The sequence below is a fragment of the Leptinotarsa decemlineata genome, unplaced genomic scaffold, assembly GCF_025532065.1.
Source record: "Leptinotarsa decemlineata unplaced genomic scaffold, Ldec_3_MD MMD2_tig00003798_RagTag_RagTag, whole genome shotgun sequence".
Classification (NCBI taxonomy): domain Eukaryota; kingdom Metazoa; phylum Arthropoda; class Insecta; order Coleoptera; family Chrysomelidae; genus Leptinotarsa; species Leptinotarsa decemlineata.
In genome coordinates this window covers 2282483-2426661 of record NW_027412596.1, presented here as the reverse complement: position 1 = coordinate 2426661, position 144179 = coordinate 2282483, and the positions used below count along the sequence as shown (strand labels likewise).

The 144179-nt window shown below is 35.5% G+C and overlaps 4 protein-coding genes across 6 annotated transcripts; 1 reads left to right on the top strand and 3 right to left on the bottom strand.

Annotated features, from left to right (window-relative positions):
* Positions 1 to 52046: 52046 nt before the first annotated feature.
* Positions 52047 to 64456, bottom strand: LOC111511969 (farnesyl pyrophosphate synthase). 2 transcript variants are annotated; one of them, XM_074178457.1, is made up of 4 exons: positions 64297 to 64456; positions 62768 to 63062; positions 53240 to 53665; positions 52047 to 52472 (listed from the first exon to the last, which is right to left on the bottom strand). In XM_074178457.1, the coding sequence occupies exons 1-4, from the start codon at positions 64398 to 64400 to the stop codon at positions 52143 to 52145; spliced, it is 1155 nt and encodes a 384-aa protein (XP_074034558.1). In that variant the 5' UTR covers positions 64401 to 64456; the 3' UTR covers positions 52047 to 52142. The 2 variants fall into 2 exon arrangements, with proteins under 2 accessions (XP_074034558.1, XP_074034559.1); XM_074178458.1 differs by having other exon boundaries at positions 64303 to 64448.
* Positions 64457 to 67132: 2676 nt separating this feature from the next.
* On the bottom strand, positions 67133 to 125172 carry LOC111508608 (farnesyl pyrophosphate synthase). Of its 2 annotated transcripts, none has more exons than XM_074178456.1 (4): positions 124865 to 125169; positions 118609 to 118918; positions 68745 to 69188; positions 67133 to 67730 (listed from the first exon to the last, which is right to left on the bottom strand). In XM_074178456.1, exons 1-4 carry the CDS (start codon positions 125074 to 125076, stop codon positions 67395 to 67397), a joined length of 1302 nt encoding a protein of 433 aa, XP_074034557.1. In that variant the 5' UTR covers positions 125077 to 125169; the 3' UTR covers positions 67133 to 67394. The 2 variants fall into 2 exon arrangements, with proteins under 2 accessions (XP_074034557.1, XP_023019940.2); XM_023164172.2 differs by lacking the exons at positions 67133 to 67730; positions 68745 to 69188 and adding exons at positions 74011 to 74590; positions 78368 to 78811 and having other exon boundaries at positions 124865 to 125172.
* Arr2 (Arrestin 2) lies at positions 82291 to 95018 on the top strand. The gene is made up of 4 exons (XM_023164174.2): positions 82291 to 82831; positions 85421 to 85643; positions 88435 to 88766; positions 94286 to 95018. Exons 1-4 carry the CDS (start codon positions 82667 to 82669, stop codon positions 94769 to 94771), a joined length of 1206 nt encoding a protein of 401 aa, XP_023019942.1. The 5' UTR covers positions 82291 to 82666; the 3' UTR covers positions 94772 to 95018.
* Positions 125173 to 140301: 15129 nt separating the features above from the next.
* On the bottom strand, positions 140302 to 142312 carry LOC141483672 (uncharacterized). The gene is made up of 3 exons (XM_074178455.1): positions 141968 to 142312; positions 141785 to 141865; positions 140302 to 141672 (listed from the first exon to the last, which is right to left on the bottom strand). Exons 1-3 carry the CDS (start codon positions 142194 to 142196, stop codon positions 140915 to 140917), a joined length of 1068 nt encoding a protein of 355 aa, XP_074034556.1. The 5' UTR covers positions 142197 to 142312; the 3' UTR covers positions 140302 to 140914.
* Between the last annotated feature and the right edge of the window lie 1867 nt (positions 142313 to 144179).

Genomic DNA, 144179 nt, shown 5'->3' with positions numbered 1-144179 from the left:
GATAAACTGTATGCCTAAATTAATCAATGCTGTCTTGCTGACCATATTTGTATAGCTTATCAGATTACATTAGATATACATGGTATATTTTTCAGATGAATAAAGAGACAGAATGTAAAGAGAACAAAAAGTATAGTAGGTTTGACACTTCAGAGAAATTTAGAATCAGGGGCGTCGCGCCTCCAAAGACATAAACATACAAAGGACTACAACAAAAAAGAGGAGGCGGTAACGCTTAACCGGATTTGGAATCCCGGACTCAAAAATGCTAAAGTGGCAACAGCGCAATGCAATGTTACGGCTCTTAGAGACGACATGTCACTCATCAATAAGTCGTAATCAATAACAACACGCCAGCAGGTACGGCAGGAATACATACGTCATTAACAGGTTATAACACTTCGATGAAAAGCAACACATCATCAAGAGAGGCGGACTACCCGAGTCAACATAAATACAACCTACGGACTACTATAAATCACCAGTCATCAGTGAATCATCAAGATGAATAAACCTCTGGAGAAGCCAGCCACTTGGGCTGTCGAAACGTTAGGATACAGTTACAAACTATAACGGTCGTCAAACCCAAATCAAGATAGTAACGCTAAAAACGAGATATGTTGAAACTTCATCATAAATTTGGGAATGATACGAAAACAGCACAAATTTATTTTGAATTATATCCGGAAAGACAACAGCCGGATAGAACATTATTCGGTATTTTGGACAAACACTTGGCTTAGTAAGTTGCGCTAGAAAAAAAAATGAAAAAAATCCGATTTTCACTTTGACTACATTAACCTTTTTGGATTTCATATCATTTCTAGAAACATGTGGATTTGTTTTCCGATGATATTCCAGGATAGCTTCCAAAATTTCTGCTATCGCAGTTGTCGATTGACATAAAAACTTGGCAAGTTGACTTTGGTGTCACACCAATAGGTGGTTCCACTTATGTCTCGCTTGCGTTTACGCAATTATTTTTATCAAATACTTTTCTTGGTTATTCGTATTCAGTCTCCCCTCCCGATATAGAAGGCCCCGACACTCTGTCGCATGAGGCCCCTATGTCCTCTGTTAACGGATGAATAATATCTTCATCCATCTCACCCCAGCCAGGTAGGGGTATACAGCGAAGGGCGGTATGGATGTCTCAGGACTTTCATGCCACCAATTAACACCAGTCATAACCCGTTTGTCTCTCTGACAAACACCAGTTGAAAGGGGAAGGGAGCCAGGCTTCAACCTGTAGGAACTCAAGATGGATTACGTCGTCGTATTCAATCTAAGACCCAAAAGTCAAAAACAAAAGGAGAGCAACCAGCTAAAAAGCCAGTCCCTTCAGGAAGACCTGCGGGGTCTGGACGTGTCCAGGAAGGGGTCAGTTTTGCTAGAGCTGCATCCAAGGGTGCCAGCAGCTCTGCAAGGCCCGCTCCTTCTCGACCAGAGCCCTCACCTCAGTCTCAGGGGGCTTCAGACATCTGCGCTGCTTTGGAGCAGATGAAGCAACTATTCACCAAATTCCCCGTGCTCGAAAAAATGTTCACGGTGAATACAAACGTGTTGACTGGTACTGCTAATGTCTAGACAACCGACATTGCCTAGATCTTTGAAGATAGTCTTTTGGAATGCCAATGGCTTTCTTCCCAAAAAACTTGACTTCGAGAATTTTCTCGTAGAACATAACATCGATGCGGCTCTAATCCAAGAGACGCATCTGAGGAACGAATCCGTTGTCATTCCAAATTACAAGTTCTTCCATAGAGAACGTATTGGACGTGCTGGTGGGGGAGTTGGCATTCTTGTCAAACGATCCCTCCAGTGTGTCCAATACGGCATTGACAGTGCTCGGTTACACGGAACTGAGGCCGTAGGGGTCGAAATTCGACTGAGGCGGGGTTGTCACAGATTAATCTCTGTCTATAACCCTCCGACTAAACTTTTACTCCCAGAATCACTGGATGAATTGCTGATGGGTAGTGATATTCCGACAATTGCTGCTGGCGACTTCAATGCCAAGCACGGACTATGGAGCAGAGCCACCAATCGAAACGGCCGAGCGCTCCATGCGCATGCTGACAGACATGAATATCTCGTGTTGGGACCAGGTGAACCTACGTTCTATCGCGGGCAGTATAGGCCTGACGTACTGGACATCGCGCTTCTCAGAAACGTCACTCTGACCAGCGAAATTTACGTTCAGTCGGAACTGGACTCCGATCATAATCCAGTAATCCTGGTATTGGGTAATGAACTTCCTTCCCCTGATTATTGCATGAGATATAAGACGGATTGGGATGTCTTCACAGCTCAGCTCGGAGAGATGCGCGCCCCTCCTGAGGGTCTCCGCTCTCCCAACGAACTCGACGCGGCAGTTCACCGCTTCGAGACCTCTGTGAATGATGCCTTTCGGACGGCCACCTCCAATGAGGAGTGTCCGCAGAAGAGCTACAATGAGTTTCCCCCCGTATCAAAGCCTTGATACGAGAGAGAAACCGCCTGAGAAGGCTCTATCAGCGAACACTCTTCCCAGGAGACAAAACAGCGGCAAACAGGATGGCCAATCAAGTAAAACAGGCCATCATTGACTACCGAAATGACAGGTGGGAGGAGCTGTTGGAATCCATTGAGCCTGGGAGTGACGAGCTTTGGCGAATCACTAAAAGACTCAAGGGAAAGAAGACAGCTCCCTCACCCATTCACGGAGAGCGCGGAGTATGCTACTTCCCCGCCGACAAAGCGTTGGCTTTTGCTGACACGATGGAACGTCAGTTTCAACTTAACGTTGACGACAATGACGACATCGACCGCGATATTCTGCTCGAAGATCGGGTTCACCGCATCCTTAGGGAAGATGACGATGATGTCATTCGTCCGGCTTCTGTGGAAGAATTGAAGGGCTACATCAAGGCTGCAAAAGCCAAGAAAGCCCCGGGGGTTGACTCAATAACTAACAAGTTATTGAAGAAGCTCCCGGAAAACTGCGTCGAGAGCCTATTGAACATCATTAACAGCTCTCTGGCTCTGAGATACTTCCCCAGAAGGTGGAAACATGCGGCCGTCGTCATGCTCCCAAAACAGGGGCAGAACCGGCTTTTCCCGCAGAATTATCGTCCGATTAGTCTGCTCTCGTCGGCGGCTAAGCTGGCTGAAAGAGTCGTACTTCAATGGCTCAACGAAGAAGTTGAGGACCGGAATGTTCTGCCTGATGAGCAATTCGGCTTCAGGAGAGGACATTCCACTGAGTTGCAGGCTCTGAGACTGGTCAAAAACACCATCGCGGAGTTAAATAGAAATAAAAAAGTCCATCTAGTCCTACTAGACATTTCAAAGGCCTTCGACCGCGTTTGGCATGAAGGCCTTCTTCACAAATTAATTGCGTTCGACCTGCCTCGGGGCCTGATCCGGTGGATTGGGTCTTTCCTGAAAGACAGAACATTTCAGGTTAGAGTAGAGGGCTCTCTGTCTGACAACAGAGAGATCCTCGCTGGAGTGCCACAGGGGGCCGTGCTCTCTCCCACGCTCTATTCTCTTTATACCAGCGACCTTCCGAGGTCCGAGCATGTGAAGGTATCTCTCTACGCCGATGACACGGCTCTCCTCTCATCTTCCATGGGTCGGGAGCTCGGGATCGTCTATATGCAACGTGCATTGGGCGACCTCGAGCGCTGGTACCTCGAGTGGAAGATCCGAGTGAATCCGGAAAAAACTCAGGCAATAACCATGGGAAGAACGATAGCTTCTCCGGCCATGAAAGTGAGAATCTCTGGAAGGGAGATTGATTGGCAAGCGCGGGTCAAGTACCTAGGTCTTCTTATAGATCGTAGGCTCACGTAAAGGCAAAAATCCAGGGTAGGGTGGCAAGCCTGTACCCTTTGATAAATAGAAATTCCAAGTTAAGCCTAAAGAATAAAATTACGATCTATAACATGATGTTCAAGTCTGTCATCATGTATGCTTCAGGCGTTTGGGGACAAGCGGCTCCGACTAATATCTCCATCTTGGAGACTCTACAAAACAAAATTCTACGGATGATTGTGAATGCCCCGTGGTTCGTGCGGAATGAAGCCATCCGCAGAGATTTGAAGCTGCCTTCCATTCAGCAATCCATTCAGTCGAGGAATCGGCGAGTTTTAGATTATGCTGAAACTCATGAAAATCCTTTAGTCAGGGAAGCTATAGATTACGCTGTAGACGACCCCTCCCGATATAGAAGGCCCCGACACTCTGTCGCATAAGGCCCCTATGTCCTCCGTTAACGGATGAATAATATCTTCATCCATCTCACCCCAGCCAGGTAGGGGTGAGATGGATGTCTCTTTCTGACAAACACCAGTTGAAAGGGGAAGGGAGCCAGGCTTCAACCTGCAGGAAATCAAGATGGATTACGTCGTATTCAATCATCAGTTCAAAGGGTAAGGGAGCCAGGCTCCAACCTGATTGAAACCAAGACGACGTGCAGGTCGTATTCAATCAGTCAGAGAAGCTATGGATGCGATCCCTCCCGATAAGGAAGGCCTCGACACTCTGTCAAATGAGGCCCCTATATCTTCCGTTGAAAGATGAACAACTTTTTCATCCAACTCACCCCAGCCAGGCAGGGGTACACCGTGAAGGGCGGTACTGATGTCTGAGAACACGCATGCCGCCATACCATCAACACCCACATCAGTTATGACATGTTTGTCCTTCTGGCAAACATCAGTCGCAAGGGTAAGTGAGCCATGCTCCAACCTGTCTAAATTCAATATGACCTTCCACCATCGTATTCAATCGAATCGACGAGTTTTTGATAGTGCGGATGTTACGTTTCAATTTAGCACTAGATCAAAACTGCTCTTATGTGACCTTTCAAAACACTACCTTACCTTTTAAGATTTTTATTCAAAGGATATTAACAATGTAATTCAGTTACAAGTAGATTCTATTCATTTAACATCATAGTAATGGGAATCTTCCGTTCCATAGAAAACCATACCTGAAATGTACAAGAATATATGTATGCTCCCTGACTAACTGCTTTGACCAGTACTTACGCATTCTCCTATTGCCAATCGACGTTGGAGATCCGAAAATTCCTCGCTAGGTTGAAATAGTTGTTATTGTTTGTTTCTCAGTTTACTTCGCCTATCATTTTTCAGCCGTTGCCTGCCTTATTCTCTATACCTTTCCGAGAATATTTCTTGCATAGATTGTTATTAATCACTTCCAGAAGGATTACTACATATTAGAGTCATATCGCCTGAAAAACAATACTAGTTAGCTCTGGTTTCTGAATACTGTTTGATATTTTCGGTAAATATTCTGCATAATATGAATGTTCAAATATTCGTACTGAATGGGAAAGATGTGACGACTTACCTTATATGTTTCTATTCCATTGCATAAATAAGGATTGGTAAATAGTTGAAAATAGGTTGGAGTGAATACTTTTGTAAACATTCTAATATACAAGGTTTAGAGACAGCTGTTGGTTGACATCCGCCGAACTTTCGTAGTGTCGTTCCGACGAACTACACCGAACTAGTTCTACAGTTGTTCACGGGTGGAGGATTTATCGGCTACTCAAGTTGTCAAGGGTTGTTTTAGGGTTGCATTGCTTTGAGAAGGAGTTTTGATGTGTCATGGACTTGATGATGTCTCAAGTGGCTGTGGAGGAATTGATAGATTTATGATGTTGTGCACAGCGCCCCTTGGTGCTTGTAGTGTAGATTGGACGCACTGTGGCAACAACTGGTTAGCTGTCAGATGTGGCAGTCTCTTAGTATTCGGGAGTTGGCCTTCGATTGAGCTTGGTTCGGAGTTCAAAGGTACCATCAGACTGATTGTAGGATATATATGGTTGTATCTGTGCCATCCTTCACGGGGATTATTTCTACAAGTCAGGATTGTATAGTGGAAGACTGATTGGTCATTTTGGTGTGGATATTTGCAGTCTGAAACTTAAGCTCTTTTGAGGATTTGTGGTGGTTACCGAACTCGTGCCAGGTGGAAGGATTTCCGAAATTAGGTATGTCTGAATTACTGTCGCATCTCTCATGTGGTCTTAGCTATGATATCACCCCTTCAATTCTACAACCTTCGTTTCTCGTCTCTAGATTCATAAGAAACAGAAGGCCCTTAGTCACTCTTCAAGTCCCAGTAGGACTTCCGTGCAGAGCACCGCACACGAAGAAACGTATAGAAAACCCCTTGGCCAGGGTAAGAATTTTACCATTAAATGTGTTTTTGATGATTTTAGTAATTTCTGATTCCATCGTTATATCTCAACTGAATATTAGTATTGAAGAGAGGTTTCAACACTCATTCAATTTTCTTGATTTTTGCGGGTCATATGGTTATACAGGGCACCCAAAAATATACTCTTGTTATCTTGCTACTTTGCTTAATGAAAATATACCAGGGGTATTGATTAGTCAAATAGTCCCTATCGAATGGGGGTTGAATCTCACCTTGTTTTCATCTGATTCTGATTGAGAATTTTCTTCCGTAGGGTTTTTTCTTCTTCTTTAAGTTTTTTATCTTTCTGGATCTTATTTGGTGATCCATTACTGGTCCAGCTTGTCGTGCCCTACAGGGTGATCCATCTCCGCCGTACTACAGGGTGATCCACCGGTGCTACAGGGTGATCCATCTCCGTCGAACTACGGGGTAGCCTAACACCATATACCGGGTGGCCCAAAAGGAGCACGCAAGTTATAATTGATTTATTTGAATATTTGTGCTATACTGAGTTATTTAAATGATTGTTTGCCCTTATGTTTATTGATACCTGTTGATATAGTGTTTGTTTATCGTTTATTGATCAAGAGTTTGTTTATTGATACCTGATTGATATAGATATCTGTGAAACGGAAATTGAGGTATATTCCTCCTTTCACGATTGCTGATTGACACCGATGCGCCTACGCCTGAGCTCACGCGACGCAAACGAATTTGTCTTAACCTTCCAATACTAGTATTTACGATTTCACATACTCAATTTTCGTAGTAGTTTTACTTGACGTATTGTAGTTTCTTTTGAGCGTCGTTACTACCGTAATTTGTGGCTGATTGAATTCGTGGTATATACACCGCGCTCTTGTATTGACATTTGAACATCGCGTAGTAGTGTGAATATTGCATTGTTGTCTTAGAAGCGTTGTTGGTTAATCCATGTAAGTTAGGATTACTGAATAAATCATATTGGGAATCTTTATCTTTTATTTCCAATATTAATTGGTAAGTTACTGATATTGTGAGTTACTTAGGGTATCTGGAGGATTAAATTTACCTGGCGCCCATTAAGATCTATTTGAAATTTGCTAAGTTGTTTAACCCACTCCCGTCTCCACTGTTTAGCTTAGCCGCGGATACCCATCTGTCTTATGTGTTACCGACAGATGATTTAGTCTCCTCTTGTGGTTTGTGAGGTGACACGGAAACAAACGAAAATCCGTTAGTTAGGGAAGCTATAGACTATGCTGTAGACGACCCCTTTCGATATAGCAGACCCCGATGAATGAGGCCCTCATGTTCCCCGTTAACAGATGAACAATTTCGTCATCCATTCCACCCCAGCCAGGTAGGGGTACCGGGAAGGGCGGTACTGATGTCTGAGGACTTTCATACCGCCATCACCTCTCAGTCATGATGACAAAATCTGACAAAAATCAGCCGCTGTGTCTACTGCTGGCTCTCAAATTGAAATCAATATGGGAATGATCAGAATAGTACTTATCTATTTATCTTTTGATTTTAATGGAATTATTTTCCAGTAGCTTGACTGCATTAACCTTTCACTAGTTCGGACTTCCATTGTCTACTATATAAAATGATTTGAAATCCCTGAAACAAGTAAAAAAGAATAATTAAAGAAGAATAGTTGAAAATAACAATTGTTGCTTAATATAATTGTTATTTTCAACTATTCTTCTTTAATTATTCTTTTTTACTTGTTTCAGGGATTTCAAATCATTTTATATAGTAGACAATGGAAGTCCGAACTAGTGAAATTCAGTATGGGAATGTTTAGAATAGTATTTATGTATTTATGTCTAGCTTGCGTTTACGCAGTTATTTTCATAAAGTACTTTTCTTGGTTATTCACATTGTGTCTTCAATCGAGTGTGCAACAGGCTGAAACAGCTGTCTGCCGGTGGCTCTCAAATTGAAATCAATATGGGAATGATCAGAATAGTACTTATATATTTATTACTGGAGTACTGGGATACGCAGCATGCCAAAGAACACAAAAACTTGGCAAGTTGACTTGGTGTCACACCAAACGGTGGTTCTACTTATGTCTAGCTTGCGTTTACGCAGTTATTTTCATAAAGTACTTTTCTTCGTTATTCACATTGTGTCTTCAATCGAGTGTGCAACAGGCTGAAACAGCTGTCTGCCGGTGGCTCTCAAATTGAAATCAATATGGGAATGATCAGAATAGTACTTATATATTTATTACTGGAGTACTGGGATACGCAGCATGCCAAAGAACACTCTTAGGACATTAGGTCCAATTACAGAAGTAAAAATATTTGTACTTACATATTGCTTAAATTTTGATAAAACTACTTACATTATCCGTGAGCTTGTATGCAAATAGTGGAAAATCATCACATATATGTTCAAAAACATTTAGGTAAAGTTGACAATACTATCTTGGTAACAGATTAATTTTTATTAGGTATTGCAAGTACCTACTGTTGGAAGAGATATACCAGTCCAACCGATGAAGCTGTCGTGTAGTAGGACAATCTATATTGTGGAAATTGTATAACTGTTATCATGGATACTGTTAATAAGTTTCATCAAGTAACGGGTCAGTGTATTTATAAGTAGGTTTTATGTTCGAGAACACATTTTGAACTAAGTAAATCCACAAGGTTTACTTGCGATCAAAAAAACTTGAATCTGTAAACTTATGAATCTGGTCATCTGTGATTGACATCGAAGTTAGTTATGAATCTGGTCAATCGTGATTGGGTCGAAAGGGTGAGTTATGGATCATCTTGCCTGCTCACCTGATAAGAATCGGTCACAAACTGATGCTTTTTCCGATAGTAAAAAAAATGATTCCCTCAATAATTTTGTCATTTTTCATATACGTGTATATCCTCAACATGTGAGCATGTTTTTTTCAGTATTGTGTTATTAGAATTTCAATGTAGTTCAATTGATTATCTAGTGATTCTAATGGTGCCTGTGAAGATGCCATCGGAGGTGAACCCATCAATGTAAGTTCGTTTATACTATCATCATTGGGGAAAACTGAATATTCGACATTGTGTTGGTGTTATTAAATATTCGCAATAGTATTAGCCAAAGAATGTTGTTTTCTAAAATGCATTTGCCACGTACTTGAAACGTTTGTAGAGATTGCATTGTGTTTTCTCTTCATATCTATTTATAATAATGATCAAAATTGGAAGATTACATAATATTGTTGTTTTCAAAAATGGAAGTAAATAATTGATATCTTATCTCAATGTTATTAGCAGTCGGAATGCAAACAGTGTCGAGAAGTGAATATAGAATGAATACAATTACTTCATTATTTATTGACATTTGCGATAGGTACTGCTCCAAATTTAGGCAAAAATTGCGTGTATAAATATCATTCCTAGATAATGGATAGGTGCATGCTCATCAATACTGTGAATTTATTGTTAATGCAATATTGATGAAAATATTGCTCATGATACTAATTGAAAAAAAAACATAGTGCGTTGATATTTTCGGTCTAAATCTCTTATACCAAAATACTTTCTGGATGGTATATTCATATATCAAATAATTAGTAACTTCAGCAAACGATAAACATTTTAACTTTTCGTATTTAAATCAGTTATTCCACTTACACATATGTGTTATATAATTATTGAGACTGGATTAATTTGAATAACGATAAACGACTGCTTGAAATGATGATTATTCGAATGTCTGATTCAAATGCTCCAATGAAAATTAATATACGTACCAATTCCTGAAAATATTTAATTTTCCAAATTAATAGCCTCAGGGTACCGCATTGTAATGGTCAATCTAGTAAAAGTTCATTTACCTAAATATAGTTATGATATTCGGCAATTAGCGATAAAGCAATAATGCTGATTGGCAATATTAGACTTCGATCTAAAATCGGGGACATATAATCGATCAACAGATATAGGAAATGCTAGAAAATAATATTATCCGACATTGTGACTCACCATGGGCGAGCCCAATAGTATTAGTGAAAAAGAAAAACGGGACATAAATTTTGCCTTTGATGCCCTAGCATGTAGGCCTTCCCATTATCTATCGCCACCATTGTCAAGGGAACCCCTATTCCTCCGAACTCACCCCCTACCCGTACCACCGTTGCAAGGCGACGACCATACGGAGAGATGAATCAACGGGGTAGAAGACCCCCTTTTTTCTTTCATTTCCCAAAAAAAACAAATACATATAACATCAATTATGGACTCAAAACATTTTGAATCCTTGAACACTAAACACTTATAACGGAAAATTATACATAAATTTGTTTTTCTTTGCCCAACCCATATATATATAAGTTGTACATATTATGTTGCACATCCCTGGATACATTTAAGTCTAACGGTATCGCTTACAGCCATGATTGTCGAAACTATATCCCCTCCTTTTAGTGTTTGCCACGCTTGTTTGAGTGCAGCTCCACATATATCCGTCCTTTCTTACCTCACCACATTTTCCGCCCAGTCGTTAACAAAACGTATCCATTCATCCTTTTTCCCATTTGTATTTCTCAGCATGATTTCGCCATTCATCCAATCCGTCCTCTCCTTCCATTCTCGCCAACCAATCCTCTTCCCGTTCATGCATCTATCGATCACGTGCTCTGCCATTTCAGGCTCCCCGTACTCACAGGGGCAGGGAACCTCCGAGCTCAGGTTGAATCTTGCCAGGTATCCTGGGAAGTTTCCATGCCCAGTAAGCAGTTGGACAGCCTTCCGCGACAAATTCAAGGATTCATATCCGACTGCTCTGCAGAACCTGTAGAGCAGCCGCCCAGTCGTGCCTCTCTCCCATTCCCTCTGCCATTTTCTCCTAATGTTCTCCTTTATTCTTTTCCTCTCATCCGTTTTTCTATATGCCTTTCTTACTTCCCAAGTGATATCTGCTCTATTCATGCCCTTTGTGGCTTCTTCGTGAGGCTTCGCATTTCCTATGTTGTTCCGATCGTGCCCCTCTTCCACGTAATCAGGGTACATACTCCCCTACCCTTCCTTTCCTCAAACATCCGCTGAATCATCGCTGCCCTTTTACTCCCCACTCTACCTGCTTTCACTATTTCTACCGCCATAGCAGAGTCACTGACTGATTGACTGACTACTTTCACGCTCTCATCCATGCCCCATATGCTGATCACTCGCTCGATCGCAATCAGCTCTGCAGACGGGACAGTGAGATTTTGTGTGAACTACCGGAAGTTGAATAATGCCACGAGGAAGTCAACATACCCCATACCAGACATAGAAAAACATAGACATTTTGACATATCTAAAAGGAGCAAAATACTTCAGTTGTTTGGACATGTTTAGCGGATATCATCAGGAAGATGTGGAGGAGACATTTAAACAATATACTGCATTCGTAGCACAAGGACATGGATCCTACGAATTCAACGTTTTAAGTTTTGGACTTTGTAATGCACCTGCTACTTTTCAATTCCTTGCTGACAAGGTATTCGAGGGAATGAAATGAAAGGATGTATTATCTATTTGGATGACATAGTGGTTTTCTCAAAAACAAAAGAGGAACATTTCCAAAAACTGGAGAAGGTTTTCAAACGCCTAGAGGTAGCTTCATTCGACTATGCAATTACTACCGAAAATTTATAAAAAAATTTTCAATAATTGCCAGACCACTCCATCAAGCTACCAAAAAGAACGAAAAATTCTATTGGGGACAGGAACAAGAAACTGCAAGAAAAATCAACAACAGCTCCAGTCCTCCAACATTTCAACCCCGATAAAGATTGCGAACTGAGAGTGGATGCTAGTACGGCCGGTATTGGAGCAATCAGAAGCTAATTATACTATAACCTAGTTAAAAGGTTTGGCAGATGTCTGGTCTCTAGAGTATCTGAGACAACTTATCTATGGCAGAAAAATAAAGATATTTTCGGATCACCATGCGTTGTGTTGGATCAATTCATTCAAAAATCCAAGAAGAAGAATAGCGCGTTGGGCTTTAAAGCTGGCGGAGTTTGATTATGTCATCGTTCACAAACAAGAATCTGCGCACAGGGACGCCTATAGTCTTTCGAGGAACCCGATAATAAAAACAAACATGAAGTCAGAACATAGAACTAGATGACATACCAACTTTTCTCCTCTCATCAGATGATTAAGAAAATGAACAACAGAAGGACAAAGAGCTACAGGAGCTCATGAAGGCAGCGAAGGATCCCGATAACCCTAGTATTCCGATGGGGCTACGTCTCAGGTCAAAGAATTTCAGGATTATTGATGGTACTTCATTCAAAGCAAATCCTAACCCTCACGATTTAGATAACTTATTAGTAATCCCCAAATCCTTAATATAAGAAATCCTTTATTCACACCACTCCAAACCATCCGCGGGTCATTCAGGGATAACGAAAACGTTGAATAAGATAGCACGTAGGTATTATTGGGCTGAACTACAGAAGAACGTGGAAAAGTACGTCAAGGGCTATCCGGACTGTCAAGCGCGAGAACGCCAAGAAAATAGAAAACTGGCAGGTCTACTTCAACCGATTTCAATAGGAATACCCTTCGAACGTGTGGGAATCGACTTGTTGGGCCCTTTCAAGCGCTGTAGAAATGGTAAAACAATGATAATTGTAGTCACCGACTATGCCACGAGATGGGTGGAAACAGCTGCTCTCACCGATGGCACAGCAACCCATGTTGCAAAATTCATTTTCAACAATATAATTAAAAGGCATGGTGCTCCAAGATATTTGTTGAGTGATCGAGGACAGACATTTCGTTCGGAAGTAGTCCAAGAGTTGCTTCTTATTATGGGCACAGTAAGCCAGTTCACTACTGCTTATCACCCAATGACAAACGGCTTGACAGAACGATTCAACAAAACCCTCGCACATATGCTCTCGATATTCACAAATACCCAACAAACTGATTGGGACGAAAGCCTCAGTCTTTTAACGTTTGCATATAATACCTCCATTCAGGACACAACACGTTTCTCTCCGTTCAATCTAGTTTACGGCCGTGAACCCATCCTCTCAACTGAGGCAAATCTATTACAGTCTGTGAAATCGGATGATGCGCTAAAACTTCGTGGTAGATCACTAGCCATCAGGAGTTTAGCAATGGACAATGTGAACAAACGCCAATAGCAAAAGATAAGAGAAGATTCGACAAAAGCCATAGACATGTGGAATATAACGTAGGGGATCAGAAAAGTGGAAATAAGCGAAACGTTTCTGCTAAAATGGTTTGGCCCTTATACTACCACGAAAGAGATAAGTGAGGTAACATACGAAATCAAGAAGGGGAATTCAGCAAATGCAAAAAGGAAAATTGTTCATGTTGCTAGAATCCTACCTTATAATGATCCTGGACACCTCCAGTGGATCCAGGGGATTAGTGTATGTGAATGTATATGTATGTATATATATATATATATATATATATATATATATATATATATATATATATATATATATATTTAGTCATTTTTTTATTATCGACGAGTTTTAATTATCGACTTTGGAGCCACACACTAACAATACTCCCCAATATTTTTAATCCAGTAAGGGCAGGAAAACAAGATATATTTTTTGGTACCTTATATCAATTTTTATGATCTTAGTTTAGATGTGCCTATAGCGCATGTGTAGCCAACAGCCTAGGTCCAAGAATGAAAATAATAATTCAAATTGAGTGAATAACCCTTCTTTACAGTTGAGTACTATTGAACTTGATCAAAGCATGTCTCTCAAACCAGGGCAAAGTGTGAGGTGTATGTTCAAAAGATAAGAAGATGACAGTGAGTTAACTATAGATGAGCCACAGCCGAATTATGATTTGTAGTCAAATATTTGAATTGATTAATTGAGTAATTTTTCGAGCACAAGTTCTGGGCCCGAACTGTGCGTGAAAAATCACTTGAAAGTATATTTTTAGACTGGCCAGTCTAAACTAAAATAGATTTGATAAGAATTCGAGTGAATATAAAAAGTAGAAATGATTAAGAATTTATGAAAATAAAATATTGAGTGAAATAAGTGTTGAAGAATTTATAAATTAAAAAAAAATATAGTTTTGATAGGAATAAGGGTGAATATAAAAAGGAGAAATGATTAAGAATTTATGAAAATAAAATATTTAATGAAATAAGTGTCGAAGAAATAAAAAAATTATATGAGGAAAAGTTGATTCAAGAGATACCAGGGATAGGTATACAAATGAGGAATTGAAAAAATTGGTTTAAGATATAATTTTGAAATAATGAGACTAGAAAAAATATATCTCAACAAATATATATATATATATATATATATATATATATATATCAATGTATTATTTATTATCTGAGTTTATGACATTAAAAATAAAATAAATACAACAATAAAAATTAATTGGCGCTCCGGGGCGACTTCATTGATTCCAGTGGCGCATTTGCTTTTTCAGCTGCAGGAAAACCCTGAAAAACCTGCAGCACCACATCATCTGAAGATCTTGATCCAACAATGTCCTCTCTCTCATAAAACAAAATGTAGGGTGTCTCCAGAGGCTCCAATAAATTCAATGCATCGCCAGAACACTTCGTGACACGACTATCGTCAAACTTAAACCAGTCCGTTTCTTCTTTGACCAAGGCGTAATAATGACCACGTTCAACGCCAGAACCACAGTGAACAATGACTGCATGAATATTATAACAGTGGTCTGCTAGGTTGAAATGTTCATCTATTTCGAACCTTCCAAAGAGTTTCTTGCTTCCGTTAGAGGTTGAGTCTTGTTTGAATATCATCAGTGTTATTATTAGATTGACTGGTGCCTCAGCTATACTTGTTTCCTTAATATATATATATATATATATATATATATATATATATATATATATATATATATATATATAGAAACAGAAGTTAATATCGGACATAGCACTCATGAAAGTGGCAAACCATAGACACGTGTTTCGGGCTTTTGGCCCATCATGGTCTATGGTTTGCCACTTTCATGAGTGCTATGTCCGATATTAACTTCTGTTTCTATATCAAGACACTCAATAACTTTCATATTTATATATATATATATATATATATATATATATATATATATATATATATATATATATATATATATATATATATATATATATATATATATTGTTATGTTATTTTAGAGATGTTGTTGTTTTGATAATTTATAATTTGTTTAATCAAATTTGATATTATTCCTCAGGTAGATACCTTATCTTAAAGATACTTCTTACCTTGATTAGCTCAGTCGGATTCCTCTAAGCATGCAGCGCCCTCTCTCTCTACAGGTAGAGTTCTTGGAAAGGTCTTGTTTGTTTTAAAAAATATTGTGCCAAATAAATTTTCAAAAAGGATAATAAATATAATATTGAATTCCAAAACTATGGCACTAATACAATCAACCTTAACCTACCTACACCTGCGAAAAATATCTTAAATTTTAAATCATGAACAGAATTACACCACAAAGTACCACTCGATAATAATATCTATTCTGTGGTATAACCTTGTTGAAATTAAATTGCTACAACGTTCTCTGCCTTATGACAGATTACTAAAATGGCTGCTCAGTGAATGTTTATAAATTAATAATTAATATCAATCTTACAAATGGTTATCGTTCACAAAGTGTTTTAAAATGGTAAATGAATGTTCAGTGAGTTTTCAACCACTGAGAAATTGAAATGTCTCTCCTGGATTCCTTCTATCAGCAAACAGGTTCAGTGATGGCGGGTTGAGTTTTATAAATGGTTTTTAAATACCTTGAATTTTTCCTTTTGGTGCAGTGAATTGATCTGGATGTTTCTTCTTTCTACTCCAATTTTTTCAATTTATACTATGGTTAGTTCAATTGTCTGCTTTCCACTATATTTTTATTTATAATTGATTCTATATGTATTTTAATAATTTAGATTTATCAATTCACAATTTTAATTCAATTTTCAAACTTTCAAAAATTGTACGTGCTTCTCGTTCCAGCGTTGATCATCGACTCCCTTGGCTTCACCTTTCAACAAACTCCCCATCTCCTTGGTAACCAATTTTTGGAAAATTCTAGATGCTGTCAAAACCTTCTGATTTGAAAATTTTGGCACTTCACTCAAACTACACTTAGTTTATTTACCATTTGTACTCATAAACAAACTCTAATATCTAATATTCACAATATTTGTTGTTTTATAACAATTCATGTTCTGTATTTTACAAAATTAATTTTTGAAATTTGCATTTGGCAAAATTCATGAGCTCCTTTCCAATTCTTTCACCTAGTAGGCTAGACAATATTTTAGCTACATGGTTTTTTCATATACTGAGTGTTTTTCCTTTCACAAATTGAAACTCTTTCAAAATATTGATTTAGATAATTTGAAAGAATTGTAATGTTGTTTTGTTTTCTAATATTGATTTAAATGGTTTTATTAATTTGTTTTGTGTTTCAGGAAAATATATATCTGCTGACTGATCTTTTCAATACTGGATTGTGACATTTGAATTTCAATGGAAACCAACTAAGGAATGATTTAGTTGTTACATTGTGTGCGTAACCATTTTACTGAGAACAAAATATAAGAAATTTCTAATTGAGGTAACGTATCTACCTATATTTTAAATGAACAAACTTATTAACTATTCTCCCATGAGACTAGTTCTTGGACAAGATTCTTATAAACAATAAATATCATAACAATATATATATATATATATATATATATATATATATATATATATATATATATATATAACAATCAATCAACTAATTGAAAATATACTGCTCTGTCGAAGTTTTCATCTACTTTACCAAGCAGCAGTACATGGCTGTTTTCTTTATTTTTTCTTTCTATATATTTTTTTGCAACAAATCAATATAGGCCAATATTTCTACAACACATTGTAACAAGTACAAGTATTTGTGTCTATTGTCTTTTGTATTTATTTCACGAAGTTACATTATTGTTGAAATAATCTTGTATGACTAGCCGGTAGCTAGTATATATGTACCGATATTATGAATTTTTAATTCCCAATCAAAAATTGTTATTTTGATTATTTTGTCCATTGACTCACATTCCATTATATTTAAGTAATCTTAAGTTGAATGTAATCTAAAGAACTTACTGGCGTTTTGTTTTATATTGTTTCATGTGGAGCCGATAGGGCGAACCATACCTAACCCAAACATGACAGAAAAATGGTCCCCCATGAAAATCCAGTGAAAACCCCAAGTATAGGAGTCCCTTTCCAGCGAGTACCGAATCCACAATGAACCCATTCGTAGAAGATGAGATGAACCATCCAAACTCCATGGCAAATTGGAAAAATTCAGACCAGAAATTTCAATGCTATATGGAACTCGGTCACTGGGTCATTGCACGACCCTAACAAAAGTAACATCGCATAAAGACCACATAATGAAGAGGCGAAAGTTACAAGACCGTCATCAATGGACTATTCACCGTAAATAACTGGCGATCCATGATCCACTATCGATCTGATTTACATGAAAGATCAACAAAAAATAGATGAAACGTGGGTATTGGAACCTCAAAATGTCAAAAGTAATCTGAATCGAGTAGGGTGACGGATGACATATTAGACAGAATCAGGCCTCAGCATTGTAGCGGCCAGTAGTACAGTTGCTGCGGAAGCGATTCGGCGCAGACTAGAAGATACCGTCTTCAGAATTTTCCAAACCGAATGGGTCATATACTTTTTAATGAAAAGTAAAGTGTTAGTGACTTCGCATGTGGTTGGACCTTATGTATAGACTCTTATCTTTGCAAATTGACTCATATTATTGTAACGAATTTCAGAATTAACTGTCTTAAACAAATTTATTTTAACAATACTTACTATCACAACTAATTTATATATACCACTTAGCAACTAACGCCTAATTTACCTTTACAGTTCGAACGATTCACTTTCTCGGAATTACTCCCTCTAGGGACGGGAGGCCGGCTTTATATAGCGGCAACGATCACTGCAGATGTCTCTCGTCATTTCGGCACTCATCTAGAATTATCGTTGCGGTTCTTCGACCGCATTTTTTTCGCGATGAGTCATATGTTTGGTCTCTGAGATATCGGTCAGGGCCGGCTTCAGATTCATTACATTGCCATCTTATTAAAGACGTTTCGCCCCGAAATGTCATCTTTGGCATGTATTGATACCTGCAAGACCCCATATCTGCACTGTGAAGTTAGATGGAAGTAACACTCCACAGTCTTTATACTCGGTCGTGGAAGATGGTTACCGCACACCGAAATCTGGATGCCGCTGGATCTGAAGATCGTTTCCAACATGCTTCTCACAATTCTCCAGTCAAGCCTGTCGAGCCCAGAGGCTAATTTCGGAATTGCCAAGTCCACGAGATTCTGGTCGAGCATCGTCACCTTCAGTCTAGTAAGACTCCTCCAGACATTTTCATAGGACGGTTTGTCTCGAGAATACTTTTTGGTCACCAAGTAGAAGATGTTTCTCTGACCCTTCTTCAACTGTAGCACTCCTCCGACTTCTGGATCCTGTTTTCGTAATATTTGAAGCTGACCGAATTTCTTGTTGAATACCACAGCGATACCCTTGGGCATTTGGAGATCCTCTGCCACACAGTGAGCTAGTGCGTAATCAACTGAAACTTTGAAAAGGCCTCGTGGCTCATTAATCTTTTTCATGATTTTGTACGGACCTTCCCACGAGTTCCGCAACTTCGGTGATAAATCACGGCGTTATTTAGGGTTGTACAGCCAAACTAGGTCCCCGATTTCGAATTCTCCAGCATTCGTCTTGATGTCATAGGCCTTCTTCATCCTATCGCTGGCACTCCGGATGTTCAGACGGACTCGTTCATGGATGTCGTCCATTCTCTGCCGAAGCTTGCTGACATAGTCTTCTCCCGCAGTGTCTTGTTCTGGCGGCGTCCCAAATTTCAGGTCGCAAGGAAGCCGCAGCTCTCGGCCCATTATAATATTGGCAGGGGTTTGACCGGTTGACTCGTGCACTGCCGAACGATAAGCCAGCAAGAACAGGTGGAGGTATTAGTCTCAGTCTCTTTGATGGTCAGAGACTACCTTGGACAAGTGGCGGTTTATAGTCTCATTCATTCGTTCAACCATTTCATCGGACTGTGGATGTAAGGCTGTGGTTCTGGTCTTTCGAATGTCCAACAGTTTACATATTTCTTGGAACAGGTTGGACTCAAAATTTCTGCCCTGGTCCGAATGCAGCTCCAATGGGACACCGAATTGACATATCCATTCCTTTACCAGGACGTCAGCGATGGTGAAGGCTTCCTGGTTGGGCAGGGCATAGGCTTCTGCCCACTTGCTGAAGTAGTCCATGGCTACCAGGATGTATTTGTTCCCATGGTCGGACTCTGGGAACGGGCCGGCGATGTCGATGGCGATTCTCTCAAATGGACTACCCACATTACACTGGCGCATTGGAGCTTTCGGTCGTATCCGAGGTCCGTTACTGGTAGCACATACAGCACATTTTCTGGACCATTCCTTGACGTCGGCTTGACAAATAACCCAGTAAAACCGTTATTTCTTTGAGCACCTCCTGTCGTCTGTTCCTGGGTACCACTGCCTGGCGCCTTTCTTCTCCATCGTCTTCAGACTCCAACACACGCTTCAGGACCCCGTTTTCCAAGGTAAGGGAGTTCCATTGTGCCCAGTAGGACTTAATCGCTGGCGAATAACCAGCTACCTCCTGCCATGATGGTTTTCGGTTACTTTTCTTCCATCCGATGACTAAACCAAGATCTGGGTCTTCTTCTTGGTCTTCCTTGATCTCATCATCCTTCCAGTTATCGTCTACAGCTCTAGTTCTACAAATGGCTGCTTCCTTCTCTTCTGCTCGTCGGCAATGTGAGCAGTCATCGGGGCATGGTCTCTGTGACAGGGCATCTGTATTTTTTACGGGGGCTTGCTGGATACAGGCTGACGAATGCCCTTTATCATGGAACCTCTCTGGTTTTATTGATTTGATTTTGGTTCCAGCATCTTATTTGTTTTCTTTCAGACAAAACTCCTTTTATCACCTTTCTAATAGTGGCCTCAATATCAGCAGAACCCTGTCCATCTTCCTTCATAGTTTGAACTTGGCTCTGGCCCTTGCAGGATTGTTTTACAGCCTCAAACTCCAGAGCTCTTGCCAGTGCATTCACGAGATTTTTGAGACGAGCTAGCGTCAAGGCCTGCCTTGTTTCTTGGTCGCGAAGTCCATCCAAGAATGCCTGAACTGCTAACCGCTCCATTACATTTTCGGGTGTGACAGGATATGCCAGACGGACCAATAGAACTATGTCGGCTTCAAACTCCTGTAGGGATTCTCCTAATTTCTGGCAGCGGTTTTTCAGCTGTGAGTGGTAAACGTGCTCTAGGTGGGCCTGTCCATACCGCAGCTCAAGATGCTTTATGAGTTGGTCATAGTCTTCCTGTTCTTGGGCCGTGAGGGTTTGCAGAATATTCGTTGCTTCTCCACGCAACGCCAATGTTAATGCTACCGCCTTTTCTCCTGCATTCCATCCATTCGCTCTGGCCGCAGCTTCAAATTGTCGACGATAATTTGCCCAAGGAGTTTTTCCGTCGAACAGGGGCGTCTTCATGGATAGCTTTCCTGGTTCAGAACTGAGTTTGACATATTTCAGTTCTGGAATTGAGTTTTCAGTAACCGTTTCTGTGGGGTGGGCAGAATGAACGATTTGGTTTTGCAACTTGCTAATTGTTTCCTTTATCTCGCTGATTTCTGCCTGAACTCCGCTTTTGATTTCCTCTACTTCTGTGGTCATTCCCTTCCTGATTTTATCTATCTCTGTCTCAATGGTTCCTATCCTTCCTTCGAGTAGGCTCGCCACACTACAAAGCTCTTTTTTCAAACCTTCTGCATTCTCAAGAAATTCTTCCTTCAAGCTATTCGAATTCTCTAGAAATTTATCTTCCAAACTTTTTGAATTTTCCAGAAGCTTGTCTTTCAAACTCTTCGAGTTTTCCAGAAGTTTTTCCTCCAGGCACTTCGAATTTTGTTGAAGTTCATCTTTCAAACTCTTCGAATTTTGTTGAAGTTCATCTTTCAGCGATTTGGTGTTTTCCTCGAGTTTGCTCATTATTGAACTCAAATCACCCCCAGAAACTTCGAATAAATATGTTTCGGGATCTTCTCCTGATTCAATTAAGTTATCCCATAGTCTATTCTGCAGTACTGATTTTTTTCCGGAAGAATCTAGTTCTCTCTCCTCCAATTCTTGCTTCAATTCGGCGACTTTCAAGTACACTAGGCGCACTTTTCTTGAATACATTTTATTTCTTACTGTCTATTTTACTCAAAACTGAATATGTCCACTTATTTAATGAAGTCCGAAACACTTATTTATTTTCACAAGTCTATTTTTCGCGAGAAAGGTCTATCAGTTTATTTTTCCGTCGTCCGGTACTGTCCACTTCGCGGAACACAATGAATCACCAGTCTATCTGCGCGAAAGTTTTATATAGTCAATTTCACTGTAATAAAAAGATTGTCCACCAAGCGTTCACAAATTTATTTTAAAAATCCCACTTCTCACACCAATTGTAACGAATTTTAGAATTAACTGTCTTGAACAAATTCATTTTAGCAATACTTCACTATCACAACTAATTTATATACACCACTTAGCAACTAACGCCTAATTTATTTTTACAGTTCGAACGATTCACTTTTTCGGTACAGACTGACTCCCTCTAGGGACGGGAGGCCGGCTTTATATAGCGGCCACGATCACTGCAGATCTCTCTCGTTATTTCGGCACTCATCTAGAATTGTCGTTGCGGTTCGTCGACCGCATTCTTTTCGCGATGAGTCATATGTTTGGTCGCTGAGATATCGGTCAGGGCCTGCTTCAGATTCATTACATTATTGATGTGAAGTATTTTACTTTTTTGTTTATATCTACGAGTTTAGGTAAGAACTATAATTTTTTTCTTAATTTTTTTTCCATTGATTCTCTCACTACATTCAGTTCATTTTTCTTATATATAGGATATACAGGGTATATCATATAGCATTTTGCACTAATAACTTCAAACATGTTAACTTCATTATTTCACTAAGGTTGTTTTAGATAAGTATTTAGGTGAAGAGTTTTTCAAAAGCGGGGTCCGCTTTTTACGGGTGGTGGAGATGTGTCAAAAGCCAAAGACAAAAATACTAATTTCTGAAAATATTTAATTTTCCAAATTTATAGCCACAGTGCACCGCACTGTATTGATCTATCCAATAAAAGTTCATTCACCTAAATATAGTTATGATATTCGGCAATTAGCGATAATGCAGTAATTCTGATTGGCAATATTAGACTTCGACTTGAAATCGGGGACAAGAGTGTGTGGACATATAGCAGAATATAACAGATTCATCACCCCTGAAAATGTACCTTCGATAAGTGTATCTTTTGATTTGTATTATTGGCTTGTTGGACCATATTTTTGAAAAAAAAGCGTAACATTGTTGAGGGATATGTTGTACCTTCATTTCGAAAAACTTCAGTATTTTCTATGATTATTATTTTTATATAAATCCTACCATCTGAGTTAACCCCCAAGACGCGAGCCATTTGGGCCGCGACAATATTTTTTTCGATTTGTACTCTTTTCTCTCATTTTATCATTCATCAAACCTATTTTTTGCCTCCACTAGTCCCCTGTTTCTATTTAATTCTTGGTTGGGTGGGTTCATCTGTTGATTTATTCGATTTCGATTCATCTATTTCAGTTATTCAGTTTATTTCTATACATGTTATTTTATTTTCTCTATCAGCCATGATTTGCATGCATGTTAATGTTGGATCATGAACCTGGTTTTACTAGTTCGTTTGTTTCTTTTTTTTTTCAATATTTCAAGAACAGGATGCGTTGACTGCTTTCTAACTTCTATTTGGTATACTGAGATATATTTTCTATGTTTTCTAAGTATAGTAACCAAGTAATCATATATCTCTTCTATTTTCAGTTCTTTATAACTTTTTCTTCTATAGTTTGTTTTGAAAATCAGAACCCAAACACAACGCATTTTTGATTGAGCATAAGACAGTGCTGTTTCGACCCGTCATAATAGGTCTTCATCAGTGAACCACAAATGCATTGCTAGAGTCAACTGTCCTGAATATTCGAGGATTTAGTTCTTTGTCAATCCCACAAATGAGGTCTTCGTGAGAAAAGATGTCGTTGCCCTCAGTGCCTAGTACCACTGATGAGACCTATAGCGGGTCGAAACACAGCTATCCAATATTGAATCACAAATTAGTGACGAGACAAAATTTTATCAAACAGTCCAATGGGCTAAAATGAATATTTGAGGCTCTAAACATTTCATATGGTTCACGTCCATTTGGCACGAGAAAAATATTTGGTGATTTTTATTTTCATTCATGTAAAATGCAGCGGACAGGATTCTGAAGTCAAAACGTGGTGCTGTCTCTTCATTCCAAAATAATGGCTCTCCAAAGATCAGATTGAAGGCCATATTCCAGTTTTTTTTCTACTCAAATAACGATAAGAATGTTAATGATTTTATTAACCACGTCACCTTTACAAATTGCTCTACATTTTTTCATACTTTTTTCACAAATTAACCTTTTTTCAAGGAGCGGTTTTTTAGTAATTCATTGTGCTATTTGAGGCTGAAAACTTACCAAGTAGTTATCATGATTAATTTTCTGGAGAAGTGTAGAACAATAACTTGGAATTACTATTTGACATTACTGTTCACTCTACGAGAAAATATAAAGAGTAGACGCCTGTCGACAATGCCACTGCAAACAAATCGTATTCAAATAATCATTCACAAGATCTAGCATCATTCGACTATCATGGCTTTACGCAACTGAAAAATGCCTAAAAGGCCAATTTTTTTAAAGATCTAGAGACATCGCAGGTTGACTGTAATGAATGTATCCAATTAAGAGAGTGACGACGTAAAAAGTCCTTCCTCCCTTAACTTTTGAACGGAACAAGCTATCGAGGTCGGGTAAAATTCAGGTAAAATGGTACTACTTTTTGGCATAAAAATGATTGTTGTCACGTGGCCTAGTCTCAAGAGGACACCATCAATTTTTTTATGTAAAGGGGATTCATGTGGCTTCTTGGAGGTCACGTGGCTCCTTTAATTCTCTATCTAACACCGCTGTGTTTGTGTAAATCGGCCAAGCCGTTTAAAATTTGCTACAAATATTTAACAAATAAATTATTTTAACTATTAATTGCAGCAGAATTATAACTCTGTTTCTGATTCTGGTCGAAAAGTCAATTTTTTGTGGTAAAACAGGTGCGCATATTATTGTCATTTTAAATTGTGGTTTTTATTCCACTTTTATATACCTCACTTATTTTGCTGGAGACTCCAAATAGTATTTCATTTCGATGTCAGTCTTATATTGACGTTAATCATATCGATACTTTTGACAGTTTTTATAGGTTTCAGCATTTCATTATAAGTTTTAAAATCCCTCGTCCCCGTCATTTAGAAGAAAAAACCGAAGGAATTTCAATTAACACAAAAAGTTGCTGGTGCCCTCTTGACACTAGACCACGTGACCACAATCATTTTATGCCAAAACGTAGTGAAAGTAGTACCTTTTGACCTGAATTTTACCCGACCTTGATAGCTTGTTCCCTTCAAAAGTTAAGGGGGGGAAGGACTTTTTACGTATTTGTTGTAGGTATATATAATAATTCACTTGTTTGCTTCTACGAATGGCCGAGAATTCATGTCACTATTATTACCGGTGTGAACTTGGCAGCTAAAAGGTAGCAGCCAAAATCCCGAAAACACCCGAGCGCACATAGACGTACGTCGAAAAATTATTACGGAGAAATAAACATTAAAAAGATGAAAGATGATTAGAAGCTCTATTATTATCGCTGAACGAACACCTCGGGCAACTCTTTCGAATGTGCCTACTAAAAAAGCAGAATGAAAAAAAATTATAAATAGGGGATGAGTACATTTGTAAGAAATTATCTATCACTGAAAACATGTTTTGTTATCAGACGTAGTAGATGAGACCAGCAGTTAGAAGGGCTCAAATAGTGAAATAATTGAAGGGGGTCACATGGAGACATACCTATAAAAAGTAATCGAAACTCCTAGAAAAAAAAAGCCTGTCAAATGGGGATAAAATTCAAAACTGAATCGAAAGTCATAAAAGGAAAAATCCTCTCACCATAATTTTATGTTAGAAAAATCGATTTTGAAAATGATATTATACTGTGAGAAGCAAAAGATAAAACCGCCCAGGGATACAAATACAAAAATAATTTGAAACTCATGGAAGGAAATATCCTGTCAAAATAATTTCATATTGAAAGAATCGAATTCAATCATAATAACAATCTGTGGAAATCACAATATGAGACCGCCCGTCGAAGGGGGTCAAATGGGGTTATGAATACAAAAATAAATCGAAACTCATAGAAGGAAAAATCCTGTCACGACAATTTCATGCCGGAAAAAGCGAATTCGATCATAATAACAATCTGTTGAAATCACAACATGGGACCGCCCGTCGAAGGGGGTCAAATGATGTAATGAATACAAAAATAAATCGAAACTCATAGAAGGAAAAATCCTGTCACGACAATTTCATGCCTGAAAAATCGAATTCGATCATAATAACAATCTGTTGAAATCACAACATGAGACCGCCCGTCGAAGGGGGTCAAATGGGGTAATGAATACAAAAATAAATCGAAACTCATTGAAGGAAAAATCCTGTCACGACAATTTCATGCCGGAAAAATCGAATTCGATCAAAATAACAATCTGTGAAAATCACAACATGAGACCGCCCGTCGAAGGGGGTCAAATGGGGTTATAAATACAAAAATAAATCGAAACTCATAGAAGGAAAAATCCTGTCACAACAATTTCATCCTGGAAAAATCGATTCCTATCCATAATAACAATCTGTGAGAATCACAACATGAGACCGCCCGTCGAAGGGGGTCAAATGGGGTAATGAATACAAAAATAAATCGAAACTCATAGAAGGAAAAATCCTGTCACGACAATTTCATGCCGGAAAAATCGAATTCGATCATAATAACAATCTGTGGAAATCACAACATGAGACCGCCCGTCGAAGGGGGTCAAATGGGGTTATGAATACAAAAATAAATCGAAACTCATAGAAGGAAAAATCCTGTCACAACAATTTCATCCTGGAAAAATCGATTCCTATCATAATAACAATCTGTGAGAATCACAACATGAGACCGCCCGTCGAAGGGGGTCAAATGGGGTTATGAATACAAAAATAAATCGAAACTCATAGAAGGAAAAATCCTGTCACAACAATTTCATGCCGGAAAAATCGAATTCGATCATAATAACAATCTGTGGAAATCACAACATGAGACCGCCCGTCGAAGGGGGTCAAATGGGGTTATGAATACAAAAATAAATCGAAACTCATAGAAGGAAAAATCCTGTCACAACAATTTCATGCTAGAAAAATTAATTTCTATCATAATAACAATCTGTGTAAATCACAATATGAGACCGCCCGTGGAAGGGGGTCAAATGGTGTAATGAATACAAAAATAAATCGAAACTCATAGAAGGAAAAATCCTGTCACAACAATTTCATCCTGGAAAAATCGATTCCTATCATAATAACAATCTGTGAGAATCACAACATGAGACCGCCCGTCGAAGGGGGTCAAATGGGGTAATGAATACAAAAATAAATCGAAACTCATAGAAGGAAAAATCCTGTCACGACAATTTCATGCCGGAAAAATCGAATTCGATCAAAATAACAATCTGTGGAAATCACAACATGAGACCGCCCGTCGAAGGGGGTCAAATGGGGTTATGAATACAAAAATAAATCGAAACTCATAGAAGGAAAAATCCTGTCACAACAATTTCATGCCGGAAAAATCGAATTCGATCATAATAACAATCTGTGGAAATCACAACATGAGACCGCCCGTCGAAGGGGGTCAAATGGGGTTATGAATACAAAAATAAATCGAAACTCATAGAAGGAAAAATCCTGTCACAACAATTTCATCCTGGAAAAATCGATTCCTATCATAATAACAATCTGTGGAAATCACAACATGAGACCGCCCGTCGAAGGGGGTCAAATGGTGTAATGAATACAAAAATAAATCGAAACTCATAGAAGGAAAAATCCTGTCACAACAATTTCATCCTGGAAAAATCGATTCCTATCATAATAACAATCTGTGAGAATCACAAAATGAGACCGCCCGTCGAAGGGGGTCAAATGGGGTAATGAATACAAAAATAAATCGAAACTCATAGAAGGAAAAATCCTGTCACGACAATTTCATGCCGGAAAAATCGAATTCGATCATAATAACAATCTGTGGAAATCACAACATGAGACCGCCCGTCGAAGGGGGTCAAATGGGGTAATGAATACAAAAATAAATCGAAACTCATAGAAGGAAAAATCCTGTCACAACAATTTCATCCTGGAAAAATCGATTCCTATCATAATAACAATCTGTGAGAATCACAACATGAGACCGCCCGTCGAAGGGGGTCAAATGGGGTAATGAATACAAAAATAAATCGAAACTCATAGAAGGAAAAATCCTGTCACGACAATTTCATGCCGGAAAAATCGAATTCGATCATAATAACAATCTGTGGAAATCACAACATGAGACCGCCCGTCGAAGGGGGTCAAATGGGGTTATGAATACAAAAATAAATCGAAACTCATAGAAGGAAAAATCCTGTCACAACAATTTCATCCTGGAAAAATCGATTCCTATCATAATAACAATCTGTGAGAATCACAACATGAGACCGCCCGTCGAAGGGGGTCAAATGGGGTAATGAATACAAAAATAAATCGAAACTCATAGAAGGAAAAATCCTGTCACAACAATTTCATGCTAGAAAAATGAATTTCTATCATAATAACAATCTGTGGAAATCACAATATGAGACAGCCCGTCGAAGGGGGTCAAATGGGGTTATGAATACAAAAATAAATCGAAACTCATAGAAGGAAAAATCCTGTCACGACAATTTCATGCCGGAAAAATCGAATTCGATCATAATAACAATCTGTGGAAATCACAACATGAGACCGCCCGTCGAAGGGGGTCAAATGGGGTAATGAATACAAAAATAAATCGAAACTCATAGAAGGAAAAATCCTGTCACAACAATTTCATGCTAGAAAAATAAATTTCTATCATAATAACAATCTGTGGAAATCACAATATGAGACAGCCCGTCGAAGGGGGTCAAATGGGGTTATGAATACAAAAATAAATCGAAACTCATAGAAGGAAAAATCCTGTCACGACAATTTCATGCCGGAAAAATCGAATTCGATCATAATAACAATCTGTGGAAATCACAACATGAGACCGCCCGTCGAAGGGGGTCAAATGGGGTTATGAATACAAAAATAAATCGAAACTCATAGAAGGAAAAATCCTGTCACAACAATTTCATGCTGGAAAAATCGATTCCTATCATAATAACAATCTGTGGAAATCACAATATGAGAAAAATTCTATCAATAAAATTTAGAGTTAGAAAAACCAAATAAAGATATAAACATGTTATTGAATGCAACAGATGTAGGTTTGTCAAATACTGAAATGAAATGAATCATTGATCAGATATTATTCGAAATTTTTTTTGATAGAAGTCTTGTCTCTTTGATTCGTGAAATAGTAGACCTAATGAGTTCAAAAAAAAATTCAGTTTAAAAAATTTTGAATCAATATAATCTACACAGTTCACACATTCCATTTATTGTTTTCTCTGTAATTTTCAATCCATAATTTATATCAAAAATTGTTAAAAGGCATTTTTTATGTATATATCTCAGACAAGTTCTACACTTGAATGAAAACTGTATGTCGCTAACGATTTTTCCACAGAAAAGACAGATATTGTGCATTTGTTTACTGTTTTTCAGTAGAAGCAGTTTCAGATCATTGCGGAATACTGAAGCATCAAAATATTCTAATAAACTTTTTTGCTTCGCAATTTTCATGAAAAAATATATGACATATACACCCAATTGAAGCTGTCCTTTTGTATCACATGTACCAATGTATTATAAGTCCAATTTTGACTTTCTAGTTGTTTTAATCTAAGAAAATATTTAAATCGTTCTAACAATTCGTCTCCAAGTAATATTTCCTTTCCCAACGGATCTATGACAGTTATTAATTTTTCGGAAAAACATACTTTCAATAAAATAAAGTGTTGGTGATTCGCAACTGGAAATATAACTGTATTTTTATGAAAATTTACAGAGTCTAAAAATTTTTTGTCAGTACTTCTTCACCAAAAATTATTGACGATTTGGCTACTGAAATTATCTGGTATCTCTGTTCCGAATTAAAAATATGCAAACAATAATCCATTATGAAACTACTTAGCCATTTTCTTCCGTTAAGAGTTAAATAGTCTTCTACTAATATCTCTTTTATTGAAAAATCAATTTTCGAAATAGATGTTACTATGTAGCCACGATTGTCGCCAAGTTGTTTATAATAATTTATATCGGATACAAGTCCGTTTTCTAAGAAACTAACTGGTTTTGTGGTAGTCCATTTCTTCTCGGTGGGTGATAAATTCCTTTCCGGCAATACCAGTTGAGGTAACATATGAAAATAATAAAAATCCTTTCACTTTAAAAACATCATTTCCCAGAAGTGTGTTGATCTATAAACTCCCACGATTTTTATTTTAGTGAAAGTGAAGATTACCAAATCACACCATGATCCATCTGTTATTTCCAGAAGACCTTGAATTTGATAGTGGTAGTTATGCTCAGACTTTATAGATGAATTGTTTTCCAAAAAATCAAATTTATGGATATAAGGGTCAACATTTCGCGAATTACAGGGACACTTCTATAATACCATCTGTATCAATAAGCCCGTCTGGAGAACCAGCTATGAACGGATATTTTCTATGGATAATGAGTCCAGATGGTAGATATGTCGAGTTGGTCTCTTTTATACAGGGTGTCCCTGGACTTCCATATAGGTACTGTACTTTTTTTTACGACTTCATTTTAGCATACTTTGTATTATTCCTGTTATAAATGTTGTTGAATTAACGTTATCATTATTATTTCTGCTTTGATAATTATTCATTTCAAATAATGGTGGACGAGCGGGTTTGATGTCGTCGAGTGAAACTACATTTTTATCAAGACTCGTTGCTCCGATCGACTTTCCACACGAGTACTTTTATTCATAAAATTGTCCAAGTAACCTTAATTTGTTGAAAAATATTGAAAAATATCTGTCATTTCAAAGTTTTGGGGTGTGGACCATCGGGGGTAGTCCGTTCCTGACTTTATAGCAAAACAACTGACTCCCTCATGAAAGCTCATCGAAGGAATTCATTTGTTTAGTCAATTACCAAAATTTGAATGATTTTGAATATTCACTTGAAAAGTTATCAAAGAAAAACATTTTTCATTTTGTAACTTCGAGGGCCCGTTACTTGGTAACGAAGGATTTTAGGAAAAAAAAGTTATATGAAGTACTGGTGATATTTTGACCCCATCTATACATTCCCGAGAGGAAAAGAGGAAGTCCAGGGACACCCTGTATAAAGAGCAATTGCCTTTTGTTCATATTCAATGCCGTGTTTTGTTGCCGCTCTATTTATTTGTTTTCCAGATTTTATGTCTGATATTATATTTGGGTACGATAATATATTTCTTAGTTTGCAAATTCGACCGAAATTGGAAGCGGTTAACCGTATTTTTCGTTCTTCAAACCTTTGTGGACATAATCTCTGAGTTCGTGTCATTTTTTCCAGTTGTTTCATCTGAACTTCCGACAAAGATAGGTTTCTCAAAAATTTTTCACACTTTGTATACAAATTTTCAGGAATATTTTCTTCTTTATTTAATGAAATATTGAGCTCACATATTTTACATATAAAATTTATTGAAGAATATGACCGGTCTCCTTCTGAGTTATCACATAATTGATGAATCCAACGCTCACATTGATCGCATTTCACCCAACAAGTTTTTTCCTCAAGCATTCCGTGGCCGCAGTATGCACACTGAGCTAATTCTTGATCATCTTCCGGAAATAATACACTCTGTTCATTACTTTGACTACTAGTCTGATTTCTTAAAAATCTAGCATCAAAGTGAGTAGTACTCCTTTTTTTAGATTTGCGCATCCAACTCTCTCGAGATCCTTTCTCTTGAGCCCAATCCTTGTATTTCGTTAATCGAGACTTTTCAATTCCTAAATCGCATTCAATTTTCAATGATAAAATGTCCTCTCTCAACTTTCTAATGAATTGCGAGCACTTTAAATTTTTTCGAGATTCGAGTTTGTTATACTTCAGTGAACCAAAATAATTTTCCACAATTGAATTACTGACTGATTTCCTATCAAACAATAATAATCCACTCCATAAAGGACAAAATGGCAAATATTTGGTGATAATTATACTGAAAAATTCTTTATTATAATATATGTTTTTCTCTTTAAATACTGTTTCTTTGACAATAATTGTTTCGATTTTTTTCAAAAATCTAATATAAAAAGGACTGGAACTGTAAATACTTTCATTTTTATTTTCTTTTTCGGCATATTCAGTATGTACTCTAAAGCCGTCGTCTTTTAATGTCTCTTGAAATGTTTCTACTGCGTATTCAACTTTTTCTCTAGCCAGTTGTGTCAGTTTCCTAAAAGCACATTCCGTTTTTTCGTTGCGGTATTCATAATTCAAAAGTATGAAAATATTTTCGACGAATGTGTCAAATTTATCAATTTCTTTGATTAAAATGGCAGATGCGATAATATCTTTTAAAATATTTCTTTGGTCTATATTTATGCATAGGTCATTCACATCCTTGGAAACCATTTTCATGAAATGAGCACAGCATAGGTAGATTCCCACCAAGCAATGATTTTCCAGACTGGTGAAACCTTTTTCTATTAACACATAGCATTTATGTAGATACTCTTTCAAAGTACATCTGTTGAATGCTTTACAAATTGCATGTATATTAGCGAATGAAAAGTCTGTTACAACACCTGAAAATGCTGGCCAGTACCTGTTGTCTTCGCAAAAATATCTAAAGTCATTCAACAATTTGAAAATAGAATTTGAATCGTGTGTCGAAGAAATCATAGAAAATATGGGATATATTCTTTTAGGTTTCTCAATCTTGATTACCGCTGTATACAAATAAACCGTTTTAGAATTTGATGTTGGTTTCCTTACGACTCCCCCTGTTGCATCAAAATAAATGATTCCTAACGATTTTTTATTCTGTGCTTTCAAAACACTCAACTGTTCAACGCTATAAATTTTTACGCTGAACGGGAGACATATCTCTTTAATATACTCTGGGTGATCATTCTGCATTAATATTAAATCAAAGAGATCGTCTTTGTCACGATCCAAATGTGCCATTGCTTGGGACCTTATCTTCCTCAAGGTTGAATCAGATTTGATTTGTTGCAGATTTTTACCTTTATTTAAAATATTTTCGTTAGCTTTCAGAAAGGTTTTTTTGTTGTAAGAGAATGACTTTTCATTCAATAATCTCTTCTTTATCAATCGTCTTTCCACCCCTTTCACGTGATTAGTTAAATGAAATGGATGGTTGTAATTTGAAGATGTACTAAACACTTGAACAGTTCTATCAATAATATTCAATCTGAATTTTTTACATCCATAATTATTATGTTTACAAATACCATATACGTTAATGATATTATTTTTCTTGAGATATTTAATGTATTTGAACGCTATAATGCAAACATTGTTCACATATTTAGCAATTCGATTTCGAAATACATATGGATAATATTTTACATCTAATCTTCCATCGGTAAATATCTTTCTCCAGATTTTTTCCTCAACCACAAATACTCCTTCTAGAAAATTGCAGCTTTTATAAGCCGTTTTAACCGATTTCCCGATGATATTGATTGAACTTATGGGTAAAATTTCAGAGCAGTTCCTGGGACTGGATAAATTCAATAGTTCTTCTGGAATTTCAAAATTTTCCGGTGAAACGTTTTTATGATTTCCATCTATAGCTTTTGCTCCGGGCATTACCTCGGTACAATTCTCTGAACTTCCCGAGTTTTCCATTTCTGAACGCTGACTCTGTTCAACAATGTCACAGTTTGTAATCGGTACCTTGATTTCCCCTTCGACGGTACAATCTACTGAATATTTCAGTTCTTTCTTTGGAGTAGAACAGTATTCAATCGAAACATCATTAAATTGATTATCGTCCATTATACTACAATTACCGCAATTTTCATCCAAAATTCTTTTTTTTAATATTCTCCACATGTAATTAATTCTTTTTCTATTTTTAATCGAATTTTTCATACCAAATTTTTTACATAGTATAGCGTAAACAGAAACATCACTTCGATATGAATTACACAATTCAACTGGATCAATGTTCATTGAAAATAGCATTTTCTTCAAATTATCTTCATTCAAGGTACTACAAACTTTCGTGGTGGGAACATGAGAATTCATAAAATTCCTCATAAAATAATTTCTGAAATTGTTATTACCATTTACAATTCTCTGAATTCGACTACAAACGCCAAATGATGTTCCTTTCAGAGAATCAGCAATTTCTCGACAAATATCTTTTTCAACTATATTTAGGTTATATGAAGGAATTTTGTCTTTTAAGGCTATTGATATAGCTTCGAAAGCCTTTTCAACGGGAAGGTAACGTTTCTTCATAATAAAAGAGTAAAGAACCAAAAATTAAAATTTGAAACACAGAAAATAAAATCTAGTAAAACAGCGTGAACAAGAATAAATTCAAATACAATCCAACAAAGCTCTCTCAGGCAAACGCACGGCAAGTATCTTCTATAACTTGATCGCTGGTAGAAAGCCAATAAAATTTGCGTTCGGTTAACGCGATATAAGGTAGGACGCGTATCTCATGGGACTAGAAATAGTTCCCATATCTCACTTAATTCACATGATAGACAAATAATTCTGAGAATGAAACTTGTTTTAAATTTTCTTCTCTACAATTTTTATTTGAAACATTTTTTCCTAAATACCTCTTTTCTTGTAATAGTACAATACAATATCATTTATATCCCCATTTCATCCCCTTCGACGGCCTGTCTCATCTTGTGATTCTCACAGATGATTATTATGATCGAATTCAATTTTTTCTACGTGAAATTATTGTGACAGGATTTTTCCTTCTACGAGTTTCGATTTATTTTTGTATTCATAACCCCATTTGACCCCTTTCGACGGGCGGTCTCATGTTGTGATTTTCACAGATTGTTATTATGATCGAATTGGATTTTTCCAGCATGAAATTGTTGTGACAGGATTTTTCCTTCTATGAGTTTCGATTTATTTTTGTATTCATAACCCCATTTGACCCCCTTCGACGGGCGGTCTCATGTTGTGATTTCCACAGATTGTTATTATGATCGAATTCGATTTTTCCAGTATGAAATTGTTGTGACAGGATTTTTCCTTCTACGAGTTTCGATTTATTTTTGTATTCATAACCCCATTTGACCCCCTTCGACGGGCGGTCTCATGTTGTGATTTCCACAGATTGTTATTATGATCGAATTCGATTTTTCCAGTATGAAATTGTTGTGACAGGATTTTTCCTTCTATGAGTTTCGATTTATTTTTGTATTCATAACCCCATTTGACCCCCTTCGACGGGCGGTCTCATGTTGTGATTTCCACAGATTGTTATTATGATTGAATTCGATTTTTTCAATATGAAATTATTTTGACAGGATATTTCCTTCCATGAGTTTCAAATTATTTTTGTATTTGTATCCCTGGGCGGTTTTGCTTCTCACAGTATAATATCATTTTCAAAATCGATTTTTCTAACATAAAATTATGGTGAAAGGATTTTTCCTTTTATGACTTCCGATTCAGTTTTGAATTTTATCCCCATTTGACAGGCCTTTTTCTTCTAGGAGTTTCGATTACTTTTTATAGGTATGTCTCCATGTGACCCCCTTCAATTATTTCACTATTTGAGCCCTTCTAACTGCTGGTCTCATCTACTACGTCTGATAACAAAACATGTTTTCAGTGATAGATAATTTCTTACAAATGTACCCATCCCCTATTTATAATTTTTTTTCATTCAGCTTTTTTAGTAGGCACATTCGAAAGAGTTGCCCGAGGTGTTCGTTCAGCGATAATAATAGAGCTTCTAACCATTTTTCATCTTTTTAATGTTTATTTCTCAGTAATAATTTTTCGACGTACGTCTATGTGCGCTCGGGTGTTTTCGGGATTTTGGCTGCTACCTTTTAGCTGCCAAGTTCACACCGGTCGTATCAATGGCCTTATCTCCCTCGCGCTAATTGATATATGATGTACAGTTGTGACTCTGGGTCATGAAAAAACATGGAAACCTTGCAAGGTGCGAACAAATAGATATGCAGGTGGACTAGCCAATGCTGTGGGAAAGTCAAGGTGACCTTGCAGTTGATTCAGTTGAAGCCGAAATTGAAGTAATCATTGTACCGGGTGAAATTCAAGAGATACCAATAATAATCGGACATACGTTATTCAATATGGATGGTGTTGCTATGGTCACGGCGGAGTGCACCTTTTCAACTCAGATACACCTGAGCTGCCCCAACTCTATCGGCTTCCATTAAGTAAAATCGATACGATTGTTGCCGCTGATGTAGAAATCCTTCGGAACACATAGGGTTGCTCAAGGAGAATATAGTCAAAGACTGAAGCCAGTTCATGAGTGTATAATAAAATAATTAAAAAGGGGGGTTTTGTGACACATCATTTTGAAGCTCCTGACGAATACTTCATAACCCTAGAATATGAAGTCAATATCTTCACCTACTACAAAATGGCGAAACATTTAATAATTACCTGAAGACAAACACATTGAAATGGATATTTCAAGAAATATTCCTTTATATCTGCCATTTGTCAATTCTAACAACCACAACCCAATAAGGTTTGTTGAGTTATTTTTTGTTGCCGTTATTGGGGGGACACCAACCCTCACGTTTTCTGGGAAACACATTCTCAATATCCAGAAAAAATTAACGTTTGGGCAAGAATATTGGGACCTCTATTTATTGATCAAAATTTAACAGGGGAACTGTATATGAATATGCTGGAAACTATTGTTGACCATCTCATCACTGAAATCGTCGAAGCAAATCCTAATGAATTCGATATGTATATTGTATTCCAACAAGATGGAGCACCATCACATTACTCCAGAGAAATGAGAAACTATTTGGATACTACTTCTCCCGGTCGTTGGATTGGCCGTCGAGGTTCTACAGAATGGCCAGCCCACTCGCTAGATTTGACACCTTCGGACTTTTTTTATGAAGGTATTCGAAACAAAAGGTGTATGAAACCGAACCTGCTTCAATATTGGGTATACGACAGAGAATAATGAATATTTGTAGAGATATTGATTTTATTATGTTCGAAAATGTTCGGCGTGAAATATCAGATAGGCTGTTCATATATCAAGAAGTTCAAGGCAAATATTTCGAGCATCTTCTGAACTAACCTCAAGCTTATTACCTCATATTATATAGTTAAATGTCAATGTATTCAGGAAATTATTGAAAGTTCCGCCATTTTGTAGTAGTTGAAGATATTGCCATTATATTCTCGGGTTGTGAAGCATTTATCAGGAGCTTCAAAATGATGTGTCGCCATCTTGAAAGTTTCATCTGTCAATTTCACTTCAGAATAAAGTATTCATGCACTAATTTCATTATCTCAAATTATGTATTCATGCATTAATTTCATTATCACAAATACTTTTTTTCGAGTTAACCCGTTCAAAAAATAAAAGGGGGCACATTAAAAAAATGCACTGTATATTTTGTTACCTATAACTAGTCTATATTAACTTATTATTGGGGTTGGTTCGTTGTTTTCTTGAGACATTGGATCAACAATGGTAAATCAGAATCCCTTTTCAGATTCCGAATAAATGACAACCACGTCCTCAATTTCAACCCGTATTGCCAAGCGATAACGAAGCCCATTAGAGAAATTTCGCTTAAAAAAAGCACAAGGTCGGTTCAAAGGCCTTGAAGTTGCATGTCTCCAATAAATTAATTTAATAGTGCTGGTTGAACCTGGTTCAACAAAAAGTAATGGTAAGAGTCATGACTGGGGTATGAATACAGAGAATTGGAGAATATACATATGTTCTCTTGGAAAGATCAACTTCTTCTAAACATTATATTTTTTGTCACTATTTCTGTATGATTCCACTGGAAAAAGCAATCAGCAAAATATTTTGCAAAGGTTTTTTGAAATATGGAATGGAAAATTGGGTTCATATATAATAAGTGCATCAATAAAATATTTTCAATCAATTTATCTTCAAGAAACTCGCTCATGTCGTTTTTGTACATTATTTTGTTTTTATTCCTCAGTTATCAACTAGTCAGTAATATGCTTGATAGTTCGAATGGTCATAAAGCTAAAAAATCGTTTCTCATCAACTTATCAATAACCTTCATCAATTAAATTAGATAATTTGAAAATGGAGTACACGCTATTCGAATACCTCCTGATCATCATTCAGGAACTAGCAGTTTTGAAAGGATTCAATGTTATCGCTCAAATTTTATCAATTCACATTTTATTATCTGAGTTTCTTGAAAAATATATCAACTTGTTATTAACAGTCAGCAACCGACCTACTCTTTCATCCATTATGACACTTCAATATGGTCATTCTAGCTCTAGGGTCTATCAGAAAAATTGGCAAAAATGTTTCTAACTGACTTCACGCTACAGCGTCCTGTCGTTAGGTCAGAATTTTTTGTTCATTTTTATCAACCATGTGGCCATCAGCTTCATACAATGGCAGAATTGCAAGTATAGTATTTCCAATACCAATTGGAACAGCACAGAGAAGGAATTCCCGCCTCATTATTTTTCAGTGGTAGTTTTTCAGTTACTTATTCTTACAATCATAGCAATTGATCACCCCATGAAAAATTTATCTCAACCACCATGGGTAATTATGAAAAACTTCGAAATTTAAGGTAGTTGATTTCCGAGTCGAAAACTCTAAAATATAATGAAAACACAAATAATCACACCGAATTCTCGTCAAACATATATTTACAAAATAATAGAAGCCAACACAAAAAAGAAAGAAAAACCAAAATTCTTCTTCGCTATATTCGGATGAGGTGGAATCATCATCGGGTTGAATAACGATCGGATTTATGGAACTTTGCACATAATATTTGTTCTCTTCTTTCATAACGTGGGCCACACAGTTCTTCCACACATCACTATTACCTACTTCATTCACCACTCGCCTTATATTGTCAAGCACTACAGCATTCAAAGTCGGTGACTGACTACATTTCCGCTAGCTTTCTTTCATTGTGTCTCAAACCATTTCAATTGGATTGAACACACAATAGTATGGAGACAAACGTAAGAGAATATGACCACGTGTTTCAGACATCGAATCAATAATATACTCTGTTTTGAAATGACGTTGTTTTATGGTCGCCAGTAATACCTTTTTCATTGGAATCTTTTCGGTAATTTCGATGATTTCGCATGAAATCAAAAATATCTGCTTTTTTGTGTTATTGTTTGGTATTGTAGTCAATAACCGGGAATGATACAAAGCGTTATCCATAACAATAACGATGAGATTGGAACCTTTGGTGTAAAAGTTAAAAACTTTTCTAGAGATCAATTACCCTAACACCAAACTGATATTTTTGTACTCGACGCGCGTTTCGCTAACAAGGTTAGCATCTTCAGGAGAAGCAAATTGATACTGAATCTAAAGAGTGTTTATATACCTGAAGTTTTTTGGTCCGATGTGGACCTAGTCTACCTACCTAGTCTGGTTAGTCCTTATATACTATTTCTTCTTGATAATTAACTACCTGCAAGTTCTTAGTGATTATTTTCTTCCTAACAGAAGATTGAAAAGCGGGCTAAACGGGATGGGTCCCTTATCGCCATGCATGCTGTTTTTACATTTTGCTATTTCTAGACTCCCACATGCATCGAGTAGCCTGGTGTTATGAACATGCTTAATCAGTTTCAGATTGTTTTCACCAATTCTGTGGTCCTTGTCTAGAGCATGTTGGGCGACACTGGATTCTTCTATCCTTCCGTATTTCATGTGTGCACAATGTTCCTTGAAGCGGGTTTTAATCGCTCGTTGGCTCTGGCCGATGAATTTGCGGTTGCAATCTTGACAACTGATTTCGTAAATCCCCGACCTTTCTGTGTTTTCTAGTCTATCTTTTGAATTACCAAGAAGTTGTTGCAATTTTTGAGAAGTTTTATATGCAACTTTCATATTTACTTTATCGAATATCTGTTGAAGCCCTCTCGTGTGTTGGGGTTCATACGGGATTACTTTAAACTTGTTATTACTCTCCTCTTTTTGAAAAGTCGAAGATTTACGAAGTGCTTCCCTAAACTTGCATTTTCTAATTATCTTGACAACTATATCAGCTACATACCGAATCACTCTCTTTTTATTGTCGTACTTATCTTTCTTTAAAGGAAAAGTTATTAACCTGTGTACCAGAAATTGCCGTGCCGCCATTTTGTGTTGTGGACAATGATTCGAGTCATTGGGAATGTATCTGAAAGTGCCTGTGTCTTTCCTGTAAATGTCAAATTCTATTTCGTTCTGTTCGTTCCTTATGACCAATACATCTAAAAACGGCAACTTTCGTTCTTTTCTACTTCATGTGTGAATTTTATACTCTTACACCTGTTGTTTAGTGCTGAAAGGACTAAAAATTGGCAGGAATTCGACGATTCCCGAATATCATCAATTTAACCAAAATCTTTTGTGAGTGAAGAAGGGTATATTCTCTTCTACAAGGAATAGGGAAATAAATTGTATCTGTGGGTGTTATAGAACCATTTATATATCATATGCAATTCAATACAGTTGAAATTTACTATTGGCAATGAATGTGAAAAAGCTACTGATGAGAACCTTTCTATTTCAAATGATAAGAATCGAAATATAGTTTTTCTAGAACTACTATATTCTCACAGAACAAATATTATAAGTTTTTACAAATGAAATTAATTGTATCACAGTACTCAGGTTAATTGCCTCACGAATATTTCCTACTGAAATAATGTACTTTCTCTCCTTTTTATATCAGACCAAATGTTTCCGAAATGAAATACTGTTGTTTAGTATCAGACATTTATGTTAGGAGCCATTAAATTGATGTTGTTTATTTATTTTCCTTCCCAGGGCTTAATGTTTCCGTATGCATTATCTGCATGCTCAGAAAAGTTTTTATCCTTATCCATTGCAGTGCTTTTTAAAGAGATATTCCTCAACTTCACCAGAAAAACCTTTTCGAGATCATCCGACAGGATGAATGAAATACCTACTTGTATGTTTCATTGAAAATTATATTAAAATTGAATATGGTGTTAGATTGTCTTTAACTTGTTTTGAATGAAATTAGTTTCTTGAATATGTTTTATGTTTGCAGTTTTCCTTGTAATTGATTTTCAATAAATAAAAACACATTCGAAAATTCGTGGCTAATAAAAATATTTCAAAATTAAACTTATGGGGGCTGAAGGGGATGAAATCTCTCTTATGTGTGAGGAGGTATGTACTCATTGGAAAGTGATTTCATTTATTTTCGTTCATCAATAGAGATTATTCCATCAAAAAAACCCATTGACTTCCTCTCATAGAAAACGCGGATTTCCGGAAAAAATTAAGAAAGTAATGAAATTTATCAATAAAAAACTTTTTTAGTTTATGCATAGAATATTATTTCAGACACCGACTATTGAACAATTTTTCATAAACGACCACTTTCTAATATATGTACATCGAATTCTATTTATGCATTCAATCGCTTTGTTTTTTCGCAGGTTTCTAATTTTCTATATAATAATAGTTACATATAATACAGTTAGATGTCATTATAACTAGGTGATATTGTATAAAAAAAAGGCGATGACATGTGTCCTCACGAAGACGCCATGTAAATGCAGTGAAAACTGTAGTTGGGGACAGAGATCATTCGAAAACTTGGTATTGCAACGGTCCGCCTTGGAGAGCCTTGCTTATCTTTGATATCCATGGTTGACTTCTCTGTCCATTTCATGAAAGTTGTCTCTACTCTTTACTCACTCAAGCATATTCTTTGAAATAGTTGTGTTTCCGTGATTCGACTTAAGGAACCCATTCATTTACAGGCCGCCTTCAGGCCGTTGCCTCAAGGCGCGCCGCCTTAGGGCCAATTTTCACCACAGACACACCGTCCTATGACAGGTTCAGACCTGCAGGCGATCGAAACTCATTGAATTCGCATCGTGTGTGTTCATTTATCGTCAGTCCATGACTGAAGATCTGAACTTCAATTCAGTTTGAAATTTGTGCCTCATTCGCAATATTTCAATCCAAATGAGTGAAAAGGGATGCAACAAACCTGAATTTATTACAGGTTTCATCGATATTTATAGGAGTCATCCATGTTTATGGAAAATAAAATCAAAATTTTATTCAAACAGACAATTGCGCGATAAAGCATATGCGTCGTTGTTACAATATTATAAAAGTGTTGATAAAAATGCAACAATAGACACGGTGAAAAACAAAATCAATAATCTCAGAAGTTCTTTTAGAAAGGAATTGAAAAAAGTTAGTAAAAGTAAAAAATCCGGAAGTGGTACTGACGAAATATATGTACCTACTCTTTGGTACTATAAACTACTGTTATTCACATCCGATCAAGAAGAACCCATACAACCAATTTCAAATGACGAAGACGCCGAAACAGAAAACTCGGAGAATGAGGTGAGTTTATATATACCTATCTAGTAAATAATAATAGGAATGCTATTCCGATAGTTATTAAAACACGAATATATACGTTTAATGATATTTATTTATGGAACAATTTTGCAGTTGTTGTATACAAAATTGTACTATTTTATATGAACCTATCTTGCCAAGATACCTTTCCGTCGTTCATGAAATAGCTTTTGTAAGTGTCGCGAGTTTCCTTTGCTGCATTTGATGGATTGCGTCCATATCCATGTTGTAAGTTTCCTAATGTGTGATCACTTCTCCAGTCTCCCATTATTATGTCCCCTGTATCAAGTACTTCAGTATCGATGCTATTTTTGGGCAAGTAAGAGTTTGATGAATGTCGTCGTAAAAAGTTATGCAAAGCACAAGATGCAAGAAGTAATTGATTTTTTCAGGTTTCATGTTGATTGACGTATGAAAAACTCTGAATCGGTTAGATAGAATTCCGAATGCATTTTCAACAGTACGCCGGGCTCGGCTCAATCTATAATTGAAAATCCGCTCGTCTGGTGTTAAGTTTTTTTGAGGAAAGGGTTTAACTATGTGTTCATGTAATGCGAAAGCATCATCTGCTACAAATACAAAAGTCATGTTTTCTTTCGTCGATTCCTTACTTGGCAGACCCAGTGTTCCCTGCATCAGTTTATCATAGAAAGTTGTCTTCTCCAAAACACCTCCATCAGATACTCTTCCGTTACACCCAACACTGACATAAATGAATTCATAATCGGTATTAACAATTGCCATTAGGACGATGCTATTGTAACCTTTGTAGTTATAAAAATACGATCCACTTTTAGCAGGTTGGATAATTCTGATATGCTTGCCATCAATAGATCCTCCGCAATTGGGAAAATTCCATCTACTCTCAAAGTTTCTCGCAATGACTTGCCAGTCTTCGGATGTACTTGGAAACTGAAATAATAATGATAATAAAATGAGTACTGTTAGCATAAAATGTGTTTATTAAGTACGTGTACAAATTAAAAGTACCCTTTTTTAAACATTTCAGACAGACAATGAGAATATCAACAGTCCGGCATCAATGGTTCACGAAGAGCTTGAAGACTCGAATATCACGCCAGTTAATTCTTCAGAAACTCCAATCGAGACCGGGTGTAGTAGGACCCATTCTCGAACATATATAACTTCCTCTAGAAAAATGCCTGCTTCAAAAAGAATGCTAACAGAGCAACGGGAAATTATTGACAAGATTTGCGGTACATTGACCGAGAAGGACAAGTCTGATGAATTTGATACAATAGGAGAAAACGTCGGCCACAAGTTTCGTCGACTAAATGAAGAACAGAGACTGTACGCGGAACATTTGATTATTAAAACCCTTTTTTACGTCATTCAAAATAGACTAACTAGTGAGTCTGATATTGTACTGAGCCAATCTGTTAACGAGACTGTTTATAATGTATCCTACTCATCGTATCTAAACAACCATCAGATACCAGTCCCAAATCAGCCATGCGTTTTCGAACGACAATATCAGCCACCCGTCCAAGATGTCCCGTCAGAGTTAACGGAGTTGATCAGTTTCAAGAAATGAAAAGAAATATGTGTACACTCCTATTCACATCAAACGTCTTTTATTTTTATGTTATAATTTAAGAAATTAATTTATTTTTCCCTACTTTCAAATATTCTCTTTTCAATACTTTGTAAATTATTTTGCAGGTTTCTGGAATAATGACTCCTAGTGCCTGTGGAGAAATGAGCGTTGAAAACTTTAAATTCTCAAAGATGCGTCCTGTGGCAAGAAACCGTAGTGTTGCAATTAATCTTTCCTCTGCACTAATTGCTCTCCTCATTCTCGTGTTTCTCTTCGATATAAAAGGTTTCACTAGTTTTAATAACCTTTGAAAAGTGACATCACCCATACGAAGATAATTCTTTAAATCATCTGTACTAGACATATGGAGTTTTTCAATTAGTTGCATGTGTGACAAATGTTCTCTTTCAAGAAGCCAATCCTTCACCCAAAATCGCTTTCTTTGTCGAGGTGGTCTCTCTAATGGTAATAACACTATTAATAAACACGCTATTTTTCTTCTTTTTTCGAAGTTAATCATATTTGATACTTTTTGGTATATTTTGTGTCGCCGTCTTCGCCTGCTTCGGATCAACTGGACTGACGTGTGTAGTGAAATATGAGGCCGCCTGCAGTCTGCGACCTGTCCGGCCGAAACCTGAAGGCTTCATCTCTCAGGCGGCCTGAGTAATGTGTGGCCTCAATAAGGTCGCCGACGGCCGACTTGAAAGACAGTCCACGGCCTGAAGGCGGCCTGTAAATGAATGGGTGCCTTTAACACCACTGATGAGACCTAGACGAGTCGAAACAGTGTTATCTGGTCTTGTATCAAGAATGCTTTGAATTTGGGGTCCCGTTTCAACTGAAATAAATGAAGGGCGTCCGAGACCCTAAAGCATTTGCTGTCAGCATGTCAGCATATGCGGTCTCGGCCTATATCCATCGACACAACCCGGCCCTAAAAGTGCTTCATCACCATCTACGGCACTATTGCGGTATTGCCCTACGCTCCGGGGAATATCATTGAATCCCTTGCGGTTACGGGAAGTGTCGAATTCATTGGAACTATTGTTGCCCCACCCCTAGACTCATACAAGCTAATAAGCCTGATGTAGTTCTTCTCGACCATCAGAGCAAGACGATATTTGTCGTGGAATTTTTAGCTCCTGACGAGACGAATTTCATCCAAAAAGAGAGAGAAAAGCGGATAAAACATCGAAATTTACTCTTCGAACTTCGCAGATGGTTGTTCTGATTATTAGAGTCCTTGGTAGAGTCCCGGCGAGACGAATATCGTCGGAACCACTCTGTCAAGAAGGTTGTTCTGATTATTGGAGTCCTTGGTGGAATTATACCCTCTCTATTCTCGAATCTCAGAATATACCGGCTTACCGCACTGAGGCAGGAATCTTAGCCGAACAGATGCAGAAGGCTGTCATTCCTGGTTCATTGCGCTTACTCAAGGCACATGATTCTAGGTCGCAATGATCACTTACCCTTCGGTGTGGCGAGTGGTCGTTGGTTGATAATGCTGGCGCGCCTTCCCGAATGTATCGGTGCTTCGGGGGATAAGAGGATATGGAGCTTTATTACAATCAACGGCACTTTCACGGTATTTTTTCAAGAACAAAACACAAGCACTACCAAAAAACCCTTAAGGCGCTTTAAGAGCGTTGCCTGTGCGATAGTAGCGATTCCTATTGGATTTGAATCGCTGGAGATCAAATCCACGGAAAAACGTTCTCAGGAAGTTTATACCTCTCGAGCGCGGTTCTCCAAATGAAAGAGTTCTTGAACAGTGAAGTGCCAGGCGTACTAAGTTGAACCTCTGAACGATGAGCAGTCACAGTTCGTCTTGTATTTCTGATATGTACCGCTGTTGGTGGAATCAAATGTGCCAAGTCACTTGAATACCTTCCGTGAAAGTATCTATTGAAGAGAGACAATTACCCAATCTTTCTTCGATAATTGTATGATGTTCGCGTCTCCAATTATGCGGATGGCTCTTTCCTGGATGGAATCTAGCAGCATCAAAGTATGCTTAGGGGAGGGGCTCCATACATGAGAACAATACTCCAAAGAAGGTCTGATCCGAGCTTCATGAAGCATCAAAAGTTGCTGAGGTGTGTACAGTTTTCTGGTTCAGTATTGATAAGACATCAGTGTTGTCCTATGCTCCAAAAGAGCAAGATGGTATCCGGCATGGAGTTCCCAGCTTCCGGTAAAGGAAGTATCGTTCAAAAAGAGGAGAAAAAACGAAAGAAGTATCGAGATTTTCCGTTCGAACTTCGCAGACCATTCTGTTTAAATTGTTGTTTTTATTTTTAGAGGGCAAGGCCTTTCAGACCCAAATATTTCTCACCCCACGGTATGTAATTCAATGACCGATTAATGACAGCTCTTTCAGTAAGGGTCTGGTTGTGTATGGAAAAATTGAGCTGATTTTTTTCTCCTAGTCAAGTGACTATGATTTATAGTATATTCTTTAAATTTCAGACAAATATTGGGCATTTCAGTATGTTGATTTCAATTGTTTCTAAATATTTCCCTACAAGATTGATTGCATTTCAAATGAAAAAAAGTTATCGTCTCTTCGTTTTGGATTTTGAATACTCTGCCAAATTGATGAGAATTTCTCCAGACTAAAATTCTATACCCAATGACAGATACAGAGTATACAGTGAGTAAAACACTTCTGTTGAGATATTTCAAAAAGAACTATAATGCCCTACTTCAGAAGAGACATATTCAATGTGGGAGTCCCATTACACATTTACATCAAGTTTTATTCCTAAGAGTTCACACTCATTAGTAATGGGCACTTTCATATCTCCGAGAGTTATGTCTTTGGGCATGAAAGCCACATTTATATTTGTTTTGGAAACCACACTTTGAGTTTTGCTCAGCTTTAGAATTGGTGGGTTGTTTCGGAATGACATCTCGACATTTATAATTTATGGTTTGATGATTATCGTCATTTCGTGGACCGTTTTTCTTAATATGAGTAGGTTGTTTTCATCTGATTAAATTATGAATTGGAATTATTGTTATTGACCATCCTGAGACGTTCATTCAGGGAAATAAGGGAAATCATAGCCAGGATGAAGGTGTCTTCATGATATGGAACCATGGGAATACAGAACCAGACACCTTCCCAAAGTATAACAACAACGTAAGACCTTCCATTACTTCCACAATGGAGAAGGAAGTCTACAACGAATTGCCATTCTTAGACGTATTGGTGAAGAGGACTGACACTGAATGGGACACATCCGTATATAAAAGAATCACTCACACGGGACAGTATCTAAACAAGGAATTCAACCACCATCAATAGACTAAGAGAGGAATCATCAAAAATCTAGTAGACCGTTCTGTCGGCCTCTGTAATACGAAGAAAGGTCTCGAGAAGGAACTAGTTATCTGCATAAATCACCTTCAATGAAACGGTTACTCCAAAGTGATCGTGGAACAGACTTTGGCTAGGCTAGAAGTCAGCAAGAGCCTCACAAGGAAAATAAGCCATCACAACCGGTGCTTGTACTTTCCTACATCAGAGGATGGTCGGAAAGAATAATTGGGTCGAAGTATAATATCAGAACATGCTTCTAATCTGGGAACACTATCCGTAACAGCCTCACGAAAACCAGGCCACCAAACGTGCACTGTGATTCCAAGAATTACATTTACGGGATACCCTGCGAGTGCAGAGTATCCTACATCAGTGAGACTAAGAGGCCATTGAAAATTCGTATTGCCGAGCACAACAAACAAAGCCAGCGAGGATAAATCAGCAAATCATTATTAGCAGAGCATGTTTGGACTCATCAACATAACATCAAGTGGTCTCAAGCTGAAATTATCCAAAAGGAGAAACACTGGTTTAGGAGAAAATTCAAAGAAGCCGCATATATATTGTCCAACAACGCATTTAGCCAAGCTAGCGTAGAGATACGCAACATATGGAAACCTCTAATCAAGCGGAAAACGGCCCGTTCCCGTCAAACAGTCAGCTCCCGCTAAAACCAATGAAGCGGAGAGAGGAAAGAGGGGATATTCGAAAGCACTCGTCCCACCATCAGTCATGACGAATAAGTCCCAACCTATTCGAAATTAAGAGGGCTGTGGGAATAAGTCCTAAAAATCAAAACGTCGTGAAGTAACTTGGCTTGAAATCTTATAATTCTAATTTTCATTTCTTTCTAATTGTTCAATATTTTATTTCATTGTAATTTCAGTTTTTTTGCCTTATATAATTGTTATTGTTTTCAGCTAATCTTTTAATTTTATTGATTATTTTAGATATTTTAATAGCCAAGTGTTCATTTTCAACGGGAATATCCGTGTCGACAATTGAACGCATTGTACGTGAAAAAAAGGTGACTGGGATTGTGCAAGCTCCAAAAGTACATTGTCGTGGTAGAAAAAAAATTGAATTGGACGAGTACCAGAACAATTTTGTACGCTATACCATTCATTCTTTCTTTTTTGAGAATAAAGCGCCAACCCTTGAATCCATTAGGACAAAGGTAATGGATAATGATCTCATTCCAAAAATGAGCAAAGAGAAGTTAAGGAAAATAATAAAAGAAGATTTAAAATCTATATATGCCAAACGATCCCGTAAATCTGTCTTAATAGAAAGAGAAGATATAGTCTCATGGCGACGGAGATATCTTCGCTTTATTAGAGAAAGGCGTTCTGCTTACAAAAAGATTTATTATCTGGATAAAACGTGGGTGAATGCTGGTCACACAGTATCTAAGATCTGGCAAGATACTACTGTAACTAGTTATCGTCAAGCATTTGTGGACGGTTTATCAACAGGGTTACGCGGACCAACGGGTAAAGGGCAACGACTAATTGTCGCCCATATAGGTAGCGATAGTGGCTTTTTAGACGATAGTGCACTAATTTTTTTGTCCAAAAAACTGGGGGAATATCACGAAGACATGGACGCCCAACGCTTTGAAGGATGGTTTGAATCCCTTCTTTCACGAGTCGAGCCAAATTCGGTAAACGCTTCTTATCACAGCCGATTAGTAGAACAGCTACCAACTATGACCACCAGCAGACATGCAGAGTTGGTTAGGACAAAAAGGAATTCTATTTTCCGAGAACATGGTTAAGGCTTAGCTTATGAGTGTCATTACTCAAAACAGCTGTTAAACAATTTAACAGAAATTTTGGTGAATTTTAGAAATAACGGTACATTTTTTAATAATATTTTCGAATCGATTGATTTAACTTTCGAACCGCCGGCGCCGAAAAAAAGAAAAACCAATTTAGACTTACTCGATTTGAGACATAATTATAAACAGATTTATAGTGAAATATTGGACACCTTTTTGATAATGCAAATCAAAGTTAGATTTGAAGATTTACTTAAATTAAACTACTTGTTTGAAAAATTTTCGTCCTATACCAAAGATTTTCCCCAAAAACTTTATAACGACTTAATAGCTCAGTATCCATTTTTCGATGTTATTCAAAATTACAAGTCTCCTCCAGATTTATAAAATTTTATGTTTAAAAATGATTTGAGAGATTGCATGCCTGAGTTATATAAACTTATATCTATAATTGTGGCAATTCCCATAATATCAGCGTCAGTTGAGAGAAATTTTTCAGCATTGAAAAGAATTGAATTCTTTAGTAGAAATTCGATGACTCAAAATAGATTAAGTAATATATCTCTTCTTTCAATTGGAAAAGAGTACATAAAAGAAGTGACAGGCAACCTCCGATTTTATGACGAAGTAATTAACTACTTCGCCAATTTTAAAAAAAGAAGGATTCCTCTCATGTTTGAAGCAGAGTAGGTAATTCAAAAAGTCTGTATATATTATATACAGACTTTATATACTATACTATATACTGTATATAAAAATGCATATTTTATTTATTCAAGTTAAGCACTCAACAAAAGATATCACCAAATATTAGAGTTATGTTTTATTTATTACAGTTTGTAACTCAAGCAAATAATTTTATTTTTATGTTTTTATTTTTAATTGGAAATTTGTTTTTTTGAGTTTGTGTTCGTCTTGGTTAAGAACGAATGTTATATTTACTTTTAGTTTATTTTTTTATTTTTTTCCTTCCTATCCAAAATTACAAAATACACCTTTCAATTCACCTTTCAAAATACGGGACCCTCGCAGATTATATTGAACTTGTATGACCGCCGATTAAAAGTAGTCTGCGGGTGCCTTGTGAATTCACTTAAACAAAGCAGATTTAACCTTCCTTCCTACCCCATCCTTCCTTTCCTTTCCTGGCAAGACACGACTCTCACCTCGCCGTTGGTTCTTGCTGGACAATAAAATTTACTTTTAGACCTGTTTCTATAAACATCATTAAGTAAGTAATGAAATATTTGTAGCAATTTTCAACAAAATTGTTACATTAGACGAGAAAAGTATTATTTATAGATTGAGAAGAGTTCATTTATATTAAATAACTCAAAGACAACCCTTTTTCTTTGTTTTTGTTTTTTTAATGGTCAGTTTAATACGTATAATTTTCGGTAATACACAATTTTTGTTTGCATTTATGCAACTATTACGTATTTTGCTTCAAACAGGTGCGGTATCCCAAAACATTTTCGCGCCTCCTGCAGCCTTTTCTGTGTGTATATAGGTGTCTTATCGTGGTGCAAAAGCCATGAATTGTTTTTCCACAATACTGGATTATTTCTTCGTATTGTTTCTCGCATGCGTTGCATAACTTCAGTATAATACTCCTTATTGACCGGACGACCATTTGGCAAAAACTCATGATGCACTACGCCACGGTAATCGAAAAAAACCTTGACTGTTGATCGAACTTGGGACGCTTGTTTTGGTCTGGCCTCACCTGTGTCCTTCCATTGGGACGATTGAACATTGGTTTTGATGTCAACATTATATAGGTACCCATGATTCATCACCAGTTATGACCCTTTTAAGCAAATTTGGATCGCCGTTGACGGCATTCAACAATTCCTAAGCGATGCTCATGCGACCGACAGTTTTTTGTCAAAATTCAGCAATTTTGAAATGAACTTCGCTGCTAAATGCTTCATTCCCAAAATTCACGAAAAAATTTCATGATATGAGCCAACCGATATGCCGACATACTCAGCAACTTCTCTCTTAGTGATTCGACAATTTTTCATAACAATTTTCTTCAGTTCCTCAATATTTTCATCGGTTGTTGATGTGCTGGGCGAGCATAGTCATTCACATCTTCACGACTCTCTGTGAAAAGTTTGTACCACCGGATGCTACTGTCAATATTCCTAATTTTTTTGAGCACTTGATTCTGTTTTTTAGACAAAATTTGATGCAAATTCTTTGATCCATTTTTTTTATAGTGGAAAATTGCCGAACACGCAAAACACTTCTAACTTGTATGCCTTTCAATAACAAACTAAAAATGCTAAACAACAGAAACTTTCAATATTTGTTTCAGATGAGTGTACCGACATAGAAAATCGCTACTCGAATGTTTTATTTGTGAAATTATGAAACAACGATAAGAATAAAAACAACAATTATTAGATGCTTACATTACAGTAATACATCGTAAGTAAACCAATGTCACCGAGCATTCGAGACTGGAATGGTCGGTAAAAAACCGGTGAGTATGCAAGAGTGTATTTAGTCATGTACGCCCGGTACTGCCGGCGATACAGTGGCAATGGACGGCTGCTCACCGGTATTTTACCGGCGACGCTCCCCGGTCGGCGTGTGTGCCAGGTCCCGTTCCCACATGTGGTTCACTATTGGAATTTGGACGACCGGTACAAAGTCGGCCGTCCAAAATCGGTGTGTGTGACCGGTGATCGATGCCGATCACCGGTCGGCGTGTGTTCGAGGTACCGTACCCACATGTGGTTCACTACTGGAATTTGGACGACCGGTATGAAATCGGCCGTCCGAAATCGGTGTGTGTGCATTTAGCGTTACGCTAATTGCACACATACTGATTTTGGACGGCCGACATTGTACCGGTTGTCCAAATTCCAATAGTGAACCACATGTGGGAACGGGACCTGGCACACACGCCGACTGATGATGGTCGCCGGTAAAATACCGGTGAGCAGCCGTCCACTGCCACTGTATCGCCGGCAGTACCGGGAAGTAGTGGCGTACATGACTAAATACACTCTACCATTCCAGTCTCGAATGCTCGGTGAAATTGTAGTTACTACGCATTAACTTCGTTTTGGTAGTGCGTGCTAATTACGACAACAAAGCAACTGATTGTTTGACCGATAAAAATCCGGTGAGTGTGCAAGCACCCGCTACCAACAAAATATCGGCCGATTTTATACTGGCCGTCCAAAATCAGTGTGTGTGCAACTAGCGTTACTTCTATTCTTCCATCTTTTATGGTAACAAGTTACTCAAATAAGAGATACATTTTCACTCATGAAAACTGATTATGATTGTGAAAAAAATTAATAATAATACATTTTAACGTTGAAATCCATTCTAGATCAGCCCCGTTTTTACAGTTCAACTGATATCTTGATTATAGATCTTTCGTACGAATGCTTGAAGCCAATTTCTTTGCCCATTTTGAAGGTTTCCTATACTGCCGGAAAGAAACATGAAAAATTTCTCTTGGTATTCTGCGAAATGGTCTTGCATACTCAGATCTTTATACAAATTTTTGATTATCATAATAGATTCATTTCTGCTTTTTCCGTAGTTGTCGTAAAATATTTTTCGCTGTCGGAGGTTGAGTTTATCCAAAGCTTCCACTGCCAACCAAGTACATTTACCATCCTCAATATCATTATAAGGTTCTTCTTCAGTTTTAACAAACCAGTTATGAAAATTTTTCTGCAAAAAATAAGTAAAAGAAATGGGAAAATATTATGAAACATGTATGTGAAAATGGATACATTTTGTAAAATGTGATTGTAAAAATGATTGAATGATTTATACAAACCATTTTCAAACAATCACATGACAGCTGTCAGTGTCAACTGTTTTGTTATCTCTCTCTCTCTATGTAGTCTGCAGCCACATGGCTTTTGCCAGTTATAATTTCAAATCATATAACGATTTGGATAATCTTCCTTTTATCAGTGAGGAGTCAAACCTTTTTAATATGGTGACTTGTTTTATTTTATTGACAGGTTTCAACTGTTTAAATGTAACATTTTTTTCGTGACAGCCATCCTTACTAACAGTAACTTGAGCCTTTTTGTAACAAATTTATATTTGAATCGAAGGGGTTATATTTTTAGGAGTGATTAATTTTTGGGAAAGAAAGTTTCTGGCTTTCTATCAAGATGGAGTAGTAGAAAGCCAGGAACTTTCTTTCCCAAAAATGTATATTATTGTATCACTTCTTGTAGCTCTTCCTTAATAATGATAATGAGAGTACACTTCCGTTCTGCTGATAACCCAAAGATACTTGAATAAAGTAAAATAACTTGGAAGTTATTATAAAAGGAAATAAGGCCATTTATATTTACTGCCAAATATATCAACTATGTCAGTTGCCTCCAGTTTGAAAAATGTGATGATTCAATTCTTAGGCTCACTTGTTTTTATCAAGGTACAGGGTAATATATTCACAACTTCTTATAAAAAATAATTACCTCAGCTTGGTGAAACTTTTCCATCTGCAACAATATCGGAACTATCTCTTTACTCAACTCTTCGGTATACTTTTTCGATAAATAAAGAGCCAGAATGAAAGGAAAACAAAAAGTATAGCCGGCTTGATACCTCAAAAAAACTTCGTATTGTTCCTTAGACATTTCTCCAGGAGTGCACTTACAAAATTTTAAAGCTTGACCCAGTACTTGGTTCATCATAACGCTGTGAAACTGATTCAAGATCGATATGTAAAATGGGTGAGAAGAAAAGTTCTTCCTAAGTAAGACATAAACAGAGCTGTTCAATGAAACCATGTCTGCAATGGCGGCTAGACCAATTTCTTCATGTTTGTACCAAGCAAGCCGGTTTTGACGAAAACTTCTGTTGTTTATCATGTCGCAGTAAACATTAATCGCTGCTTCCATCTGAAAAAATTAAAATTATCTGATTCTATTTTGATTTTCATTTTGAATATTCATCAATAACGCAAATATTCATTCCCTCGTATATTTGACAAAAAATTGCAATTACGGTTTCACAGCACTTAAAATTAGGCATATCTTACGACCAGAACGCGTTTCAACTATGACCGATGAAGAAACCGCTGAATCCCTGTAAATGATCCACTGACAGTGGCGGCATTATATAAGAAGGAAAAATCGGTAGCTACTGTTATTCTAGTTATGATTTCTCTTCGCAATACAATAGATAAAAGTGATGAAAGTATTATAACTCCTATCAACATAATTTGAAATATAACATGGATTAGCTCTTATTGATCAAACAAAAAAATTAGATTTCGGGTTTGTTGGATCTGATCTGCGTTACGTCGATGGCACGTTCATGATATGGCAGTATTAAAAAAAAACTAAATGAATTGCTGACATATTTGAACTCCCTTAACCAAAATATTCAATTCACTATGGAACAAAAAAGGAATTATCGCTTTCTTGGATATAATACTGAATAGACGTGAAGATGGGACGTTGAGAAATAGAATATACAAGAGAATCAACGCATACCAATAAGTATAGTAGAAGTAACTGGTATTGTGAATAGTTAAAGCTATTGGCGAACTCAAAGGTAAAAAAAAACCAATACAAAGAAATGTTGCCGCTACCAGCTAGTCCACGTGGACTGAATAATTAGCGGTTCGTATTGGATAATTTTTACTAACCTAGTTTTATGATTGGCTGAAGAGTCATAAAATTAAATTTGAAGTCATGTTACGGTGATGAATATAATGCGAGGATGTTTATACACTTCGTGTTGTCACTGTTCAGATCAGGAACTGATCGCGATTTGAGTGTTGTGATTCGATATTGGTGCAGTTATAATTACTTAAAATTGTTGTTACTTGTTTAAAATGTGGCGTCCTTGGACAAGTACTAATAGTAATAACGAGTGTGATAACAAGGCAGACTTTTTTCTGTGCAGTGATTCCAATAGCGATGGTAAACAATGCAAAAAAGAGATACCAGTGAATAAGATTCGGATGCATTTAAATATTGAAACACGTAGAGTATGTTTCAATGTCAGTCAGTCGGTAGCCAAGCGGTTCGGCGTGGGTGCTTTGTTCACTCACTCGAATTGACTGCCGTGTTGGTCGGTGGTTCAAGCCCTAGTCTGAACGATCGATCTTCACTTGCTACCGTCCAACCCGTGTTAGGAATCACACGTTAAAAGGTAAGACCTCGTTAATCCTTAGCTCGCACAAGTTTCGACTTCTGAGGGTTGTCGTTCGTAGGGGTGCGACAGCTGGTTAACGGAAAAACAGATTTTTTTTTTTAAAACAGATATAAGAATCTACATCTCCAAGTGTGGTTTCGAGGGAAACAAACTGTTACAAACAACATCAGATTTGACTGAAATTCCTTTCTCAACTGTACGTAAACCATATGAATGCAAGACGCGAAGTGATACGGGATTACCAAAACCTTTAAATGTCCATCTAATAAAATCATTAAAAAAACAATATACGATTGTTACAAAAGCAATAAGATTCCTACAACTGAAATCATAAGGAAGAAATTGGATACTTCCGGCCATAACGTGAGCTGCTGTGACAAAACTCCTCAGAAACTAAGATTTAGATTTAAACTAATAAACAAACAAGAAGTTATGGAAAGCATAAGAATAGTGGAATTGCGTAACAAATACTTAGAACAAATGAATAAATATAGACAAGAACAACGGCAAATTTGGATAAAACTTGGTATGACACTCACGACACAGTTACGAAATGGTGGACTGATGGTTCGAGAATGTATACGCCTAACATTCCTGCAAACAAAGGATCGCAACTAATCATTGTGCATTGCGGAGGAAGTGAAGGATGGGTTCCGAATTCTTTGAAATTATGTGGAAAAGACTTGAGGACTGCAATGTTGACTATCATAAGAACATGGAAGCCAATATTTTCGAAGAATGGTTTGAAAACACATTGATCCCAAAATCAACAAAACAAAATGAGAAAAAACCAAGAAAGTACTTGATAAAAATAGCTGCGTAAACGCAAGCGAAACATAAGTGGAACCAACTATTGGTGTGACACCCAAGTCAACTTGCCAAGTTTTTATGTCAGTGTTGGTAGTTTGACCAATCAACCGACAACTGCGGTAGCAGAAATTTTGAAAGCTAACCTGAAATGCCATCGGAAAACGAATCCACATGTTTCTAGAAATGATATGAAATCTAGAAAGGTTAATGCAGTCAAGCTGCTGGAAAATAATTCCATGAAAATCAAAAAATAAATAGATAAGTTCTCTTTGATCATTCCCATATTGATTTCAATTCAAAAGTCACCGGTATACAGCTGTTTCAGCCTATTGGGCATCGTCAGTACCGGGCAGGTGGTCCTCGATTGAAGACTAAATGAGAAAAAACCAAGAAAGTACTTGATTAAAATAGCTGCGTAAACGCAAGCGAAACATAAGTGGAACCACCTATTGGTGTGACACCCAAGTCAACTTGCCAAGTTTTCATGTCAGTGTTGGTGGTTTGACCAATCAACCGACAACTGCGGCAAGTTGACTTGGGTGTCACACCAATAGGTGGTTCCACTTATGTTTCGCTTGCGTTTACGCAGCTATTTTTATCGAGTACTTTCTTGGTTGTTTCTCATTTTGTCTTCAATCGAGGACCGCCTGCCCGGTACTGACGATGCCCAATAGGCTGAAACAGCTGTATACCGGTGGCTTTTAAATTGAAATCAATATATGAATGATCAAAGAGTACTTATCTATTTATTTTTTGATTTTCATGGAATTATTTTCCAGCAGCTTGACTGCATTAACCTTTCTAGATTTCATATCATTTCTAGAAACATGTGGATTCGTTTTCCGATGGCATTTCAGGTTAGCTTCCCAAATTTCTGCTACCGCAGTTGTCGGTTGATTGGTCAAACCACCAACAGTGACATAAAAACTTGGCAAGTTGACTTGGGTGTCACACCAATAGTTGGTTCCACTTATGTTTCGCTTGCGTTTACGCAGCTATTTTTATCAAGTACTTTCTTGGTTTTTTCTCATTTTGTCTTCAATCGAGGACCGCCTACCTGGTACACGATGCCCAATAGGCTGAAACAGCTGTATACCGGTGGCTTTTAAATTGAAATCAATATGGGAATGATCAAAGAGTACTTATCTATTTATTTTTTGATTTTCATGGAATTATTTTCCAGCAGCTTGACTGTATTAACCTTTCTAGATTTCATAGCATTTCTATATATATATATATATATATATATATATATATATATATATATATATATATATATATATATATTGTTATAATAACCTCACAAAGGAAATGAGGCAAATTCAAGCGAACGAGCTATACGAATCAGAAAAAAAACCCAAAGTATCTCCAGTCAAACACATCAATAGTAAAACAAAGGTTACACCTATTGACAACAATGCTTTATGACGTCCATGACAATAGTATTTCAAGTGTTGAATTTGAAATAAGCATAAGATGATTTTATAGAAGTTGATGCTGAATCTGATATTTTAATTGAATATTATAACTTTTCATTAAAGATAATTTCAATAAGTTTGCCACCTACTTCCCAATTGTTTGTGTTGCTACTAGTAGCAATCATTCAAATTCTAACGAAAGGCCAGTTACTACGAATACCCTTTATCCTAACGTTATTTCGAGGAGTCTAGAAAACCCAAGAAGTTAATTGCTGATATTGGCATGATCCCCAGTTTCATCAATGAGGATTGTATTCTTGCCTTATGTGAACCACTGCGGTATATTCGGTATTTTCGATCTTATTACAACTTTTTCCAGATTTCTGTTGTAATAGAAAACTGCTCGTATCTGCTCCATTCTTTAAAAAGGAGATCATAGTGTGTTTTAAAATTACCGAGCAATTTCGATACTGCCCAATTTCTCAAACTTATTTGAAATTTGCATTTAAAACATATTTTTCTGTTTGCATAAATGATTCATCTCTATCGAATCATACATACACACACGTGATCGAAATTATTCTTAACAATCTGGTATTGACTTTGATTATAATTGGTGCTAGCGAAAGATGTTAGATTTGAATACTCCGAAATGCTACGTTACATCTTACAATAGAAAAACTAACATCGTGTCTCGTAACTACTCTATTGACGATTGGGAGAACTGAAGGAATTACGTTTTTATTGGTGTCAGCGGCATCGACTCATGTTCTGGATAGGCAATATTAATAACTCCCCGAGCTACCCAGGGAGCAAAATGGCTATTCGTAGTGCGTCAGCCATGTAACGTTGCAGAATCATCTCAACTCCAACATATATGATATTTTTTTATTAATGCAAATTGATAAAACCGTCCGACATGTTTGGATTTATTTGCAGAACTCTGGAAGCTTCAGGAACAGTTATATTCTGAAATTACTATTTAACTCATACGCGGAATCCTATATACGACTATCAAATCAATAATAACGAATTGGTAGACACTTCTTGTATTTTAAAGTAGATGGTATTTATCCAAATTGTGTTCATTCTAATACAAGGAGGAAAAACTAACTCCCTAGCTCTGAGCAGGTCAGCAAACGGTTACGCTTAAAAGATGTTCCTAAGCCAAATATTTGTGTTGCCTACCTACCTGACTAAGATAGTCGTAGACTGACCGCCGATCAGGTTCTCAATAGATTGAGAAAGATGTACCTTTGTCTTGTCAACTTGTCTCTCTCAACTGTCTCTTCACAAGGCGATGGTAGTAGAGTTAATACTCTGTGACTGACCGACCGCGAACCGTTTCAAGTTTTTAACGTTTCCTATTTCTCCTAGCTGACCTGAAAGATCACTCACCAAAACAAAATAATCGCATTCATTGAGACGCCATGTTTATTTGGCCGAGTTTGAATAGGTGTGTGCCACAATAAACCCTCGAGGGTTACAGTGAAACGTCAAAAAGACCCAGTTATTTTGGATTTCATACTTAGGTGTGTCCTTCAAGGAGAGTTGAGTCCGATGATGCGTTTGCGGTTCAATATAGCACCACTGGTAAGATCTTCAGTAGGTTGGACATCGCTGTTCGGTGATGAATAACGACTGCTTTGTTCCGAGCTCTGGTTTCATCTAGTCATCTTGTAGTTGAAGTTATAGATGAAGACAGAAAGAAATTTCTCATTTGGAATCGAAGTCGAATCATGCTGCCGTGGAGACCCTTATTCATTTTGGCCGAGCTGAGAAGTCGTATCTAGTTCTCCCTGAATTGAAACAATGTTTGTAAGAGGTACGAATCTGTTAATGTGGAAACAAGTCGTTATTCAATAAATCCACCATCACAATTTTAAAAAATTAGGGTATCCTGGTGAATTTTGACCGTTCTTTGGATATTTGATGTTCACCCGTATTTAAGTTTTTATATTTTTCATTCCAGGTTTTCAAGTTTTCTTTTTACAGTTTTAGTCTGATATCAGTCATAATTATTCATGAAAACTGGAAAGATTTAGACAACGTTTATGCTTTCCTAAATCGCTCAGACTCACATAACGGACAGAAGGTTTCTCTTGGATCATCGAGATTCTGATTCTGATATTCAATTTGTTATTCAACATCTCAACAAAAATTATGAAAAATTCAGTTCATAATCTTTTTTGTAATCATTTCTTGATAATAATTCCAACAAAAGTTGAAACGGTCAAATTATTTGATACGAAATTTCAAATAACTATTTTCGTCGAAGAAATTTTCAGAAATGCAAACATAACACATAGCGTTTTTCAGTAACACTTTATTGTAAGATTTCCACTGGATAGTTTACAGAACCACAACACTTGTTTTACTATAATTATTGTGTTTCACGCTTCTTTAGGTGTGTTACTAACTATAAGTATCGAACACACGTGTTGTGTTTCGCTTAACAAAAGTGTTAAATTGTTGGGGATCTCAGAAACTTTGTACTTAAATTAGTGTATTTGAAATTCACTGTAGTACTATGTTGTATGTAATAACTTCAGATAACACTTTTACAAAATCGCATCTTTTGATATGAGGGAATATGAATGGATTCAAATCATTATCATAAGTAGAACTCAGTAAATAACAAACTAACATTTGCATAAACATCAGCATTGTCATTACGGAGTATGTAGCATCTGATAAAATGATATGGATTCAGTGATTATAACCAGGGTTTTCCTTTTATTGATACAATTTTGATTCGAACCAAAGTATACGTCCCCCACATAACTTGAGATAGTAGTAGAGTAGAATGCACATTGAACATCTTCTATGATAATTTGAAAAATGTACCAAACTTTATATTGGTCAAACTCGAAAAACCCAACAGTGATATCGCTCGTTGAAAAAAAAAAGATTGCTTAGACTTGGAAAATTTATTAAAAACAATAAAGACAAAACTTCAGTATCAGATAGGTCAGCAGTATAAAAGTGGATTTGTGGCTCTTGCCCTAAACTTTATATTGGTCAAACGGGGAGAAATTTTTTCCAAAGAATTAAAGACATGAAAGAAGTTTCTTGAATAGAAGGACCAATTCCACAGTTGCACACCATCTGTTTGCGGAAGGACCTGAGTTTAATCACGACAATGACGTGTTATATTAAGAAAAGAATAGTTTGAAACTCAATATTTCAGAATGTTAACAAATAAATAGATTTAGGAATGCGAGTCAATAAGTGAATGACGAAATAGAATTAAATAACTCCCCGTAACTGAATATTTTTTCAAAGCTCAGGTAATTCCATTAAATACATGTTTATTTGAATGAGTTTGTATAGTTTATTCTCTTATATTGAAGTTATTTGATTCATTCTCCACTACAGTTACACATTTTGAACACAAATTGGGTAGGTAAAACCCAGGTACCTCAAATCGTAAAAGCATATACAGTTTGTAAAAGCCAAATGGAATAAATTCATTATTTCAGTTACGGTACATATTTTAACAAAATCACAAAACACATCAAATTTTGATTGTAACTTGACATACTTCAACGGAAAATGCTAACAATTGGGGGTTGTACCGTCGAATGACAGGTACAACCCCCAATTTTTTAAATAGGAAGTATAGGCTGATGATATATTGTTTGAAAGGTCATTTCATTCTCGATTCAAAAATGTTATTGCATTCAAGTTTATTGCAACAATTGAGATAAAATAAATTAAAATCATGTGGTTACCGAAATTCGATAAAATACACCCAAAACTTATTTCATAATAAGAAAGTAAGCAAGAAGCATAGCAATGTTCTTGTAAATAATTTCCGTGGCAACATTAGTTTAAAACGCCTTCTCAATTTGTTTTGTGTGTTAAAATAGTTGTCAGTATTTTGATTTAAGTTTGGAGTTCGTTAACTTCAAGTCTGACAAAAAGTTAGATTAACGGAAATACAAAAAATAACAGTTTAACAAATGATTAGTTACCAAGATAAAAACACAACAGGAAGTAGCTCGCCTATTCCATGAGAAATTTCCTAATTTACCGCCCATATCTCAAGGAACAATAAGCAAAATAGAGAAGCTGTTTTGCGAGCTTGATCATGTGGGGTAGATAAAAAAAGCAGCTGCCAATGCCATGAGTGATGAACTCAAATGAGATGTGACGCTTGAATTTGAGGAAAACCCACATGCATCTAGTAGACAGGCATCCACTACATTCAATGTTAGCCATACATTGATAGTAAACATATTAAAAGAAAATAAAATGCATCCCTATAAAATGGTACCTACTCAGGAGCTCATGAAAAACGATTTTGATAGAAGAACTTATTTTTGTGAGCAAACAATGGACGTGTTGGATAACAATTAGAAGACGTTATGTTTTCTGATGAGTGTACTTTGTCTCTCAACGGTCATGCTAATTGGCAAATTTGCCGCCACTGGTCAACGAAGAATCCTCACTGGATGAGAGAAGAACACACGCAATACCCTCAAAAGGTTAATGTTTGACCTTTTTCATCCAGGGCATCTTGAAGGGCATCTTGAATGGCGATAATTATTTGGCACTACTTCAAAATGATATCATTCCAAGTTTAGCAAATGTATATCCTAGAAACCTTCGAGTTCCAGTGAATACGATATGGTTTCAGCAGGATGCAGCATCACCACATTACCATCCGGCAATATCTCAATACAACATTTCCCAATCAGTGGATAGCGAGGCGAGGATCGATTGAATGTCCAGCGCGATCACCTGATATTTCATCATTAGATTTTTTTTTATGGGAATATGTAAAGAGCAATGTGTACAAAACTAAACCTTCAGATTCAAATGACTCAAAAGAACGAATAACGCTGGCGATTGGGTGGGTCACGCCTGATATGTTAAATAATGTTAGAAGACAGTTTTATTTGAAATCAGGATGTTGCCGAGACGTTCACAGTGAACATTCTGAACATCTACTTCGTTAACATCCATAGTTCTATTTCGTATTCTACATTTCATTACGTTCGGCATTACATTTTAGTTTTTGAGTGTATTTTATGGAATTTCGGTAATCACATGATTTTAATTTATTTTCATTAGTTATTGCAATTGACTTGAAAGCCATAACATCTTTGAATAGAGAATGAAGAACCTTTCAAATGATATATCACAAACTTATACCTCCCATTTAAAAAATTGGCGGTTGTACCTGTCATTCGAAGGGGGTTGAAGGTAGGGATGACATTTTTACTTTGAAGAATGTTAAATTATAATTTAAATTTGACGTGTTTCGGGTTATTTTATGTACAGTAACCGAAATAATGAATTTGGCTTTTATATACTGTATGAAGCATTGAATATGTAGATTTCAGTTAGTCTAGACACGGACATACCTGAATAAGCTATTGTAACTGTTTATTGAAAATATGTTTCTTGAATACACAAAAGTTGAGAGGGAATTTAATTTTCCAACTATGGAAAAAATTTATTTGGAATGGGTAGATCTTTGATGTCGATGCTGAATAAATTCCACTAACTCTATTGTTGGGGACTCTCTTTGAGCTTCAGTAAAGGTTATTGATTAATATTTATCATTTCTCTCTTTTACCGACACAGTTTATATTTACCTACCAATTCAATCGCCCAGCCCAAAATATTGGCAAGTTTCAAATTTTCTTCTGTTAGGTTATGTGGTTCTTCGATTATTTTATATGCAAATACTGAAGTGAGTCCTTTGATCTTCTCTCCATTTTCTACGTTGTACTTTAAGCAGTCTTCAAATCGACTAGTACTCTCTTCAATATCGAGAAGATGTTTATCTCTAGTAATATCTCTCAGAATGAATGGAAAATAGCTAGTAAACTCATCGGTTTCTTCCTTAGAAAATGGAAAAGGGTTAGACTTGACTTTTTGAGATTGGAATGTACTGAAAATAAATGAATATTACATAATAAATGAATTGAAAAATTTTGTATACTAGTGTATAATTGAAATATCTTATTGTAAAGCGTTTTCGACTTTCGTCATCATCAGTGTTCACCTGAAAGTAAATACTCTAATTGAAAAGAAAGTTATGTGAAAATTTGAATTTTGAGGTTATGAAATTTGGAAATTGTTAATGAGTATTTACTCGTCAGGCAACAGGAAGTATCGAAGAATGAAGATATAATACCTTTGTAAAATTTGATTTGTATAAAACTGATTAGCCTAACATCCAACGAAATATATGTTGGAAATTTAGGCCATGAGGTTAGGTCAATATGTGATGACAATGAATAATATTTTAGGATACCTACATCTTTTAGAACTCGACTGAATCATTCATTTACTAGGTAACATATATTTTAAAAAATCAATCCTTTTAGTTGTCATGCGGAACCAAAACCACTCAGATTCGATATTTTTTTGGAAAAATATTTTCAAGCCAATTTTCAACTTTGTCACCTCCACCTCCATCAGGGCAGGATGATATCCAACCGTTGAAAATTAAATATGATTGATGGGGTCAAGCGATCACTGTTTAAAAGTTATTCGATTTTCCTGCTCAACTCTTTCTATTCTTCAATTTGATGTGGTAAATAGCGACAAAAAATTTTATGTTGAAAATTTGCCTTCATTACATTTTTTCACTTTCAAGACTAATTCTTCATTGTGCAGTTAGCACAGTATTTATGAAGAATTGTTTAGTTGTTTGTTTACAATGTAGGAATTGAAATTCGATACTTGTAATGAACAAATGAAATCAGTCTTTATCTTCCGTTAAAACTAGAAATTATTCCTGCAGGGTCACCTGAATCAGATCTATTATTTTTTGTGAGGTTACTTAATCACTACAAAAATCGACCAGCATCTTCGAATGTTTAAAAACGCTGTTATTAACATTACCTGAAGAAACGGGTTATTCAATTCGCAAACTGTTGTAGTGAATTTTCATCTGCAATAGTAAAAATAATAAAGAGATTGGAATCACTACTTAACTTGTTTCTCTTTTTTAAATTTATTTCATTTGTGCTTAGTCGGGTTACAAATTTTCAACTTTTTCTATTTAACAGACAGATACATTATTCATATCTATGATATCCCTACTATCCCTAATGAATATAGTTTCGTACATTGACTCGAGGACCTATTTTCATTTCAGATATATTAAACTATCTTACCCATACGTTTTCCACTTAGTACAATTGACATAATTTTTCAAGTTTCGAATTGCAGATCTTCGTGGACACTGGAAATTAGATAATCTTCTGAGTTGAAACATCATTCAACTATGTTCATTTGCAATTTTCAACCTTCGTTCATAATAACAACAAAAATATAATTAATGAATAGCATAATTAGGAATCGGAAAGTTCATGATGACAGGCATTTTAGCAAATTATATTAATCAACAGCCTATAAATAATTTTCAAAAAAGTCAAGGTTATCGGGTAAAACATATCAAGTAAAATACAAAAAATATTTCAAAACTCATTTTAATTATGGGGTTATTGTTTAATTTTCATGAGTTTTAATTACTGGGTTCTGAAAATCATGATAGGTTATGATTTTTTTTTATCAACAGAACATTTGTTGGCCACGCGATATTAAGGGATATGGAATATAGAATATGTATCTAGATAAAAATAGAGTCGAAGTCTGTAAAGATTTTTTTTTAGAAGTCAGTAGTCAACGTCGAAGAAAATAAAAAATATCAAGAATCGGTTGAGATTTCAAAAACCAATGGCGAAAAATCGATATCAGAGAGTTCAAAGAGACGTCAAAAAATTATGAAACTGACATATTTAATATTGATAACTCCCGAAACGATAAAACGAGTGAAAGTCAGCCAAATATGAAATATCCACTGCCGAAAAGATCTAATCTTTTATCACTTTTCAGCTATTGCAATGATTTTGTGACAATGCCCGTAGTTGCCATTGTTGCTAATAAATGTGAACCGAATACTCTAGGAGAAGCTATGAACTTTGAATTTTGCAGTTGATGAAAAGATGTGATGGATGAGGAAATAAGTTCACTTTTACAGAAGGGCAACTGGAAGTTGATAATTTACCTTAAAATCTACGGTGTATCAATTATCTATGGGTTTATCAAATGAAGAGAAAATCGAATAAATCAATAAAGATTCAAACCATAGTTGATGATAAGTGGATACTCGCAACACAATGGCATAGAATGTGAACAAATTTTTATCTCCGTTGTTCGATTCGATACCATTATAATTATATTGGCTATCGCTGTAACTCATGGCATGATGGTGATACTGATTTTTCATGGGGTGAATCGAAGGCAGATATATTCATATTAACTACAGCAAACTTCTCATAATTATGGCTGTAAACAGGCCCTCCAGATATAGAATGAGAAGTTAAAGAAGTTTCTCCTGAAATTCGGTTTTGAGAACAAACTGCAAAAAAAAACAAAAACCGTTATGAAATTTCAACATGGAACATAATGATATTTCGAAATCAACATATACATAAGTAGTGATTTATTTTGTTGAAAATTGAGAAAAACTTGCTGGGACACCGTTAGGAAACAAAAAAATATTTTTTAGGTGGATAGTCTTGCAGAAAAACAAAATACATTTTGATAACATATTTGAGATGGAAGATTCACGTTTGTAGTTCTTTCAACAAAGTTTGTATTTGCTTCTATTCAGAATACGTTACATCGAAAATGTTGGAATTGGATAAAGAGATAAGTCTGCAGTCTATCTTCGATGTTTCTGGTTAATATAGTTGCTTGTGATGTTTGTTACTTCAGTAAGGCAGTGGGCTCTTCTCCATGTAGAATTTAGCAGTCTTAGGGGATTATTGAAAAAGGAGAAAATTCTCAAGCGATGCTTCTTTTGACCATTGCAAAGCGTTGCTTTCTTAGTAGTGTATTGTTTGACAGGTCGGAAGAGTGCTGTCTGTTGACAGATCAGGATTGCTTTATTTTTGAACTATGGTTTCTTGAAAACAAATCAACGGAAAACTTTTAGGAAATATTTGGAGGTGGTTTTTAAAAGAATAGACGTCTGCCACTGTTCATAGTTTTGATGATACACTTTTCTAGCACAAGAATTTTGAATGCATCCAGGATCATATAACGTTTTCAACAATTTCGTTATGATCCTTTGAAAGCTACTTTTTGGTTGGCTAGAATAATGTTATATACATACACTTAAAAGTTGCTTACTCGTTCTTCATCTAAGATTTCATTCAATATGTGAGCGAAGTAACATTGGACGGGATGGAAAACTGGTCTTTGAACTGATTTTCGGTGCCTTGTCTCAGACCGTGCTACGAATCATATGTTGGAACGTGAGACTTCGTCTAGACTTCAAGATTCAACCTTCGTCCTCGCACATACCACTGACGATGTCTGCCGCAGTGGCAGACAAAACGTTTGGTACTTCAAGTTTCGTTAGAACACAGCCTACTAGCCCAGATTTTGTATGCAGACGACTTCATTTTGAAGTCATAACAAATATATCATAATGAATATGATATATTCATTATGTCATGTATTTTGCAAATTTGCATATTTTTGATAATCCAAATTGTAAAATGACTTTTTGAAAACTGTAAAACCGATTTTGATGAAATTTGGTGGGATTGTATATGGAAATCACAAAATTTTCAATTACTTTCTCTGAAAATTCAACATTGAATTTAAAAAATTACACCATAATTTTTGCTATATTGTGCAGGAGGTTTCAGGATCAACTATTCGAAATTATTTTGATTATATGACTTTCAAATGGTTAGTTGTTTTCCCTGAGCATTGGGCAGTAGGTACATATTTCATTTTGAGATACATGAGATATTCATCTGTATATTGTATCTATTGAGACTTGAATATCTATGTATCTATTTATATAGTATAATATATAATATAATTTCAACCATCATAAATTCCTTGATTATTCCAGATTTTTCAGAAGGAGGGGTATGACACATATCATTTCATTTCAAATTATCTTTTCAAGAACCATGAAGGCGACATTACGACATTTTATATCGTCCTTTATTTTCTGTTATCAGTCATACAAAAGTACAGTATACAGTATCAAATTCAAAATCAACCAGTATTTCAAAAATACAACTTAAGTACATTAAGTTAAACAAAAATTGATAACTATTATTTACAAACAATATCCATGCTACTATCTTGCTACATATTTATGATTGACTTGCTGGCCTAGTACACTTTTGAATTGGATTCGAAATAAAATTTATTATCAAAATTAACAATATTCACCGGAAAAAATCTATGAATCTCGTTTATAAATTTTCTTCATTATCTTGAAAAACAAGTCATGGGGTAGCCCTTTCGAAATCTGATGTACGTGAGTTCGAATAATGTTGAAACTCTCCTCTTCGTAAACTGCATACGTCGCTGGTAGACTTAGTTCTTCGTAAAGGTTCTTGATGATTCGAGTTGACTCTGCTTCGGGCCTTCCGTAATGTTCCTCCATGATTTTTCGTTGAGCAGAAGTAGCTCGCTGGAGAGCTACAACGGCTAACCAAGTGCATTTTCCTTCCCTGATATCAGTACCAATTTTTCCTGTTACTTCGGAATCACCAAAACAATCCAAGAAATCATCCTGAAATGAAAATATTTCGATATAACTGAAGACTCACTTGATTTCTACATATATCAATAAGAATTTTTCATAACAATGAATGTATACTCAGTGATTTTAACGCATTTTGTTTGACTCATCGATCTCTGGAGAGCTCAGTAATTTTTTAATTAAAGGGTATTTCAAATCGACTACAAATACTTTAACGGATTCACCCTATTTTTGTATCGTAAACAAAAGATTTAAGTGAACGCTCAGGTCGTTTTCTACCTGTAGTGTCGTGCGTTTGGCTGTCTAATCAAAAATACTTGTTAAAATTAATGAATATGGTTATATATTCATATACAAGTAATATTATTATAAACTTTTTAAAATATTCACATAATGAATAGGTTTGTTCATTCAAGAATATATGTAGTGAAAGCAAAAATGATGGTGCGTTACCATCAGACGGATCTCCGTCGAATTTTATGATTAAAGGTTCTACAATTTCTTCAAATGAATGGTCTACATTCCACATTTGTCCTCTTTTTTCATAACATCCTCATTGCTCAATAAGTATTCGTAGATAAGTACTCTTTGATCATTCCCATATTGATTTCAATTCAAGAGCCATCGGTATATATATATATATATATATATATATATATATATATATATATATATATATATAAATATATATATATATATATATATATATATATATATATATATATATATATATATATATGCCGCGGGGCAAACCGCGGACACGTGTTTCTGGCTATTGGCCTCATCAGCGCGGTTGGCTCCTGTTGTTGACTCCGTGCGTTTGTGTTGTTTCCTGATTTCGGCAAACAAGTGTTTCCCATCTTTACACTTGGCTGCACCGCGCTGATGAGGCCAATAGCCAGAAACACGTGTCCGCGGTTGTGTCCACGAATTATTTCTTTCTTGATTTATAATTATATAATAATATAATAAATATAATTTTTATTTTCTAAAGACCAGTTAAGATCTTCGGCTCCACATGCACGTGAACATTTCGTTACTAACCTGAATCTGAAAAAACTCCCCAATTTCCAGGAGAATTGTCTTGGCTTGACGATGTTGTTCAGCATCGTACATATTAGCCAAATACATGGCCAACGCCACAGGTAATTGGAAGCTGTAATATGCAGTCTTGTATTTTACTATAGAATTATATCTCTTCATTGTGAACATGTCCAGTTTGGGTTTTCCGTTCAACATGCACTGAGAATCGAGTGATTGTCCCATAGCTGTCTTGAGAGTGACTTCATGGAATAAGTCTACTATTGGTACGTATTGGGATTTGTTGGAGAAGTATTTTCTAAGGATTGAATAGAGGCTATTCTCTACCAGAAGTCCGTCGTTGATAGCCAAAAGTCCGACACCCTCATTTCTGTACCAGCTTGGCTGTCCTCTTCGTGTTTCGGATTTATCCATAAGATCGTCCAAAATGAGGAAATGGGCTTGCAACTGAAAAAAATGGATCATTTTAGAAAATCAGACCACTGCAGAGCTCAACAGGAAAACCAAAAAAACTAATTAGAGGTGTCAAATTTTGAACACAGTGTGATTATTTGAAATATAGCTGATCCCCAATATTTCAAAGACAATAGATTGATACAAAATAGTGTCAAATCGGTTTATTTTGAAGCAGATGCGCCATGATCCACACGGGATGAAATATCAACTCACTTTCCTCTTTTCTATCCAATTTTCGAAACAGTAAGAAAAATCTCGCTGAAGGGCTTTTTAAAAATTTTCCAACCATTAGTTCATTCCACTCATTTATACCTTCCGTGTACGAGCATACAATGATTATTTTCAAACTACTTTCGGAATTTTTGTGAAAATTATAATTCTGCATTTCGAAGTCATTCTATTTTTCAAATTTTTAAAAAAGGTGGGTTTTTATATACCGCAGACCTAAAATTTATAAATTATTATGAAACGCCATCTAGCCGGTAAATTGAAGAGCTTTCTCGTTCATTCAGTTAGTTCACAGATCAAATAGTGGCACTTACTAAGAACCAAAGGAGTCACAACGAATAGTTATATTGATAAAACGACTTGAAACTGATAATTTATTTACAAGTATTTACAGGTTACAGCAAGATATTATGATATGTTTCGTCTTGGCTACCCAGAGTCAGAATTCACAAGGATAAACCATCTACGCTACGCTACAATCGGTAGCTACAATTAGTAACTGACATTACTACTCGAAATTGGAAAAGTTAGGGCCAACGCCCACCTACCAACGACAGTCCTCAAAAGTCGAAACTTGTGCGAGATAAGGATTGACGAGGGCTCACCTTCTAACGTGCGATTTTTAGCACGGATTGGACGATAGACAGTAAAAATTGATCGTCTGGAATCTCAGTTTGAGCTAACGTTTCATTTGACGGTCGAATGAGTGGAACAAACCATCTACGCCAACCCAACCGGATACCGCCCCAAAGTTAAAAGAAATAATAAAACAAATGATTGATGTCTATCAACATTGTAGGTCTTGAGTTATGCCATGCTTGCATATGGTATGATTTATGTAACTTTGATAAGATTGTATGATAGAAGTGACTCAAGGCAAACAAAGAAAATGCCAATATGTCGTTTAGCATTTTTTTTATGTTTCAACAATTCCAATATATCACAATAACATCAACAGAACATAAATGTGAAAATGTTAAATAACTGAATGACGTCGTGTACAATGATATCGTTGTCACCGTATAATAAAATGACGTCACTCTGAATTCAACAAAGCGGACTCCCAAAGATGGTGGGCTGGACTAAATTATTCATGTGCGCCAATGACATGAATATTGAATCAAATGAAAAAAAAATGGCGAAAAACAAGACGGCCTCCAAAACAATATCAAAGATTTTTCTGATTCAGTTCAAAGTTTAATTTCTCCTTTCCAGAACACATGAAATAAGGCTTCTTTTTGAAAATGTTTCTTCACTATTAATTTATTTTTTCAATGAATTTATCGAATTCAAGTAGGTTCATGTGGATGTATTTGGGTACTGCACCCAATCATAGAATTAAGTTGCAGTAACTAGTTTGAGATTTCACCAGTAAATTATTTAACAGTCCGTGAATTGATGAACTAGGGCAAATTAAATTGACAGGTATCACCCTGTTAGATTATTTTCACCAACGCTAATAATGACAACCCTTTTTCTGGTATATTCAGTATGAAAAATCTGTCAATCGAGTTTTCGCTAGGTGTATTTTTTCTGTTCACTATAACTGAATGTCATAACAGTTGTAATAGTATCAGTTGAATATGATGCCAAAGTAGGTCAGATGTATCATGTTTCAAAGAAGTCTTGAAAAGAGATGAGAGCATGAAAGGTCATTGATATAACTTTTTATTTAGATTAAATATAATTCTTCTGTCAGTTTGATATCCATTATAAACAAAATTCAGGAGTATATACGCGGTTCAATAAATCTTTTTCAACTAAGCATATATTTGCTAACCAACTCATTCCCAAGAAATAAAAAAATCTCGTGACTGTGTTAATATAACTGAATTAACTTTGTTTTCCCTATCTTTCTGAATGAAAGAAATAAAAAAAAATCTCGTGACTGTGTTAATATAACTGAATTAACTTTGTTTTCCCTATCTTTCTGAATGAATTTCTTGTCGACAACGAGAAACGAAAATCCATTTCAACAATGAGACTGTAAACATGATAATATTACGAAAATAGAACTGAAATCGAATACTGCCCGAAGTTATCTTGCTAAATACAATATTTGTCCTAAAAACTTATCAATTTTATCATAGTTTGAAAACGAAACAGATCGTGAAAAAAATTGTGTCATGCGTTTGAAAACTTGTTATTGATTTCATAACAGTACTCGTACAATGTGTAGGTACAGGCGTAGATACAAATAAATTGATAGTAAAAAATATTTTTTAAAACAAGCTTTCATGCTCCAAAAAATCAATTTACATTATACCCGTTATTTTTATTATACTTCACAATTTATATTATTAAAAGCTTGTCGCGAGATTTACTCATTTGTTTCTTGGAATTACTGATGTGAAGATCAATTCACATCAATTTACAATTACCATCCAATCAATTATTTTGAATTATTTTCAAAATTGTATGTATGTATGTGTGTATGATATGGCATTTATTCGTTACTTTTTAAATATAAATTTCCTTTTCGAACGAGGAAATTTGACTTCGCAGTTAGTTTGTGCTTGAAAAATTAGTGAAAAACAGCCTCTTTCCTTTTGTCATGTGCTACTCTGAACCTGTCAAATTTGACATTTTTTTGTAAAATCCTCAAAAAATCAGTTTTTTGTAAATTTCGAAAAATGTCAAATGAAAAAGTTGATCAGTTTCCAATTTTACACCATTGCTCGAAGTTTGGACTCTCTACTGTCACTTCGACAAGAGCGGAAAAACTGGTATAGAGTATTAAGGAAACTTTGACAAAAATTTTGCATAAAAATAAATTCTATCCTTATAAGCCAAAGTTCATACACACTCTTAAAGAAAGAGATTTCGATATTTTAGTAGGTGAGAGAGAAAATGATATCGCATTTTTCTACAGGATTTCATGGAAAGACGAGGCAACTTTTTCGTCGATCAAAACAGTTACTTCCAAAATTGTTGTTGGTGGTCCAACAATAATCCAAGTACACAACGAATTGCCATTCTTAGAAGTATTGGTGATGAGGACCGACGACACTAAGTGGGAAACATCTGTATATCGAAAACCTACTCACACGGGACAATATCTGAATCACGAATCCACCACCATCAATCTACCAAAAGTGGAATCATCAGGAATCTAGTGGATCTGTAATACGAGCTCTGTAATACGAAGGAAGGTTTCGAGAAGAATCCAGGTATCATCAAAAAAAAATCTTCAGCGGAATGGTTACACTAAAGTGATGGTCGAACAGATTTTGGCTGAAAGGCAGCAAACACCTCACAAGGAAGGGAAACCGTCACAACCAGTGCTTGCCCATCCCTACGTCAGAGATAAGAAGATTGGGTCTAAATACAATAACAGAACCTGCACTGGTTTAAGAGAATGTTCAAAGAAGCTGCATATATGTTGTCCCACGACGCATTCAGACAAGCTGTCGTAGAAATACGCAACATATGGAAACCTTTAATCAAGCAGAAAAACGGTCAACTTTCACTAAACCGGTGAAGCGGAGAGAGGAAAGATGGGATAGGTGGAAGCGTTCCTATGACCTCTCGGAGGAATAGTCCAGTCATCACCCGAAAACGATTGTGGTTACTTCGTGAAGTAACTTGGTTTGATTTTTTTAGTTTTGTTAATTGCAATTTCCTTTTTGTTTGTTCAATTTTGAATCTTCTGCTTATTTTCATTTCCATTTTACATTATTTCTTTTTACTCTATGCCTAATAGAATCATATCAGACAATGAAAGTTCGAACGAGTGAAATTCACCTTGAAATCTTGTCGATCACTTTCAAATGAAGTACATATGAATCAGTATGTTCCAAACTCTTGAATGTTCTATATGTATATATTTCTAGTCAGCGAAACTTCAAACGTGAACTTGATGGAAACATCAAACATTCTAGACTGTTTCGAGATGTTCTGGAATGTTGCCGAATGCTATCGAATATTCTCGAATGTTCTGGACTGTTCCTGAAGTTACTAAAAGGTGAAAATTTGAGATCTTATATTTTCAGGTAAAAACAAGAACCCTATTCGTGAATGGAAGAAAGAGGGTTTCGCAACATATAAGTCTCTTGACCGTTCAACAATGATCCGGAATGTTCCAGGATGGTCCCGAATGTTCCAGATTATTCTCTAACATTTCATCACATTCCAGCATATTCCGGATTGTTCGACTGTTCTGGAACTTTCATATCCCCATATCTTCAAAAGCACGCCCTTCAGGTCAAAACGAAAACATTTTTCATAGATGGAGGATAGGGAGCTACCACATCATGGGATATTTCAGAATTGTCCCCAACGATCCGAACTATTCCTGAACAATCCACGAAATATCTTCCAGGATATTCTGGAATGTTGTGGCATGCTTTCGAATACTATTGATTAATCTGGAATGTTCTAGAACGTTTTTGGGCGAAACGTCAGCCGTTAAATCTTCGTAAGAACCTCTTTCAGGTAAAAACGATACGATACTTTAGGATTGCTGATCTTATTTGCATTAAACAGTTCTGTATCACTCATGATCCCCTTTTTGGGGAATTGGTTGAGAAATATAGATTTGAAATTATAACTATTAGTATGAAGGCAAGGTATTTAAAAACGTATAATCTAATATATATTTTATTATTAACAAATAATATAAACCCTCTATATAAAATTGGTATAAAAATTTACCAAATTCAATACCAAAGCTTCACTTAATTATTTATCAGATTATATCCTAACACAATTTGTAAAGCACAATATATGGCATGAATAAAATTTATCACATAAAAGTTAGTTTTTATCTCGCCCTTCGTCCATTTTATCAAAGGTTTATTCAAGATTGAACAGAGTTCAAAGAGACCATGGAATCACTGATTCTCAAACAATTTATCCAAAAGGGTGAAGAATAATTTGTGGGGCAATCCTTTAGATATTTGTTGAATATGTGTATGAATTAATTTGTAACTTTCTTCTTCATAACAAGCGTAGGTAGCCGGCAGTCCCAATTCTATATACAAATTCTTTATGACTTCTACAGATTCTTCACCCGGTTGCCCGTAATATTTCTCCATTATTTTCCTCTGAGAGGGATTCGCTCTCTGTAGGGCAACTACTGCCAACCACGAGCATTTTCCTTCATTGATGTGGGAGCCAAGTTTCCATGTTACTTGGCTGTCTCCAAAACAGTTCAAGAAGTCTTTCTGAAAAAAAAGGAAAAATGTTAGCAATCATTCGCAATGATAATAATAGTGCGAAATGTTATTATATGAGTCATTTATATCTGAATTCAGCAAAAATGTTTAAACTTATTTGTATAAGATATGTTAGTCTTGTAAAGATTACAATTTAATTTATGGATTTCATGGTAGGTGATTTCTTATAGGTCATTAATGGCATTGTTTTGAAACATGGAAAACTGTAGAAAGATGAAACGGAATACCACTGATTTCGAAATAAGTGAGTAGTTATAATTGGAAGTATCAATGATGCAAATGCTTTAAGAGAAGTAGCTCCACCCAATAATTTTCAAAAAATTCAGCAAAACGTTTATCAGTACCAGTACTATCCAATATAACCCTTACTTGGAAAATGCTATCAATACGGAACCTCTATTATGAATCTCAAAATACTTTTGTCAATTATTTTGATTTACTAAGAGGACTTCGAAGCTGAGATAACCTAATTAAAAAAAATTATAGAACACAAACACTATTGTAGCGTTGGTTTTTTTTTAATTAAGTCTACAATAACTACTGAGAAGTTTCTAAGACAAATATGGACAAAAATAGAAAATAACGGGCCAATAATGCAGAAAGTAAGCAAGTAATTTGCACTTATACTAAAAAGGTTCCCTCCGAACCTCAACATCAGTGTAAATAAATATTCGATATCAATGTTCCATGTTTGCCATATCTTCCAATATCTGGTTAATTCGCAAGATACAACAAGTTCGTTTGAAAATCCTAAACCGATCGGCTATCATTCCATGGCAAATAGAAGTCATACAAAATATTTATTTATTTATTTACTTTTAATACGTGCAATGAAAGTGTGAATTACTTTTCTATATCCCCAAAAAGTTTATCTATATTGTTGTTAATAAATGATATAGAGATGTATTCAAAAAGAATATTTATTTGTTACTAAAATATTGGATTATTACGATGATATGAAATTGATATGTAAGAAACTCTTATTAGGCTAGCCGCACACTAGCAATACGCAAGCGCATAGTGCCAATTAAATAGCTGCGAAACATTAGTTTCAAAAAGGATTTCGTTGTTTTTTGGGTGCCATCGGCATCGACTGCATTGGTCATTAGCCTCATGTCCTGGGTAGGCAATGTTAATAACTCCCCGAGCCACCTAGGGAGCATCATGGCAGTCCGTCAGCCATGTAACGTTGCAGAATCATAAACTTATTAACAGTTTGGAAAATATAAATTTTTTCATAACATACGCATAGGGGACAAAAGTGTGCGGATACAAGTTATAACATTTGCGTTAAATTTTGCCAATAATAATTCAGTTGCTAGGAAAATCAAACGTTTTAGCATTTTTCGAATGCCAAACTAAATATATAAATGTATTGAGGAAAATATCACAAGTTTATTCACACAATGCTTGGATTTCAAAAAAATGTTATTGAATTACATTACAAATTTGATGAAAGGTTCTGATTAAGTGTGAAAAATGAAAAAATATTCACCGCAGAATGATTACTAGTTGTCAGAGAAAACAAAGTAAGGTCAAACGACGCCGAAATCCATCTTGATTTTCTTCAGGTTGAAGCCTGGCTCCCTTCCCCTTTTAACTGATGTTAAGGTCAAACGACAACTAAATACTGTCAATTTATATGAAATGGGTATTCAACTCAAAACGTATTATAATATACTTGAATTTACAATTACACAGATGAGGGTATGAAACGGCTAGGATCTTTAGAGCCTCATTTAATATGTGAGCCTTATTAATGTCTTGCGCCACATCTAAGGCATCATGCTTATTTGAATAATCGAGGTAATAGTCAACATTTCGAGATGTGTTTCACTAGGATATGACAGTGACGAAAAAGAATAGGTTTGTGACTCTAAACGCTATTTTAGATTATTTTAAATTTGAGAATCATGTCAAATATCTGATCAAATTAAGTAGCAATGGAGACTATATGACCAAATAGTCTTGGAGTTTGAAGAGAATCTAAACAGTTATAAAAAAAATTATGAAATGATACATCTTTCAAGATGATATTCTGAAAAAGTACAGCTATATTCAACAGGTGAGAGAACTGAAAGCACCATTATACCACACAGGCTCAATGAAGAAGTCGCGGACCGAAATGTTCTGCCTGACGAACAGTTCGGCTTTAGGAGAGAACACTCCATTGAATTACAGGCTCTGAGACTGGTCGAAAACACTATCTGTGTTTTCGACCAGTCTGAACCATAATAAAAAGTCCATGTTGTTTTATAAGACATCTCGAAGGCCTTTGACCGTGTATGGTACGAAGGCCTTCTGCATAAACTAATCGCGTTCGACCTGCCACGGGGCCTGATCCGGTGGATTGGGTCTTTTCTGAAAGACAGAACATTTCAGGTTAGAGTAGAGGGCTCTCTGTCTGACAATACAGATATCCTCACTGGAGTGCCACAGGGGGCCGTGCTCTCCCCTACGCTGTACTCACTTCACACCAGTGACCTTCCGAGGTCTGAGCGTGTGAAGCTATCTCTGTACGCCGATGATACGGCTCCCCTCTCATCTTCCATGGGTCGAGAGCTCGGGATTGTCTACATGCAACGTGCATTGGACGACCTCGAGCGCTGGTACCTCGAATGGACGATCCGAGTGAACCCGGACAAAACTCAGGCAATAACCATGGGATATCTCCATTCTGGAGAGATTGCAAAATAAGTTACTACCGATGAAAGTGAATGTTCCGAGGCTCGTACCGAACGAAGCCATCCGCAGATATTTGCAGCTGCCTTCCATTAAGCAGTCCATCCAGTCGAGGAATCGGCAAGTCTTTGATTGCACAGAAACCCACGATAATCCGTTAGTTAGGAAAGCTATATATTGAGCTGTATGTATGTAGTTAGGGAAGCTTCAGATTATGCTGTAGATGACCCCTCCCTCCGTTAAAAGATGAACAATATCTTTATCCAAACACCCCAGCCAGGTAGGGGTTCACGTAAAGGACGGTACTGATATCTGAGGACATTCATGTCGGCATCCCATAAATCAGTCTTGACCCGTTTGTCTCTCCGACGAACACCAGTCGAAAGGGTAAGGGAGCCAGGCTCCATCCTGTTTAAGGCAAGATGACACGAACAACAACCATTATACCAAGAAGAAGAAACTTTTTTGCATTTCAAGCTTTTTTATAATTCATCGATTCTTCATGACATGTAGAGTACGGCATCTCTCAGATAGAAAATGAATAGTACCAAGTAACCAATTAGTCACTTGATATTTTATCGTTTTTCATTTTATTTATTTTCACTTGAGCAATGTAAAAGTTTCTATCGAAAAAATAGTTTGTGTGATAATGTATCAAATCTTTCAATACAATAGTAATGCTCATCTAAATTGGTTGATTTCTCATTTTCATGGATAACCTAAATGAAAAAAAAATCTATTAATTTGAATGAAGTTTGAAGAGAAGGTTCATCTGAAAAACGAGTTGATGTCCATACCGAAAAAGAAGAATCGAAGACAATAATGATTGTACGTAAATCGAGTTCAAGAAAGCTGTCATACTATTTCTTGTGAGAAAATCCTGAATTTTCAATGAATCATATTAGATTGCAAATAAATATGCATTTTGTTAGATAACTCTGGCTAATAATGTGTGTAACCCAGTAGTTGAAAATTCTGACTCTAGTAATACACAAAAGTAACAATTAACAAACATAATAGTTATATCAAAATTGGCATAAAAATATGGCATTATTCGAGATAAAAACTTTTAGCAATACTAACCTGTATTTGATAAAACTGCCCCAGTTCCAAAAGGATCGTCTTCGCTTGTCTGTGTTGTTCGGGGTCATACATTTGGGCTAGGTACATAGCTGCTCCGACGGGCAATTGGAAGCTGTGGTAGCCGGTCCTGTATTTCATGATCAAATTATAATTTTTCATCGTGAACCTGCTCAAATCGGAACCTGCGTTGTTCATGATAACGCCGTCAAGAGATTTTCCCATTGAACACTTTAGCGTGACATCATGGAACAACTCTAATATCGGAACATACGAGGGGTGATCGAAAAAATATTTCCTCAGTATGGAGTAAATGCTGCTTTCTAGTAATGTGCCGTCGATAACTGCGTTCATACCGACATTTTCATTTCTATACCAACAAGGGTTGTTGCGTCTCACCTCTGAATTGTCGATCACGTCATCTACAACAACACCAAAGCCTCTAAGCTGCAACAAAGAAACAGTGAATTTCACGTTTGGTAAAACTATACCTCAGTAATTGGCAAGCAAGCAAGCACTTCTAATATAACAGCACAAACACTGACACCAAAACTACGGAACATGCACTTGTGATTACGGCGTTGTCGAAGTTATGAAAAATAGAATAATTTTCGTATTGGATGAATCTGAAATCATAATTATCTAAAAATTTTTTTTTACCTGATATTAACTGGATGAAGTCATCCAAGTAATCTACTTTTTTCTATTGACAATAATAGATGGGATTAAATCATCTGTTGAACTATTTCTAGGGAGCTTCTCAACTACAATGATAGAACAACAAATCATTCGAAACAGTCTTTGTTGAAATTTGAGGGTTATACCAGTTCAATGCCAGGTGCAATGACAGAAAAAACGCACTCACTACAATATCAGTTGAAAAATAAAAACTTAGTATTTCTTATACGAGACAATCCCCCGATTTCAAAGATGGGTGAATGGCATATCAAAAACTACTTCAAAAATCAAAATTAAACTTGTGAATATGATAAAAATTCAGAACAGTGTTGCAAATGTTCGAAGGAAATTTCATAATCAAAAAGAAAGTGAAAAAGCCTGTTATCATACGAAATAAAATAGTTTAGTCAGTTTAGATGGAACACATGCTGTTGACTAGATTAGAAGGAGTTATAGGTTGAGTGAAATATTATTGAGTTTATCATGGTTGTTATATTATATAATAAACGCACATTCAATGAACAAAAAAACTCACCCCTGAATTGTGAAATACTCTTCCATATTTCATTATACTTATCATGAAGTACCTTTTAATAAAATAACACAGTAAACCTCCCTCATTGAAAAAAACCTTCTTCTAATCACATATTATATGGCAAAGTTTTGATCTAAGTAGATTTGATCAAAGTAAATCAGTTTTTATTTTCCACATACATGTTTCTCTCGAATTTCCAAAGAGTAAGAGTTGAAGTAGTAATTTTCATTAGAAGTGTCAACCGAAAATATATTAGGATCAAGATGGTAATCCGAAAGTTTTCCAAAAATTTAATCCATACGTATTGACAATGTTTTTTCATGGGATAGTAGATCATTGACACTCTCTACATCAAAATGAAATAGCATTATATCACTTTCAGAAAATATATTTCACTGGTCGCCCTATTGTGAAATGGATCTGATAAAAATAAAACACTTTCTTCAGAAGCTAGTTTTGTCAACCAAGTTAGCAGTTCTGATGTTTTGATAAATTACTATCTCCATTCGGGTTTGAAGGCCGTCGTAGTTTGGAACTGCATCCTAACGTTTCGCCAGCACAAGTGGCTGGCTTATTCAGATGTTTATTCATCTTGAATCATCAATATGAATAAACCTCTGAAGAAGCCAGCATTTTGTGCTGGCGAAACGTTGGGATGCAGTTCCAAACTACGACGGCCTTAAAACCCGAATGGAGGTAGTAACACTGTCTACAGAGGAGATGGATGTCAAGCCTACGACTCCAACTGACCTCCCTGCAAATTTAGAGCGAGGGCTTCTCAACTGTCCAACTCCTGATCCGATAACTGAATCTAAAAAAAAAAGGTTTGGTGGTGCAGCCAGGAAACGACTGAACAGTCTCCTCAAGAGCGGGGTTCTTTATGAAACCGCCTTGCACCAAAATCTTGAGTGGCGTACGCAGAATCTGTCTCAGGTGGAGGAACAAACCCGCCATGAGCAGGTTAGCAAACGTTTGCGCTCAAGTGACGATTCACCAAAACCAGAGGCGAAAAAGCCCTGCACGGATGAATCTAAGGCATCGTCAGGTGTAGATGACGTGCAAAAACCCTCATATGGAAGGTTGTCGCGGGTATCAAGGGGGGAATCTTGCACCTTGAGTATCCGACTACCTCATTAACAATGAAACAGCAGAGCATATACTTTGTGCCTGCCTCGCTGGGGACCGAATAAGGTTTTTAGAGTTTTGCAGAGCCGTACGCTTACCATCTGACCTGAAAGACCACTCACCATACAAACTAATCAGCTTCGTTAATAAGCTGGGTTTATTTGGTCGAGTGTGAATAGGTGTGAGCCACAATGAACCCTTGCGGGTTGCGGTAGAGGGTCGAATAGACCCACTCACTTTGGACCTAACCTAACCTAGTAACACTGAGATCTGATGTTGCTAACTCAGATAGAGAAACGTGCTACAGTTCTGTTGTGAAAGAAGTGTTTTTATAACATCCACTATTCCTCATCATCATCACGAACTATTGATGCGACCTATTTCCATTTCTTGACTTCGACTTCGAGAGTTTTTCCCAATACTTCAGAAAAAATGTCTCTTAAAAATACCGGATCCTTTTATGGTTGAATCTTCTTCACTCATTCAAGTAGAACTTCATTGTGAGATTTCCACTGGACAGTTCTTCACAAAACCGCAACACGTGTTTCATTATACGATAGCTTACTCAGGCTTATTCATACTTGCACGCCATTGATGAACGCACATGAGGAGCCATAGTACAGCAAAACACGTGATGCGGTTTTGTTAACTGTTCAGTGACAATCTCAAAATAAATTATTACTTGAATACGTTATGGATTTTCATCAAGTATCGGTTAAGCCACATTCATATTTAATGTTGCGGTAAATGATTTTTCGAATTAAAGTGATAGAGATTTAAATTATAGCTACGATGGCCACCTTATGAATACGTTTTGAAATTGAACATGTTATTATATCATTTTTTTGTCAGAAACTGTTACCTTACATATCCTCATTTTTTAGACATACGAGTATATTCTTTATATTTATTAGATCTCCAATTTTTATCGATATTCATTTCAAACCGTTTCATTTGTTTTACAATTTTCACTTCAAAATCGGATTTTTTTCATTTTTATTAAAGTATAACTTGATGGTGTGAATATTTTCTTCTACAGATGTACCACGATACTGATTGATTAAATGTCATTGAAATATTTGGACATAATTTTGTTACTTTTTGAACACCACTGTCATAATTGCTCTTTCTGGAGCATTTTCTATTTCAAGTTGCACATCGTATAGATACTTATTTAGCATATGTCTTCACAATTATTTCTATTTCTCGATTTCGTTTTGATAATCAAGTATTGTTTACCATTCAACAAAAATCAGATCATCCCAAGAAACCAACTATCAGAAATTTTGTTTTGTTTTCTTGTTGTTGTTTTGTTTAGCTTTGTTTTTTGTTACATTTTTCAAAAGTCGTGAACTATACAGTCAATCAGGAATACTAAGTAAAAAAACAAATTTATGGAGAACGCTATTATAAAACGTCATTAGAAAATCTCGAATATAACTTAGATATTTTAGAACTTTTAGATATTTTACATATTATCCTGTTCAACTTTGCCATCTTGTAACTTGGTACATAAATATCTATTTCATTAACCCAATTTTCGATTCAGTTGTAATAGTTCAGCAAAGTACACATCTTGAATTTTGGTTACGGTTTCCAGATGTTCGTTACATAAAAGGGGAAAACATTTTTAACGAAAGTATAGTGGCTCCAGTAATCGTACATTAGACAAGTTAAATGTCAAATTTAGCTATTGTAGAAACTTTAACATATTTTGAAACAAATAATTCTTTACGCAATGCAATATGCAAATCCCACCCACACAACGCTTTGATATTCTTCGAAAGAAATCTTATATTACTATCCAATTATTATAATCCACTTAAGAAACCCCATCGAACCATTTAAATACACCTACCGATCTGGTCGTCTCCACTTCTGGTGGTGGAATATCAGAAAATAGACTCGAAACTTCAACGTTCACCGCGAAAAAAGTTTAATCGTACTTTTCTAATCAACCACAAATGGTGGTTGCAGTTAAAGTTTTCAAAAAGACAACTCCCAATGGTAAAGTCACCGTTTATCTGAGCAAGAGAGACTTCATTGACCATCTCACCCGAACTGATCCAATAGATGGCGTGGTCGTTGTTGAAGATGGCTACCTTCAGGGCAGAAAGGTATTTGGACAGGTTAGTAGACTTTTAAAAAGAGTTGCTAGACATGTATACAGATTGTCTAGTATTATTCTATTATCATACAAGGCGTTCTATTGAGAAAATTGTGAAATGAATGCATGCTAGGGAGGCAAAGAAATATTCTTGTGCATCTGTTATATATTTAATAATATAATAATGATCATTCGACTGATCTATTAAAACTGTTAGTATTTCTTAATGATATTGAACATTTCTGTAAGTTGTACTGGAAGGAAAGTTTTTTCCAGCATCTACAGATACTGTTATAATGTTACCAATCCAGTCGCTGACTATCTCTGAATTATCAACATCTCCAGGAAAAGAGTAAGTTATGGTTGCTTACCAAACAGTGAAGGTAGAATTGTTCTGGTGTGAGGAAAGTATCTTTATTAGATATCTTAGCACTGTCATATTTTTGAGGTACTCGAAAACTGTTTCAATTCACTGATGAGTCCAACGTTAATAAGCTAGAACTGTTGGGAGTAAAGACGACATTTCTCAAAAATTAACGGATTTTGGTTTAATATTTCAAAAGTTACTGAAAAAAAGAATCTTATAGAAAAAAGATCATGGATTGAATTGTGTAAAATTTTGCTAGTTCATGATGTTGAACGACATAGTGGCAAAGATCGGATAATTCAGTGAAAACAGAAGCATGTGTCCAGAACATTTCGAGCAAAACAGCTACTCCGTGCCAAAACACAGCTTGTGAAAATTGATAATTTGTCGAACAATCAAGATGATCATCAATATGGCTTTTGGAAACAAAGATCAAGAGGCGACCTTCTATCGTATGTCACCCACATTTGGAATAACGCAATCGAGGAACATGGAGTATCAATAGCTGTTGCGCTTCATATTTCTGAGGCCTTTGACCGTGTATGGCATGTGGGTTTGCTGGCCAAACTTGGATGCAATGACTTGTCGGATCATTTCTGAGTATGGCTTTCCAGCTTCCTGAAAAAACGTTTCCTGCAAGTGGCCGTCGATGGATATCTCTCGAATACTGTTAGCATCAACGCTGGTGTTCCCCAAGGATCCATATTGTCTCCAACCTTCTTTTTATTGTATATTATCGACTTATTATCTAATATATTGCTTTGCTGACGACAGCACACTTGTCTCGTTATTCCATTTGAATTCCAGGACATCGGCTGCGGATGCACATCTCCACCAGCAGCAGGAGGTTGCATATCTTAATGAGGACCTAGAAGTGATTTCAAATTGAGGTGAAAGTTCAATAGCAAAAAAACCCAGGCATCGGTTTGATCGCTTTCTGCTTCCATGAGTTTTTTTGGGGTTTAGAATGGACACCAATCTGTCTTCGCACTGTACACACCTTAGCAACTTTTGATGCTTTATAAAGCTCAGATCAGACCTTCTTTGGAGTATTGTTCTCATGTATGGAGCTCCGTCTCTTACCATGAAGCTACTGGATTCTATCCAGAAAATAGCCATCCGCCTGAGTGGAAACGCGAACATCACTCGCAACCTTGATAGTCTGGAACATCGAAGAAAGGTTTGCCTTTCTTCTATAGATACTTTCACGGGAAGTGTTCCAGTGACTTGATATATTTGATTCCACCAAGAGCGGTTCATATCAGAAATTCGCGACGGACCGGCTGCTCATCGTAACTCACTATACCTCGAACTTCACTGTTCAAGAACTTTTTCATTTGGAGAACTTGGTTTTTGTGGAAAAAACAATGTAAATTGCTACTTTCGCACAGACATCGCTCTTGAAGCGCCTTAAGGACTTTCAATGCTTGTGTTTTTGTCCTTAAAAAAATTGATTATGCTATACCTCTGGACTGGTTCTCTGTTATATATTCAGAAATGGTGAAAGATGATGAGTATCCAAAACATGCACTCGTAGGTAGTCCTAATAATATATTACAACAGCGCCAACAATTTTTTTATTTTATTGATACAACTTTACTTTATGATAAGACACTTTAGAAATAATATAATCTGTCGCTACCCGACAAAGGTTCTTTATCCTCCATCTCAATTTCGCATAGATGATGAGGGATATATGGCTTAAATCAAAGTTAATTCAAAGGTAAAGAAGATGAAGAAGAAAACATTTTTTAAAAACCACATTCCGTACCAGAATGGACTTTTTTCCTTCGGAAATATCGACAATCCATCGTTTGTAACTCCTGGTACAGAAAAGTATCTTTTCTAGATTCTATATTAACACCGATTTTATTCACAAAGATACTTCAATACGAAAGTAATTGTACAATATCCAGGGCGTCAAATACACCCGAACATCTTGAATTGCGGTTATTACCACACCTGAGACGTAGATGAGCAATATGTTTCGCCGGAAATATCGAAAACAACTAGAGTAATGGTTTGTTGTCAGTAGAATCAATATTGAAAAGCTTTTTAATGTTTTACCAGAAAAATTAAGTACTCGTTTTCATGTCATTCAATTACCAACTGATAAAAAACAAGTTTTCTATGAATTCCAATTCTGCGAAACCAATTTGTTCACTTACATTGAAATGGAAATTGAAATTCAACTGCTTCAAACCAAATTTGTTTGCAATTGATAAATGATTTCCTCTTCACCAGGTGCTTACCCTCTACCGATATGGTCGAGAAGAAGACGAGGTTATGGGTGTCAAGTTCAGCAAAGAAATGGTCATAGACTGCGACCAAATAGTACCATGTAAAAAAGAGAAGCAACAGTTGACGCCTATCCAGGAGAAGTTGACCAAGAAGCTGGGGCCCAATGCTCATCCATTCACTTTCACTTTCCCCGAAATGTCTCCCTGCTCTGTCACCCTTCAACCCGGTAAGGATACGATTTTAATTTGTCAATTATAGTAGTTTAGTCCCAACAAAGGTGTCATCGTTTCGTTTAGCGATTTATCGTGAAGGTTTGGACGTTCTTTTACAGTGAGTGTTTATGACATTTCAGAGAATATACAGGGCGTTTCAAAGAAAACTTAACTTCCCTTGTAAGTCAGAAACGTTCAGAAACGTTCGTGTAATCGTGTCGTGATAGTTGCTGACCCCCCTGGGGTCAGCAACTATCCCCCCGATCTTTTTCAATGGCATGAATGGTCGAGTGATACATCATTTGAAAGTTTTTGTGTCCTTCTATAACTTCTGAATTTTTTTCGAATTTGGTTCATTCGTTATTGAGAAATTAAATGTAGAACCTTTCATTTAGGGAAAAACAGAAAATTCGCTCATTTCATTGAGGGAATCAACAAAAGTAATATCAATGGCAATACAATCAGCGGATAAAATGTTCTAGCTCCATACAATAATACAGTCTACTTTCGAAAGTGTTCCTTGCATTATTGAAGATGTCCGGAGTTAAAAATCGGCATTCCTGAACAATTTTCCGTCGCAGGTCTTCTAGATTTGTTGAATTTATTTATTTAGTAGTAACCGTTTTGAAATGGACGACACTGTTAGTTTTTTTTTCACTGGTAGTTTTATTGAATCTAGTTGTCGCAGAACAAAAAGTAGATAGTTGGCCACTGTCACTTCTTCACGAATTATTATTCAGTCATCCTTGTTCACTGTGTTCCAACATGATTTATTCTACTGAAGAGAGAATAGAAAGTGTTGCAACTTATTATCGAAATAATGAATGTGCTAAAGCGGCTGCAAGAATACAAATTATCCAGACCACAACGTGCGCCATCAATACGTTGAACAGTTAATGGATAAGTTTCGAACTTCAGGTTCTGTTCACAACAGAAAACATGAAGTATTCCGTCCTGTCAGAAATGACGGAGTTGAAGTTGCAGTTTTAGGACATGTATAAATGGATAATCGACAATCTATCAGACAAGAAGCTAGAGCGTCTGCTGTATCAGCTACTAGTGTTTTTGAATTTTGAAAGCCTACAAATTCCATCCTTTCAAAATGAGGCTAGTTCAGGAATTAAACGAAGATGATCCTGATAGTCGACTTCAGTTTTGTTAGGTGTTCAGTGAAAAATTGACCAATAACCCAAACCTATTATACAATACATGTTTTTCAGACGAAAGTTCTTTCATGTTGAATGGTGAAGTGAATAGACATAATTGTCGTTACTGAAGCGATGTGAATCCTCATTTGGTGATGGAAACACATTCACAAACTCCACAAAAATTGAATGTCTGGGCCGGCATTCTTGATAATCATGCTGTTGAACCATTCTTTATTGAAGGTAATCTCAATGGAGACACATACTTAAATCTATTACAAGACTGTGTAGATACTATGATTACATACATTTTGGAAAATGATGACAATTTAGTAGAAAATGAAATAAAATTTCAGCAAAATGGTGCTACCCCACATTTTTACAGTTTTTGAACGAACGTTTTCCAAGGCGTTGAATCGGCAGAAGGGGTCCAGTAAAGTGGTCAGCTAGATCACCTGATCTCACACCGATGGACTTCTTTCTGTGGGGACACCTGAAGTTGAAAGTGTACTCTACTAAGCCTACAAATCTAGAAGACCTGCGAAGACCTGAATCGGAAATGCCGATTGCTGACTCCGGAAATCTTGAATAATGTACGAAAACCTTTCGAGAGTAGACTGTATTATTGTATGGAGCCAGGTGGAGGTCATTTTGAACAATTTAACCGTTGATTTTGTTCCACTAATATTATTATTTTGATTATCTCATAAAAATGAACGACAGCGAATTTTCTGTTTTTTCTTGAATAAAACGTTCAACATTTAATTTTTCAATAACGAATGATTCAATTTCGAAAAAAATTACAAAAGTAATAGAGGGACAAAATGCCTTTCAAATGATGTATCACTCGACCCCCCATGCCATTGAAAAAAATAGGGGGTAGTTGCTGACCGCAGGAGGTGAAGTTTCGGGTATGATTTTCATATTAGAATTAGTTCCCTAGAAATAAAAATTGACATGTTTTTTGACATTTTCGATTACACGTCCGTTTCTGACTTACAGGGGGGGTCAAGTTTTCGTTGGAATGCCATGTAGATATATTTTTTGAATAAAGAGAAAGCTGTTTAATTTAAAATGAACGGCGGTAAATAACTCCGAAAAAAATAGAAACTAAGTGAACATTCAATTGAGGAAGCTGCACCTCAGTTTCTCGTGAGACGAGAAGCTTCAAATTGTGTCCTAAATCGAGCATCGTCAAAACCCAACCATAAGCAGTATTTCATCACACAAGCTTTATAAATAAGAAAACAAATTCAGCATATTCATATCAACTTTTTGAAAAAAAAAATTATCTTCAACAGAGCTCTCAAAGTTTTACACAAAGAAAATGAAGGTTTATAGCTAAATCATTTGGAAGCAATGAAAATTAATAAACATAAAAATACAAACAGTTTACTTAGTGACCAACTGGATTTAAATCAATTACCATTACTGTTGAGTTGGGTAGATGCTCTAGGTACATATGATAGAGGAAGTACCTCAGTAGGTAGTTTTTCACTGGTGGTGGGGGTATATAAAAATTTAGTAAATAATTAACTTTTAGTATTTTATTCACTATGAAAAACTATTGTGATAGCGTTAGGTTTAGTTTGTGAAACTACTATGGATCTTTAGGCCGAGTTAATCAGAAAAAAATATTAACATTGATTACTTTCATTAGGCGAGGATGACCAAGGCAAACCCCTTGGAGTCGAATACTTCGTGAAATGCTACGTCGGTTCCAACGAAGAGGACAAAGGAAGTAAACGCAGCACCGTCCAGCTGGCGATCAAGAAACTGCAATTCGCTCCCCCAGCGAAGGGAGCCAGTCGTCTTCCTAGTTCTCTGATATCCAAAGGCTTTACTTTCTCCAGCGGAAAGATCAACCTGGAAGTGACCCTTGACAAGGACATCTACTATCATGGCGAAAAGATAGGCGCTAATGTGATGATCAGCAATAACTCCAGGAAGCAAGTGCGCAATATTAAGGTCTACGTTGTCCAGCACTGCGAGGTGAGTCAATGACTGAAGTACTCTATTAAACACACTTTTCCCACACCAGAACAAAAATACTTTCCCTTGAGGCGCGTTTCGCTATCCAAGCTAGCATAACCAGAACAAAAAAAAACAAAAAAGCCGATGTAATTATTTTATAGTAGAGAAACTAGTTTTTGCATACGAGTACATATTTTTTAAGGTGTGAAACTTTGCCGAGCTACATTACGGGGGATGATATTTATACAAATACTATTCGTAATAACAAACTAACAAATACATGATAGTCCACTACAATTTAAACAGCTGCTATTGAAAAATTCTGTTTGATTTGTTACGAATATTCGAACGGTGAATCCAATGATATCTTATGAGAAGATGGTAACGAGTCGGTCTCCATTGAAACATCGCATAGTTCAACGTTTGTTTGAAGGTGATTGACAATGTTTCGTGATGAATTTCACTAGTTCGGACTTCCATTGTCTATAAAATGATTTGAAATCCCTGAAACAAGTAAAAAAGAATAATTAAAAAAGAATAGTTGAAAATAACAATTATATTAAGCAACAATAAACCTGAAATGAAATGATAGTAAAATAACCTACAAGTAAAAATATAATAATTGAATAAATAAAAATTAAAGGAATGCAAAAAGAAAATAATAAAAATAAAAAAGTGTAGAGATTCCAAGTCACGTTAGTTCACGACGTTTCGATTGTTGGTATCTACAATCGTCTTCGGGTGATGACTGGACTGATTCCTCCGAGAGATGACTATTTTATAGGTCGTTGAAATACTTTCACTTTCTCTACTTTCCATTTTCCGCTTCACTGATTCCGTGAGAGATGACCGATTTGGCGGGAGTTGGTCATTTCTCGTTTGATGATGGGTTTCCATATGTTTCGTATATCTACGCTGGCCTGGCTGAATACGTTGTTGGACAACATGTATGCGGCTTCCTTAAATTTTCTCCTGAACCAATGTTCCTCTCTGTGCAAGATCTCAGCTTGGGACCACTCGATGTTGTGTTGATGGGTCCAAACATGGTCTGCTATTCCTGATTTGCTGGTTTCTCCTCGCTGTGTGTGCTTCTTGTGCTCGGCAATGCGAATATTCAATGGCCTCTTAGTTTCACCAATATAGGATTTTCCGCACTCACAGGGTATCCGGTAAATGCAATTCTTGGAATCGCAGTCCGCGTTTGGGGGCCTGGTTTTCGTGAGGCTGCTACGGATAGTGTTACCGGATCTAAAACAGGTTCTAATGTTGTACTTGGAACCAATTCTTCTTATCCTCTCCGATAATCCTCTGATGTAGGGAAGTGAAAGCACTGGTTGTGACGGCTTCTCTTCCTTGCGAGGCTCCTGCTGTCTTTTGGCCAAAGTCTTTTCTACCATCGCTTTGGAGTATCCATTCCGCTGAAGATCACTTTTGATGATGTCTAGTTCCTTCTCGAGACCTTCCTTTGTATTACAAAGCCCAAAAGCACGGTCTAATAGAGTCTTGATGATTCCTCTTTTTGTCGATTGATGGTGGTTGGATTCGTGGTTCAGATACTGTCCCGTATGAGTGGGTTTTCGGTATACAGATGTTTCCCACTTAGTGTCGGTCCTCTTTACCAAAACGTCTAAGAATGGCAATTCATTGTGGATTTCCTTCTCCATTGTGAAAGTGATGGAAGGTCTCACGCTGTTGATGTGTTTCAGAAAGGCCTTTCTGAAACACATCAACAGCGTGAGACCTTCCATCACTTTCACAATGGAGAAGGAAATCCACAATGAATTGCCATTCTTAGACGTTTTGGTAAAGAGGACCGACACTAAGTGGGAAACATCTGTATACCGAAAACCCACTCATACGGGACAGTATCTGAACCACGAATCCAACCACCATCAATCGACAAAAAGAGGAATCATCAAGACTCTATTAGACCGTGCTTTTGGGCTTTGTAATACAAAGGAAGGTCTCGAGAAGGAACTAGACATCATCAAAAGTGATCTTCAGCGGAATGGATACTCCAAAGCGATGGTAGAAAAGACTTTGGCCAAAAGACAGCAGGAGCCTCGCAAGGAAGAGAAGCCGTCACAACCAGTGCTTTCACTTCCCTACATCAGAGGATTATCGGAGAGGATAAGAAGAATTGGTTCCAAGTACAACATTAGAACCTGTTTTAGATCCGGTAACACTATCCGTAGCAGCCTCACGAAAACCAGGCCCCCAAACGCGGACTGCGATTCCAAGAATTGCATTTACCGGATACCCTGTGAGTGCGGAAAATCCTATATTGGTGAAACTAAGAGGCCATTGAATATTCGCATTGCCGAGCACAAGAAGCACACACAGCGAGGAGAAACCAGCAAATCAGGAATAGCAGACCATGTTTGGACCCATCAACACAACATCGAGTGGTCCCAAGCTGAGATCTTGCACAGAGAGGAACATTGGTTCAGGAGAAAATTTAAGGAAGCCGCATACATGTTGTCCAACAACGTATTCAGCCAGGCCAGCGTAGATATACGAAACATATGGAAACCCATCATCAAACGAGAAATGACCAACTCCCGCCAAATCGGTCATCTCTCACGGAATCAGTGAAGCGGAAAATGGAAAGTAGAGAAAGTGAAAGTATTTCAACGACCTATAAAATAGTCATCTCTCGGAGGAATCAGTCCAGTCATCACCCGAAGACGATTGTAGATACCAACAATCGAAACGTCGTGAACTAACGTGACTTGGAATCTCTACACTTTTTTATTTTTATTATTTTCTTTTTGCATTCCTTTAATTTTTATTTATTCAATTATTATATTTTTACTTGTAGGTTATTTTACTATCATTTCATTTCAGGTTTATTGTTGCTTAATATAATTGTTATTTTCAACTATTCTTTTTTAATTATTCTTTTTTACTTGTTTCAGGGATTTCAAATCATTTTATAGACAATGGAAGTCCGAACTAGTGAAATTCATCGCATAGTTCAATTATCATTTTCATGGCCGGTAAAAAAGTAAGTTCCATAACTGGTACCGAACTTAAGCTTTGAAGAAAAAAAATGCTACTCACTAGTATCACTTCGGGAATATCAAATCGATCAGTGACTTATTGATAATAATAATAATTATTTTATTTTGCATCTTCAGATGCAAAGGTTTATCAATTACTTTTTCACATAATTAGTAGTAACATTTTGAAAGAGTTTTTTAATTATTGGATATAAATAGAAAAAAAAATTCAAATCTAATGCAGGCAGTTCTTGGTTATTATGTCAGTTATAAATATTTACTGAAATCAGTATAACGCTAGGCCTTGAAATTTTCGAATACAATACTAATTATCTGGTTGCTGACTGATGAATAAATTAGATTTGACTTTGACTTAGAAAAGAGAAAGAGATATGATCAGTCAAATTCATTTCATATTTATTTGGATTATAATGATGAAAGAATAATGATGTTATCAGTATTCGGCTCCTCCTAAATAGCTTCACCATTAAAGTAGGTTCCACAATCTGGAAAATTGGGTGATCAAGTGGGATTATTTTCAAAACTCACCCACAAAAAAAACAAATTATTCTTTGTACTGTTATTTGAGTTTTTGGAGAGGTTGTACCCTGTTTCAACGGGTGGTATTAGTTCATTTTGCAATCCCACATTTGGCTTCAAACTCAACACGCTCAATAAATGGATTTGAAAAAGTAGGGTGAAAATAGATTTTTTCTGTATGAAAGACAAACCTCAGAAGCGGAATCTTATGCGCATCAATGACTCTAATTTTTTGATATGCGATTTCTAGCAAAGTTAAATCTTAAATACATGGCTGCATTTTCGCCCCAGGAAGTTGCTATTGTTAATGTTAGGAATACCTCACCGATATAAATATTACAACTCGTCTCGTTCAATTCACCTACAGAAAAGGGATCGGATCCGAAATAGATCTCCACAATAGAATATTTCGAACAGAACTCGGTTACAGGCGATACAGGGTCCGTTTAGGTTGTAGTTCAACACGCTCAAAAACGCATAAATGAAATAGTTGTCAAGTGGTATCGTTTTTCTGAGGCATGTAAAATAAAGCCAATCCGTCAATTTCCCACAGTAGTGAGTACGTTGATTTGGATCATTTCTCAGGGGAGAAATGCTTCGATGTAAAGTGATCATTATGCAACTTTAAATACTCCAAAAGTGGCTTTTTTCAATTTCTTTTTATCTTTAACCATCCATATCTTTGACGTAATTCGCGTTTGAATCGGCTATCCAAAAAACTGGTAATATATGGAGCCTCTAGTGATACTAGCATGTTAACAAAAAGAAATCAGACAGAGATGTGTCAGAATGACCTAGAAATTCCAATATGACCAATCCAATATTGAGGTTAACGAGTGCGATAATAAATCTGACCCGTTACTTAATTAAATTCAATCCAGTATTTATGATGATAATTATAGAATTTCCACATTAAATTTTATTTAAAACGCGTTTCGCTACACAGTAGCTTCGTCAGTCACTGACTACACGAGTGGATCTATGTTAAAATGTTCTGAGTGGTTGCATTATCCATCAAACTTTCAAACTCGTGTTCCTGATAATTATTGGTGTGAAATTAAGAGAAGCACGATACAAAAAATCCAGCCTGCTAAATGGCAGAATGAAACAAATAATTAGACGGGTCGCATGAACAATTTACGTATACATATTCGTTTTGAATGTTCATTTGAATATATACTATTTGAAAAAATATCTTCAATGTTTTGCTAATTGTGAACCACGCTTATGAATGTCGGTTATTCAAATGAAACATTCTACATTCCCATGCACAAATAATTATGTGCATATATTCAAATAAGATGTTCACATCATTGAATTCCAATAGATCATTTGGAACATTATAACAAATGAAAAGTGAGATTAGAGAGAAGAATTTGAAACGTCTCCGTACTGCAAAATGGAACTGATACATTGGGGGTACTACGGGTTTAGAAACGATAGCCATGAATCGTTTTTTAACCTCATTCTTAATTTTTTTTAATTGTGAAGAAAGTCATAATCGACAAAAAAAATAACAGAATTTATGTTTTGAAGATTTATTTATTGAATTTCAATTTCATTGCGGTCGACAAATTATTTTTATATTACTTTCATTTTTTTCAATTCATTTGCGAAATATCATTATGAAATACGTTTTTTCAGTAATTTACACGAATTACACGAAAGAAAAATACTTTCAGGACAAATACTTTTATATGAACACTGAATTATACAAAAAAGACTTTTCTCCATTCAGTTTATATTCCAAACAATCGTTATGGAATTGAATCAGATAACATTCACAGAATTACTACGCGATATATTGAACGAAAGAGGTTAAATTTCACTTACACGGAACACTATCATCCTTACTGGTGGTCATCCGATGTTCCGCCGTAAGACTCTTGCCTTATCAGCTCTTCAGCACCAAATCTGGGTAGTTGTTTCGAAAGTACTTTTCTTCCAGTTTATCAATATCGACCATTCATAGCAATTACCTTTCTTTTTCTTCAGGTCACCATGGTAAATGCTCAATTCTCCAAATACGTGGCAAGCTTGGAGACTCGCGAAGGGTGCCCTATCACGCCGGGTGCCAGTTTTACCAAAGTGGTGTACCTGGTGCCTCTAGCTTCCAGCAACAAGGACCGCCGAGGAGTTGCTTTGGACGGACGTCTTCGTGACGACGACGCTAATCTGGCCAGTTCCACTTTGGTGCCGGACGGAAAATGTCCCATCGACGCTATTGGTATAGTGATATCTTATTCGTTGAGGGTGAAATTAAACTGCGGCACTCTCGGGGGAGAGCTAGTCACAGACGTCCCATTCAAACTACTACATCCCGCTCCCGGCACCATCGAGAAGGAACGGGCTCAAGCCATTAAGAAGATGAAGTCCATCGACAAGGGAAGGTACGAGCAAAGCTTCGCTAACGACGATGAGGATAACATCGTCTTCGAGGATTTTGCCAGATTTAGACTCAGCAGAGATGAACTGGAGTAACTCGAGATTACCAACTTATCGAAAAATCGTTTGTATTGTGCAATACAAATGCAATCACCAACCCGCTTGAGCTCATTAACGGTCTACCATAAAGATACATGAAGTAGAACGTTCTTCTTTATTTTTCCGCCAGAATAAAAGTTAACAGATATGTACATTTGATGTTAGCGTCTCAGACGATGAAAAAGTGATGTATAATATTTTTTTTTGTGCTTGAACCGATAAGATTTTGTTTTAGATTTAGATTTAGATTAGAATAAAAACTATACAAGACATTTTGATTTTCACTACACACCACTCAAATCCATATGAAAAAATGCATTAGATATCTATTAAATGTGATAAACTACAGCATAAGTTCTCATATAAACTCTGCTCAAATATAAGTGAAATCATAATACTTACCAAAATGAAAATTGAAATATTTTTTCTTGTGTAAGATAAACTCAACGGCATGCCTGTCTCAACAGAAATGAAATAAACCTAATTAATGAAACGAATCTCAACTTTATGACGGAATTTAAACATTCCAGCATTACCTGGACATTTTTTTCATAACTTCGATTATTGCAGTTGTTGATCATTACAGACTCATTTATTAAAAAGAGTAATTTTTTGAGAGAATGATAAATAAAACAGATTTGATCTCCCACTAGAGTAAATAGTTTATTCAACCCATTCTCTATAAGAAACAACAGTTTTCCGGAAATTTGGAAAACGGGGCAAGTTTGTCCAGTTATGAAAAATCAGATGCATCGATAATCCGTTTCAATACAGATCCGTTTCAATACCAAAATTATTCAACTTCTCTATTTTTTTAATAAGGAAATCCTGTACCAGTAACCCATAATGTCTCTCGGAATGCATTTTTGAGGTCTAAGATGGAAGGCAACAGAGTATCAAGAAAAATCCAAGGAATCTTACCAGCTGATCGCATATTGAGAAAGACTAAGGAGTTCAGGAAGTTTTTCAATTACTACCCTCTTTCATGCTTATATATGAGGTTCAAACTCAAGTATGAAGTTTTGATACGATATCTTCTCACACCCAAGATATCAAAGCAATTCAAATACCAATTTTGAAATTTCTTGCTTCTGGTACTTTTAGCAAAGGGTGAACAATGGATTGTTTCTACAATTTGGGGATAATTTCCATTTCCAACGAACAGCTGATGATATCAGCAAGAGAAGTCCTACAAGTAACTTATGACATTTTTCAGTATTTCAAAACTGATATTACCTGTTTCTGTTGCATTAGTAGACCTAGTATGCCTTATAACGCTTCCAACTTCATCATATGTAATAGTCATCATGTCATTTTTATATGCCATTATCTTTCAATATGTTTGAACACAAACTCAAAATATCATCATTGTGCACTCAACACAGTGATTATTCAGTAGTTCAGGGTTGAAAAAACTTGAGTCAGTTTTTCGATCGCTTTTTAATGAATGCTCTGGAATGCATATTCTATCCAGAGTTTGGCAGGCTCATTTTTATTGAGCTATATCTGATTTTGGATGCATCCATTTTTTTATTTCTGATTGAACGAGCTAAAGGTCTTTATAATAATTTAAACTTGATTGTGTCTTACATTTCTTGTATTTGTTTCAGCTTGATTATAACTTATCACGAGTAACATTTCATTGTGAGATTTTCTGTGAACAGTTCACAAAACCGTAACACGTGTTTTACTATACAAAACATCTTCAAACCTACGAAATCTATTAGAATTAACCCAATCCAAGGCATTCATACGTTTTGTGGAAAATGCCACGGAACAATTGTTAGACTACAGTAGGGATTCTCTATATTATCTAACATGCCTGATTTCATGACACTGCCATCATATGAAGAAACCTGGAATTTCGGAAGACAGTGCGTGCCATGCCGTCTCTGTTCGCAATATGATAAAACAGCAGAACACCATACTGTGTTCCCGCCGCTCCGCGGACCAAATCAGGTTTTCATAATTTAGACCCACACACTTGTACAATAATTTAATCAAACCCTAAACGTTTTCGTACAAAGTATAGAAGTAAACAACAGTATACAAACTGCTGTACGAAATGAAAATATTGTACATGGCAATTCCAGCTGAATTGGATCAATTCCAATCAATAAAAACCATATCAAAAAATAGCTAAGACCTCAATACTATACCAAATAATATTTACAAGCTACTCAAATCATGTCCATCTCGTTCATAGTCCGAACCATCTGTATCTTATCACTAAAATTAGTTGTATTTAGTGAATGCAATTGAAAAGCATACATTCATGGACGTGAAATTAGACATTATTTTTAAAAAAATATTCAAGGTCAGTATTACCTCGAATGCTCATTAATTCCAATTATATTTCAAAACGGATATTTGTTAGTCTGTTAATAGTGATGGCTTATAGGTAATAAAACTCAACGAATCATCGTGAAATCAGTAATATAATTTTCATGCCCAATAAAAGAACAATGCGAGTATTTGTTTTATTTCCAGGTTTATTGTTGAAGCACGATTTGACAAGATGCTTCTAAGTATGAAAATAAATGACTGCATTGCGTTTACACGTGATCATAAGCACCGTTGATCTGCACATTTAGAAGTACATTCACTGAAATGATATAAAATGGAATATGACTGCACATATTTTTTTCGCCTATACTGCAAACGCTGGCTGAACCCTACGAGATAGATCAGAATAATGTACTACAGTAGGTTGGACACCTTAAAAAGATCTTCAAAAAAGTCAGCGATGGTATATCTCTATCTCTTAGGGATATCCCACACTAACCATTTTTTATCCTTTACTTTTTTACGTAGCGATTTTAGGCAATACAGCATTGATCCTTATCCAATTAAGTACCTAAAATACACTGTGCATATAATATAGATCAATATGGCCCTTTGCAGCATGTAATTCAAATGAATATTGCATGTTTGAAATGCAGGTATATAGCGGTTGTGGCGGTAACGGCCGGGGGCCGTCGGGGCGTGCCTATAAATAGCGCGTCGGAGGCCTAGCTTCGCCTTATAACACTATATGATTCGCAGCGATCACCCGCGTTGATATGTACAGTGTCACCGATAAAGTCCGCATCAAATGGAAAACTTTTTTATTTATCGTTTTATGTGAAATTTGATTTTGGCAGTGGATTTTGCTTAAGAAATGATGTCAAATGGCGTCTACAAAATAGGTCACGTGATTTCCTTAACCTGTCAAAATTGACATTTAAAAAAAGAAACATCGAAAAATGACATTATTCTTCAAAATATCCAAAAATATCAAATGATAAAAACATTTTCTTTTGTAATTTTATACCCACACACCAAGTTTCAAACCCATAATAAGTATTTTATATTTTCACTATTTTTCCGCATTCCTGCTTTTTCTACTTATCAAAATTTAAGCACACCTGTACTAAATCATTTATTTTAACTAAACTCGTCACCGAATTTCTTTTTTTGTAATATAATAATATTTTAAGAGCCTCTTTGATGTTAAAAACAAATTTTGAAAAATAAAAGTTGTCAAACTTGATGCAAAGTTCATCTAGTTTCAACGGGGCTTTCAAAACTATACAGTACTTGAGTTTTTTAATGAGCAAATGGCCTCACAATATGAATTAGAACAAAACGGAACATTAGGAAACATCATTTCGTGATTCTTGAAGCCCATTCAATAAAAGAAAACTCATAGTATTTACATTTACCTACTCCGCTAACAACACTAATTTAAAAAAACTGGGTAGGCTGTGAAAAAATATGAAACTACATAATGTGTTTTAGAAAACGTCACTGTCACTGAATAAATTAATGCCCGTTAGTTCAATGTAATGTATGAAAATTAAAATAATATGTTATCTTTACAAGAAAAAATTGAAATTGTGCTAATTTGTGGTGAAAACACATTGCATCGACAAGTGGCTGATATTTTTAACGCAAGACATCCTGGTAGACATGTACAGCAATCCACTGTAAGTAGCATTAAAAAAAAACTTAAACTGACTGGTTCAGTTGAAAATACTTTTAAAAAACGTCATAATCCATCACGCAATAATGATGAGGTTCAGTTGGCTGTCTGCCTGGATGTTATCGAACAGGGAAAATCAAGTATTACCAATATTGTAGATAGAACTGGCGATAAAAGAGAAAGCGTAAGAGCAATTTTACATAAAAATAAATTCAAACCCTACAAACCCAAATTTATAAATACCTTAAAGGAAAGAGATTTCGATGTTCGACTAGATTTCTCTTTCTGGTACCAAGGAGAAGTAGAATTAAACAGAAAATTTCCTTACAAAATCCTATGGACCGACGAAGCTACCTTCACATCGAACGGCGTAGTCAGTTCCCAGAATTGTAGGTGGTGGGCTCAGGAAAATCCTCATTTTGTGATAGAATGTCGGGACCAATATTCATTTAAAACAAATGTGTGGTGCGGTGTTTTAAATAATCAGGTAATGGGACCATTCTTTTTTAGACACGAATCAACTTCTCAGGATTATTTGCAATTTCTAAATACTGAGATCAGTGATATAGTGGACAATATGCCGGTTGAAATAAGACACAGTCTGTGGTATCAATGTGACGGGGCTCCTATTCATAGTTCAAGACAAGTCAAAGAGAAACTATTAGAAATGTTTAGGGGCAAAGTTATTGGGCGAAATATGGAGCAAATATGGCCGCCTAGGTCGCCAGATTTAACCCCACTAGATTTTTTCTTGTGGGGTTACTTAAAACAAATCGTTTATAAATAAAGACCTTTTCGTGACGTGAATCACCTAGAAACTGTTATTAGAAACTCTATTTTAAACATAAACCCTGTGAGTATCAGCAACTCAATAAAAGATGTATCAAGAAGGACAATTATCTGCATAGAACGCGATGGAAGACATACATATTAGGTATAGGTACATGTTTATTTTCAGTTCCTTTTAATTAAGATTAAATTCCACTGTATTTTTTGTTAAAAAAACAATAGACACTTTAAGATATTGTTTCCTAATGTTCCGTTTTGTTCTAATTCATATTGTGAGGACATTTGCTCATTAAAAAACTCAAGTACTGTATAGTTTGGAAAGCCCCGTTGAAACTAGATGAACTTTGCATCAAGTTTGACTTTTATTTTTCAAAATTTGTTTTTAACATCAAAGAGGCTCTTAAAATATTATTATATTACAAAAAAAGAAATTTGGTGACGCGTTTAGTTAAAATAAATGATTTAGTACAGGTGTGCTTAAATTTTGATAAGTAGAAAAACCAGGAATGCGGAAAAATAGTGAAAATATAAAATACTTATTATGGGTTTGAAACTTGGTGTGTGGGTATAAAATTACAAAAGAAAATGTTTTTATCCTTTGATATTTTTGGATATTTTGAAGAATAATGTCATTTTTCGATGTTTCTTTTTTTAAATGTCAATTTTGACAGGTTAAGGAAATCACGTGACCTATTTTGTAGACGCCATTTGACATCATTTCTTAAGCAAATTTCACATAAAACGATAAATAAAAAAGTTTCCCATTTGATGCGGACTTTATCGGTGACACTGTATATTTAGTATCAGCATTGCACCCGTGAAGAGCCGGTGTGGATCGCTAGTAACCTATATAATAAACCTGAGAAAAATCAGGAAGTCCTTCAATTAGACATGACAAATCAATCGACTAGAGTAATTTGTTTGACACCTCAACATCTTTGAGCTATTATTCGCAAAACTCTATTCTAGTACGAATTATACAACTGTTATTCAATATTATTTGCTGAGCGAAATATCCTGTTCGCTGAATTAGAACATGAGTTATTGAATCTGATATTTACTTTATTTAAACTGACTCTGTTTATGATGTCCTTCAATCAGGCATGACAAACCAATCGACTAGAGGAGCCACACTCTAGCCACACTTCATCAAGTGTGCTGTAGGTCGAGAGTTTTTGAAATAACATTTTACATGGGGAAGGGGTCAAAGTGATCACACCAGGAAAATTCTATGCTTCTTGGTTACACTTCTTGTCAAAGTGGTCACGGATAATATGCCACTCCGTACTCCGTCTCCGCAACTAGGTTACTTTACGGGTCATTTGTTACAAATGAACAAATATCCATAAAACGTACATCATATATAATAAATGTAACTGACTGCTGGCTGTCTGATTGACTGTGCATTTGTTAGCGCCAATCTCTAAAAGGGCTCAAATGATTTTGGTGTGGTTTTCACTAATCTATTGTGATAAATTCAACTTAACATTTAATGTTTCAGTTATATCTAAGATTCATATCAATCGGTTCACTCATCGTTTTGGCATCAAGAGAAAATGGTAACAATTGACGTTTGAAGGTGGTTGACAATGTTTCGTGGTGCATTTCATTAGTTCGGACTTCCATTGTCTAATATGATATAAATTGATTTGAAATTCCTGAAAAAATCTATAAAAAATTAAAAAGAATAGCTGAAAATAACAATTAGATTGTTAAGCAAAAAAACTGACATTACAATGAAATAAAATACAAGCAACAATCAAACAATTGATGAAAATTAAAACAAAAGATGAAAATTAAAAATTATTAACTGAAAATTAAAAAAAGTAAAAGATTCCAAGCCAAGTTACATAAAGCACTCCAATGACCTATAAATAGTCAGATCTCAGAGGAATAAGTCCAGTTATCACCCGAAGACGATTGTGGATATTAACAATCGAAACGTCGGGAAGTAACTTGGCTTGGAATCTCTTACTTTTTTCAATTCTCATTTCTCGTTAATAATTTTCAATTTTCATCTCGCGTTAATAGTTCAATTGTTTGATTGTTGCTTGTATTTTATTTCATTGCCATTTTAGTTTTTTTTTTACTTAATATAATTTTTATTTTTTAGCAATCCTTTTTTATTTTTTATAGATTTTTTCCGGGATGTCAAATCAATTTATATCATATTAGACAATGGAAGTCCGAACAAATGAAGTGATAACTACTGATGATTATTTTCACATAAATTAGCTATCTAGTTGGCGGTTGAAGCATATCAAAGTTTTGGCGTGGAAATAAGTAATTTCCAGTAGGTTTATTGGATCTGAGCTATTGCTGCTAGCTGCTACCAAGTTGCGCTGAAATCAGTGAAGTATTTCCTTGGTTGAATTCATTGGTTACAAATCAAATCCAAACAAGTTGAAACTTTTTTGATTTACGACTTCATTTTATTTGTTGTATCAGTTGAATTCTCAAAATCCATAGACAGTATCTGAATCATTTCAATCTGCTCATAAATAAAAATATTGTCAACGTGAAAAATCACATCAAATATTTGTTGAGGTCCACACTGAACCGATGGACAAAAACATAATTAATATGGACATGTCGATTAGTCTTACATTCGTCTCTGTTCTATGGTCTCACTGACTTGGCCAAAATCCGATCTGAATGATGTCGATTGTAAACCGAAATAGAGTTATGTTGGACCTCAAGCAGTTGTGGTTCGTTAAAGCCTCTCAGAACAGTTTTTATCAGTTTTGTTGAATTATTCTTGATTATTATAAAAATACCCACAAATTAAGAACAACTCGATTCTCACTATGTGTTGTTTTATTAAATAAACAGCAGGTAACTAGTTTACAACCCTGTTGCAACTGAAGTGAAAATGAACTACTCTAAAATACACAAATTATTTTTATTCTCGTAGTAAACTTATAAAAGGTAAAAGATATTATGACATCTCACAATTAAAAGCTGAACTGAAAATTTACAGATTGTCACAAAAAAATATTCAATAGCTAGAGTTTATTTCTCCAATAAAAACATTATTTGAGAAAGGGTAATCTTAGTATACATAATAATAAACCTCTATAGAGGACTGTGAAAAAGTAGTTTGGTCCGAAATATTTTAAATAATATCAATTGCTAATAAAAAACATACTCGAACGTCTTAACTTCAGTACCTACTTGATATCCTTATTAATATGGAGAAATTGACATTTATTTTATAATGCCTTTCATTTCGAACTGTACTATGCTTCGAATCATAATTTTAATCCGTACTAAAAATAGTTACGCGTTGAAATTGAATACACATGTGGTATTTTGCATTTGTAATTAGAACCGAACATCAATTCGCACGAGCACCTCGCGTGATTAATACAGGGTAGCTCAGCTTATCTCTGGCTCACTTCTGAAGAACTGCATTATATTTTCTCAATACCTTCATTATTTCCAAAATATTTTTCAGTCATACTATGTATATACATAAACTACGAGTACTTTATAATCAATATTGTTTGTTTTGGATGTGCCCAAGCATATAAATATCATAAACATTATGGGAGATCTAATATTGGCATTTTCTATTTAATATCCACAGCTACCAATTTTCACGGGAAAACGTCAACGATTCCTTCTATATTTTTGTATAATGTTATTAAAGTTGCGCATAAAATTGCGGCCATAACAGACATCTGATGTAGAACAAATCCAACAAAAATACTGCTCCCATATTGGGAACGGTAATCGTGTTAGAATCAAAGACCAATTTCCATCCTTCGGATGGAACATTGTATCCGAGAATTGTGTATTATTATTATTACTGTATTATTTTAATGTGAAAACTGCTAAGATAAATTCAGATTAATGGCTTCATTAGAGTTCCCATATACCAACATCCCTAAAAACATGGGGATAATTCGAGGTCGGCAGATTTCAAGATCGCCTGACATTTCAGTTAGCTCAGTGAACATATTTGGTAATCAATATCGCGTGATGGTCAATTTCGAAAACAAAATTGTTATACTATTACTGTTTGATTCCATAATGTTTCAATATCAATTTTGTTGACCTCTTTGATCTTCATCTGTTTCGGTGAATTAAAATGATTATCAGTAGTTTCATTTACATCTCAATTACATCTCAACCGCTGTTACTCACAAATTTGTGACTAAAAAGATGTATATGCTTCTTTTTATTTATATTCGCTGTAACGACGTAAATGAGATAACTTTTATGGTACCACCTGAATATTTCAACATTTTTTCAAATCGTCATTTTTCTTTTTCTTCAAAAGCCTTGAAATTATACGAATTATGTAAAATTATGTACTGTGTTTTTATTAGTTCGCTATTTTATTTTAGCCTATAGTAAAGCATCCGAACCGATGAAACATTCGTGAATTGAATAATTACCAGCACTCTTAATACATCGACGATCACAACTGAAACAAAAATTGAAAAAACTGTTTTTCTGGAACTTGATAAGTATGACCGATAAAAATTATTTTGAAACATTTTTTGCAGATATCTATATATATCTAAAAGAAAGTGGTGTTAGTTACACTATTTATAATTCAAGAACGGATGAACCGATTTGGCTGAAAATTGGTGGAGAGGTAGCTTAGAACAAGGAGAAGAACATAGGATACTTTTTATCCCGTTCGACCGCTTTTCCGTGGTAAGTGGTGGTAAGTAAATTGATGAACAATGTGATTTACGCGACGATACTCAAAGGAAAATTCGAAGGTGAGGAAGTTCTCAATCCGAGAATCCCGATGATCCCAACCGATATGCCGTTTGAGTTTAAAAGACTTCGATTTCCAATTCGTCTTGCATTCGCCATGACCATTAACAAATCACAAGGCCAATCCTTGAAAGTTTGTGGTCTGAATCTGGAAAACCAATGTTTTTCACATGGTCAATTATATGTGGCATGTTCACGGGTCCAAAGACCATCTGCGTTGTTTATACTTGCGCCTGATAATATAACAAAAAATGTCATGTATCACAAGGTGCTTATCTGAAGAGTGCAACCTAATGAAGAATAATTGAAATACTTGATTAATAAAAAAATTAAATTAATAAAATAAAAAATGAAATGATAGAAATTGATGTGACATAATGAAGAACAGTGAAAAATCGGATAAAATACTTTGTATACACATATTTTTCTGTATATGTAGCTGTATATGTAACCTGTAATGAATTGACGGGAAATTGTTTGTTGTTTCAACACTGTAATGAATCTGCTCAAATGACGAAAATGTTAATAATTGGAAAATCGATGGTGTCGATAATACCTGATAACGGAAACACTTTCTGCTTTTTTCTTCAGCAAATCCAGGTCGGAAAGAGCTGAGTATTTGAAAATATCTTGTTTTATTGATATTTTTGGGTTCATATTCAATGGCTGCATGAAATTATTTGAAATAGAATTCATATATTCTTTTATCGCCTAAGGTTCCTTAATTTATTCTCTAGTCAGTCGGAATCTATTATTTGAAATCTGCGACTAACAATTCAAAAAGTTTTTTTTTCACCTTGTGAATAGATTTCGAGAAAAAAATGAGCATTCATAAAAAACGGTTAACTGCGCCATTCTGCGATATTATGGCGAATTTGGCGAAATACATTAAGCGATCATTTATTTCATGGTCAACAAGATGTTAATATATTGCTTAAGAATCCTTCAGTTATTCTGTCAGTTATTTTTGTGTCAAAAAACCGGATTAGTTTGTGGATCCAATAGTACGGGAGCTCAGAAATTCCATACGGATAAATTTCATTTTTAGCATTTTATTGACGTTTAATGCTAGGGACAGCCGCCGGAAGTTGCAAAAATGTAATCTGGAAATATTTTTATATCGTGGTAAAATTCATGTATGAAAGAAAGAAGGGTTATACGTCAGTCACGTTTATTAAACAAATGAATATTTTTGAGTATCACGTCATTTTATATCTTCTGAAATTTTTGTACCGTCAGTCACCATTATCAACATGCTGCGAGCTGAATTCTGACAAATATACTCACAAGCATTTAGTTGTACTCTTTCTCAACAAAAAAATCCATATCTTAAGTTCAGTCAGTAGTATATTGATGTAATATAAATTATGCCACGTAATGTTGTCAATAACGAACTTTTGAAAAACATCTTCGTGAACATTTTTTCAAGAACACTTCATTCATATGACTATGTCGCAGTTATCTCCTTATGATGTTACATTGTTAGCGAACATGTTACATTAATATAATACTGATTGAAATTGGAATATGGGGTATTAACAATCATATCACCTCAAATTTGAATAACCGTCAGTTAAATGTTTGAAGAGGTGAAGATCTTCAGTTCATTTGCTAAAGTGACTACAAAGTACAGATGCACTGATAACACAGCATGCTTATGACTATGACTGACGGTCTTACCCCCGGTAAAAATACGTCTGGCGATATTCTTCATTACTTTGAAAAAGAATATTATTCAACGGGCAAGAAATGAGGTCATTACTCGTGAGAATGAAGTTTGTCGACGTAAACCGAAGGCGAGCGTTGTAAATCATATGAGCGAGTAATGCCCATCACTCGCGAGTAGAATACTATACTTTTTTAAGACTTATAACAGGAATATTTTTAAATATGGGTTAGTTGTGAAGAGTTTTTTGAAAAATGTGTTATCTGTTAACCAGGTATTGCCCCCTCAGAAGAGGAAACGTGTGCAAGCTAGAGATCAACGAGATCTTAACTTTTAACGTGCGATTAATGGCATGTGATAGTAGTATCATTAAATTGCACAACAAAAACCTTTCATTTACTGAAACTATCTGTAATACTATTTCAAATATTTCATGTTCATGAATAAAGTCATTTAGTTATCATAACAGATGGTATCGAGGATTCCATATCTCCATTATTTTCTCCATTACTGGTAGACGGTTGTTTCATGGAATTTAGGATTTTTTCTGCAGTAACATTTTTAATTTTCATTGAATAATCATCTATACATCCTCTCGCCACAAATGTTGACTTCCACCCTCCATGCCTCTTCAAAGTCGTGTTGTCTCCACCTGCGTCCACTTACAGGGTGGCAGATGATTTTCGGAAATATTGCGATCTGTTTACCCAAAGCTTCTCATAATTCAGAAAATATTATTCTATTCTCATATTGAAAAATATGTTCTATCTTTCTTATTTTATTCAACTCCAAATAGTTTGAAAATTGAGTGGTCTGAAAAGGAAAATATACTAGCCGTGTGATCTCAACTTAGGAAGCTGGCGTACCAGACCATCTCACAAATTGTGCTGGCAAAGCTTATCGAGTCTGTAAGTAATCTTGTTTTATTATTAAGTGACAAACTTTTGTTGTAAGATGTATTTCGCCAGGGACATCGTTTATAAATGATTTTATTTCATATGGGGTAAACATTTTTGCCGTCTGCGTACCGCAGATTTGCGTTTTCAAAAACGCAAGTATTTTTGAGTAACGTTCTTTATTAACGTCACGGTTGATGAGAACAGTACTTCTTGATATTGAATATTGAATTCAATGTGAGGATAATTTTTATTTTCAGCTAACTCGGAAAAATATAAATATTACTGGAGTTCTTTCCCACCACCAAATCGTTATTTTTAACACCTCGACACGTGTTTCGATCACCAAGTGATCATCTTCAAGAGGAAGAATAAACTGAGTTTAATGTGGTTTCATACATATGACTGACGTAAAGCTTCCATAAAGCTGATTAGTATTATTCAGGAAAAAATTACTGAGAAACCATCTCAAGAGTTTTGGCACGGTATGAAAATACTTGAAGCATAATTTTTTAAACAACTTTAACTCACTGTTCCTTATAACTTCAACACCACTGAAGTTGTTGACGTTTAGGATTTTCAAGTAACAGATGTAGATGAAATGACTTATTCAAATGCACGCTACCTCTCGGTCTAACTCCTAATAAAACAGTTGCCGATATATATTGTTTATTGACGAATATCCGTATATTTAACAATACATGTCGTGGAGTCGCATGTGTAGTTTACTTCCCTAAACAATTGAGTATCTTTTATTATATCCGCGAACGCATAGGAGCTGTAACCTCCCGCGATCTATGCTAATTGAAACACGACAAATTATCTTAATTTCCTTTGTTTACTACAACTAAACCATATACGGAGGAAGCGTGATGATTACCATATCAATTCTCTCGCTAAAAATAATCTTTCAACAGATGAATAACACATACAAGGTTCACCAACACCTTTCTCATGAATTACGGAAATGGGAAATGAACAACAAAATAACTTGACAAGCTACAAAGACCTGTGATACACAGAGATGTAAATCCGAATTAACATGTAAATCAACATTATTCACGAAATCATACTAGAAGTTATACATATACATCATAACGTTCTTGAACCATATCGAATTATATAAATGTTTCAGAGAAACTAAAAGTATAGAAAAGAAATATTGAACGTATTCAACAAACACTTCATTGTGAGTTTTTCACTAAATAGTTTTACAACATATAAAAAGCCATTGTATGGCGAAACACGGGTTGCGTTTTTGTAAAACTGTTACGCTAGTTGCACACACACCGATTTTGGACGGCCGACTTTGTACCGGTCGTCCAAATTCCAATAGTGAACCACATGTGGGAAAGGGACCTTGCACACATGCCTACCGGTGCTTTTCTTGAATGCTCGGTGAAATTGTAGTTACTACGGATTAACTTCGTTTTGGTAGTGCGTGCTAATTACGACAACAAAGCAACTGATTGTTTTACCGATAAGAATTCGGTGAGTATGCAAGCACCCGCTACCAATAAAATATCGGCCGATTTTATACTGGCCGTCCAAAATCGGTGTGTGTGTGCAACTAGCGTAAGGCTAATTGCTCACACACAGATTGTGGACGGCCGATTTTATACCGGTCGTCCAAATTCCAATAGTGAACCATATGTGGGAACGGGACCTGGCACACATGCTCACCGGTGATCGGCGCCGATCACCGACGATCACCGACGACGGCGATCACCGGTCGGTCACCAAGTCATCCTACAAGTCACCAGTACCCGACGGTATAAGACCAGACCTACTTCAGTGGGGACTGGACTTATGGCGCACCTGGTTGGTGCGCCTGGTTGGATCACCTTGGGCGACCCTGGGAAGCTGGCGCCGAAGAAATATCTGGCAATGACCAGGAAAAACCTACGCCTAACAGTAGGATTTCTGACTGGCCACTGTCAACTAAGGAAACACCTCCATAATATGGAGCTAGTGGACACACCTCTATGCAGGATATGTGAACAGGAAGATGAGACTGTCAGGCATGTCCTGTGCGAGTGCCCGGAGTTATCGTCAATAAGAGAGTGTGTGTTCGGCGAGTCTTGGCCTACACCGGCCGATATAAAGGAGATGTCTCCCAGTGACCTGTCCACCTTCCTGGAAAGGACAGGATGGACGATGACCTAGGAGGACAACTCCTTGGGAGGATGTACAATGGTTCACATGTGGCCTAAGTGCTGTGGGCTTACACTCACCCTCCCTGCTCTACATATACAGATACAGGTGGTGTACGAGATTTTTCATTTTTTTTCAGTTATACCGTTGTATTCCGATCATCAAGTATCAGAAACATCCTGTCTAAACTGAAAATATGTTTATTACAGAATTACATTACCAAAGCTGAACTTGTTTTTGTCATCCTAAATATAAACGCAATATCAAATCAATGATTGTTATTATATCCGATTACTTATATAACTACGTATCGGCTCATAACAGTTATTCTAATTTATTATCACTACAGAATATAAATAGGATTCGTGAAAAATAAAACATTCCAAACAAGCCTTTAAAGGTCACAGAAAAATTGAAACGTATTATTGGTTTTCACAATTATCTACGAAGGATTTCATAAATAACAATCGGGTGTGAAAAAGTGTGTGAAGAAATCTTTTTACGTTACTGCTGTCGAAAAGTTTGAAAAATGCTACAACTAAAAATGAAACAACAAAAATTTCGAAAAGAGATTTTTGCCGTCCGAGGTGACGTCGAATTACGACTACTGTTTTTTTAATAATGTTTGGGAAGCCTGATCTGCATAATAACATATATTTTCAGTTTTTGTTCGTGTATTTTCGGCTAATGTTATGTATACCATGAATACGAATATGGATTTTTTATAGTCCAATTGAGAATCTTCAACTGCTTCAGATAGATATTTATTACCATCGTATTCGTCGGGTTTTTTTGAAATATTTTCAATATTGATGAATCTACTCTCTTTTATGTTGCATAAAGTAATTTTTTGTATTGAACGGAAGTCATTTTTTATGAAGGAAATGAAATATTTATCGATCTTTTTCGTGTTTTTTTCACCTTCCAGTCTTAAAAAAAATTAAAATTCTAGTGTAGAATTTCATACAGGTATGAAAAGGGCAAACTTTTCAGAACAACGCGTTAAGTCACTGCATAAACAAAGTTTCTTTCACAAAAAAAATGTACGGTAGATCAGTAACTTGTATTCAATAATTATGCTTATAAAAAAAATATTTATTTTATCGTTTCGGAGGCTGAAATATACCTTCAAACTCAGACTGTTGATCGAAAAAACTCTCCCAAAAAATGATTTTCGTTTAATATTCGAGAGAACGGCATGGGCCGCAGCGATTCCAAGACATTGGATAACTTATACAAAACAATATCAGCTACCCACGTTATATATATATATATATATATATATATATATATATATATATATATATATATATATATATATATATATATATATATATATATATATATATATATATATACCGGGTGTGCCACATTTTATGTGACAGGCAATATCTGGTTTGTTGAAGGAGATACACAAAAACGTTTCATACAAAAGTTTTAGAAGTTCATGAGAGCTATATTTTGATATAATTTTTAAATATACAGGGTGTTTGGAGTAGGTGCTACAGACCAAAATTTCATAAATAAGTCATAAAAATTGTTCAAAGTGATGCCCATTAGATATTATACAGGCTTCGAAACGTCGAATCACTTCTCTCGTACGAGTCGCTCTTATAATATCAGGCGTAATATCACTGCACGCTAGTCGAATTTTCATTTTCAGATCATCCACATTCAAAGGGGGAGTAGTGAAAACAATATCTTTTAAATAACCCCATAGGAAAAAATCAAGCGGTGATAAATCTGGGGAACGAGCCGGCCACCGAATTGGACCCTTATTACCAATCCATCTATTTGGGTACGTTCTATCCAGATATTCAGTAACAACCTGTGAATTGTGAGGAGGAGCACCATCTTGTTGCCACCAAATTCCTTGTCGTTCTGCTATGGGAATATGTTCCATCAACTGGATCAAATCATTTTCTAGAAAATGTAAATATCGCAATCCATTGAGATTTTCATTGAAAAAGTAAGGTCCTATGATGCGGCCATTGAACAATCCACACCATACATTAATACCCCAAGTAGTTTGAAAATTACTTTCGCGGACCCAGTGGGGATTTTCTTGAAATCAATAGTGACTGTTATGTCGATTCACAACTCCATTATTGTGGAATCGCGATTCATCGCTCCACAAAATTTGACTGAATATGTTAGGACTTTCATGTAATATTACCTGAATACAAGCAATGAATTCAAGTTGTCGTTCAAAGTCCGTGGGTTTCAAACCTTGTACCAACTGAATTTTGAATGGGTGGTATTTATTTTCTTTCAGAATTCTCTGTACATTAGATTTACTCACACCGACTTCTTCTGCAAGAGTACGGATAGAAACATGTGGATGAATAATAATATAAGCCAAAACATTGATCTCTAAATCTTCAGTTCTAACAGATCTCGTATGATGACGATGCTTTATAGTAGAAGGAAATGACCCAGTTCGCAATTTTTCTACAACTCTCGAAAAAGTCATTCGTGACGGAATGGGTCTGTCTGGAAAACGTTCTTGGTATAGACGTTGTGCTTGACGGCAGTTTTTCTGACATTCCCCAAAAATTAATAACATATCAATGCAATCACTTGCACTAAACGCGAAAGGCATACTGGAGTTTTCGCACAAAGAACACAGTTACTGTTTTGCAAAGAATCACTGAATCGAACTGACAAGTAGATACAATTCAACAACATTTGTTACTATGGCATCAACAAGCATAAGCTACTTGAAATTGTGCAATATAAAGCAATTCACATTCTCAAGAATTTCAATATTATATTCAACTGATATCGATATCGTATCGTAGAGGTGAGAATAATGGTTTGTATTCAGTAGTAGTCTAGTTCAATTTAATAAAAGATATATACTGGATTCGTGTACGAGTAAATAAGTTTTTTTGAAACTTTATATTTAAGGAAAAGTGCAATAACTCAACAACGCCGTAACCGAATTTCAAAAACCAAACATGAAATGATATCAGAATTTAACGTAGCATCTGAATATGTAATGATATACAGGGCGTTCTATTTTAAAAAATGGAATTTTGGTCTGTAGCACCTACACCAAACACCCTGTCAATTTTAAAAATTATATCAAAATATAGCTCTCATGAACTCCTAAAACGTTTGTATGAAACATTTTTGTGTATCTCCTTCAACAAACCAGATATTGCCTGTCACATAAAATGTGGGACACCCGGTATATATATATATATATATATATATATATATATATATATATATATATATATATATATATATATATACATATATATATATATATATATATATATATATATATATATATATATATATATATATATATATATATATATACATATATATATATATATATATATATATATATATATATATATATATATATATATATATATAAATATATATATGATTTGTAACAATATATAACTGGATTAACTAAAAAGTTTGCGCTTTCTACACCCATATCAAGTTCTTCTTTACAATTTTTTCAAGACTTTAGAAGGTAAAAAAAAACAATAAAATCGATAAAATGTATATTTTTTCATGGTTCTTCAATTAAATACTTTTTTAGTGCCACTATTCATTTGGACATTTTTTTGCAATTGTCATATAATGCGAAATAATCGCAAACGGAAATTCATTAAGAATATGATAGCTTCAAGGTGAAATTTTTATTCGAATAAAATGTAAATCTCAATGCAAGTTGCAATACAGCACATGCAATAGAAACTGAAAATATGTTATATATTGTTACGTTTTCCCCCGTGGGTTGACCAACAATCGACTACTCTAAACAATGATCAAACTCAACTTTATTTCACTTTAAATATAACAACCACTTCAACTATTATTCAAATATCTATCGCCTTACTAGATTGCTCCGACTGTCTCGATGAGCGAGTAGATGGCGTTTATATTTGGCAATCGAAGGCGCCGGAACATTCCTCGGAATTTTATCGAAGCCGGTAGCATTATTCTCGGTACATCTAGAACGGCAGCGAACATCGTACATTCTTAGCTATATCATAACTGATCCCAGTACTTTCATTCATAAATTCACAAAGTTTTTGGTGACCTCGAAACGAAGTGAGGAGCCAATTTCGTTCTTTTACCATAGGCGTGCGCTCATATAAAAACGAAATTTAAGGTTATTATATAATAATTTGTGGTAAATTACTTATAACCAACTACAAAAACTAAAAACAATAATAACAACAGCGAATAAACTGAACACAATATCAATTTCCGACCGTTTATTATAACTAATCCGATATTTGTTGTACTTTCAAATTTTTCGATACTACAGCACTGAACGCTTCGGATGAGAATCTCATCTTAAGAGCGGTTGAAGGTCCCTGGCAACTTGGGCGAATCACGTGGTAAGAGCCTACTGGTTGTATCATTCTACTGTGAACCAACCCTGATATTTTCGATTAGTTTGAACCACTTGACAGTGTTTTTATTAATGTAACCTTTTCTCCATTTGACCGATCTTTTAACTTTCACAGTTTAAAAGTTACCAATACGATCCCTTTAAAAAAGTGACCACCCTGTATATCTTCAACAATTTATTATCAACTTTTGCAATACTCATCATGAATGAGTAACAAAATGACAATCAAACTTGCTTCCAGCACATCACCGGTTCCACGAGTCTTAACCCCTTTAATAAAATTTTTATGTTTCTGCAAATATCAGCTTTTCTAGGCCAAACGCCATGTCACTATTAGAAAATTAATCCCTGCGTTGCCTATAACCACAGTCGAGTCTTATTTACCCTAAAAAGGTTTTTTTCGTTCTCAGAATTGAATTTATAATGAACTAGTTATGTAATTCAACTCAGTAAGATTGACATAACTCTATCAAGAAAGAAAAATAATGAAATTTTGCATTCAGTGCGTGGCAAGAAATTAACTTTCCTACGTTAAAATTAACTTGGTGCCAGTGTAGTATTCAAGGATAAGCACTCATTATCACTAACTATTTATATTGTTTGTTCTTTCTGATAGGAATGTCAAATACGTTTGTGCGAAGCTTACTTAACATCTTCACCAGAATTATGGATGTTTGAAGACTTTAGTGGTGATTTTTTTGATTACCCGATACTTTCATTTTTTACACCAAGTTCAGTTTGGCAATTGAATAACTCAGAAGAATTGTGTTGATGGTGAATTGGATGAGGGCATTTTAGTGACAGAATATTCTATCAGATTTGTCGATTATGCATGGGGAAATCATTTGTCAATGTGAATATACAGGGTGTCAATTTGAAAACGTACCACCTTCTATATTTCGGCGCCTATAAGATATGCAAAAACACGTTAAACTCATCTTTAAGGAATTCATTTTGTAGGCAAGATTTCAATCAAATTACATTAACTCTCTGTCGGAGGCGTACACTACCCTAAAATATTAAATAGAAAGGTCGTTTCCCACCTTCTCATGACTGACCACTCTCTTCAGTTCTTTCGGAGAAATCAAGTGAAATCGTGAAGATATTTTAGTACCAAGTGTTCTACAATGAAACATAAAAAAACAATAAAAATTAATTTATTTCAAATGTTGAAAATTGTGTAAATTCTTTTTAACAATCTAAAGTCTTCTCTCAAAGTCCTCCCAAACATTCCGAAGAACTTCTGCCTGAAGTTCTCTACACGCAGCTGTTATTATTCTCATCAAATCTTCAGAATATAGAGGCTGTGTTTTATATCGATTATATCGATTTATATCGATTTCAGATGTCCCCAAAGGAATGAATCTGAAATGATAATTCGGGTAATCGTGGTGGCCGTTCTATTGCTCCTCTTTGACCAATCCATCTGCCAGAAAATATATCTAACTGGAAAAGACCAGTGTGGTGGAGCTCCATCGTATTGAAATGAGTAAGATCGTCTTGAGAGCAGATTTAAGTAGAGCTCACCACTTGGACACAAGATCCAATAATATTATTCCCAATACTATTCATCGCTCCAGTGGTGATAATTTTAAAAAACCTACACTCATCAACAAAGCAAATATTATGCAAAAAATTTTGTTTTCCATTTATAAAATCCGTCATTGTTTCACATAATTCAATTCATCTGTCGAAATCGTCGCCAGAAAGCTTTGATAAATTTTCATTTTATACGGGTAAAATTTATTTAACTTCAGTGCTTTCCTTGCTGTTTCGTGAGACATTCCTACTTGACGTGCCACAATGCAGAAGCGAAGGGTTCTGCAGTAAATGTGCCTTAAACTTTTATTTGCGCTGCTTCATCCAAAACACGGTGATTATTACTGTTTGTTAGCAACGGAACCAGCTTCACTAATTGAGCAACTGATTATTATGATTTAAATTAATGTTGAGTGTTGAGATATCCTTTTATTGAACATTGTTCCGTTCTACTTGCGCATCTTCGAAATGTCCAATGAATAAGAATAACTTCAGTGTTAAAAGTACTGTTGAAAATATATCAACAAACGCACAACATCCTACTCGTAAAACTGATTTTACAATAAAGTAATTCTGGCAATTATGATAAATGGAGAATAATTCAAGAAAACACTCACGAACGGATCATTTTACGTAGATTGTATTCAACTTGTGAAATGTGTCAAAACACGTAGAACGGCCAAATTAGCGATTGACGTTTATTTCTTTATTTATATATAACTCTTAAACCAACTTGTCAATCGTGATTACCATACAAGTATGTAAACTACATTCTTTCTAATCATAATTTTCAACGGAATATTTTGGTTCTTTATTATTTTGTTGGATATTAAAGGTGAAATAATAAAGCCATCATTGAGCCCCCCAATCATATCGAAATGGGTTATCTGTGGCCTTGGCCAATATCTGAGCCAAGCAACGTAGAACAGAGTAATCAATTAGATGGCAGACAGGTTCTTCAGCAGACGTTCATCCTGGACCGTGATGAAAATCATTTAATTCTACTCATCTGGATACGTGAAATATAACACAATTATATCACTCTTCAATTCCGAAAACTATTCTGTTCAGAATTTTTTTTGTGTTTATCTCAAATAACCAAAGAACGTTTTAACAATTAGCAGTTCAAATATTCCAAATTGAAACCCGTCATTTGCCAATTGTCACTCTAATCACACGGTTAGGTATTTTATAGTTTAGTTCACCAGTTTTCAGAAAACCGTACTCCATATCTAACTGGTTCTTCAGTAGTGCCACAATAGTGGTGATTTTAGAACCACCAAACCCCATTTCTGGTTACTGTTTGATAGCATCTTATTCAAGACGAGTTCTTAAATTCACGAAAACTATTGAGTTCAGAAAGTTTTTTGTTTCCCTCAAAACAACATGAAAGTGAAGGAAGTACTTTTTAACAATCACCCATTCAAATATTACAAATTCAAACACGTCATTTGTCAACTGTCTTTTTTTTCACGTCAACAATATCATCGATAAGTATTTTGACATATGGTTCACTAGTTTTCAGGAAACCGTGTTGAATATCTACCATTTGTTCAGTATTACCACAATAGTAGTGTTTTTAGAATCACCAAACCATCACACTTTTGGTTACTTTTAAAATGCATCTTAAGTAAGATGAATCCACCGATTGGTGCGATTCGTCTACTGGTCTATTCGAAATGTTAGCGCGTTTCTTTTGATTGAAGCATTCATCAGAATGCACAAAATTGAATTAAAAGAACATTTTTTCAAAATGATAAAAAAGTCAAAAAAATTATTATTATTATAAAGAAAAATACAAAGAACTCAGAGTGGATGTGAAACGTTCGCATAATTTGTGTTATGAATCCTATATGAAAGAAATAGAGGGATTCATAACACAATTCTGGGCTTATATCAAGAACGTCGAAAAAACTGCTGTTGCTAACAGATTCACTTATGATAATGATGAATTCAATGATAAGAATATTGCAGACGGTTTTGCTACTTTTTTCAAATCAACTTTCACGGATAGCGGTGTGCCGGTAAACCCCACACTAGTTCCTGAGTATGACCTAGACATCATTGAAATTGGTGATATTATGGAACAAGCGGTTGAAAATGCTATTAAGACACTGAAACCCAAAGCAGCCATTGGAATCGATGGCATTCCAGCCTATTTTTTCAAGGCTTACTGTGACTTGTTAAAACAACCACTGACATTGATATTCAATCTTTCTCTGAAAGAAAATCGTTTTCCAAGCTTTCTCAAAATTGACAGAGTTACCCCCATACACAAAAGCGGCAATAAGAACAATGTAAGAAACTACAGACCCATAATAGTCTTACCAGCTTTGTCGAAGATATTTGAACGGGTAATATATAATCGAGTATACAATCACGTGGACTCAGTAATAATCGACCAACAGCATTCTTTATTCATAATGAATCTACCATTACCAATTTATGCGCATTTAGTAGGGCTCGATTTTGGGACCTCTCCTTTTCGTGTTATTCTTTAATGACGTTTCTCGGTATATCAGGCATTCTCAATTTCTCCTATATGCCAATGATCTCAAGCTGTTTAGAAGAATCGAAAACGAAACAGATTCTTATATGCTTCAAGATAATCTCAATAATCTACTTACTTTTCAGTATCTGAGACCTATCTCTCAACGAAGCTAAATGCAAAATAATGAGTTTTACACGAAAGAAGTCACTGACTATCAAGAACTATTTCATTAATTATATCAATTTACAGAGAATCGATGAGATGAAAGATCTCGGGATCATTTTTACTGGTGTGTTCAGTTTTAGAATAGAAATTTAAATTGAGGTTTAATTCAAACTGTCAAAATTGTTGATACTGTCAATATCGTTTTGGTTGGTTTCCGGGGTTTGCCGTGGTCTCCTTTGGTTTCATACTGATATCGGTTGATAAGTCAAGAAGAGTACTTCGACCACGACACTGAAGATGACTGCCGCATTTGCAGTTGAAACATTTGGAGATTGTAACCAAAGAAAACCACAGCAAAAACCCGGAAATCAACCAAAACATTAACGCCAGCCGTAAAAGCCTACATTCCTATACTTTCAATATTATTCTTGGTATTTCTTTGGTGTGAATGATTCTGGTTATTCTGTTTCTTTTCATTTCACTTGCATATTTTGAATTGAGTGATGATGTGTTAGGTTTTCTTGCTTTAAATGTCACGCATACTGATGTGCCACGATATGCATTGGAATAATCACCAATGCAGAGCGCAATCGTTATTGTGCTATATAGTGCACTTTCTCCTGAAAAAAAATTATCTAAATGGGTTACAAAATCAAAATTATAAATTTTGGGCTCGTTCAAATGGCCGTCGCACGATATATTGCATAATAAAGACGGTTGGAAAAAGTACGTTGACAAGTAAAAGGAAGAAAATGGAATAATGAATATTTCAATTAAAACGGTAGTTTAGTTTCTTATGAGCTTCAGCTACCGTACCAGTAAATGTCCCAAATTACCAGATGAAGAAATGGTCTCTTTGATAGAAATATGAAAGAATATTATGTCAAATAAAGCATTTACGTTTCATTAGTGTGAAGCCTTAAAATATATTATTATTTGTCCTCTGAAGAAACACACAGTTGATAATAATTGTATCCTCAAACTAGTTACCTGATGAGCATTACTGTAATTCGAAGAGGTTAGTTCCATGGTGAATTATAAAAACTTACCAACTCGACGCACCATCCTAAAATATTGGCCAGCTTGATGTTCTCAGGTGTCAAATTTTCAGGTTTTTCAAGCATTTTGTAAGCGATCACAGTCGAGAGTCCTCTAGTTTTTTTACCGGTTGGCACATTGTACTGTAAAACCTTGGCGAACCTTTTGGTTACTTCCGGAATGTCTGTATGACGACCTGCGTCTGTTAGATCTCTGACGATATCGGGAAATATCGCCATGAACTCGCGACTATCTTCTTTAGAAAACACTGGGGTACTACTCACTGGTGGCTTGACTTTAGTCTGGATTGTGGACAGAGCTCTGTAACAAGAATGAGAAGTGGTAGTTTTTTTCAACGAATTACATTAAACTAGGTTGAAGGTTTGAAATATTTGTATTACAAATTGAAGTTACAGACGTACATAGATCTATTCGAATTATAATGCTGCAATGATAGGAACTATTCTCCTTTTATAACAAAACAATTTCTTCAGTGAGACCCTCGAGTACTTCGAATGACTTGAAGAACCCTGGGGCTATGATAATAATGAAATGGCTCAACAATACATTGCTCACATTTCAGAAAACATTAGGAATTCATGACTATGATCAGTACCGGCCTCGGACCAATCAGAAAAGGCATAATTGGTTTTATAGGCCAACTCATCTCAATTGTTTTCATATCGAATTATCGAAGGCTGGATTACTGAATTATATTTTTCTCATTGAATAAATATAGTTATGTTAAACGTGACATAGGCCTTTAAATGCTGCCTTACAAGTATTATTGAGTTACCTACAATTTTCTAACCACATGAAACATGATCTACGAGAATTTCACAAGTTTTTTACAATGTTCGAATAACAATATTAGATTTCAGCCGCAACTTTTTTGTTTTATCATCCCTCTTGACTACTTTAATCCAATTCTAAATTTTTCTTCTAAAAAGGTAAGTTGAGTTTAATCAGTAGCAAAAATATCAATACGGAATATTTACTAAAATTGTTTGACTTGTCCACAAAATCGTTCATTATCATTGTTTATTTGTATGTTTCTTGGATTTCCAATTTGGGGACATATCCGGAAAGCCCAAAGCTCCAAGCTCGTCCCTGTTGGGATTATTAAACACCTTCGAGTTCAATATGATACAATTTCGAAGCCACTCTCAAACCATCATGAAACCAAACAGGTTGCTCTTGCAATCCAGATATCAACTGCTGATTATTTTTATTTATATCTATCAAATATAAACTTTCGGCCATACTGAACGCAAAAAATAGAAAAAAATTCAACTGAAATATCTTGAAAATAAAATTAGATATTGAAGTGGCGTTTTGAAGCTCTTTGGGCAAATTTTCTCTAGAATTTCAGTTTTGAACTTTGTGGTATGCAAATTATTTATACAGGGTCATATATAAAATTAATGGAAATCTGAAATTGAAAAAAATTGAATGATTTTATTTATACCATCAAAATTACCAAACTTATGTCAAGCGTGTTATTTTTTTCCTTAAGATCAGTGCATTCAAAGTTGATGAATAAATTGGACAGTGAAAATATGGAAATTATTATTTTCAACGAAAATATTGAAGTACCTACGAGTAAAAACAAAAAGTTGTAATTTACTTTTTTTTTATAGTTTCGATTTCACTTTTAAATATAATCTTTTTGATCAAAATTACTTTACTTTTTCAGAATTATTAGTTCAGTTCGAAAGCTTATAGATAAATAGTTTATGATTTTAATTTTCGTCGACTTTCAATTCAAGTCAAATATGAATATTGAAAATAATTACTTGATTTGAATCATGATTCAAATCAGGCCAACCCTGATCGTTATGAATAAACAATCAACCAGTGTTCGGCAACTTTTCGTTGACGTTATCTAGACTGATGCAAAAGAAAACCTATCACCAAATCTGTCAATAAATACTATAATATTGTTGTTACCAAGCTATATATAGTCGTGATAATTATTTATTGCTTCAGTACGATAACGGTACCAAAAACATTGAATAAATGACTTTTCTATCATGCAATGATGCCAATTAGGATCATACAATAACGACCAATTTTATATTAAAGATTTTGAGTTAATGGAACATTGACCTTCCGTGCGACATTCATTATAAACTAAAATGATTGTCATATCGCTTCGTTTGTAAAATTGGGAGTATGTATTGAATATTGTGGAAATGCAGATCAATGAAATGCCAGTAGTGGAAATAAACGACTTTGAATATTTATATTTATTTTTAGGCTATAATTTAAGGCTAATTTCGTACTATTTTCTTGAATTTTTACTTTTCATTCAAGAGAAGTAGTGTTGAGCTAGCAGAATGCAACTAAAAAAATCATATTATTGAATCCAACTACTCCAAAATTTTAGACTCCTATTGCTACCTATCGCCGATTTTCTGTATGTTGTCTTTTTTTAATTTTTTTTCATCAGTGGATTCTGCTAGCATTTGTAAAGCACCTTTGTTGAACATGCAGAACCACTTTGAATTTTCTAATTTATTTTCACACCATAATTTCTGACTAATTTATGGCTTATTTTGTACTCTATCCCTGAATTTTTTCGCTCTTCATTCTACGGAGAATCCATCCACAAATTAACATTTTTAAAGAAATGAACTTTAAATGTTCAAGCCCGTCTCGGATATACCTACACGGTAGGATGAATGTGACGCCTATCAGAAAACAACTACTCCATTGGCTGATACCACGAACGCCGTCGAATTATATGCAATTGGCAATACAACTGCATATGCAGGAACTGTTCTGTGAAGAACAGTAGATATCACACAAGAAATGCAGCAATTTCGGAAGTGCCGAATCACCGTCTTCAAAAAACAGCACTTTGCCCAAAATACATGGCAATAACCTTGTTTAACCATCTACCAAACTGCTACAAATATCTTCCTTTGAATATATTCAAAATAGTAGTCAAAAATATATTATTAAAAAAGCACACTACTCTATAAGTGAGTATTTGGAAGACACAGATTTTAACTGACTTTATATTTTATGTATGCATGCATATTTTCATATTTTATATTTTATCAAACCACTTGTTTTTAATGCTTTCAGATGTTTTTATGTTTGATCTGTAATCTGTGATCTGTTTATAAGTTAAGTCTCTTATTTGTATAATCGAAAACTCGCGTGGACAAACTGTTCCTGACACCCGACTTCTTCTGTATTATGTAAGAAATAAATACAAATAAATAACCACCCATACTATTATATTGAGTCCTTTTACGTACTTTCATGCACTTAGTTACATCAATTGGTGTCTATATTAATTATATTGACTACAATTTGCATAAAATGTTTTAAATATTAATTTATCTTATACTGATACTGTATTATACTGACTTGTTCTATACTATGCTAGACATAATCTAAAGAACTAATAAACTATTATTATTATTATGAATAACGATGGTGGACCAATACCTAATAGTATACTATATAGGATGTTGAAATAATATTTGAATTATTAGATTTACCTGACACATTGTAAAATTAATTCAAGTCTAGTACACTAGGCCATATTGTGAAATTAATTTAAGACAGTTGAGACGCAGGTAATACCTTACTAAAAGTGGTTTCTATGATATAAATTAGGATAACATTGTTAGTATATTTAGTTTAATCTTCCTCTTAAAGATGATCACTTGGTGATCGGAACACGTGTCGAGGTGTTAAAATTACGGTTTGGTGTATACCCCTTCTCGATAAAATTATTATGATTAATATCAAAAGCCCTGCCTCAAATCAGTGAACACACAATCCACCTGAAGATGAGAATCCATGCAATGGGAGATATATTCAGTGTAACACAACAGATTACTTTCAAGTGCACCAGATCTCTTTATGTATGTTTAGTCAGGTATAGGAATAAAAATCCATAAATATTACCCCTAGGCTACATACAAAGACATACCTACTCTATTGAAATTTTGGATAAACCCAAAACAAGCACTTTTCTCAAACACCATAAATGTAATACTCTTCTCGACTCGCCTTTCACCAACCAAGTTGGCGTCTTCAGGAGATGAAGAAAAGTGCAAAATTGTGAATAAATTATACTGCATTCATGAATGTATTTATTCATATTCAGATGTTCCTCAGAAGGTCAAATCGCTTTTTGTAGGGTAGCAGGAGGGCGACAAATGTGAAACGAAAACAAAGGAAAAGTTCGCAGGTTTACAGCCCCCGGGACTACTGACGATTCGATGATTGAAAACTACGAGACTTTGATCACGTAGGCTTGGATCTTTAGAGGTCACTGACATAGCGGTCCGTAAAAGAGCGCATCAGTGGTGGCGCCTGTGAAAATATTAGCGAAACATTCGTATCATGAACTGAATTTGTATATTTGTTTATAAATTTAAACTCATGAGGACGAGCTATAATTGCACTAGTAATATATTATTGATAGTATTCAACCAACTTTCTGAAGATGCGATTTGAAATAAAATTCTGGACCTCCATAAAATTGGTGACAAGTTTCAAATAGTTTATTTGAATAATATATAGATATGAAATAGTTGACTGCTGAAGTCATTCGGATAACTGGTTGACACAAATATATCAGTTTCTAGCAAAATCAGAATTATTAAGTTTTCCTAATACCTATAAGGTATAATCAGCAAACATAAAGTTGTCACTATTTAAGTTCCATGTTCGTGAACCACTCAAAGTTATTTTGTGAAAGACTAATGCTAATGAGACTCGAAGGGGCGAATACTTGGTATACAATCAACCTTGCAATCAACATCCAATACATACCTACGCATTAACTTTCTTATGATAATAGATCTGCACAAATATTGATGTGAATTAAAATTATGTTTGATAATGATTATAGAATTTTCACAATAAATTTAACTGAAAACGCGTTTCGCTACACGGTAGCTTCATCAGTTACTGGTGTTACCAATAACCAGTTATCAGTAATAATAATAATAAATGTTTTTATTGCTACACAAACAGCAGTTACAGAGAACAAGGTTAATTAATAATGAGTAGCAAATGGCCATCATTCGCTCTTCTACCTTATGAGAACGATAGAATAGCGCTCTTTCACGTAATCAACTGATGAAGCTACCGTGTTGCGAAACGCGTTTTGAAGAAGATCTATTGCGAAAATTATATAATTATTATCAGTGGTCAGAGTATTCAAAATTCAAGTATTCAAAATTATAACTATTATTTAAAATCTTCATTGATGCTGACAAAAATACTGCCTTGTTAATCAAAAAGGTCACAACTACATTTCGGGAAAAAGTATCCTGAACATTTTACATCTTCTTACTGAATATGAAAGTTGTATGACGATAATTGATCGAGATATTTGCATGACGTATTACCTAAATCACTACTACTCCGTAAAAAATGTAGACGACCTTCTTGAATATAAGGGAAGAATTTTCTGACTGAATTCAATTAATGAACGTTGGTGTTTATTAATAAACATCAATAATATTAATAAACATTTTATATATCAGCAACAAAAATTGTTTGATTCAAAAATTTTAAATTTTCATGTACGAGAACTACTTGTCTATCCAGACAGGTCCTTTGATTAACTTACAGTTGAGTATGCATTTTTTTAAGTAATTTGAGGTTATTGGGATTTGTTTGATTCAGTTAAAACACATGACATTGAAATGCCAAAGTTTTCCACTGGTTGATAAGATTATTAATTTTTGCCAACTTGAAAAAAGTCAGATTCCAAAAACGAACTTGAAAATTATTTGTTAGAAATTAATTATTCAACCTCCTCTTGATAAGTCAAAGTTGATAAAAGTACATTTTGAAAAAATACAACTATGGATCATTCTAGTAAATATTTGGCCAATTGTAGTTTCATTATAGTTTACTTAGGATCGTTACAAAAAAACTACATCAATGTTATAATTATTATTAAACTGAGAAAGTGGACTGGTGTATGATTGTCAGAAAATTATTTACCAATTATCAGTTTTCATTCTTAGTTTATAATAATGTTGAATAGACTTCGACGGCAGCTCACAGCAACCCCCTTATATGCAATACAGGCATCATAAATTAAAATTCCTCACATATAAACATTCTTACATCACATCATCACATGAATGTAGGTAAGTATTTGATGAAGAAAGACACAGACTCACGACTTTTCTGGTCGTATAGGTTAAACAACATCTCGACTGTGGCCTACCAAATGCTCCGCCACTGTCACTGACACATGTATTGATATATCTCTTCTCTCACCTCATATTATTCTGTTTGCTGATTTTTGCCCACTTATTCCTAGATTCCCCATAGTCTGACCCATTCAAGTCGAGATTACCCCCCAATTTAGATTCTTGTCTGGAAATTGCATCGCTGTTGGTAACGCCAGTCGTTTTACTGATATGCCTCCTGATTTCTCTGAATATTTCTCGGCTGGTTCTATTCAAAGCCAGTTTCTTTGACGAAAACATGTTCACTCATCCGCCTTTAATACACGACACTAAAATACTGTTTAAGAATAAGGATCCCAAATTGTATATAAACTGGAAGAGAGAGACGAAAAGAAAACAACTCGTAAACCGAGTTCTCGCTTGTACTGTCTCAGCGTTGCCAGATCTTTCATTACTTGCAAGTGGAAATTTGATAAGTTGATATACAGTGTGCGGCATCGAATAACAAACAGATCGAATATTTTCAAAGCATATTTGTCGAGAATGTAAATACAAAAAATATCGACTTTAAATTGAAGGGGGACATCTTTCTATCATGACATACCTCTTCTCTCGCTCCTTCGTGACCATCACCCTTAGAATTTCAATAGGGAAAGTACCTACCAAGTAGGTATGACACATCATTCAAAAGGTAATTTTTCAAGAATCTCATCCATGTCACTGTTTATTACGTAACTTTTGATTATGGCACCCTTTTCAGAGAGAAACAGCTAATTATGATATTTTCATTTCAACGAACAATGTAAACCAAATCACAATAAGAAAAAAAATTGTGAGCCGTCACGGGACGCCTGGCAGATGTGAAACATCAATAATAATATTTCATGACCTCTGTGATGATTGTTTGGTACTGAAATATTGAAAAAAAAAAGTTTGTTAAACAAATATACATGAAAAAATCTTAATGTGGCTTTAATATACTAGTAAACTCAAAAAATCTTAGGTATTTTTTGCAATATATTACTATAGATCTTGAATTATAAATATCAATAATAAATGTTTCAATATAAATTCCACCATCATTAGAAAATTAATTAATTTTTTTATGTTCCTGTTGATAACAAATAAGAAAAACATACGTGTGCTACTGGCTGTCGGTTCATTTTGAAATACAATTTTGTTAGTCTTTATTTAATTTATTTTTCAAGCAAGTGTTTTAGTGCATTATTTTTCATGAATATGAAATTGAAATTATTTACTAATTAGTTTGAAAATATTATATGCTATGAAAATTGTGTAAATTCTAATCTACCAAGAGAGTAGATTTTACATTTACTGACCCTTGAGACAGGTCAAATATACGCGGGCTTAATGCACAGAAAAATGCACACTTTAATTATGAAATATTAAAATATAATTAACTTACTGATGACTTGATGGTGTGTCGTAGTTTGATTCAGCTTTTTTTGCAAAAGGCTGTTCACTTTCACTTTCTAAATTATCACTGTCGAACATATTTTATCATTATTTTCATTAACTTTTCATTCAGTAAAACACAGGTTATGTATACCTATTGTAGTAAACACAACTGTATACATTATACGTTTTTGAGCTTAGTGTGGCGAGAGAGACAGTGTGATCCCTAACCAGTGGAAAGAGAATCGCACAGTCCTTATGCATGGAGCACGACAGCAATCGGTGTTACGTGCAGCTAGCTATAGATGTTTCACATCAAAAAATTAAATTATGTTCATTATATGAACCTAAGAAATAAAGATGACGGACAAGCTTTTTTATGCACCCCTATCAAGTAGGCTTCAAATGAAAGGGTGTGCTGAAAAGAATGAGAACAATAATATGACGTCACTCTTATAGTAAAATATGGCGGAATCCCTCGATAGCAAACTGGGTTTTTTATACACCCTTAACCCATATGATATCGGTTTCAAATGAAGAAAACCACAATGTAATTGTGACTTTTTAGATAGCATCAAGAGTTATTTGTCACAACCATATTTTTTCCGTGATCAACAGCAGCATGATAGAATATGTACATATTAGAAGAAACTTTGCTGAAAATTATTTGCATTTGTAACTTCTATCTACATATGGTACAATACCCACGCATAATTGTAAACTGAACCATTTAATAAAACTGATTTATTTTTAAGGAATTGGTTGACCCACCACCTATTGGTAGTATAATTAAAACTTAATAATAATAAATGTGCATGTATATCTTTTTGTAGAAATAACACACCGATACTCCCTGGGCAATAATATTATCGACAGTGTAGACCAAATTAAAGATCTTGGAATGTATTTTGATACGAAAATGACTTTCAATCCCCATTTGGATTATGTAATAAATTCCTGCAGCAAAACCTTGGACTTTTTCTGCAGAATAATAATAATAATAATAATAATAATAATATCGAGATTTTCTCTTCGAACTCCGCAGACTCTATCCAGATCACTCTGTCAAGATGGTCGTTCTGATTATTGGAGTCCTTGGTGGAATGATGTCTTCTCTACTCTCGAATCTCAAAATCATACCGGCTTGCCGCACTAAGGCAGAAATCTTAGCCGCACAGATGCAGAAGGCTGTCATTCTTGGCTCACTGCGTTTGCTCAGGGCACATGATTCTCGGACCCAATGATCACTTACCCCACGGTGTGGGGGAGTGCTCATTGGTTGATTATGCTGGCGCGCCCTCCCGAATGTATCGGGGCTTCGGGGGATAGGGCTTGACCAGCGCACACTACGGTAATAGTTGAATATAATAATATTTATTTACATTACATCAAAAGAGAAGGTACAATGAAAGAAGACATTCAATGGTAAATGAATACATATTATGGGAGTAAAACTTTACAAAAGTAATAGCTATACATTTCATTAGCCTAATAGGGAATCTGGTCAAAGTAGACAAAATACCAAAAGGCGGACCTTGACTACAGTGAAATTGTATACGTAGATCCAGAATCTCGAAGTCATATTAGCAAAATTAAAAGAAAATTTGAAATTGAAATATGAATTATAAAGTGTTTAACATATAAAAATATTGTTGTAAAAATAAAATTTTAGAAATAGTGCTGTAAATATAAAGTTAAGGATAATGTTGTATATATGTATAAAATATCATGGAAGGAGTATCGGAAGAGTAATAAATAGTGCTGTTGATATAAAATTCAAATATGAAGTCTAAACTATATAAAATATAGAAAAAATAGTGTTTTATATATAAAATGTGAAAATGCTGTTGCTAATATAAAATTAAAAGGAAAGTATATATAAAATATCATGGAAGAAGTTTTGAATGAAGGGAGAGTAATGTTGTATATATTAAATATAAATACCAAGGAAACAGTAACGAAAGAATACTTATGATAAAAAAATACTTATATTATAAAGCAACAATTTCTATGTGAATTTTTTTCAATTTGATTTTTTTTAATAACAAATTGTAATATATGTTTTTTATATAAATATATTGATGGATGGAAAGGCGTGACTGGGTGCTTATCCATTCCTTAATTTTTGCTTTAAATAAATGATGGGAATTATATTCTTTCATTTCATGAGGGATCGAGCTATATAATTTGGGTCCCAAGTAGACATAACTTTTTTGTAGGGTTTTTTTTTCTGGTCTTGGTATAACAGAAGAATTGATCTTGTGACGTGTACTGTAGTTATAATTTATGACTATCAGTATATTTCTGTGAGTATGCTGTCGCATTACTGCCGATAGAAAATATAGTTGTCGAAGATCAAATAACTTCTTTTCGCGGTATAAGTCATCAGTGGGGTAAGTGTATGGTTTCTTAAATATTATTTTGATGATCCACTTTTGTATTCTTTTCAGTTGTTTGGTATGATTATTTGTTGCCGCTCCCCAGGCTAATATTCCATAATTCAAGTGTGGTTCATGTAGGGCATAATATAATATAATATCCGAAGCTGATCAATTTTCAAAATATTCGATAGATATTTGAACTTTAACAATGTACTTCGTAGTTTTTTCAATGGATGTCCCATTTCAAATTACAGTCTATGAATACTCCCAAGAATTGTGGTTGCTGTATTTTTTGATATTGAAGGAGCATTTGACAATGCACTACCTGAATCTTTAGAATAGTCTCTGAATAGAAAGGGTATAGAATCGACCATAACTGGCTGGATCTATGCCATGCTAGTAAACAGAACTGCAACTACGACTCTTCAAGGCGAGGCTATCAGGTTCAGGGTCACCAGGGGCTGCCCTCAAGGTGGGGTACTATCTCCCCTTCTGTGGTCGCTCCTGATGGATAGTCTGCTTGATGCCCTCGACAGAAGAAAAGTTGATCTGCAAGCTTATACAGATGACCTTTTGTCATCCTGGTAAGGTCCACGTCGGGAAGGGTAGCTTGTAATATCCTCCAAAGCGCGTTGGACGTTGTTCACAGTTGGTGCCTGAGGGAGCAGGCTGTCAACCCCAGCAAAATTGTGTTAATCCCCTTCACCAAGAGAAGGAAATTGGACGATCTAACACCACTTTCCCTCAATGGTATGGTCATTCCATTTGGAAAGGAGGTGAAATATCTTGGCATTGTTCTTCATAAAAGACTCACCTGGAACGCTCACTTGGAAAAAGTTTTACACAAAGCCAGACTGTCTCTATGGACATGTCGAAGGATTTGTGGTAAAACTTGGGGTTCAGGTCCCAAACAAATCCACTGGATTTATGTGATGATTGTCAGACCAATGACCACGTATGGTGCAATTGCTTGGTGACCGAAGGCTTTACAGAAAACGGCCCAAGCGAAGCTCTCTGGCTTACAGAGACAGGCTTGTCTGGCTATCAGTGGTGCCATCAGTACCACACCTTCAGCGGCCATAAAGATCCTTCTAGATCTACCTCCTCTCCACATTTTTCTGGAAAGAGAGATTAAATAGACTGCATACAGACTTGTGCACATTGCCAATTGCACAAATCAATGCAATGCAGAGTACAAGCGGAAATTTACGCTATTGAATTATGTGCGGAGAGATTGGATAAATCCAACTTCACTCACAAGTCAATAAAAATATTCTCGGACAGTCAAGCGGCGTTGGAAGCTCTTGACTCCCACCGAGCAACGTCTAAATTGGTAGCAAACTGCCAAAAAAGACTCTCCTCGATAGGAAGACTAAACAGATTATCTCTAGTCTGGATTCCTGGCCATACTGGCCTGGAAGGCAATGAAGCTGCTGACTATCTTGCAAAGGAGGGTGCTGCAAGCGGCTTCATTGGACCAGAACCTGTCATTGGCATCGCTTTGGGCTCTGCCAAACAAACACTTAACACCTGGATGGCAAGAAGAGTTATGGACTTCTGGCAGAATCTTCCAGGATTGGCTCACTCCAAGGCGTTTATTCACCCTTCGTAGTTCATCCCTACTGTACTCCAACAGTTGTTGGACTACGATATCTAACAGGCCTTCTCACAGGTCACTGTCATTTGAATCATCACATGCAGAGACTTGGACTGCCGGAAGACAGTGTGTGTCGCCTCTGTCTGGAAAATGATGAAACTGCAGAGCAGTTTCATCATTTTCCAGACAGAGACATATACTTTGTACCTGCCCCGCTGGGGATCGAAACAGGTTCTTTGATTTCGGCAGATCCGTACTCTCACCATCTGACCTGAAAGACCACTCACCATACAAACTAATCGGCTTCGTTAAGAAGCTGGGTTTATTTGGCCGAGTGTGAATAGGTGTGAGCCACAATAAACCCTTATGGGTTGCAGTGGAGGGTCGAATAGACCTACATACTTTAGATCTACCTAGACCAACCTACCTACCCCCATATATTTAATATGTTGGACCATCGATAATGTTTGGTTGCCATCTATTTGAAGGGTATCATATTCTGATAAATTCTTCACGTATGAGGTGAAAGGTATGAAATGTGTTTTCTCGATGTTCATTGTTGAAAGCCGATTTTTAAATCACTCTTGAATTATTTCTCTCAGCTTTTTTTAAAGATTACCAATCCTCGTCCACATATATAATTGCTGTGTCGTCAGCATAACTTACCACATCTCCTTCTAAATTCAGTTTCAGCAAATCGTTGAGATAAATATTGAGAAGTATAGGCCCCAGGACTGTGCCCTGTGGACCACCATATTTTATTACTGTTTCTTCACTGAGGTTATCATTCACCTTAACTCTTTGAATTATTTCTTGTAGATAGTTTTTCATCAGATCGTATGTTTTTCCTCTTATACCAATACTTTTCAATATCTTTAGCAATGTATGATGGTCGACGGTGTCGAACGCTTTAGCGAGATCTATAAATATGGCCAATGTTGGTTTGGCTTTGTCAACATATTTGAATATTCTGGAAGTGACGTATACTATGACGTCTTGCGTGGATCTATTTTCTCTAAAGCCAAATTGTTTTTTCGATATTAATTCATATTTTTTTAAATAGTTTGTTAGACGCGTTTTCAGTAACATTTCGAAAATTTTTGCAAAATTAGAGATCAAGGAAATTGGACGGTAATTTGAAAAATTTTCTTTGTTTTCATTTTCGTGCAGTGGTTTGATTACAGATTACAGTTTGTATAGACCAATTTATGATATGGACCAAGGGTTTGATGATGTATTCAGCAATTAGTTTTATAATCTCGACAGTCACGTTGTCAAGACCTGGTGGTTTATTTTTTTTTTTGATTTATCAGTATATCCATATATTTCACCATCATATGTCTCCCCTAGGAAAAATGAGTTCATCGAGTGATTTAGAGTCTGTGGATGTATATTATTAAGTTGTTTTATTGCTTCTGCCATTTTTTGTCCTATACTTGAAAAGAAATTATCAAATTCATTAGCCATCTGTTATCGGTGAGAATGTTACCGTTTTCATCAATTATTTTATTTATAGCTTCATTTTTCTGTGTTTTCGCTGTTATTTGCAAATATGCAATATGCAAAGATTTCAATTACGAGGCAGCAATCAAATCTATTTACTATCATTTGTTTATAGTAAACTTAATTTCGGAAGTGTCATTTGGAGCCCACATTATAATACACATAAATTATGATTAGAAAGACTCCAGAACAATGAAGAATAATAACCGACTTGGTTTTTATTTATAAAATTTCAACAAACTGTTACGACTCACCCGATCTAGTATCAATGATTTTTTACCACGTTTCTCATAGGAACACTATGAATAGAAAATTACTTGTCAGTCCGAATTTCAACACAAATTTGGGCGAAAACTCCCCAATTACTAGAATGTGTGATTCTTTCAACAAATATTGTAGTAACGTAAATTTTTTCTCTATCATGTTGAATTCCTTTAAAATAACTATGAAAAGAATATTCAACTCATAGCAAAAATAATGAATAATTAGTATGTACGAAATTTTTCAATTCACTAATTTTTATTTTTTCTTGTATCTGTTGACACCGTGTATCTCTGTAACCACTACTATCAGTGGATGCTTCTATGGGTATTTACCTGTTTGTATCTCAAATTAAAAAAAAATGAATAAATATGAATAGGAATGAATAGAACAAAAACAGTATCAGATGGTGTCCAAGATCTTTTAAAAAATGATCAAGCAAGTATGGAAAATAACAGAACGAACGAAATTAGAAATTTAATATATAATCATGTGAAACATGTGGTGAAGATATAATGCCCAAGCCACATAAGATGAATTTCTGTCATTATAGAAAATTGTAGAAAAAACATATTTTTTACTGCTGCTTTTAATAAAAATTAATAATCATTCAGATGAGGTGAAAAAATGAAAAATATTATTTCTGCAATTCAGCCATTTTCTGCGACCACGAAACAGAACCGTTGATATTGAAATATTTGTTGAACAGATGATGACATATTGCCAGTAATACTTCCCCTATCTATAGATGTCTCAGAATTCAAAGACGCATTCCAAACACGCATAAAAATAGAAACAAATATTTTCAGAAAAGGTAATAAACCTCACAAACAAATCCAAAACTTCATGGCAAATAATTATTGAGATGACTACAAACAAGAAGAAAAGCAGCATCCTACCACATTTTAATGATACATGTTTGGGAACAAATTAACCAATGAAATGTTTTGATGAAAATGCCACTTATCTAAAAATGTACTCTTTTCAATTCAACCCACTAATCTTATTTCGGAAAAACTACGACACAGAAACAGTTACACTCGCAAGATTTCCATTAGTGAAAATATTATTTCATTCATCCCAATTATTATTGAATTTCTCTAAGAATTGATTGGAAAAAAAAGATAAAAGAAACACAGGATATGACGATGTTTCAATTTTTATTGAAAAAAAATTGTTCGTTTTGTTGTTGCACACTTGCGCATATTATTGATGTATCACTTATGAAGGAACATGTCTCATCAGATCTTGAATTTGCATCAGTTCATCCATATTTTGAATAGGTGTTCACGAATTATTTGATGACTATAAGCCTATCAGTTCACTCAGCTCGTTCTCAAAATTATTTCAAACATCACAATATCTTCAGTTATTGATAAATATGGCTTTTCATAGGTAGACGCATTGTTTAATTTAACTAACAACATCTACAACTGTCTGAAAATATATATTGTGATATTATTTTGGATCTAGCCAAAACTTAGTCATTTGTTTTTTGGGAAAGAAAGTTTTTGGCTTTCTACTACTCCATCTGATACAAAAAAATGGATGAGAGAATCTTCCAAAGGAAGGAAGGATTAATCAATTTGAAAATAAGTAACTCTATACATGGATGTGTAGATCATGCAAAGAAGAACCTTTCAGACACAAACTGAAAGAAAGTCCTCCTGAAACAGCTACTTTCATATAAACATTGAATTACACGAAAGAAAAAATTCTTTCGAAACAAATACTTCTATATGAAGTATATATATATATATATATATATATATATATATATATATATATATATATATATATATATATATATATATTAATCCTTTCTTTCTTTGGAAGATTCTCTCATCCATTTTTTTGTATCAGATGGAGTAGTAGAAAGCCAAAAACTTTCTTTCCCAAAAAATTAATCACTCCTAAAAATATAACCCTTTCAAATCAAATTAGTCATTTGTCTATTCAACTAAAAAACATTATGAAATCCGTGGTAATGAACAAAAATGGTTTGATTCTCATTCAACTGGTCAAACACACGCACCCAGTTTCTGGATATCATATAATTCCAGAAACTGGCCAATCTAGGAGTACCATAAGGCAGTGTCGTGGGGCCTCGCTTATTTAGAATTTAGATAAATAGTGACATAATGGAACTATCATAAACCATGCTGATGATAGCACTTTACTGTTTGTGGTTTCGATTTTTCCAGAACTGACTTTCACTGAAGGTGGATAAAACGAATGCGTTTTTTTTAAAGAATCGGTCTCCGAGTACTCCGAATAGCAATAGCATTATTATTATTATCATTTTTCTTTCCCTGAGGTTGCGCTGAATGAGTCCTATCCCCCAAAGCCTCGATACATTCAAGAGGGCGCGCCAACATTATCAACCAATTAACACTCCAAGAATCATGTGCCCTAAGCAAGCGTAGTGAGCCAAGAATGGCATCCTTCTGCATTTGTCCGGCTAAGATTTTCACCTTAGTGTGGCAAACCGGCATGATCTTGAGGTTCGAGAGGACTCCAATAATCTGAACAACCATCCTGACAAAGTGATCTTGATAGAGTCTGTGAAATTCGAAGAGAAGTCTTGATATTTTATCGACCATATTCGTCGTCAGGAGCTGAAAACTCCACGACAAATCTCGTCTCGCACTGATGGTCGAAAAGAATTAGGTACATCAGGCTTATTAGCTTGATGGTAGGGAACGAAAAGTTTCGTTCTTTCGTTCGTTTCGTTCCCCACAATAGATTCAATATCACCTGAAGCGTAAGGCAACACCGATGTCTCGTCAATACCGTAAAAGTGCCGTAGGTGATAAAACACTCTTAGGGCCGCGCTAACAGCGAGTGCATTACGGGTCTCAGACACCACGCGGCAGGTCCTGCAATTTGTGTCAGGAACTTATTATTATTATATCATATGCTTTGAGTAATGTGATAAATTAAGGATTTCAGTTCAATTTGGAGTTTGTTTTCTTTTTAGAGCTGGTAAATGAAGGCTTTGTAGTTATAAAACGTTCCTCACCATTTTTCACCATTAATTTACTAGTTGTTAGGAATCACACGTTAAAAGTGAGAAATGATTTATTTCGTAACTAAACGTGATCAAACTAGGATACAAAGTGTGCAAAATGCATATGCTAAGAAAGAAATAGTCTGTAAAAAGTCTGTAGTCAAAGTATTATATATAAAAGAAAGACAACTTGAGACAGGATGTGTCAAGTATCATGTTAAAAATAATGACTGAACCACATGGCTATCAGCCTATTTTGTTTTATATAAGTCAAATATTACAAATGTGCCATGTACTTATTTTGATACTTCCTGTTGCCTGACAAGTAAGTAATCTTAAATAATTTTCCAAATTTCCTAGCCTCAAAAATGTTTTTTGCAAACTTCAGTTTTCACAAAACTTCCTTTTCAATTAGATCACTTACTTTCAGGTGAGCACTGATAATGACGAAAGTCGAAAGTGCTTTGCAATAATTTTATAATTATACACTTTCATACAAAAACCTCTTCGATTCATTCATTCAATAAGTGTATTCAGCTTTCCAAATCTATTTACAAAAAAAAACAATCTATTCATGTGTCACACGTTGAAAGGTAAGACCTCGTTAGTCCTTAGCTCGCACAAGTTTCTCAACTTCTGAGAGTTGTCGTTCGTATGGGGGCGACAGCTGATTAACGAAAAAACAGAACAGAACAGAAAAAACTCGTCATCATCAAAATTTAATGAAAATTGCACTGAGAAAACATTTGACAAATTCAAGATTCAGTCAAAATATTAACATAAAATAAAATAGTGTGTTTTATTTTGTAAATGTCTTTGACAAACAAAAAAAAATCGAACTATTGGTTAAAAGAGCAATAGTTTTTGACTTTCTCCTATCTATTATAATCAATATCATGTCATCACTATTCTCTTCATTTCCAGCAATCATAAACCTCTGAAAAAGGCATACAACAATTTCTAGAGTAACTTTCAGACACAAACTGGAATAATATATAATAATATGAAACAGAGTTAAATGTGATCATTTATTATTTATATTAATAATATTATTGAAGTTATTTCGAAGAGGTATAATGCAAGTAACTTAGTAATAGGTATAAATTCCTAATAAACATCAAAAATGGACATATTTATTCGTTAATTATCACCGGTTCAAGGATACCTTCTACACTGGAACATTTTTCAGCGATATACAATAACATCTGGCAACGTTGCCATCAGCTGATTATCAGTTGTATGTATACTCGTTCTCCACGCCACGCTCTACCGGCAAACCGAACAACTCCATATTCTGTGACGTAGAGACATGGAGATGCTACGTGCGACTGGGCTGACATTCTAGGAGAAATAAAGTTGCAAGTTAAAAAAAGTATGAGTAGTCATCAGCAGGCCTGATGTTTATCTGCAAGTTGATATTTTGAAAGGTATAATGATTATGCATTTGTTTTCAATATGCTGGATTGAGTAGATTATTCGCGAAGATATCTGACGCTTAATTTTGTATTTGAATGGATCATGCAATCTATATGAATTTTTGATACCCCGTCAATTTTCTGAAACTGAAACTTTTAGAGTTATTTGATGAGTGAAAAGCTTAAAAATGAACCTGATTTGAGCTACAGCAGAAAAAATTAAAAGTTGACCCTTGAGCCATTTTGGGAGACGATAATCTAACCTCTGATTCGTGGTCAGCAACCTCAAATATCCCAGTGGATTTTGTATTGTCATAATATTTTAGTATTTAAAGTTTTATAGGAAACCGAATATTGGTTGATCGTATTGTTTTATGAATAAAAGCTTTAACTTTGAGCTACATTAGCTCAAAACCGATTCATATCTGAGCTTGACACTTATTGAACTTTTTGTTCCACTGATCAAAAACTAACTTTTCCCTTAGTTTTATAAAATTTGACAGGTATCCAAAAAAGAGTATGGATAATTTGCTGACCAGAAAAGGATCGTCTGAGAAAGACATTCATAATCCCAATAATACGGTCGTATTCGAAAATAAATATATATACTCCATATTGATGTCACCGAACATAAGATCAAAATCTACCCTTAGAGGAGAGTAGTTTACTTCTGTGATTTTTCGAAATATTTTGCTGACCAATGACTTGCATCGAAATATTTCGATCAATCACAATATTTTCATCTGAATTTTTATGTTATTTGTGATTTGCAGTCAAATCCACATATAAACAACTATTCAACAGATAATGAAATGAATTTTAATGAAAATACATTTTTTCACTTGTAAATATATATATATTCTGAACTTTTCACCTACAGTCAGACTGGCTATAAATGAAATCATCTAAAGGAACAATTCGTTTAGGCCAGTCTCAACTCCCTACACAGTAGGTTAATGGACTGACACCCATCAGAAAACAACTATTCCCCTGGCTAATACCACGAAGGGCGTTGGATTATATCCGTCAGGTGCCAGTGCAGGATTCTTTACTGAAGCTTTTTCTGCATATGCTTGCAATACAACTGCCGCAATAGATTTTCAAATATTGGAACACACTTGCAGATCGGTTTCGAGCTGTTTGACCACTCGTCAGTGCAGTTCACAGGCAGATTAGGCGATGAAAAACCTTTTGTTTGTTGTCCGCTTCAGCCTAGTTCGAAGAATGAATTCGAATTTCAATTATCAGAAATCATCGACTCTATGTTGATGATAGACACTACCTTGCCCTTGAATTTCCGGTAGGTGAGTTTATATTTAGTATCAGCATTGAACCCATGCAGAGCCAAGGCGGGTCACTAGTTCTGAAATTTTTATCCCTCTCAATGTACATACACAGTAGATTCTGTTAAATGCCTGCTGCAAAACAATTACTTCCTTGGATAATACCGATTTCAGCATGGTTCTGCTGCTGGATGAACGGAAAACGTCTGCAAGACTAACCTCTGTGGGGTATCTTGCATAAATGTCGATCTAATATAATTCAATGTCCAACGTGAAATTAGTCAGGAAAGTAGTTGTTTTCCGGCAGCCATTTACCAGAACCTAGTATGCAAGTACGTTGGGAGGGATGAATGTTTCGGGATTTTATTTCCAAATATTCATTTTCGTATACGCATGTATCTCTCCTCGATACAGTTTTTAAACTAATTTCAATTTGCCAGAGGGAATATTAGAGATCAGAGTTTTAACACATTTCAGGAATCAGGTGAGGTGCTGATGGTACATGAAAAGAGTAAAAATTGTTCGAAATGAAGATGCAGCAAAAAATTAAATTTCGAAATTTTCGATATTACCAGTATATCTCTTGAACCACAGAAGCTAGAATCGATTTTTCGATATTATTCAATAGTACCCGAAAGTAGGGAACGTTGCCGAAATTTAAGCTACTTTATATCTCTTAATGTTTACGAGATTTCCATGTAGAAACTCATATCAGAATAGCCCTGTATAACATTATATACTATATGCCGACTAAGGAAAGTCTTGGTCTGCAGAAAGTTATAAAATATCATAGGAATAAACTACCCTTCGAAATTGCTTGATTCAATTTTTCTCATTGGTGGCAACTATAACTCAAGAAGAGATATGAAATTGTGGATTTTCGTTGAAACATTCCGATAGAAAAGCCTTGGTCGGCAAGATACTATGAAAAATCAGTAGGATAAACTAGCCTTCGAAAGAAGTAGATTCAACTTGTGTCATTGGTGCTAGTAATAACTCATGAAGATATATGAAATTATGGAGTTTGGCAGAATAACATGAAAAATCACAGGAGTAAACTAATACCTTTCGAAAGAGGTCGTTACAGTTTTTCTCATTGGTGGCAATAAAAACTCAGAGATTGATATGAAATCATGTATAGGTTGGTTGACACATTCCGCTAAAAAAGTCTTGGTTGGCACAGAATATCGTGAAAAGTCACAAGAGTAAAGTTACCTTCGAAAGGAGTAGATTGAACTTGTATCATTGGTGGCAATAATAACAACTTACTCAAAACTTCATATGTGATATATGCATATGCAATAATAGACCTAATTTGATATTGCTTCAGATAAAAAGATTTTATGTTACATAATGTTTTGTGTTACCACGTCATAGATAAGGTAAGGTTAGGTCCAAAGTGAGTGGGTCTATTCGAACCTCCACCGCAACACGTAAGGGTTTATTATGACTCACACCTATTCACACTCAACCAAATAAACCCAGCTTCTTAACAAAGCCCATTAGTTCGTATGGTGATTGGTTTTTCACGTCAGATGGTGAGAGTACGGCTCTGTCGAACTCTGAAAACCTGATTCGGCCCTCAGCGGGGCAGGCACAAAGTATATGCTCTGCTGTTCCATCGTTAATGAGGTAGTCGGATAGTCAAGGTGCAAGATTCTCACCTTGATACCCGCGACAACCTTCCCATATGAGGGTTTTTGCACGTCAGCTATATCTGACGATGCCTTAGATTCAACCGTGCAGGGCTTTTTTGCCTCTGGTTTTGGTGAATCATCACTTGATCGCAAACGTTTGCTAATCTGCGCATAAGGGGTTTGTTCCTGCACCTGAGTGAGACAGATTCTGCGTATTCCGCTCAAGAATTTGGTGCAAGACAGTTTTATAAAGTACCCCGCTCTTGAAGAGACGACTCAGTCGTTTCCTTGCTGCACCACTAAACCTTTTTTTGGTTCAGTTATTGGATCAGGAGTTGAAGAGAGTTGAGAAGCTCTCGCTCCGGAACTAAACTCACATGGAGGTCAGTTGGAGTCGTAAACTCGACATTCATCTACTCTGTAGACTCGCTTCTGATATGAATTTACAGGGAGGTCAGTTGGAGTCGTAAGCTCGACATCCATCACCTCTACAGACTCAGAGTCAGAAATAATTTTTGAGTTTACTCTGTCCATACGACATGGCAGAGCCCCGCATTACCGTGACAAGGCGATGCTACGACGAGAGGGCGCACGGTATCTCGAAGGTTCCGTAGAGACAGCTGATAGGCTCAGTGTATTTCATCCTCTCGGCTCGGATAGACACACCTTATGTAAGGAACAAAGTTTACCGAATACTATAAGTTGGTTCACTCCAAGGAATTCGTTTGTCGGTACGGCTCAGGATTGCATTTTTTGCGATTTCCATAAATCATATCGCCGACAGACGATGTCTGGAAGCCGCCGGCCGCATGACAGTTATACGAGGGCAGTTCCTATTCGCGATATCTACAGGGGACGTTCCGAAGTTGAAACTTCGCTTGCTCGGTTGTATCAGACAGATAAACAAAGATACGAAAGTAGTTGTTTGTCGATCAACTTCTAGAAACATGATAGATAAACTCATGAATAAATGATCTAAGAAACAGATCAGAGTGATTTACTGATGAAATGATAAACATACATTCAGAAAAACATGTTTTATTAACAAAAATAATACAATTATATAATGTTATATGTTTATAAATGATTTAAAATATTCAATTTTACATTGCATGATTTATGTTTCCTAACAATCTTCATGTCCTGGTTCATGAATTTTAAAGTAAAGTATATCCGAACTCTTGTATATAAAGATATATAATAATCGAAGAGGAATTTTTGACATGGATGTGAGAAAAGAATTTTCGAATATTTTGTTTTCAAATACTGTCCAATTCCCTTCTCACTGCCGATTTTATCAAAATTTTCAATGAATATGTTTTCCATCTCTATTACATGGTCAACAATATCTCTTGATGGGAACTTGGGAAGCCAACGTGACTTTCATTTTTTGAAAATTATTTCGATAAATGTGGTCATTATTAAGTTTAAGAGCCAATTTATATTGTTTAGTTCTATCATAATTATACATTGTTTCTATGTAATGTTTTCTTGTTTCTCCACCCTGAAGTAAAAACTGATAGGAAAACAAATTGTTTCGTGTCGACTTCAGCAAGTGCGGGATATCAAACAAATATACAAGTTTATGATCGTCTATCAGAAATATGGGATTTTCGTCTGTAACATTCAAAGTTTTCACCAACTTCTGAAAATTTGAACCCTGATCGGAAACCACCCCATGACATTTAGGCCTATACTTTTGCATCTTCGTACCGTTTTGAACAAAATATCTTTCAAATCATCAGAAGTTGCTGATGTCTTATAGAAAAAGTATGCAAGTGGTATTTTCCAATTGCTTGCCAAACCTCTGACCATTACTGTTAGAGCACTACTTGCTATGTCAGTAGAGGTCCCATTCAAACTTGTTTGGAAACCTACTATTTTGTCTCTGGAAATATCATAATAAAGATGAGATTTCAAAGATATTTCGTCTAGGCATAAAATACAATATCTTTCTTTCTCCCTCATGAGCCCAATCCTGAATTCAATAACACGAAAAATAAAATCGTTGAAGCCTGGTTCAACAATCCAATTTTTCGTGAAACGATGAAGTGTACTTTTTGACGGTAATCTACAAATTGTTGAAAATTTTTTGTATGCTTTCGGACCAAGAAAATAAAGAGTCAATGCAAACTGTTTGAATTCGTCACTATACCTGGACCCTTTTGGTGCTTTATTTATCAAAGAAAGCTGTGCTTTCAAGAGCTTACAATATTGCTCAGGATATTTTCGATCCAGAAACTTGAAAACATCATCCAGAGTAATTCCGGTTTCGTCCAGTGCTCTTTTTGATGTTGAAGCTACTGTTTTCTCTAGTGATACAATTTTTTTTCGTAATGCCACTTTTCTTGGAGTTCCCGAAGAGAGTTTAGCAGATGTTTGGCTGCATTCATCTAAAAGAAAGATGTACGTACTTTCAATAATTGTTTTCTTGTCATCGTTTTTTTTCCGAAGCATATAAAAATAGATCAGGTAAGTATATAATATAACGAAAAGATATTTCACCTCGTGATCCTAATTGATCCGTTTGAACCTGAGCATCAATGTAAATAAAATCCTTGCTAGTACCGGCAATGGCATCATCATCTGGAAGGTTTAAACAACAAAATTGATATTGTAAATTTCATATGTTAAAAAGTGGAATAAGATTTTTTCATCATTTGAATCTATAAACTTCACTGAACCAACCTTTCTGAGAACCATCTTGAGGCAGACGCAATGAAGGAACATCATAGCTATGAATACGAGAATTCACAATATCATCGGCTCTAAAATGTAAGCTGCAAATTTTAATTCTATTGTGACTCTGCTCTGGGTTAAGAGTAGCATATCTATGATTCCCAATGAAGCCTAATACATTTTTCCAACGTTGACACCTAAAAAAAAATTCAAGTATATCAATCGATAAACTGAACATTTTGAAAAAAGATTGAAATGAGTTTGGATTGGCAAATGCCGGCGGTATATTTCGTTATGAATAATTTTATACAACAAAACCATAAAAGGTATAGATAGGTAAAATAAAAATTAATGGTGAATATTTTGAATGCATACCTTTCACTGTACTTTGGGCAGCGGAAAAACGAAATACCTGGGCTTCCCACCGTACTCAGACAACCATCCACTGAGCAATACGTCGACATTTTCACAAAATAAATATTTCGAACTCCGAACGAACACAACACTATCACAATACCAAAGTTTACCGATTCTGTAGTCTTTGACAATACCAAACAATACGGACAACCTTTATATCTCGTGTGCCGACGAGAACTGGTAACTTCAAGCGACACACTGTACTACCTCGGCTGGTAATTACCCGCTGTCGCTAGCGGGCGGCGAGATTTCTCAGATGTCGAAAAATGAGCGAGTGACACGTCTTATAGTATTCTGTAGTCTTTGGTAAGGAACCACTATCGACATGGGTAAAAAAAAGCGGTAGCCGAAAAAAACGCGGGGCCCAAGAGATTGGATGGGAATTAGTCAGTCAACTCGAGCGAGCCAGGCGAGAGCATTGTTACTTTATTAAGATGTTTATATCCGGATCAGAAAAGGGATGATGGTTTATTCGTCAAGTTCAATTATAAATAGATGCATCTTTGGTAAAATATATTTATACGATTATTATATCTGCTTTTCTTATACTTAGGATCAAGTCATCGTTACAATGCCAGAAACAGCATGCACAGTGGTTCCGGCAGTGAAGGATGAACAAGGACAGCCAACCCGCCTACCATGGGATACATACATTTCAGATTTGTAGGGTGACTCGGAACACAAAGATTAGACTGTTCCGATTCACCCCGGTAATCATAATCACCTTTAACGCAATGAATTTTATTGATATTATAGTATATGTACTATAATTAGTGCGAACTGTACATTTGTGGTTTGTTCCAGGTTATTCTGACTGAACAGATTCCAATAAAATACATTGATGTTGCAACAACAAAAACAAACAAGGTCATTGAGTATGATTATTAATTAGAGAAATAAAAAAGATATGAAAACTTTAATTTGAAACATTGAACTTTTTTTATAAAGAATTATGAGATTATTGCATTTACAAAATTATTATTTCATGAATATAATATCATATAGAGAAAATTCATTTTGAGAAATTAATTTTGGTTAGTGATTCTAAGAAATGACTTTGTATAGGTTTATCATAAGAAATCAGATTAGAGTGAATTTGACTCAAATGAATCATATGTGTTTTTTTATTCAAATGAATAAAAAATGAAATATGTACCTTTTCTAAAAAGAGTCTTTCAGTAGTGTTTTTTCTGTTTATATTTCAATTGAATTGCAATCCATACAATAACCTTCTACAAAAATGAGAAGTTGAAAAAAATTATAAAATTGAAGAAACTAAAAGTTAAACTTTCCCTCGGTTATCTTAAAGGCGCGATTTTGTTCCATCCTTTACATAAAAGAGGACGTATGCTTCTCCACTCACAAGCGACTTTGGTGAAATTGGTGACACGTGTGAATCGTTGTATTTGTGCCACGCGCTAGTATACGGGTATCTGCAGTATGCTGTATAATGTCCTCTGTTAGTAGTCCCACTGTGATTTAAAAGTGCATATAGATTATAACAAGTAGCCACATTTTCTCCTGCAAAATTGTCCATATCCAATCCTTCTAGAGGAAATTCGATGACGTCATTCAATTTGCCTCTACTTTCCGTTGGGGAGAATCTTTTTAAATGTATTACTAAAATATAGGGAAACTTGTGGATTGATAGGGACTTTATGCATTTTCTCCCATCCTTGCATTTCGAACACGTCGGTTTTTCAATTCCATCCAAAGTTTCTTCTCTTGTAAAATAATCTAAGCATTGCCACAAACTCAATTGGTCGGTTCTTTGTGGTATGGAGAGAGACAAATCCCAGAGAGG

Excerpts from the sequence above, each read along its gene's own strand:
- LOC111508608 (XM_074178456.1), bottom strand. The coding sequence starts at position 125,076 with ATGTTTTCGTCAAAGAAACTGGCTTTGAATAGAACCAGCCGAGAAATA. Across the intron at positions 69,189-118,608 it reads TAGGATGGTGCGTCGAGTTG|TTGCAAGCCCATTTCCTCAT; the intron begins GTAAGTTTTTAT and ends CATTTTTTTCAG. Across the intron at positions 67,731-68,744 it reads GGGAGTTTTTTCAGATTCAG|GATGATTTCTTGGATTGTTT; the intron begins GTTAGTAACGAA and ends TTTTCATTTCAG.
- LOC141483672 (XM_074178455.1), bottom strand. The coding sequence starts at position 142,196 with ATGTTCAGTTTATCGATTGATATACTTGAATTTTTTTTTAGGTGTCAA. Across the intron at positions 141,866-141,967 it reads TCAAGATGGTTCTCAGAAAG|ATGATGATGCCATTGCCGGT; the intron begins GTTGGTTCAGTG and ends TAAACCTTCCAG. Across the intron at positions 141,673-141,784 it reads GGATCAATTAGGATCACGAG|ATGAATGCAGCCAAACATCT; the intron begins GTGAAATATCTT and ends TCTTTCTTTTAG.
- Arr2 (XM_023164174.2), top strand. The coding sequence starts at position 82,667 with ATGGTGGTTGCAGTTAAAGTTTTCAAAAAGACAACTCCCAATGGTAAA. Across the intron at positions 82,832-85,420 it reads GCAGAAAGGTATTTGGACAG|GTGCTTACCCTCTACCGATA; the intron begins GTTAGTAGACTT and ends CCTCTTCACCAG. Across the intron at positions 88,767-94,285 it reads ACGTTGTCCAGCACTGCGAG|GTCACCATGGTAAATGCTCA; the intron begins GTGAGTCAATGA and ends CTTTTTCTTCAG.
- LOC111511969 (XM_074178457.1), bottom strand. The coding sequence starts at position 64,400 with ATGATGTTTCAACTCAGAAGATTATCTAATTTCCAGTGTCCACGAAGA. Across the intron at positions 63,063-64,296 it reads ACTAAGTGGAAAACGTATGG|TACATTCCAATCTCAAAAAG; the intron begins GTAAGATAGTTT and ends ATTTATTTTCAG. Across the intron at positions 52,473-53,239 it reads AAAAGTTTCACCAAGCTGAG|AAAAATTTTCATAACTGGTT; the intron begins GTAATTATTTTT and ends TATTTTTTGCAG.